This window comes from Macaca nemestrina, chromosome 3 (assembly GCF_043159975.1).
Source record: "Macaca nemestrina isolate mMacNem1 chromosome 3, mMacNem.hap1, whole genome shotgun sequence".
NCBI classification, from domain to species: domain Eukaryota; kingdom Metazoa; phylum Chordata; class Mammalia; order Primates; family Cercopithecidae; genus Macaca; species Macaca nemestrina.
In genome coordinates this window covers 28,598,528-28,742,706 of record NC_092127.1, presented here as the reverse complement: position 1 = coordinate 28,742,706, position 144,179 = coordinate 28,598,528, and the positions used below count along the sequence as shown (strand labels likewise).

Here is a 144,179-nt window from a genome sequence, read left to right as displayed (position 1 = left end):
TGACCTAAATGTTTTTTATTACTTGTAAGGAGAGAAAAAATAGGTGGCAGTGCAGATTCAATTATCTTTGAGAAGATTCAGAATCAAATGTGTTAAATTTAATTAAAAGGTTAAATAATACATGAATTAAACAAATTCAAAGGTACCTAGAGATGGTTTAGGTCAATTAAATTTTACCTTGGAGAAATATTTGCCAACAGAGGAACTAAGGGATATACAAGTAGTTGCCTCAAATGTGAAAATAAATAGATGAATTATACAGTCATCCCTCAGTATATATGGGGTATTGGTTGCAGGACCCCCACATATACCAAACCTGTGCATACTCAATTCCTAGAGTAAGCCCTGATAAACCTGCATATAAGAAAAGTCTGCCCTCCATGTCTGAGGGTTTCACATCCCACAAATACTGTCATCACATAAGGTAAATAATATCAAATTTAGGTATCGCAACCAGCAAAAAGGTCCCTAAGTGTAGTTGTATGCCCTCAGGGGTGAAAAAGATGATCCACTGGAGAAGTGAAAACATTTATTAGAAATTCTATGCTTTTATGTAGAAATTTAAAAGAAAATAAGTCCAGCATCCTATGTTACAGATATTAGCAATACAAGATACTTAACAGATACACACATCTGTACTTATCTATACCTATATGTACTGATGTCCATATCTATTTATCTAGCAACTAGCTTTCTATAAATATAACTTTAGTTTCTTACTAAATAGTGGTTGTCAATATTGTCTTTATTTATTTTCTCATAAATTTCAGAGTTTTCTTAAAAACTGCAATTTATCTGTGACTGTCACATAGTTATACAGATTATGTTATTACATTGTTTGGAGAAAATTAAGAATGAAACACATGAAGCAAATGAAGACCCCTGCTATAATTTATATACATTATTTCTGTTAGATCATGCCAGGGGAAAAAATTATGATTATGTATTTGAAATAGAGCAATTAAAATTTAATATTAGAAGATAGATTATTTTAAACATTTTCATTCTTTGTAACAATTATGGACCTCTCTTTTAGTATGACATGAAAATCCCATTACTTATTATTGTTATTTTGTGTATGCTTTTAAAGATACACGAAATTTTGCCATAATAACACAAGCATATTAGTTACAAGTGTTTCATATATGTTACTAATGCTGAAAACATTACAAAAATAATATAAAATGATATAAAAGTAGGGGGATCATTTTGTTTAAAATTATTATTGTTATTGACAAATATATAAGGTTTATTGAGACATACAAAGGCAATAGATAAGAAGGTTAATGTAAGTTTAGTCTCATTCTTCACTGTTGAAAGAACTTTGAACCAGTGAGTAATATAATTTCACATATTGTAGATTTAATTAGCCAACTGTATGTTTATGTATTGCAGAGACTTTATGGCACTGAAAAGAATGTTTAAATAACTTAATTCAAATTGAATGCCTGTTGTCCTAAATGTATAGCCTGTCATTTATAATGCACGCCAAGCTGAAGGATGGACAATTCAAAAGTATCATGTGTCTATAATAAGAGATTCAACATGAATCCTCTGAAGTACAGACTGGTGAGGCTCACATATTAGGCAAAGAACTTTAATCTATACGTGAGAATAGACCCATGCAGTCAAAAGGAAGCATTCATTAAAAGACAAGGAAATGGGGTTATTGAAATAAAATCACTTCTAGTATTTTTAGCAAGCTCATAGATTTGTTAGCAAGAATTAGAGCATAGTGTGGCAATTCTTATCCAATATCCACTGCCTTTTCTTCTAATCCTTTCTAGGGCGTTCATGTGTCTAGCTAGATAATGATTTACCCAGGTTCCTTGGAGCGAAGCATGGCTATTCTGTTTTAACCAATGAGATATAAGCGGAATGATGCTGCATAATTTTGGGAAGGCATTTGTATGGTAAGTTAGGGCTGGGACAACACTGATTGTTCTAAATCAAAGGCAGGGAGAATAAAAGAAGAATATTTTACCAATAACCATGCTGTATAAAAGGTTATATTTGGGTCTATTGATGTTCATATGTTGGTTTTTTCTGTCTTTTCCTAGAAGTAGAATGTATAGAGGTAGCAGACATCGGTACGTTCACAAATCAACACAAATGAGAAAGAAAGCCAACATGCTAAGATTGGTGGAGCAGAAAGACAGAAACTGGTTTATTAAAAGAATTTGTGATAGCAACCGATTCCAGCCTCTGTATAACTATAGTTTATAAAATAAACTATCTGTTTAGCCCACTAAAAGTTTTGTTTCCATTACTTGCAACTGATTATATTCTCGTATATAATTAAAGATTGGTTTGGGAAACATTAATGTATTCAAAGAATATTTAATCTGGTTCCAGCCTTACAATTTCTATATATTCTTATAAAACATGTGCACTGTTTTTTGTTTTCTCTTGTCACTTAATGCCTTATTTATCACTTAAGATTTAGAATAAATGTCATATTCAGTATAAATCTTTTTTTATGTTATGTTCAAAGGCACAAAACATATTTTTATTTTTGGTTGTTCATTGATCACATGTTTGTTTCATGTTTATGATATTACGTTCTAGTTTAGTCTTCTAGAAATTTCTAAAAGAGAATATATTGTATTTACATAAAATTTTGTTACATGCTCATACTATTAAGAAAACATTAAATGAATAAAGGAATGATGCTCTATAATTGTTATAACAAGGAGAGCTTTGGGTTAAATTTTCCTTAACTGTGAATGTGTTTAATTGAAAGTAAGAGTTAGAAAAGCATCTAGAAAAAGTGTGAGATCAAAAGGACAAAGAAAAAAAAATCAACTACTCAAAGGTTCTTACATGATCTATAAATTTTTGTTTAGCAAACAATTCTAAAGCAATAGTCTCACAGGTACTCTTCTCAGAGCATTGCAAATATTAATTTATTCAATTATTATAATAACCTTGTGATATACATACTAATATCACCAATTTTCCAGAAGTCAGGATGAAGGAATGAGAAGGGAGAGAGATAATTTTTGATGTGGCCACTTTATCAACATGAGTCCATCTACCAGAAATGCTGACTCAATATACTGTTTCTAAGAGTTTAGTTGACTAAAACAAGGGCTCCATGATGGAATTCTCTAGGGAAGCTAGGGTATCAAAAATTACCTCTTTTAATGTAGACAAAAGAATACAATGATTTAGAGATACAGGAATGTTGGATGGGATTCTAATATGATCCTCTCATCCACTGTTAAACATACCCCCAAAGATGACCTGGCTCATGCTGTTGAGAAAGTTTATGAGGGAAACACTAGCATCCTTGAAAAGCATTGCACTTTCTATCTCCTAACAGCTGGAATCATGTAGGAGAGACTCCATTGATATTCCCTCTTGGATTTTAATGGAAACAATGCATTATCAGATTTGAAGAAGCCAAATAGAAGCCTATAATCTACAGAGATAAATTAGACCTCAGGTTTAAATAACATTTATGTCTGTGATTCAATAATACTGAAGTCCCTATAACTAATATATTCAGGTAGCTCACTAAGGGAACACTTTATTTATGAAGTAACTAGAGGTTTTTCAAGCAGATATATATAGTTTGAACACTATGAAGATCAGCAGCCCCTCTTTCAATTTGCAACTATGAATAAGTTTACAGATCCAGCGCCTCTTAAATGGAAGGGAATTTATGTTATCTACAGAAAAAAAATTCCAATCATACCACAGTAATGCACTTATTGTAAGTCTTATTCCTAACTGTCCCCTAAAGGATGAAGAGAATGTTACCAGGGTAACAGGACTCTAAGGAGAAGGAAGGGAACCAATCTTAGAACTTTTCATACACTGCTCTGATATAATAATTTTTCCTCAGAATATATGGTGCCATTGAGGTCTATTGGTTAGTTTAGAGCTCCTGGGAATCAGGCAATAAGTGCAATTTATCCAAAGAATGCTTTTTTCCTCAATTTTATTGAGGTATGCTTGATGAATACAAATCATATATATTTAACATGCACAACTTGCTGTTTTGATTTGTGTATATATTATGAAATTATTACTGCAACCGAGCTAACATATCTATCACCATAACTATTTTTGCGTGATTGTGTGGTCAGAATGCTTGAGTTCTACCTCTGTGCAAACTTTAAGGATGGAGTTATTACTAACTATAGTCATCACACTGCACATTAGTTCTCTGGAACTAATTCACCTTATAACTGAAAGTTTGTACACCTTGACCAACATTTCCACATTTCCTCTACCTCCCAAGCCATGCTAACCATGATTCAACTCTGTTTCTACCAGTTGAACATTTTTAGATTCCATATGCAAGTATACAAGTGAAATTAGATCATATTTGTCTTTCGGTGTCTGGCTTATTTTACTTAGCATAATGTCCTTTAGGTTCATACATGTTGTTGCAAAAGGCAACTTCCTTTTTAAGCTGACTCATATCCTATTGTATATTATACCACATTTTCTTTATGCATTCATCCACTGATGGGCATTTACATTGTTTTCATATCTTGGGTATCATGAGCAATGCTGCAGTGAACATGGGAGTGCAGATACCTTTTCAAGATAGTAATTTTATTTTTGTTACACATACACCCAGAAGTAGGATTGCTGGATCATATGGTAGTTCTACTTACTTTTTTTAAAGAAGCTTCATGCTGTTTTTCATAATGTCTGTACTAATATACATTCCCATCGATAGTGTGCAAAGGGTCTCTTTTCTCTACATTCTTGCCAACACTTGTTATTTTTTTGACTTTTTGGAAATAGCCACCCTAACATGTATAAGGTAATGGCTTATTGTGGTTTTGATTTGCATTTTGCTGATAGTTAATGATGTTGAGCACCTTTTAATATACCTGTTGGCCACCTGTATGTTTTCCTCACAAATGTCTATTCAGGTCCTTTGCCATTTTTATCCATTGGATTTATTTTTTCTTTGTTAAAGTATATGAGTTCCTTATATATTTTGGATATTATTCTCTTATTAGATATTTGGTTTGAAAACGTTTTTGCATATTTTATAGGCTGCTTTTTAATTTTGTTGATTGTTTTCACTGCTGTGCAGAAACGTCTTTGTTGTCCCACTTTATTTTTGCTTTTGTTGCCTATGCTTTTGGTGTCATATCCAAAACTGAGGTCTCCAAGTCTAATGTCAAGGATCTTTTCCTCCATGTTTTCTTTGAGCATTTTTACAGTTTTAGGTCTTACGTTTAGGTCTATAATCAATTACGTGTTAATGTCTGTTTATGGTATAAGGGTTCAATTTCATTCTTTGGTGCTTGAAACTTGGTTTTCCTAACTCCATTTATTGAAGAGACTGCCTTCTTTCATTATATATTCTTGGCACCATATTAGTTGAACTTACATGTGTGAGTTTATTTATGGGTTCTCTATTTAGTTGCACTGGTCTATGCTCCTGTATTTATGCCAGTACCATAATGTCTTAATTACTAGATCTTTATAATATAATTGGAAACCAGGAAGTGTGATGCCTCTAGTTTTTTTCTTCTTGCTTAACATTGTTTTAACTATCCGGAATCTTTTGTGGTGTCATATAAATTATAGGATTTTTTTATATTGTCAAAAATGTCATTGGAATTGTGATGGGTATTGAATTGAATCTGCAAATTGCTTTGGGTAGTATGGACATTTTACGATATTAATTTTTTACCAACCATGAAAATGGGATGGATTTCTATTTGTTTGTGTCTTCTTCAATGTCTTTCATTGGTGTTTTACAGTTTTCACTATAAAATACTTAAATTTATTCAGAAGTATTTTATTTTTTTTAATCTTACTGTAAATCAAAAATTTTAAAGTTGTTTTACAGATAATTAATTGTTAGTGTGGAGAAACGTAACTGATTCTGTGTGTTGATACTATATTCTTCAAATTTACCAAATTTGTTTATGAGTTCTAACAGTTTTTTGAGGGGTAAAGTCTAGGATATAATATTGTTATCTGTCAACAGAGACAGTTCTATTTCTTACTTTTTAGTTTTGAAGCCTTTAATTTATTCTCTTGTTTAAGCACTCTGGTTAGGACTTCCAGCCTATGGTGAATAGAGTGAGTATCCTTGACTTTTTCCTGACCATATAGGAATGACGTTGATATTTTTACCATTGAGATGTTAGCTGTGAGCTTGTCTTATATAGATAGCCTTTATTATGTTGAGGTAATTTCCTTGTATTACTAGTGTGTTGAGAATTTTATCATGAAAGGTTTTTGAATTTTGTCAAGTGATTTTTCTGCATCTATTGATATGATCATGTTGATATTTATCTTTATTCCGTTAATGTGACATATCACATTTATTGATTTCCATGAGTTGAAACATACTGTCGTTCCAGGGATACATTTCACCCTGTAATGATGTATAATCCTTTCAATGTACTATTGAATTCAGTTTGCTAGTATTTTCTATAGAATTGTATCCAACCACATATGAGATTAACAATATTGTTATTTTTTTGTCCAACTGAGGCATTTAATTCTGAGTTAGGCCACTGTGTATTAAAGTTTTTTAAACCAAAAAATGAATAGACTCTGAAGTACTTGCCAGAATGTTTAAAGCTAGTACACACAGACAATTATCATGTTAATAAAATTGAGAAATTGTTATATGATTCAGGCTTCAATATCAGAGTTAGCACATACTAACATTGTAACCTTTATTAAATACTGATGAGCCCTAAGTTCTAATTGTATAGTCAGAAAAATATCATAGTTGAAACATTTTAAAGCAGCAAATAGGACAATGTATATAAAAAATCAACAGAGTAGCTGGCTTATCATAACTATCTAGTGATCATTTCTTGTCTTATGTGTCCCAACTCCAGGCATTGAATTGGAAGATAACAGTTGTAATTCAACTAAATTGCATGGTAAATATTTTCAATGTGCTAGATTACACAATATGATTACACACCTTCCATATCATGCTTAAAGATGGATCTTAGGATAATATATCACACTTTTTGAAACACTTTTTAAACCGAGGATTATTTTGCTAAGAAGGTCACAGATTCTTCTTATCCTAATGCTTTTGTCAGTATTTGTATTGAAAATTATAATTAGTTTGATAACTTGATAACTGCCGTGATGCAAAATTATTCCAAACTAATGCTAATACAGAGGTAATGTTCAAAAAGTAATCACCTTAAATACCTCTTGCCCATAATACTACTGTGTACTCATAAAGAAGTAATTATATATATATGGATGGTTATTTGGGAAAAAAACCTCAGGGCCAAATGCCATCTGTTACATTCAAGCAACATAATGTTTGCAAAAATTTCCAGCTTTGGGGAGGTACAATTTTGATTTAATCAATAGTCACCTGTAGAGTAAAATGTAAGAATACTGTAAAGAAAATAGAAGAATACTGTGCTTAGTTAAAAATTTGCACAATAAATCGATAAGATAGAAGCATTTATATGAATGTGGAAATATTTTCCCCATAACTTAAGCCAAGACCATAATATGCAATTGGACTTCACCCTGCAGATGTACTTCTGCCTCGTGAAGATATGTTTTATGTGAAGCAGTATTTGTAATAATTGCAATTACCTAACATTCTCTACATTACATAAATGATCATATAGTTAATTGTCTAATAGAACTCTTCTCTACCTGGGAGGCATTTTCAAAAATGTTCTTTTGAATAGTGTAGAGTTTCTAAAGAGTGGAAAATAAATCATAAAATGATGATATAATGAATTAAAGTCTTAGAAGAATGCATAAATAAACCAGTGATGCTATTACATTGTTTCAAATACCATTTCATCATTTGTTCATTCACAAAACATATATTTTGGCATTTATTTGCAGGGTAGATAGTCTATAATGTCAGAAATGTAAAAATACATGAACACTTTTTGTTTTAAAATGGCAGGAAAAATCCCCACTAAAACATTTTTTCATGGTAGAATAATACACTATGCTACACTTTAAGGAGTTTCAAAATATAAAGGAAATAAAATGTTGTAGCACAAGAACTGAGCATATTGAAACTAGGCTGAAATTTAAGATACTACTTTACATTAGTTCCTATGAGTGTGGCACAATACTCTGGTTATTTTCTCCACTTGCATGATTCTTGAAGTTGTAAGCAGTTTCTAAATATTACTAATTACTAATGTTACAATTTCAGTAATTATATTTTATTTATTAGGTTCTCTTACTAGTTAACATGAAAATGTTTTCCTTTTTATTGGCATTTTGGCAGCTTACTTTAGTAGGACTACTCATCATGACAAAAGCATAAATGTCAGCTCTGCAGCTCGCTGCTACTGTTTGCTTCAACAAGAAAGTCAGGAGAAGTGACAAGGCAGAAAGTGATTCTGAGTGATGACATTCTTGTTGGTAATAGGTTGGCTCCCATGTATGCTGCTTTGGCTTTGATCTCTGAAACCTTTCATTTCTTAAAAAAAATTTGAGATGTCTACTAGCCTGTAGAAATTTCAATCTTTCTACCAAATATTGTCAGAATTATCTTTAAATGATTTAAAGGTCGAGCTCACTCTATTTGTTGGATCATTTTGCAATAAAAGATCAGAGATTAACTACCATCTACAGAATTGAGAACCACTGTCATGATTTATTGCTAAATAAATTCTGGGGTGTGTAAACAGTAAGTATTCATGAGTAGTATGTTATTTTGAACTAAAATGTCATGAAGAAAGGAGGTAAACATTTCCTGAATATGCCACAGATTTTTTTATCCATTGTAGTCTTACATTTCTTGTTCATGTTGAGAACACTCAGCACTACCTATTTGCAAAGAAACCTCTCTTCATTGGTTTTCATCATGAACTTTAAAAGAAGGTAAAGACTGTCACTTAGAGCATATAGGTATCTCTTTGTTCTCTCAACATATTCTTTATTTAATTTAAGTAAATAAATAATTTTAAAGAAAAAAATAACAATATGAACTAACTCTTTCAAATTCTAATATCAAAGCCAATCTCTGTAATCTATAATGCTGAAAATATTCTCATGTATCCTGAAAATAAAAAATCACTTAAGAATAAAAAACATGCTGGTAGCTAGGTTTTATTATATGTGACAGGTTTTGACAAACCCATATATTCATTATGTTTATGAGAAATCCAGAATATGTATAATTTAGAAAGATAAAACTAAAAATATTTACAATGTATCAAAAGGATCTTTACATCAACACCCTACCAACAGCAGAAATGAGATTTAAAATCTAAAATCATGTAGGAGTGCACTGAGATACCTCTAATAGTGAACAAGACAGAGTTTGTGTCACCAAGAAACTTACTGTCAATAATCAACAGATAACAAACAGATACTACTCTGATAATCAAATAACCTCACACACTAAGGTGTGACACACAAAAATGAGGTGAGGTTCAGGAATTGTGACTATGTTATACAAATTAATCTTTGTTTAGCCTTTTATGCTACTTCTTAACTTTAGGCAAATATCATTTACAATGATGTCATCTTGTCTCCAAGAAGAGTAAATCCAAACTCTCCTTAGTCATTTATCATATCCAAACCAATATGTCGTTCAAACTCCACTTTACCTCAATCAAATCTAAATTGTACAGCTTAGCATACTACATCAAGGGAGAGAAAGAGCAAAAATAAAATGCTAGTTAATGTACAAGTAACAAAAGTATACCTAGCTGCTACAGTTCTCACATCTGTGCTGACTCTGAGGCTGTGGTTAGCATTTATTAGGTTTTCTTCTGTCACCTTGCACACAGCCGGCATCTAATCAGGTTTCTTTACCTGGTGAGGTGATCCAAACTTTCATTTTGAAGAATCTGACTCCTCAGTGATCCTGGATTTATTAAACTTGGTGAGGGAAGTAGCAAGAGACATCTCACAGAAATTTACATTTTCCTAATATATTTTTTTTCCTGTTCTAAATATGTAGCAGAAAAGGAATGCTGTAAATCAATGTGATGACTCAGTTTATCAAATTTCACTCATTCAAGATGTCGGTTCACCTGTCACAATCACGGGGTACAAGTTCGGTCATAACCCCTCTATGAAGTCTCAGTAGGAAGACAGATATTGCTATTCAAAAAGAGAACATAGTCAAGTGCTGCATAACAATGTTTTACACAGCAACAGACTTTATATAGGATAGTGGACCCATAAGATTATAAGTCTGCAATTTTAGTGCTCCTTTTATGTTTTTAGATATGTTTAGATATACACGTACTTACTGTGTTACAATTGCCTACAGGATTCACTACAGTAACATGCTGTGTAGGTTTGTAGCCTAGAAACAGTAAGCTGTACCATATAGCCTACGTGTGTGGTAGGCTATACCATCTAGATAATGTAAGTATACTTTAGAAGGTTTGCATGAGGAAATTGCCTGATGACATATTTATTAGAACATATCTCTGTCATTAAGCAACACATACCTGTACTTGTCACTAGAGGAGGGCATTACATTGTTGCAAAACCTTCTTCACAGTCTGCACTCTTGATTATTGTAGTGGGCTTAACCAGAGGAATCCATCCAACATCCCTTATTTAAGAATGGCACTATGAACACCATTTTATCTACTGGTTAATGAGGCCCAGTTTGCAGGAAACTTTCACTGTCGTCTGAACCTGCTACAGAGGCTAATTTTCCTCTGAGCTCTACTCAAAAATTTGCAGCTTCATGAGTTAATTGATAACAGGTTAGAACAGGTAACCCAATTTGGTTTATTTTGCCTCTAAAACCTGAAAAGACCCAAAATTAATTTTGCTTCTTTATTTTAGTGTGTGTTAGTGCAGTGTCTCTCACTATAGAGGGAATTTCCCCCCCTGTTTACAACTGTTGGACCTCTAGAAACTTTAGTTTTGTGTTAGGACCTAGAATTCTCAGTAGGTTCATCTCTTGCCATTAGCATGCAAGTATTTCAATAGGGTATCTCACTAGTAGCTACTTCTGCTCACCAGATCCCATCATTTGGCGTTGTCAGTAATGGAACAGCATGATATTCAATAGAACATTTAGATGCTCTATTCCATTACAACTATTTTACTACAGAGACTGTGAGAGCTGACGCAGTCCTGAGGAGAGAAAGGGTATGTTTACCTTTGTTCCTATCTGATGAAAGTAAACTGCATCTCTTCCTCCCCATTCATTATTTTGGAGAAATATATAACTGCCAGCACTTACTTGGGATTAAGTTAATCTAATTAAAGAACAACATGTAAAACAGCAGCTGGATTTAGTCATCACCTGCTTGAGTTTGAAAGAGCAAAATCCATGTGGCATTTGCACCAGCCAAAAACGTCAGTTAAATGGAGATGCTTGTATTACTCATATCTTATATATATTGCCACTAATTGATTCAATTCCTCTGGGAATGAATGAAGTATTGATTATAATTTACTATTTTTTTAAGGAATCGTTAAAGGAAAGTTCTGAGGGTCTTTTACTTAACTTTTCCTTTTCTACCATAATATATCACAGCTGTCCAGGAGCCAAATGCAGGGATTCTGCAAGTGCCTGGCATCAAAACATTAGATCTGTGCAGTTAGACCTGCGCAAATACTGCAGTCTCATCTTCCCATCCTGAGAATCTCTATTCTACAGGTCAAAACTTTATTTAGCATTTAGACTCTACCAACATTTACTCAGACTAATAAAACAAACACAATATTCTGGATACTCAGGGCTTAGAATCTATGTAGAGTTATTTATTCCCGATAATTCTTGGTCACTGGAGCAGTCACAATGGTGTAAGGAAATTTACCGCATATACACATGGAGATGTGGAGGTTCTTCCTTATATGGATGTGGGTCAGGTTATTGGTTTAATGTAGGAAAGAGTTTAGTGGCCATGACTTCCTAGGAGAGCAATTCATATCAAGCATCTCTGCACCAGTCCAACTCTTCAGTAAATAAAATATTATTTTAAGATAATATTTTATTAGACTACCACCTAGTTCACATTTAAAGGTGCTATGGATAATTAGCAACTACAGATCACTCAGTGTCGATGTTTAACATTTCACCCATGCCACCAAGTGATAGTAATGTCACCTGTGTTGCCTCTGCTCTTTAACACAGTTACCTGACCTCTGCCACTCCAGTATGCCATCATTCCTGTTGAAAAAAAAAGCCCCCATTTCAATGGTGATGCTTCCTATCACTATTCCCAATTTAAAGAGCTACCCAAAAATGCTGGTGCCCATATCACTAATTTTTTTTTAATGTTTAAATTTGTGGCTGTAATGTAATGGCTCAGTTGATTAAATAATATAAATAATAATATATATTTATCGAGATCATGAGATATTTTGATATAGGTATGCAAAGTGTGGTAATCACAACATGGAAAATGGGTTATCTATCCCCTCAAGCATTTATCCTCTGTGTTACAAACAAGCAAATGATACGCTATTGGTTATTGTTAAATGTACAATTAAATTATTATTGACTATGGTTGCTCTGTTGTGCTATTATTTTTGTACCCATTAAGCATCTCCATCTCCCCCCACCACCCCTGACTTCCAGTACTCTTCCCAGTCTCTGATAACCATCTGTCTACTTGCTACCTATGTGGGATCAATTATTTTGATTTTTAGATCCCACAAGTAAGTGAGAACATGCTATGTTTGTCTTTCTATACTAGGCTTATTTCACTTAATATAATTACCCATATAGTTGCACATGACAGGATTTTATTTTTCTCTTATGTCTGAATAGTATTCCATCGTGTATAGGTACAACATTTTTTAATGCATCCATATGTTGATGGACACTAAGATTACTTCCAGAGCTTGGCTATTATGAACAGTGCTGCTACAAACGTAGGAGTACAGATAACTGTTCACAATATTGATTTCCTTTCTTTTGTGTCTGTGTCTGTTTTTATGCCAGTGTCAAGCCTTTTTTTTTTTTTTTTTTTTTTTTTTGGTGACTCCAGCTCTGCAGTTTTGAAGTCAAGTAATGTGATTTCTCCAGTTTTGTTAATTTTGTTCAAACTCACTTTGGTTATTCTGGGTCTTGTATAGTTCCATATAAATTTTAGGATAGTTTTTTTTTGTTTTTTGTTTTTTGTTTTAAATTCTTGTGAGGAATGTCATTGGCAAAGTTTAACAGGAATTGCATTGAAGCTGTAGAATGCTTTAGGTACCAAGGATATCTTAACAATACTGATTCTTCCAACCCATGAATGTGGATTATCTAATTTTTATGTCCTCTTTGATTTTTTTCAAAAGCATTTCATAGTTTTCACTGTAAAGATCTTTCAATCCTTGATTAAGTCTATGTCTAGGTATTTAATTTTATGCGTGGTTATTGTAAGCACAATTCTATTTTTATTTCTTTTTCAGATTGTTCACTGACGGCATATAGAAATGCTACTGATTTTTGTGAGTAGATTTTGTATTCTGTAACTTTACTGAATTTGTTTATCAGTTCCAATAGTTTTTTGGAGTCTTTAGGCTTTTCCAAATATAAGATCATATCATCTGCAAGCAAGAATAATTTGACTTCCTCCTTTCCAATTTGGATGCCCTTTCTTACTCTCGTCTGATTGCTCTAGCTCAGACTTCCAGGACTATGTAAATAACAGTGGTGACAGTGGGCGTGCTTGTCATGTTCCAGATCTTACCTGGCAAGGTTTTCAGTTTTTCCCCATTCAGTATGATAATAGCTGTGGGTCTGTTATACATGGCTTATATTATGTTGAGGTATGTTCCTTCCACACCCAGTTTTTTGAGGGTTTTTGTCATGAAGGGATGTTGAATTTTATCTAATGCTTTTTCAGCATCCATCAAAATGATCATGATTTTTGTCCTTCATTCTGTTGATATGATGTGTAACATTGATTGATTTGTATATGTTGAACCATCCTTGCACCCCTGTGATAAATCTCACTTAGTCATCATGAATGATCTTTTTAATGTATTGTTGAATTCAGTTTCTAGTATTTTGTTGAGGATTTTTTTTTTTTTTGAGATGGAGTCTCTCTCTGTAGCCCAGGCTGGAGCGCAGTGGCGCGACCCATTCTCCTGAGTAGCTGGGACTACAGGCGCCCGCCACCACGCCTGGCTAATTTTTTTGTATTTTTTAGTAGAGACTGGGTTTCACCGTGTTAGCCAGGATGGTCTCAATCTCCCAACCTCTTGATCCACCCGCCTCGGCCTCCCAAAGTGTTGGGATTACAGGCATTAGCCACCACACCTGGACTTTGTTGAGGATTTTTACATCAATAGTCATCAGATAAATTGGCTTGTAGTTTTCTTTTTTTGATGTGTCTTTGCCTGGTTTTTGTATCAGGGTAATACTGGCCCTGTAGAATGAGTTTGAAAGGATTCCCTCTTCCTCGATTTTTTGGAACAGTTTGAGTAGGGTTGTTATTAGTTCTTTAAATGTTTAGTATAATTCAGCAGTGAAATCATTGGGTTCTGGGCTTTTCTTTACTGGGAGAATTTTTATTATAGCTTCAAGCTCACTACTTCTGGTTTTGGATTTCTTCTTAATTTGATCTTGGTGGACTGTGTCTGTGAATTTGTCCATTTCTTCTAGATTTTCCAAGTTATTGGCATATAGTTTCTCATAATAGTCACAACTGATCCTTTGAATTTCTGTGATATCAGTTGTAATGCCTCCTTTTCATCCCTGATTTTATTTATTTTGGGTCTTCTCTCTTTTCTTTTCTTCATTAGTCTGGCAAAAGGTTTGGAAATTTTGTTTATCTTTTCAAAAGAAAAGACAACTTTAAAAAAATTGATCTTTTGTATTTTTTTCTTCATTTCAAATTCATTTATTCCTACTCTGATATTTATTTTTTATTTTCTTCTACTAATTTTGAATTTGTATTGTTCTTGCTTTTCTAATTCTTTAAGATGTATTGTTAGATTATTTATAAGTTCTTCATTTTTGACATAGGCACTGACAGCTATAGGTTTCCTTCTTAGTGTTGCTTTTGCTGTGTCCTATAGGTTTTGGTATGTTGTTTATCCATTATAATTTTTTTGGAAAATATTTTTCAATTCCCTTCTTGAATTCTTCTTTGACTCACTGGTCATTCTGGAGCATATTGTTGAATTTCCATGTGTCTGTAGTTTTCCAAATTCCCCTTGTTATTAATTTCTGGTTTTATTTCTTTGTGGTCAGAGAAGATGCTTCATATTACTTCAATTTTTGAATCTTTTAAGACTTGTTTTGTTATCTAATATATCCTTGAAAATGATCGATGTGCTGAGGAAACGAATGTGTATTCTGTAGCCATTGCATAAAATGTTCTGAAAATACCTATTTTGTTCACTTCATCTATATTGCATATTAAGTCTTATGTTTCTTTCTGGATTTTCTGTGTGGCAATTTTTTTCAATGCTGAAAGTGGGGTGTTGAAGTCTGTAGCTATTATTGCACTGAGGTCTATCTCTTTCTTTAGCTCTAATATTTACTTTATATATCTGTGTCTCCAGTGTTGAGCACATATATATTTAAAATCATTATATACTTTATATATCTAGGTCTCCAGTGTTGAGTACATATATATTTAAAACCATTATATACTCTTGCTGAACTGACCTCTTTGCCATTATAAATGAATAAATGATCGTCTTTGTCTCTCTTACAATTTTTGTCTTGAAACCAATTTAGTCCAATATGAAATCTATGCCTATTCTTTTTGGTTTCCATTGGCATAAAATATCTTTTTTTCTTTTATTTCTTTTTGCTTGCCACTTTTATCTTCATGATTTATTTTTTTATTTTATATATTTCAAGATAATATTTCTTTTTAAAAATTTTTTATTTTATTTTATTTTAAGTTCTGGGATACATGTGCAGGACATGCAGGTTTGTTACATAGGTAAACGTGTGCCATGGTGGTTGCCTGCACCTATCAGCCCATCACCTAGGTATTAAGCCCCCCATGCATTAGCTACTTATCATGATGTTCTCCCTCCCCCTTCTGCCCCCAACAGGCCCCACTGTGTGTTGTTACCCTTCCTGTGTCCATGTGTTCTTATTGTTCAGATCCCACTTATAAGTGAGAAAATGCAGTGTGTGGTTTTCTGTTCCTGTGTTACTTTGCTGAAAATAATGACTTCCAGCTCCATCCACGTCCCTGCAAACTATCTTTTTTCATTGTTCTATTTTCAGTCCATTTGTATCTTAATAAGTGAAGTGTATTTCTCGTAGGCAACAGATAATTAAAGCTAGTTTTTTCATCCATTCAGACACTCTATGTGTTTTTATTAGAGAGTTTAGTCCATGTACATCCAATGCTGTTATTGATAAGTAGGGACTTACTACCGCTGTTTTGTTATTTGTTTCTTGGTTGTGTTGTGATCTTCTCTTCCTCTTTTCCTTCCTTCCTGTCTTCCTTTTAGTGAAGATGATTTTCTCTGGTAGTATAATTTAATTTCTTGCTTTTTAATTTTCTGTTTCTATTGTATGTTTTTCAATTTGATATTACCATGAGGCTTGCAAATGCTATCTATCTTATAACCCATTAGTGTAAACTGAGGATAACTTAACACTTATTGCATAAACAAACATGCAGAAAGAAAACTAATAAAAAATCTACACTTTAACTTCATCCTGCTGATTTTTCACTTTTGTTCTTTCTCTTTGTGTCTTATTGTATTATGTCCCAGAAAGTTGTTTTAGTTATTGCATTTGATTGATTCATCACCTAGTCTTTCTACTTAAGAATAGTTTATAAACCGCAATTACAATGTTATTATATTCTGTATTTTTCCAGTATGCTTATGATTACCAATGAGTTATGTACATCCAGATGATTTTTTTTTCTTTTTATGCTTAGTAACATTCCGTTTTTTCAGATTGAAGAACTCCCTTTAGCATTTCGTGTAGGACAGGTCTGGTGTTGATGAAATTCCTCAGCTTTTGTTTGTCTGGCAAGATCTTTATTTATCCGTCATTTATGAAGAATTTTGTTTTTGTTTTTGTTTTTTTAGACCAAGTCTCACTCTGTCACACAGGTTGGAGTGCAGTGGCGTGATCTTGACTCACTGCAACCTCTGCCCCCCAGTTTCAAGCGATTCTTCTGCCTCAGCCTCCTGAGTAGCTGGGATAACAGGTGTATGCCACCACGCCTGGCTAATTTTTGTATTTTTAGTAGAGATGGGGTTTCACCATGTTGGTCAGGCTGGTCTCGAACTACTGACCTCATGATCCACCTGCCTCAGCCTCCCAAAGTGCTGGGATTTCAGGCATGAGCCATTGTGCCTAGCATGCTTGAAGAATATTTTTGCTGATATACTATACTAGGGTAAAGTATTTTTTTTTTCCCCTGAGCACTTTATATATGTCATGTCACTCTCTCTTGACCTGTAGGGTTTTCACCGAAAAGTCTGCTCTCAGATTTACTGGCACTCCATTGTATGTTATTTGTTTTTTTCTCTTGCTGCTTTTGTCCTTTCTTCATCCTTGACTTTTGGGAGTTTGATTATCAAATGCCTTGAGGTAATCTTATTTGGGTTAATTCTGGTTGGCGTTCTATTCTGGTTGGTGTTCTATAATCTTCTTGTATTTGAATGTTGATATCCTACTCTAGGTTTGGGAATTTCTCTGTTATTAACATTTTCTTCCCCTATTTCTACAAAAAAAAAAAAAAAAAAAAAATAGGAGTTACTGGTCTCCCCTTTAAGGCCAGTAACTATTGTATTCGTTCTTTTGAAGCTATGTTTTAGATCTTGTAGTCATGCTTCATAGTTTTTCACCGCTTTTTTTTTTTTTTTTACATTTTATCTCTTCTGGCTGCATATTTTCAGGTAGCTTGTCTTCAAGCTCACTAATTCTTCCTTCTGCTTGATCAATTCTGCTATTAAGGGACTCTGATGCATTCTTCAGCATGTCAGTTACATTTTTAGCTCCAGAATTTCTGCTTGAGTCTTTTTAATTATTTCTGTCTCTTTGTTAAATGTATCTGACAGAATTCTGAATTTCTTCTCTGTGTTTTCTTGAATTTCTTTGAGTTTCCTCAAAACAGCTATTTTGAATTCTCTGTCTGAAAGGTCATATATCTCTGTTTCTCCAGAATTGTTCCCTGGTGCCAGTTTATTTAGTGAGGTCATGTTTTTCCTGATGATCTTGACACTTTAGATGTTCATCAGTGTCTAGGTCTTGAAGAGTAAGGTATGTATCATAGTCTTCACAGTCTGGACATTTTTTTTCTTTTACCCTTGATAAGGCTTTCCAGGTATTCAAAGGGACTTTGGTCCCCCAATCTCAAAAATGCTATGATTTTTGCAGACTTGCCAAGATACCACCTTGGTGGTCTTGAACAAGATCCAGAGGAATTATCTCAATTATCACACAGAGACTCGTGTTCTTTTTCCTTTCTCCAAAGCAAATGGAATCTCTCTCTCTGTGCTGAGCCACTTGGAACTAGGGGTGTGGTGATGCCAGTACCCCCATGGCCACCACCACTGGAACTGTGCTGGGTTTTGCCCAAGACCCTTTGTAGTCACTACCAGGTTACCACTTATGTTCACTCAAGGCCCTAGGGCTCTATGACTAGCAGGTGGTGAAGCCAGTCAGGTTTGTGTTCTTCCCTTAAGGGCAGCAAGTTTTCTCACCCACTGAGAGGGTCTAGAGGTACTATTAGGGAACCAGGAATTAGAGTCAAAAACCTTAGAATTTACCTGGTGTTCTAAGTGGCTAAACTGGTACTTGGCTCACAATACAAAGTCCTTCCCACTCTTCCCTCCCCTTTCCACAGGAAGAGACACCTCTCCCTGTAACCACCACCACCACCATCAGCCAATGGAGGGTTGTGCCAGGCCACTTCCAGTGTTCACTCAAAGCCTAAGGGCCCTTTCACAAGCTTGTTTTAAATGCTGCTAGACCTGGGATTCACCCTTCAGGGCATTAGGCTTTCCTCGGGCCCAGGGAAGATCTAGAAATGCTGTCAAAGAGCTGAATCCTGGACTCAGGGACCCCAAGAGCCTCCTTGGTGCTCTATTGCAGTGTGGCCAAGTTGATACCTAAGGTGCAAGACAAGGTCCCCTTTACTTTTCTCTCTGTTTTTCTCAAACACAAGAAGTCCCTCCCTGTAGCCACCATTGCTGGGAATGTGCTGGATCACATGTGAAGCCAGCATGCCTCAGAGCCCGAGGCCCACAGCATACTACCTAGGTATTACTTCTGTTTATTTAGAGCCCAAGGGTTCTTTAGTTGGCAGGTGATGAATCCTACCAGCACCGGGTCCTTCCTTTCAAGGCAGCAGGATCTCTTGTGGCCCAGGGTAGATTTAGAAATATCTATGAATTAGGGCCTAGAATAGTGGACTCTTGACTCTGCCTTGTAGGATAGGCACCAGCCCTATCCTACTGTGGTTGAGCTGTTATTAAAGATGCAAGACAAAGTCATTTTTACTCTTTGCTCTTCTTCCCTTAAGCGGAAGGAAGGAGTCACTTTCATTGCTGTGAGATGCACTGTCAGGGTTTGGGGGACAAGAGGTGCAAGCACTCCATTAACCACCATGGCTGGTGTCTGCCTAGATCATGTACCACCCTAGTTCACTGGCTGTTAGCCTAGGCCAGCACTAATTGCTTTCTAGGAATTTCAGTCCTTGTATCCTGGACTGCCTTTCAAGTTTACTTAGGATCCCAGAGTACTTTGGCCTGTAAGACTTGCTGAGAAACTCAAGTTACAACTGCTAGGATGGGCAATTTCCCTCTGGCTAGGTCTGGTCTAATGCTCTTTCTATGTGTGGGTGCTGGCTGAGTCCAGCATGGCTTTGCTCTGCGCTGCAACAAGGCAGCACTGAGTTCAATGTAAATTCCCCCTGTCTCTGTGCTCTGCTTCCCTAAGTGCACAGATTCTCTCTCCATGTAGCACAGCCACTGACAGGGGAAAAAAGAACACATGGCATCAGCAATTCAAGACTATCTCTCCTTCACTCTTCAATGACTCCTTCAGTGATAGGAGGTTAAAACTGAGTACTGTAATTGCTTACCTGATTTTTGGTTCTTGTGATGCTGCTTTTCAGTGTGTATATAGTTGTTAGAATTTAGTGTTTCTGTGGGCATTGGGGGTAGGGGGAACAAACTGTGTGGCTTCTTTTCTGTCATTCTGCTTTTTCCCCTTCTAATATATTTTGCAATATCCTTCTAGGAAGGAGTATCCTCTGGCCCTTTCTGTGAACACCTACAGGTGAAAGGAAATTAGTTTTACACAATAAATTGAATACACTGTTTGCATCTCCACATTTTTTTCTCTATATTAGACTGAGTTCTAGCCTCTTACATCATTTAATGTAAATTTCACTCTTAAATCCAGACTTCATCTATTGAACCAGGCAAAGTCTTAAGATTACTTCTATCTGCCTGGGCTAGTACATTACATTGCTAAATATAATTAACTGCCTTTGTATAGATAATTTTATTCAAATTCAGCCTTATCCTCTAGCCTATCTCTCCTAAAGTATATTTCCTCACAAACTCACACAGTTTTTGCTATTAAGACTTACAAGATCTTGCAATTCATTTAGCATATAGGCAATTTCTTCCTGTACAAGATTGTATATAATTCTCCTCTAGGAATCAGACTTACTTTATAGGCTAGGAGGCCATAAGGATGAGTGATTTGTGTTTCAAAGATCATCTATTCGTCTTATTTACACTAATGTCTGCAAACCAAGCCTATGTTAACCCCACTTACCCCATAATGCCAAAGCCTTAGCTTAATAAATTTGTCAGTTTTATGTATTAAACTTGAATTTTAATTCAGCAATTACCACAATCAAATTGGAGCACGAGTCTCAAGTATATATGCCTTGAATATATAGAAAGTAGGATATTGTTGTAAAATCTGCATAAAGTACTCTGTATTTCCATTACTTTTATAAGCAGAGAATTTAAAGCCCTCAGGTTATTTAATTTCTTAAAATTCTGTAATGTAAGCCCATTCCACAACGTTTGTAGTCACAATTTCTGCTGCATCAGTTTTATGCAGCAGTTATCAGTTGTATGTAGCAGTTTTACCTGATTTTCCTAAACCTTTCCTTCATCTACGGTGTCACCTGTGCAACGATGTGTAATAATCATACTCACATACAGATTATTTCTGTCATATCACCCACAAAGAAGTCATTACTTGCTCAGAATTGAGTAACCTAGTCCCAGAACTCTATGTTATGGTTTGTTTCTGGGACTACTCATGGTAAAAAGAGGTGTATTAGTAAGGTAAATTCTGATGAACAAAAGCCACTGTAAGTATTTAATACAGGTTGAACAGGTAATGTAAAGTGCAATCTCACTGCACTCAGGACATGGGTCATTTAGTGGTAAGTAAAACAACAGCAAGTCTTTCTGATGGGAGTTAAAGAATATAGAGGAAGACAGGGGTTCTCAAGCCCCAGCTGTGGACCTGTACCAGTCAATGGCCTGTTAGGAGCCAACCCACAGAACAGCAGGTGAGCAGCTGGCAAGCGAGCATTACCACCTGAGCTCCACCTCCTGTCAGATCAGTGGAGGCAATAGATTCTCCTAGGAGCTTGAACCCTATTGTGAACTGCACATGCAATGGATGTAGGTTGTGCACTCCTTGTGAGAATATAGCTAATACCTGATTATCTTAGCTGAAATGGTTCCACCCTGAAACCATGCACCCCCTTCCATTCTCAACCTCAATCCATGGAAAAATTGTCTTCCATGAAGCCAGTCCCTGGTGCCACAAAGATTGGGGACCTCTAATAGTCAACCACTATTCAATTCCAGATAGGAGCCAGCTTACATGGGGGCTTGTGTAATAGATAATCCTGACACAGAGTAAGTTAGGAGAATGAAAATGGAATAGAGCTTTAGGCCAAAAGGTACATAATTAAAATGTATGTTTTAAAGAGAACCATCAGAAAATATTCTATTATGGACAAAAAACAGTAAAATAATATGGAGGTTTTTTTTTTAAGTATATCAGAGTCTATGTGAATAGCTAAAGAAAATATTAATTTTATAAATATTTAGATTGTACAATTTTATTACATTCTACAAAATACATGTAAAGTTAAGACTTTATTTAAATTTCATTTTTAACCTTGGAGTTATCCTACTTAAGAAACTCGTGCATTTGCTAACTTCCTACAAGTTCTATTATTTTAACTATAATCAATGTCTGACCTTAAACATTGTTTTTTTTTTCTTAAAAGAAATATCATATTTCTACTATAAGCAAAATGGAGTAACGGGGAATAAATTCATCTTTCTTCATTTAGCAAACAAATAGCCAATGATTATGAATAAACTCCACAAAAAGGGAGGATCTGCAATGATCCCTGTTAGATGGTACATAAACAATGTATGCAATTTCCATGATTGTATCAACATCATGCTGAAGTTGCCAGTTCTCTCACATCATTCTTATTCAACATTATTACAACTTCTATTCAATGTAAAAAGCCAAGAAAAATAAATAAAATGCATGTAGATTGTAAAGAAGGGCCTAAAGCTATCCTTATTTTCAAATGACATGATTGATTTTGTAAGACTCCAAAGAAACTACAAAACAGCTCTTAGAAAAATAAGTCAGTTTAGCAATGTTTTGTTGCTAAACTGACATTTAAAATGTCAATTAAAAATGTCAATTATATTTTATATTTTAGCAATCAAACCATGAAATATGAAATTAATAAATTAATTTATATTACTATGCACACATATACACATGCACACTCCCCACAAACAAAGTACTTATGTTTCAATCAAAAACATATATGTAAGATCTCTATGCTGAAAAACAGAAATCACTGATGAACAAATCAAAAAATAAATTATATATTTACATATTTATATAATTTATATATATGATGCTCTTAGATTGCAAAACAATATTGTTTAGGTGTCAGTCTTCCCCAAATAGATTTAAAACACTAATATTCAAATCTCAGCAAGTATATTTGTAGATGTCAACAAGCTCATTCTAAAGACTAGGCAGAAAGGCAAAGGGACTCCAATGGTCAAATCCGTTCAGAAAAAGAATTAAGCTTGTTGAACTCACACTACCCAATATCAAGACTTACTAGGCAACTACTTTAATGAACAAAATAATAGTGTTAACCAAGACTAGACACAGATTAATGAATCAGAATAGACACTCTATAAATACACCAATGTAAATATAACCAACTAATTCTTGACAAAAGTGTAAAGGCATTTCAATGGATCAGTGATCATCTTTTCAGCAAATGGTTCTGAGAGAACTGAATTTCTATATGCAAACAATAAATCCCTTAGTATACCCCACACGTTACGCAAAAATCAGCTCCAGTGGATCATAAACCCAATGCAAAAAGCAATACCATAGGAGTTCTAGAAGAAAATATTGAGTATGATGATGAGATTTCACATATAACCATAAGCACAATCAACCAAATAATAATGTACTAATTGGATTTTGATAAAATAAAAATCCTTAGCTCTTTGAAACACACTGTTAAAATCATGGAAAGTCATATCACAGATAGAGAAATTATATATGAATTGCATACATATATGCTAAAGGATGTTTATCTGGAATACATACAGATTAAAAACCAGTTATAATTCAATAATAAAGAAACAGCAAGACCAATAAATATTGGATTAAAGGGAATTTGAAAAGGTACTTAACCAAAAAGGATATGTGAAAAGGGAGTAATCAAATAAAATTTTGTTCAACATTAGTAGTCATTAGTTAAAAAAAGAAAAGAAATAGTGCCATGGAACACACTGTGTATCTATCAAAATGTGAAATAAGAACAATAATTTCTTGCTAAAGGGAATGCAAAATGGCATTGCCACTTCGGAAGATAATTTTTAGCTTCTTACAATATTAACTAGAACCATAAGACCCAGAAATACGATTCCTAGGTATTTATGCAACTGAATTAAATACTTATTTTCACACTAAACTGTACAAGAATGTTTACAGTACATTTATTCATAATTACTCAAACTGAAAATAACCAAGTTTGCCTTGAACTGGTGAATAGGCAAACAAACTACGGTGTATCCACATAGTAGAATATCACTCACCAGTAAAAAGGAAGGAGCTACTGATTTAGGCAACAAAAATGGATGCGTATCAGATGAATTTTGCAGGATCTGATGCTTGCTCCTAACAACAGGAATATGGCTAAGGTTATGGTAGGTTAAGGTTTCTGAGCTGATGTTACATAATTATGGCTTTCATTATATTAGATAATTCCCTACCAAGCAAGTTGCCAGACTGGGGAGGATTATGTGGAACTGAACTGAGGATGACTTCCCACCATCAAAAAGTCCAACAATCCAAAACACTAAGTCAAAATCCATGTATGTGGTGTGGGAGCAGGTCCTTCCCCCAGTCAGACTCTCAGATAAAGTGTTGGTCCTGGCCAACGCCTTGATTAAGCCCCATGAGAGAGAACCTGAAGCAGCAGAGTCTCCAATCAATGTCCAAATTCCTGAATCATACATATATACATGTTGCTAAGCTACTAAAATTGTAGTAATTTGTTATGCTGCTAGAGATAAGTAGTATAGATTGTAATTATATAAATGTTTCCTTTCAGGCACCTAAGATGATGTTTTAAATGACACTTAAACACCATCAAGATGCCAACAGCACTGAACAGCTTCACTGTCCCTTTAACATTTCCGGTCACTAATTTTCTCAGTCCAAGGATGTATGCTGCTAAGCTAAGACACCTTCACCAAATGTTCAAATAAAAAGGAAAAACTATGATTTTTATGACTTTGTACTTAGTGTATTGTTTTGTAACTTATTAATAAGATTATCATGAACAAGTTACCATTCAGAACCACCAAGTCCACTTCAGAATTGCTGAGAGAGATTTCATTCTATAGCTTCAAGTAGAACTCATCAGAATAGTTACTACTTCCAGCATTCTGGTATCTAAGAATAAATAAATGAAATGTGGATCATGTGCAACATAACATCTTTAACCATCATGAAATATAAATTGCATGCTCAGAGAATAAACAATGTGGTTTAAGAAATTATTAAAATAAAGCAATTGTGCCTGCCAAGAAACCAACAGTGACAGCAGACATGGCCACACAGGACTTCATTCCTTCAGTTCACTATAGTTTCTAGGATTCCAAAAGTATTTAATGCACGAGCAAGAGAAACTGGTTGCTTTGTGATTTGTTTTTCTTCTCTGGTTCATGTGCATAGTTGCATCAGTGACTGTTGTTGCATCAGCCTAGACAATCTAAAAATACTTTAAGGCTTGGGCATTTTTGACGTAAGTTTGAAATGTATTTCATAGTTTTTAATTACAAAAGCAAGTCACTGATTTTGAAAACCACATAGTACAAAAAAATGTAAATTATAAAATGGACTCCCTATTCTCACTAGAATATTCCAACTCTATATGTCTGTCTGTCTATCTGTCTACATACATATAATGCAAATTCCTCCACACACACAGCTATGTTCCCTAATGTCTGGGAAAAAGACTCTGTATTGTCATATATAGGTCTGCCTCATAATTATGGATATAATTTAAAATAATTTACTGTATTTTTATAAAAACAGCCATCTCTACTAAATTTTTCACATTTTCTAGCCATTTTTTTTTCAATATTCTAGATTTTTAAATAAACTCCTGGGACTGACTTATAAAACATTTTGTTAAATGTTTTATTATAACATTGATATATAATGTTTACAAGACAGTAGCTGCAGATGTTTGGCTTATAGGATAGAAAGGAGTAAGATGAGAAGATCAAAGTCTTCTAAAAGACTTTTTGTCTCTTGCCAATTATCAAGAAATTGTCCAACAACAGTATGGACAAATGACTTGCTCACACAGGTCATTCAGCTTCTGTCATTTAGGTCATTCCAATCTTTGCGCAATGGCCCTTTGAAAATGGCAGCTATTGAAGCAGAGACAGAGTAAAGCATGAACCCGACTCTGTAATACATCTCCTTCTAAACCTATTTAAGATATATTTTAAAAATCTTTGGTGAATTCCAACTCAATGAGCAGCCAAGACTAATGCTGTGTCTTCAATGTGATACAATTCATCTGCTTGACAAGTTAATTGTTTTTAGGTTTCTTATATCCTAGAGAAAACACATTCCATCCCTACTATTAATGTATGTAATGCTTATTCAAGGTAAGACTTTGACTTTCCTGACTCTAGTGCCTCAGCAAACACCAATATCTAAAAGTATATGAAGTATCTGGTATATAGTTGTGGGATCATACATAACATTGCCTTAGACCAAGGGGCCCATTTAATAGTTGAAAACAAAAATTGCTGGAGGCGAGGGGCCTTGGCTCATGCTTGTAATCCCAGCTTTTTTGGAGGCTCAGGTAAGGGGATCACTTGAGGTTACGAGTACAAGACCAGCCTGGGCCTCGTAGCGAGATCTTATCTGTACCAAAAATAATTTTAAAATATAGCTCGGCATGGTCGCCAGCACCCGTAGTCCTAGCTACTGAGGAGGCTGAGGAGAGATGATTGTTTGATCCCAGGAGTTCAAGGGTACTACAGTGAGCTAAGATCATGCCAGTGTACTCTAGCCTTGGCAAAATGACAAAACAAAACCAAAAAAACCCGGTCACAGTGGCTTATATCTGTAATCCAGCACTCTGGAAGGCCAAGGCAGGTAGATAACTTGAGTCTAGGGGTTTGAGACCAGTTCCAGCAACATGGCAAAACCCATCTCTACAAAAAAAAAAAAAAAAAAAAAAAAAAATTACCCAAGCATGGTTGCAACACCTGTTGTACCAGCTACTCAGGAGGCTGAGGTGGAGGATCACCTTAACCTAGGGGTTGAGGCTGCAGTGAGCCTGTGATTGCACCACTGCCCTCCAGCCTGGGTGACAGAGCAAGGCCCTGTCTCAAAAAACGAAAGAAACAAAAAACAAAAAACAAAACAAAACAAAACAAAAAAACAAGAGAAAAAGAAAAAGAAAAAAGAATTGAAGAATTGCTAGAATTGACATATAAACACGGAATTGCTTGATACTACCATCTACTTCTGGATGCTACTGATTTATTAGAATGTTGGAATGGCTTTTGAAGATGCTGTTAAGATGCCAATTTGTGAAAGATATTCTGTAGACTCGAGTGCTCTTATTCAAGATGTGACATATGTTTTGAACCAAAAGACTTTAAGCATAACTGTGTTCCTCGTTGCTGAATATATGGATCTGGAAAGCAATGGGTACCAGTAGAATTGGCCCAGTTACCATCATTTCCAGGAAGCCACTTGGGAAGTATTGCTTCCTACATTTACAACTTTCACCTCTATCAGACTAGAGACACCAGTTACTACGGAAGAATACTTCTAGCAAATGACCTGGCCAAATTTCTAATAAACCCAAAGCTGTAACAGCTTGACAACTCATGATAATAAAGCAGTTGTAAAAAAAATTTCCTACTACCAGGTTTAAAGGATTCTGTTTATCATAAGGAGAAGAGGAGTACTACTAAATAATTAAGAAACAGAAGACCTTGTTGAAGCTTGAAGGGACTTACTGAAGTGATTCTTGGTGCTCATATGCTCCATGATATCTGTGAATGAATATTTGCAGCAAATAGTTTCTGATAAGGGCACAGTAATCAGGGGCTCTCCTTTCCGGTTTGAATATCTGGATCACACCACTGGACAAGCTAACTATACCAGCAGAAGTGCTGACTTGGGGGGCAAGGAAATATGAAATGTGTTGTGCAGGGGAAAAATATACAGTATCAGGATCCTCAGATTAATTTTATTAACACTTGTCCCCTAATCTCCCTCTTCTACGTAATTTTAAAGTTTATTATTATTATCGTAGAAAGTACAAATAGTCACCATCTTGAAGAGTGATTCATGAACTTGAGTGGAATTAATATGAAACAGTTGTCAGATGAGTATATCTGAGTGTTAAAAGTTGTGCACTGTTGTTGACACTAGAATTCTCTGCTCATATCATCTAAACACTCACCTATACAAAGTTAAGATTGTTTTTATGATTACTTATCTCTCTCTGCCTGAAGATTTTTTCTGGTCATTATATTGCACTTGGTCTAGGTGCATAACAAGCCAAAGTTGTCACATATTTAAAGTCCCTGAAGTCAGCCCTTAACCAATGATGAGTAGAAGGTTGTTAGATATAACCTATCTACCTTACTCCTCAGTTGACATAATTCTGAGGCACAATTTTACTCTTTCCCAGAGTCTTCTAGACTGGCCTAGATTTTGGAAAAGTTTAGTTGCTAAATAGTACATATGTTAATACCTTTTTAAAAATTTTATTTATTTATTTATTTTGAGACAGAGTCTCACTCTGTCACCTAGGCTGGAGTGCAGTGACACTACCATGGCTCACTGACACTTTGACCTCTCAGGTTCAAGCAATCCTCTCACCTCAACATCCTGAGTAGCTTGGACTACAGGCATGCACCACCATTCCCAGCTAATTTTTGTAGATAATAAATATATTTACTATCTATGAAATATATTTTTTCATAGAGAAATAAATATACATAAAAATATATTTATTTTTTATAAATATAAATATAAAAATATATTTATATTTCATAGAGAAATAAATATACATAAAAATATATTTCATAGAAAATAAATATATTTATGTATAGAGTAAATCTATACGTAGGTTTCACTGTTTGCCTAGCAAAACCTTGTGTCTATAAAAATACAAAATTATTTTTTGAACTCCTGGGCTCAAGTGATTTACCTGCCGTGGTCTCCCAAAGTGCTGGGATTACAGGCATGAGCCACAGCACCCAGCCATTATCTTACTTCCATATTCCCTGCTGGTGTTTATTGAAAGCCTTTCCAAAACAAATTCCTTGCATATGTGTTCTTTTTTCAGGCCATTTTCCTGGGTAAACTTCAATTATGACACATGTGGTTATGTGTAATACTGGGCAAGCAGTAGGAACAATGAATATTTTTACTATGAAAGTTCCTTCAACTATGAGAAATGTGCTAGAATAATTTATTTGATAGTTCTTCCTCTCAATTTTATCTATTGTCTTCCTGTAACTCATTTTATTCTTACACTGAGTCTCTTTGCTGATCTATTTTTTAAATCTATTTTATATCTTTCTCTTGTTTTTTCTATATTCTGGGATAGTTCCACAAACTTACCTTTTGAACATTTATATTGTGTTTTTGTCTCTAAAATTATATTTTTAATACATAAGAGGTTATATTTTGCTTTCATAATATTCCTTTCATATACATTTATGTCCCTTTTTGATAGATCCATTATTTCCTATTAATACTCAGAGGATATTAATAACAGGGTTTAAAGTTGCCATCTCACTGTAAAAATCCATGTTTTTTCCAGTTTTTGAATTTGTTTCAGTCTTTCCTATCAAGGGTTTAATTCAGATGTCTAATGATTCCTTGTGTTCTGTTAATATTTGAGAATGAGGTTCCAAGTATTGATTAGATCTCCTGAGTATAGATGATTCTTGTTTACTAGCAGCTTCTGTTAGAATAAGATATATGGACTCTTTCACTGGGAAATCTCAAAGCCAATTTTTAATTCAGATCTTTTTTTTATCCTCCTTGGAGCAGTAAGAAAGATCTCCAGAAAAATACATTTTCATCTTCTTTACATTCTCTAGTATTACATTGCCTGGAAGTCTTACATTTTATTATGAACACTCTTGCTAAACATCTTGTTTTCAGCAAACCTTTCATATCCCTCAATTCTACCACTTTAATAACACTTTCTTATACCTTTCTAAAGAATAGCCCTATATAATTGTACCAGGGTGGGATGAAATGTTTACTGGCTATTTAGGGTTAGGTAGAGGATCTGATGTTCTATCTTCTTCTTAAACAGATTTTCATCCAATTTTTCAATTTTAATTCCCACCTTCACCCTCAATTTGAAGTTCTCTGGATTTCTTTGAGGTTCTGGAGTTCAAATCAATTTGCTTCCAGAGTTTCCCACTGCTATTTTAATACACAGTTTTTTCAGAACTTAAAAAATCCATTCAATTTTTTACTGTGTTTTCCAGTTTCTATTGTTTTGCAATATCCTGTCCTCTTTGAACTTACAGATTTGTACCATATTTGAAAGATAGTTTTAGTTATCTTAGTGGCGTTAGGAGGACAGACACATCAATGTTTTCCATTTATCCTCATTTACTAGAACAAATATCCAGTATTTCCTTTACTTAAGAGTCAAATAATACAAAAAGTTAAAATTTATCCCTACATGTATGCCTTTGCAGTTTTAAAAACTGATTTGTTCAGTGACTACATATTCTATTGTATCAATTTGATAGGTTTTCTGGTTAATATGCAACAACTTAGTTTATCTTTTCAATAACAATAAAAATTGCTCTTGACTAAACTGTTTCTGTTATGATAAATATTCACTGCTTAAAGAAAGATATAGAAAAACGAGTGCTTGAAAAATTCCATCTTTGAGTTACTATGTTTACTTTCAGTTATACTATCCAGCTCTTGATCTTGGCTATTTTTCTTGCGCTTGTAAAAGCCTACAACTCGTCTCTTATTCAGTTTAAATCAGGAAACAGTTATTCAGTTTAAATCTGATGTTATTAGATAAGTTAGAATGGTAAAGTTTGTTTAAAAGTGATGAGCAAAAGATACTGACTGAATAAATAAACTCACTGAAGATACTATTAAATCTTCTAAGATTAAAGAGTATATCAAATTGTAGTGATAAGAAACTTCTAAGAAAACTTTAAAAAATTATTTGACCCAACTTTAAAAGGAAAACAACAAATATTACACTTTGTGATTTAAAAAACTAAGGTTCTTTCTTATAACTTTATTTTGAAATTTGGAGTGGGGGACTTAGATTCAGTCATGGATGTGTATTGAGTTAACATACAACCATTTTTAAATTGTTGATCTCATTCAAATGTATTTATGTAGAGAGAACAAGGAGAGAGGGGAAAGGTTATTGATATACTATTGATACAATGTATCAATATCAGTACAATGAATGTGAACTAAATAGTAAAACACTCCGGATGTTTCTATCCACTGAGTCTATATGACAATAAATGGACATCATAGTCTTTAAATTTAATTCACTTTTTAAACAGTTCAAACATGTCAACTTTCATATGTCTTAATATTTTCATATATATAAATAAGAATCTGAAATATTGAGGCAGATTACTTAAGAAGTCTTTTCCATTTCATAATGTGAGCTGTAATCTTACCATTCATATTATGACCAATATTACCACAAATATTAACATATTCAATTCTTTATAGATGTAAATAGAGCAAGTAAATGAATAAATGAATAGAAAGGTATAAAAATATGATGAATAATATAATCAAATACAAGACATAACCTTTAATTATACTTAAAAGATTATGGTTAGTACTACATTCAGTTAATTTTATTCAGCATAATGTATTGAGAAATGAAATATTAACTTCCTTTTAAATTAATGTACTCAATGCAAACTGCTACCATAGCTAACATCCATGTAATACAACTTCTGTTAAATAATTAATAATTAAGTGCATTTCATAACTTTAATAGTTTCAATATTATCCAAGTTGTTTCCCTTGGCATGTATTTCTTTAAAGAGCCATATGTCTTGAATATGTGTTTGTATTAGTCTGTTCTCACACTGCTGTGAAGAAATACCTGAGACTGGGTAATTTATAAAGAAAAGAGGTTTAATTGACTCACAGTTCTACATGACTAGGGAGACCTCAGGAAACTTAGAATAATGGTGGAAAGCACCTCTTCACAGGGTAGCAAGAGAGAGAATGACTGCCAGCAGGGGAAATGCCAGGTGCTTATAAAACCATCAGATTTCGTGAGAATTCACTCACTACAACAAGAAGAGCATGGAGAAAACTGCCCCCATGATTCAATTCCCTCTCACTTGGTCCTTCCCAGAACATGTGGGGATTATGGGATTCAAGATGATGTTTGAAGACAATTAAAAATGATCTTTGCATTGGGATACTAAAGCAAACCATATCAGTGTTCAAAGTAAAGGAATAATTTTAATAATTACTTTAGTATAAGTAAGTTTAATTAATAACAACATATAAAATTAAAAGTCCTTTCTCTTCACCATTACTTAGTTACACGTTGAATATATAATATTGAATTTTAAAATAAATCAATATGTTTTCCACAGGGAAAAAAGACAATAATTTTTAGAAAGGTATGTTAATCACTTTCTCTTAATATTTTCTGGTCAAAGTAACGAGATTAACTATTTATTGGCATTATCTCTTTTATATTTTAATGTATTAGCTTTAGAGTTCAAAGAAATAGCTAAGATTTCCATCCAGAAATAATTACATTTGAAACCTAATTTATAAAAATACATTATCTAGGTTAGTATTCATAGTATAGACTTTTTAAATTTTGTTTTCCAACACTCATAAATATTTCCTGATCTGTCTGAGAAAGGAAGAATTTCTGATTAAAACAAAGTTTCCTGTAACTTTTTTGATAATTAGACCTAATTGACAATTTTGCAAAGGAGAACCTATATGGTTGTCATGTTATTGTTCTCCTCTAAATAAAAGTATACAGTAACAATTCTACCAATTTTTTTATATAGACAACATCCATTGTGCATAAACTCTGGTAGTAAATTGATTTCATCACTGAATTTCATTTTTAAAATCCTTTTCTCAGATCTCTTACCTTGAATCAATACACCAGCCTTTGCTGTCAAAACATCAGGATGTCAATCGAATAAAGTTATATTTTATCAAGTATGAGAAAATAATTTCAAATTTATATCATCAAATAGAAGTCAGAGAACAGTATGAGATTGAAAGTTATATTGTCACTTTTATAAAATAAAATCTGCTATTGATTCCTTATTACAATATTTGATTCACAACTTGTATTAAATAGATTTTCATACCGGTTTTATTCATCACTGCATATGAATGCAGGACAGTTCTGAAATAATGAAAGTACATTTCACTATTCACTAAAAGGACATTTAGTCACTTTGATTTGTGATGTGAGACTGTATGTGTTTGCTTATATATGAACAAAATGTTAGCAGTTAGCTTGTCTTAGGTTCACCTATTAGAATCAATAATCAGAATTGCTTTCCTGATGCCGAAACTGCAATGCTAACAAAATTATATAGACAAAAATCAATAGGTAGACAACTGTTGTTTTTCCTAATTTTTGACTCTGTGAATTATCTTGAAAAGCCAGATATCTTTTTTTTTAATAGTTTCAACTTTTTTTTTCGATTCAGGGGTACATTTCAGGTTCGTTACATGGCTATATTGTGTGACACTGAGACTTGGGATAGGAATGATCTTGTCACACAGATAGTGACATAGTACTCAACTGGAAGTTTTTCAGCCATTCCATCCCTCCCCGTCCTGCCACCACCACTGTAGTAGTCCCGTGTCTATTGTTCCCAACTTTATGTCCATGTGCACCCAATGTTTAACTCCCACTTGTAAAATGAGAACACGAGATTTTTGAGTTTCTGTTCCTGCATCAATTTGCTTAGGGTAATGGCCTCTAGCTAGATACATTTTGCTGCAAAGGATACGATTTTGTTCTTTTTTTATGACTGCATGGTTATTCATGGTGTATATATACCACATTTTCTTTATTCAATCCACCATTGATGGGAAACTAGGTTGACTCCATGTCTTTATTATTGTGAATAGTGCTATGATGAACATACAGGTGCATGTGTCCATTTGGTAGAACAATTTATTTTCCTTTGGTAGTTCTAAGTTCTTTGAGAAATCCCTAAACTGCTTTCCACAGTGGCTGAACTAATTTACATTCCCACCAACAGTGTATAAGTATCGTCTTTTCTCTGCAGCCTCTTCAGCATCTGTTATTTTTTGACTTTTTAGAAATGGCCATTCTGACTGGCATGAGATAGTATTTCATTGTGGGTTTGATTTGCATTTCTCTGATTATTACTGATATTGAAGACTTTTTCATATATTTGTTGGTTGCTTGTATGTCTTCTTTTGAGAAGTTTCCATTCATGTCCTTTGCTCACTTTTTAATGGTGTTGTTTGTGTTTTGCTTGTTGAATAGTTTCTTATAAATTCTGGATATTAGACCTTTGTCATATGCATAGCTTATGAAAATTTTTCTCCCATTCTGCTGGTTGTCTGTTTACTCTGTTGATAGTTTATGTTGCTGTACAGAGTTCTTCAGTTTAACTAAGTCCCACTTTTCATTTTTGTTTTTTTTGCAATTGTCTTTGAGGACTTAACTATAATTCTTTGCCAAAGTCAATGTCCAGAATGGTATTACTTAGGTCTTCAAAATATCCTTGACATATCAATTCAATTTAACTGAACAGTATAAAATAGTCACATCCAATAAATACTTATTTTTCCTTTTTAAAAAATTTTATATAATTTCATATGCCCACAGAAAAGTTGTAAAATAGTACAAAATAATGATAAACATGCAATATTATTTTCAAAACTGTTAAAGAATAAACTACACATCAAATAATCATTTACAAGTAAATATTTTGGTTTCTATTTGCTATAAATGAAGTACACAGTGATGTGTCCATAAACATATGTATTTATATGCCCATATGCCAATGACATTAATGCAGAAAAAATATTTTATCTAATTTACTGCCTTTTTGAGATTCTGTAAATTGTTTTGATAATATTATTGATAGTTCAATAAAATTCAATATTATTTACTGTGTTGTCACATCTCTTTTTCCTTTTTTTAATATGGAAGAATTTCTGTGTCACTCTTTTGTGTATATGACCTTGATATTTTTGGCAGGATGTTTACCTTGTAGAATGTTCATCTTGTGATGTACCCTTTGATTCTTGATGTGAGTAATTCAGGTTTTACTGTTTTTGTTTATCAATGTCCAGTTTTGCCAGATGTTTGTTGATTTAATAGTCTTTCCACAAAAATTGGTCTTACTTATTGTGTTATGCATTGGATTTTCATTTCAGTGATTTCTGCTATTTCCTTTCTGCTTTTTCTACTTTATTTAGGATTAGTTTGTTCTTTCTCTTTCACATAATTACAGATTTAATTTTATCTTATTTACATTAATTGATCATTGGCTTTATTGTATTTATTAGTCAGTCATCTAGCATCAGAACAAATAATATTTTTGTTTATAGGCTTCTTCTACGGCCCATCATATATATATATTTTTAATGTGGTATTCAATAAATATAAATTAGTTCAAGTTTATTGACTGGGCTTTTCAAATCATCTAATTTCTTTGAGAATCAGTTCAAAAAATTGTTCTATTAGAACAATTACAATAATATTTTAAAACAATCGCATTCTAGTACAACAGTGTTACTGAGAGAGGTTTGTTAACATCTGTGGTAGGAGATAAAATGTCCTGACACATGATAGAATAACACATAATATTTTTCATTTTAGTTTTGCTGTATGTATTTATGATATAGGTTTAGTTTTGCTCTATGTGTTTATGTTATAGGTTTATTGGTATGTACATCTAAAATGTAGACTTTGTATATCTACTCGATGAAGTTAATGTTTTCAATCCACTGACACTTTATCTTACATTGTACTTTTCAGGATTTACTATAGCCTTATCACTCTATTTGTTTTTATTTATTTAATACATCTTTTATATACTTTAACTTTCAACATTTTTCTTTGCACTTAAAATTTGTATTTTATACATTTCATATAACTATTATTTATGTTATGTCTGGTTGCTGAACTCTATTTAGAGCATTTAGTCTAATGTAAAGTTTTAGTTTATATATACCATATTACTTTTTTATTTTATTTGGTGTATCATTTTTATGCTCCATTTCTCTTCTTTCTTGCTGCATTTTGAGTTGTCAGCATTTTTAAAGTTATAATTTACTGATTACTACATAAAATTTTGAAATACAAGTGTTTACTATAAATGAGTAATTTTACATATTCCCATACAGCGTAAACAAGATGGAAAATTTTAATTCTATTAACTTATCCTGCAATAAGCCATTTCGTCATGGATTATAACATTTTGCACTTAAAATTTCTTAAAAATAATATTCTTGTCCTATTTAGTTGATATTGATTTATATTTCCTTCAAATTTAGTCATTCTTGTGGTCTTGATTTTAATTTTTTTCTATCTATATCTCTGAGATTCTAGCTAGGATCTAATTTCTTTGAGAATCAGTTCAAATAATTATTTTATTATAACAGTTACAACAATGTTTTAATACAACCATATTCTAGTACAACGGTGTTACTGAGAGAGGTTTGCTAACATCTGTGGTAGGAGATAAAATGTCCTGACACATGATAAAATAACACACAATATTTCTCATTTTAGTTTTGCTCTATGTATTTATGATATAGATTTAGTTTTGTTCTATGTATTTATATGGATCATTTTTCTTTAGGAAAAACAATTATTTAAAATATTTTCCTTGGTTAAGTAGTGCTGACAAATTGGAAATTTTGATACTCTGAAAAATATTCAGTATGCCTTCATTTTTATTTGTAATTAATTCATGTATTTCCTTTTAAGATAGGTTTTCACTCTTCATAGAATTCCAATTAGTTAATAATTGTTTAGAACTTTGATCATATTATTCCATTTTATCTTCCATTGTTTCTGTTTAGATGCCAGCCATAATTTTAGGTCTTCTGACAAATTTATCTATCCTTTATATACATCTTGCTTGGGATTTTTAATAATCCTTTAATCGTGGTTTAATTTCTTTTACTAGTTTTGGAAACATTATACATATTACATCTATATATTGCTCCTTCATATTATTTTCTCTGTGAAATTTAAACTGTATATGTATTAAATAAATGTAGAATATTTATTTCACTACTGTTCTTTTTATTTCTAATTTTTTTGCCTTTGTTCCAAAAATTTTCTTTTGCCTAATAGTTCAGTTCACTATTTCTCTTTCATTTGTGACTAATATACTACCATTCACATTTAGCTGATTTCTAATTTTATATAATGTGGTTTTATTTTTCAGTTTTAGAATTTTTATTGGTGTTATTTTTATATTTCACAGTTCTACATCAAAAGTATACTTTTTGTCCTTTATTTTACAATTTAATCATGTGTATTTTAAATATGGTGCTTTGTATCTTCTAATTTTTGGATATTTTTTAGTGTTTTTGACATGTTTTCAATGGGTTATAAATAACATTTCTATTTCTAGCCATATTGCATCAAATGCTTGGCATTATAAATACAGCTTGTGTAAATAGTTTATAATAATAATATTTTTCTCCAAAACAATTTTTTGAAAGTTTTAGTTTAAAAGCAAATAGATTCATGTGGGGGTAGGGATAATTTAATATGTTCAGCCCTCATTTGAAGGTTGGTCTTTTTCTGTTCAGTGATTATTTTTAGGGCTTACACCTTCTAGATTCAAACAAACAGAAAAACAAACCAAAAAGCAAATTGCTTAAGCAATGGAGGGATGAAAGAAGGTTCTTGAGATTCAGAGCTTATCAAGTATATTTTCTCAGTATCAACTCTGCAGAAAACCTCCTTTCAAATTTTTCACATTTCATTCCCTAATTTTGCAACTAGTAATTGTTCATTGGAAAACATGTGAATGTTTGCTGCTTTTTTCTTAACTTCCAATATCTCATTAACTCTCTAGCTCTCTGATGTTTTCAATCCAATTTTCAACATATTTTGTATAACTTTTATATGTGTTCATATTGGGAAGACTAGCAGTAGTAAATAGCACATTGGGATAAACAATCTAGCAATAGCATAATGCTGGAAAGTAAAACTTTCATCAAGTGTTTGTAATACGCAGTTTTTATCTATCTTTTATAATCACAATTTATAATATATAGGTATTATAAGGTCATAGATAACACATCTATGTGTTATAGAACAAAACACACCCTAAAGTAGAAACTTTATAAGTACCTTTACTTCTTTCAGTGCAATTTCTAGATAAAATATAAAACTTTGATCAATTTTATTTTGACAAATAATTTTGAATAACAGCACTATGTGCTAGAAATAGGTTTACAAATGATTTAAATATGCAATATACCTATTTTTCTTTTTCTCACTATGAACTCTACATGCTCCTTTTTCTCACAACACTTCTAAAGATAATCATTATTCAAAATATGTATTGATTAATTACAATTTTAAGTATAAAATATTCTATTTGAAATTACCAGCCTAACATAATACAGTTGAAAATTGATACCATATTGTTAAAGGCCAAAGTACATTTAGTTTACAATAATTTCATTGACATGCATAACCCACAATCTAAAAAAAAGATAATAGGCTATTATAATTCTTCTTTAATGAAGCTGCTAAAGCAAAGGCAGTTTTATGTTCGAACCCTTCAAACATGCATCACTTACAAGCATATGCCTTTTCCCAGATGTGCAATTCATGCTGAAGAGCGGTTCTTGGAATGCTTTTGCAATAAGGTCCTTCAACTTCACAAAGAATCATTCAAATAAATACTCTGGGATTATTTTATCATTTTATTTTTATTTTTATTATACTTTAAGTTCTAGGGTACATGTGCACAAGGTGCAGGTTTGTTACATATGTATACATGTGCCATGTCGGTGTGCTGTACCCATTAATTCATCATTTACATTAGGTGTATCTCCCAATGCTATCCCTCCCTACTCCCCCCACCCCACAACAACAGGCCCCAGTGCGTGATGTTCCCCACATCTGGGATTATTTTTGTGCGTGCATGTGTGTGTGTGCGTGTGCTTCTTCCCAAAATGGTATCTCTTCATTCTAATTATTTGCTTTTACATGAACAGTTTTAAAAAGAGATACATGGCTGCAGATAACTAAAAATGTGGATGTGTAAATGTCAGATGCTCCATTTAAGTTACAATTTTGTTTTATGATTAATTTTATGTTGATATCATTATTTTTATCAATTACATAAAAATATGTTATGCTTTTGATATGAAAATATAGTTTTATTTTCAGTGACATGAAATCTGGAAGTCAACAAAGAATCATCATTATTTTAATAATATAAATTTTTAGTTCATTTTACTATTTTCTTTCATTCTTGTTTTCATTATCAAAAATAGGAGATATATAAATGAACCTTAAACATAGATTAGCTTAAAAATCAGTGTATTAATATGTATTTGAATTATTTTCTCATTTTCAAATCCCCACACATTTTTGTACCTTTTGTCATTTCCAGTGCATATGTTTCTATTTATAAAACACTTAAGTGGACAAAATAATGCTGCTTGTTTATCTGAAAACTGTCTTTCTACATAAAATAAAGGACAAGGTAAATTTAACCAAAAGCTGTAAAAGCGTCAATATTTTTTAACTTGTAAAATTTTGCTTTTATCTCCTTCCCAATAACAATAATCTCTATCAATAATAATCTAAAAGTTGTTTTCAAAGTGGGTAAATTATTATAGAGAAAACCAGGGTATGCACAGTTAAACTAAACAACATAAAATGAAACTATATAATAAAAATGTATACCAATAGCAACTGTACTGAGTCATCAATAAGGACAAGACGTATTCTTCCATGACAGATGCAACTGGTATCATTTAATCAGTATTCATGGGTAAATATGAGACAAATATTATTGTGATCAAACATTTTCTAAATAAAGTTTAATATTTCATATTATTAAAAAGTTCTTCATTCTGATTTATTATTAAATTTTGTGTACTCAATACAAAACTCAATATCTGGAATATAGTAGAGACAGCTGCATACTTCAGATATTTTATTCCACTGTATTTTATTCCATCATATTTAATTATATTTATTTTCAGAGATAAAGGGATCAGAAGTATTATTAAATGTAAGTATAGATGCCCATTTTTTCTATATCAATAGAGAGACTTCTAGGTAAGCATAGAAACATGAACACATTTTTTTCTTTGATGAAACCTCAATAAAATAACTGTAAGGGGATTTTTTTGATCATGCATTAACCTACAAAGAATAAAGGTTGTGGATGAGCAAATTTAAGCATAAGAGATACATAATGAAAAGAGCTACAAACATAAAATGTATGTGGATATGTGTTAACTGCCATTTTAGACCTGAGAAATCAAAATACAAATGACTAATAGGAAAAAGAAGTAAAGAGTCTAGAAATAAAGTGTATCACACAATGGAAATCTGAATGTTTCAGTAATTGGGTCACTATATTCATTTAAAAGTGCGGTTAAAAGTATATCTGAAAACAGGGGCATTGTTTAAATCCTACAAAGAAAATTACTAGGTGCCTTTTCTCTACCTGCTAGAACTTTGGAGTCTTGCTCTTTGCAGGTGTTCAAAGAGCAATACAGTAGATTAAGGGCATGGAACTTGGTGAAGACAGAGATGTTTTATAGGAAATACAGGGAATCATGTGAAAGTCTGGGTGATCGATTTCTCCAATTTCTTTCCCTTGGCTACAGTAAACACACAATCAGATTACTCCTGGTTTGCTCATACTCCACCCTCACCTCCATTCCTACTACTACCAGTAACTAGACAAAGATACCTCTCTGTTGCAACCAAGGAGAACAATAAACCAATGACTGGAATTCATCAAGTGAAATGACTGAGTGCCTATCTAGCAACTTAAACTTAAGTCCTCCAGTCCATAAGCCCCAGCAATGCTCACAGATTCCCTGAAAATTTTTAATAGCTTTCTATTAAATATTTTTTAAATTGCCAAATGTAACCAGATATGTGCAGAAATCCTCTAATATGAAAAATAAACCCAAGCATGCATCAGGTAGTGAAGAACCAATAAAACACAATACAAACGAACATAAACTTAAAGGAACCAGAAATACAAAGTAGTGCATGTAGCAGAAAGAAAAATGACAACAAATCTGATCATTGATATCCTAAATAAAGGTAAGTAAAAGAAGATATTATTTTCTGAAAATCAGAGCACTATACTATAAAAACAGTACATTTAGAGAGCATAGAATGGTCTTAAGATATGTATTTCAGAAAGCGTCACAGGATCCTTAGGATGTCACTTGACCAGCCAGAAACATCTGTGGCCAGCAGTGCCTCTGCTTGGGTTTTGCTTTTGCCTGCTGGGCTCATTTTGCCCACTCGGCCTGGCAGGCTGCACTCTACTAGTGCTACTGGCCTGGATCCCATGACTTCCAAGGGCGATCCAGGTGCAGAGTGGTGAGGGGTGTGTGAGTGAGCGAGCATGGGGTCTGGCCACTGCACACAGCCAGGCATGCTAACTGCAGCGGGGTGGGCAGCTCTAAATGCCAGCACAGGCACCGGCTCCATGCAAGGCTGCAGCTCAGTCAGAAGGCTTCTGATGTGGGCACCAGCATATGGATAAGGGGAATGCAGTGCTGCCTGAAAGCTTGGAGACGCTGAAAACTGCAGAGCCCCAAAGAGAGTGTTACATTGTGTCACAGCCCTGGCTAAGGGAGCACCTAGGTCTGGGCTCCCAAAGGCATAGCAGCTCTTCTTTCCTTTTCATCACCTGCAACATGTGAAGCAGGGGGCATGTTTCAGCCCTGTTTGTGTTATGACTCTTTCAGTCTTGCCATTTGGCGGGTTCCCAGTTCATGTCCCACAACCAGGAAGAACTAGGTACATGGACAACTGGAGGGTGAGCAAGGAAGAAAGGAGCTTTATTGAATGAAAGAGCAGATTTCAGGAGGCCAGAAGTGAGTAGCTCCTTTCCACAGGTAAGTGGTTCTGACGAGTGTCCAGTTCTCAGGGAAAAAGTGATGCAGATTGCGTAGCTTCTTTCTGCGGGGAGGTTGTCCTGTTGAGTGGAGACCCGAAGTGGGTTCTCTTTCCCTTAGGTAGTAGTCCCAAGGTCTAAGTCTGACTGAGTCTGGAGTTTTATGGGCTCAGAAGAGAATAAGCCATGCTGATTGGTCCATGGATGGCAATGGAAGGGCCCAGAAAAAGCACTATCTGATTGGCCCAAAAGTCATCAACGAAGTTTACACTCCAGGCTGTGGACTTTGCCTGAAACTGGCAGCCTGAATCCCAGGCTTCAGGCCATTCCTGGCTTGAAGGTGGAGTTTCACTGGGGATCTGACCATTTCCACCCAGGAACCTATCTGCCTTCCATCATCAACATGCTGACTATGGCACCCAGGCTGTCTGTGCTGAGGGGCGCCTGTAGGCCCCCACCGAGCTGCCCTCAGTGCCCCCTGGCCTCCCTCCCATCCCCGTTGGTGCCCAAAGTCTGCAGGGGGCCGAGGTGTCAGAGGACTGGCATGTAAGTGCCACCCCAAGGGTGTGCACACCCAGCTGGGTCACAATAGCCGCTTTGCTCTGCACAGGAGTGGGTGCTGGCCAGGGAGCCGGAACAATCACTTCTGAGCCTGCAGGGGCAGGTTGAGGCTTCCCGAGCCCCCAAGAGCTCAAGATTACCTAGGTCCAGAGCCATCGCTGGGAGGCTGCAACTGTGGCCTGGGAGCACAGAGCTCCTGCCCTGCTAACTATGTAGGGCTGGGGATCCCACCTGTTCCCAGCTCCTACGGGCTCCACGGAGCTCTTAGCCTCAGCCATGCCTCCCCCGCGGCAGCTGGCATCACCGCAGCCGCTGCTCCAGATAGGCCATTGCCGCCAGCAAAAGTAAAACATAGAATAATGTGGTTAGAAAATAAAACTGAAAAGGATTTTAAAAATTTAAAAATATATACTATTTAAAAATACAGAATCCTAAAGTAGAGGAAGTGGAAGGAGAAAATGATCAAGGAGCTAACACAAGAATATTTCCCAGAAATATTCCCATGAAGATCCCTATTCTATGAAGAAATCTTCATACCTATGAAGATAGAAGTATCTTAAAAAATTGATAAAAAGAAGGTTCATGCCAATACAATATTATTGCATTTTTTGAACACAGAAAAATGAAAGATGTGAAGAGAAAGAGTGTCTATAGAAGGATCAGGAATGGCATAGGACCTACATATCTAGAAGTTCTTCATGCTTCACAGAGAAAATACTTTTTGGTTTTACTATTTTATTATTATTATTATTATACTTTAAGTTCTAGGGTACATGTGCATAACGTGCAGGTTTGTTACATATGTATACTTGTGCCATGTTGGTGTGCTGCACCCATCAACTCGTCAACACCCATCAATTCGTCATTTACATCAGGTATAACTCCCAATGCAATCCCTCCCCCCTACCCCCTCCCCATGATAGGCCCTGGTGTGTGATGTTCCCCTTCCAGAGTCCAAGTGATCTCATTGTTCAGTTCCCACCTATGAGTGAGAACATGCGGTGTTTGGTTTTCTGTTCTTGCGATAGTTTGCTGAGAATGATGGTTTCCAGCTGCATCCATGTCCCTACAAAGGACACAAACTCATCCTTCTTTATGGCTGCATAGTATTCCATGGTGTATATGTGCCACATTTTCTTAATCCAGTCTGTCACTGATGGACATTTGGGTTGATTCCAAGTTTTTGCTATTGTGAATAGTGCCGCAGTAAACATACGTGTGCATGTGTCTTTATAGCAGCATGATTTATAATCCTTTGGGTATATCCCCAGTAATGGGATGGCTGGGTCATATGGTACTTCTAGTTCTAGATCCTTGAGGAATCGCCATACTGTTTTCCATAATAGTTGAACTAGTTTACAATCCCACCAACAGTGTAAAAGTGTTCCTATTTCTCCACATCCTCTCCAGCACCTGTTGTTTCCTGACTTTTTAATGATTGCCATTCTAACTGGTGTGAGATGGTATCTCATTGTGGTTTTGATTTGCATTTCAATGACGGCTAGTGATGATGAGCATTTTTTCATGTGTCTGTTGGCTGTATGAATGTCTTCTTTTGAGAAATGTCTGTTCATATCCTTTGCCCACTTTTTGATGGGGTTGTTTGTTTTTTTCTTGTAAATTTGTTTGAGTTCTTTGTAGGTTCTGGATATTAGCCCTTTGTCAGACCAGTAGATTGCAAAAATTTTCTCCCATTCTGTAGGTTGCCTGTTCACTCTGATGGTAGTTTCTTTTGCTGTGCAGAAGCTCTTTAGTTTAATGAGATCCCATTTGTCAATTTTGGCTTTTGTTGCCTTTGCTTTTGGTGTTTTAGACATGAAATCCTTGTCCATGCCTATGTACTGAATGGTATTACCTAAGTTTTCTTCTAGGGTTTTTATGGCATTAGGTCTAACATTTAATTCTCTAATCCATCTTGAATTAATTTTCATATAAGGAATGAGGAAAGGATCCAGTTTCAGCTTTCTACTTATGGCTAGCCAATTATCCCAGCACCATTTATTAAATAGGGAATCCTTTCCACATTTCTTGTTTTTCTGAGGTTTGTCAAAGATCAGATGGCTGTAGATGTGTGGTATTATTTCTGAGGACTCTGTTCTGTTCCATTGGTCTATATCTCTGTTTTGGTACCAGTACCATGCTGTTTTGGTTACTGTAGCCTTGTAGTATAGTTTGAAGTCAGGTAGCGTGATGCCTCCAGGTTTGTTCTTTTGACTTAGGATTGTCTTGGCAATGCGGGCTCTTTTTTGGTTCCATATGAACTATAAAGCAGTTTTTTCCAAATCTGTGAAGAAACTCATTGATAGCTTGATGGGGATGGCATTGAATCTATAAATTACCTTGGGCAGTATGGCCATTTTCATGATATTGATTCTTCCTATCCATGAGCATGGTATGTTCTTCCATTTGTTTGTGTCCTCTTTGATTTCACTGAGCAGTGGTTTGTAGTTCTCCTTGAAGAGGTCCTTTACATCCCTTGTAAGCTGGATTCCTAGGTATTTTATTCTCTTTGAAGCAATTGTGAATGGAAGTTCATTCATGATTTGGCTCTCTGTTTGTCTGTTAATGGTGTATAAGAATGCTTGTGATTTTTGCACATTGATTTTGTATCCTGAGACTTTGCTGAAATTTCTTATCAGTTTAAGGAGATTTTGGGCTGAGACAATGGGGTTTTCTAAATATAGAATCATGTCATCTGCACACAGGGACAATTTGACTTCTTCTTTTCCTAACTGAATACCCTTGATTTCTTTCTCTTGCCTGATTGCCCTAGCCAGAACTTCCAACACTATGTTGAATAAGAGTGGTGAGAGAGGGCATCCCTGTCTTGTGCCAGTTTTCAAAGGGAATTTTACCAGTTTTTGCTCATTCAGTATGATATTGGTTGTGGGTTTGTCATAAATAGCTCTTATGATTTTGAGATACGTTCCATCAATACTGAATTTATTGAGAGTTTTTAGCATGAAAGGCTGTTGAATTTTGTCAAAGGCCTTTTCTGCATCTATTGAGATAATCATGTGGTTTTTGTCTTTGGTTCTGTTTATATGCTGGATTACATTTATTGATTTGCATATGTTGAACCAGCCTTGCATCCCAGGGATGAAGCCCACTTGATCATGGTGGATAAGCTTTTTGATGTGCTGCTGGATCCGGTTTGCCAGTATTTTATTGAGGATTTTTGCATCGATGTTCATCAGGGATATTGGTCTAAAATTCTCTTTTTTTTGTTGAGTCTCTGCCAGGCTTTGGTATCAGGATGATGTTGGCCTCCTAAAATGAGTTAGGGAGGATTCCCTCTTTTTCTATTGATTGGAATAGTTTCAGAAGGAATGGTACCAGCTCCTCCTTGTACCTCTGGTAGAATTCAGCTGTGAATCCATCTGGTCCTGGACTTTTTTTGGTTGGTAGGCTATTAATTATTGCCTCAATTTCAGAGCCTGCTATTGGTCTATTCAGGAATTCAGCTTCTTCCTGGTTTAGTCTTGTGAGAGTGTAAGTGTCCAGGAAATTATCCATTTCTTTTAGATTTTCCAGTTTATTTGCGTAGAGGTGTTTATAGTGTTCTCTGATGGTAGTTTGTATTTCTGTGGGGTTGGTGGTGATATCCCCTTTATCATTTTTTATTGCATCTATTTGATTCTTTTCTCTTTTCTTCTTTATTAGTCTTTCTAGCAGTCTGTCAATTTTGTTGATGTTTTCAAAAAACCAACTCCAGGATTCATTGATTTTTTGGAGGGTTTTTTGTGTCTCTATCTCCTTCAGTTCTGCTCTGATCTTAGTTATTTCTTGCCTTCTGCTAGCTTTTGAATGTGTTTGCTCTTCCTTCTCTAGTTCTTTTAATTGTGATGTTAGAGTGTCAATTTTAGATCTTTCCAGCTTTCTCTTGTGGGCATTTAGTGTTATAAATTTCCCTCTACACACTGCTTTAAATGTGTCCCAGAGATTCTGGTATGTTGTATCTTTATTCTTATTGGTTTCAAAGAACATCTTTATTTCTGCCTTCATTTCGTTGTGTACCCAGTAGTCATTCAGGAGCAGGTTATTCAGTTTCCATGTAGTTGAGCGGTTTTGATTAAGTTTCTTAGTCCTGAGTTCTAGTTTGATTGCACTGTGGTCTAAGAGACAGTTTGTTATAATTTCTGTTCTTGTACATTTGCTGAGGAGTGCTTTACTTCCAATTATGTGGTCAATTTTGGAATAAGTGTGATGTGGTGCTGAGTTTCTGTTGATTTGGGGTGGCGAGTTCTGTAGATGTCTATTAGGTCTGCTTGCTGCAGAGATGAGTTCAAATCCTGGATATCCTTGTTAACTTTCTGTCTTGTTGATCTGTCTAATGTTGATAGTGGGGTGTTGAAGTCTCCCATTATTATTGTATGGGAGTCTAAGTCTCTTTGTAAGTCTCTAAGGACTTGCTTTATGAATCTGGGTGCTCCTGTATTGGGTGCATATATATTTAGGATAGTTAGCTCTTCCTGTTGAATTGATCCCTTTACCATTATGTAATGACCTTCTTTGTCTCTTTTGATCTTTGATGGTTTAAAGTCTGTTTTATCAGAGACTAGTATTGCAACCCCTGCTTTTTTTTGTTTTCCATTTGCTTGGTAGATCTTCCTCCATCCCTTTATTTTGAGTCTATGTATGTCTCTGCGTGTGAGATGGGTCTCCTGAATACAGCAGACTGATGGGTCTTGACTCTTGATCCAGTTCGCCAGTCTGTGTCTTTTAATTGGAGCATTTAGTCCATTTTCATTTGAGGTTAATATTGTTATGTGTGAACTTGATCCTGCCATTATGATATTAACTGGTTATTTTGCTCGTTAGTTGATGCAGTTTCTTCCTAGCCTTGATGGTCTTTACATTTTGGCATGTTTTTGCAATGGCTGGTACCACTTGTTCCTTTCCATGTTTAGTGCTTCCTTCAGGGTTTCTTGTAAGGCAGGCCTGGTGGTGACAAAATCTCTAAGCATTTGCTTATCTGTAAAGGATTTTATTTCTCCTTCACTTATGAAACTTAGTTTGGCTGGACATGAAATTCTGGGTTGAAAATTCTTTTCTTTAAGAATGTTGAATATTGGCCCCCACTCTCTTCTGGCTTGTTGAGTTTCTGCCGAGAGATCTGCTGTTAGTCTGATGGGCTTCCCTTTGTGGGTAACCCGACCTTTCTCTCTGGCTGCCCTTAAGATTTTTCCTTCATTTCAACTTTGGTGAATCTGGCAATTATGTGTCTTGGAGTTGCTCTTCTCGAGAAGTATCCTTTTCGTGGTCTCTGTATTTCCTGAATTTGAATGTTGGCCTGCCTTACTAGGTTGGGGAAGTTCTCCTGGATGATATCCTGAAGAGTGTTTTCCAACTTGGTTCCATTTTCCCCCTCACTTTCAGGCACCCCAAGCAGACGTAGATTTGGTCTTTTTACATAATCTCATACTTCTTGCAGGCTTTGTTCATTTCTTTTCCTTCTTTTTTCTTTAGATTTCTCTTCTCGCTTCATTTCATTCATTTGATCCTCAATCGCTGATACTGTTTCTTCCAGTTGATCAAGTCGGTTACTGAAGCTTGTGCATTTGTCATGTATTTCTCATGTCATGGTTCTCATCTCTGTCAGTTCGTTTATGGCCTTCTCTGCATTAATTATTCTAGTTATCAATTCTTCCACTCTTTTTTCAAGACTTTTAGTTTCTTTGTGCTGGGTACGTAATTCCTCCTTTAGCTCTGAGAAGTTTGATGGACTGGAGGCTTATTCTCTATTCTTGTCAAAGTCATTATCCATCCAGGTTTGATCCGTTGCTGGTGATGAGCTGCATTCTTTTGCGGGGGAGATGTGCTCCTATTTTTTGAATTTCCAGCTTTTCTGCCCTGCTTTTTCCCCATCTTTGTGGTTTTATCTGCCTTTGGTCTTTGATGACGGTGACGTATTGATGGGGTTTTGGTGTGGGTGTCCTTCCTGTTTGTTAGTTTTCCTTCTAACAGTCAGGACCCTCAGCTGTAGGTCTGTTGGAGATTGCTTGAGGTCCACTCCAGACCCTGTTTGCCTGGGTATCAGCAGCAGAGGCTGCAGAAGATAGAATATTGCTGAACAGCGAGTGTACCTGTCTGATTCTTGCTTTGGAAGCTTCCTCTTAGGGGTGTACTCCACCGTGTGAGGTGTGGGGTGCCGGTCTGCCCCTAGTGGGGGATGTCTCCCAGTTAGGCTACTCAGGGGTCAGGGACCCACTTGAGCAGGCAGTCTGTCTGTTCTCAGATCTCAACTCCGTGTTGGGAGATCCACCGCTCTCTTCAAAGCTGTCAGACAGAGTCGTTTGTGTCTGCAGAGGTTTCAGCTGCTTTGTTGTTGTTGTTGTTTAGCTGTGCCCTGTCCCCAGAGGTGGAGTCTAGAGACAGGCAGGACTCCTTGAGCTGCTGTGAGCTCCACCCAGTTCGAGCTTCCCAGCTGATTTGTTTACCTACTTAAGCCTCAGCAATGGCGGGCGCCCCTCCCCCAGCCTCGTTGCTGCCTTGCCAGTAGATTGCAGACTGCTGTGCTAGCAATGAGGGAGGCTCCATGGGTGTGGGACCCTCCTGGCCAGGTGTGGGATATAATCTCCTGGTGTGCCCGTTTGCTAAGATCCTTGGCAAAGTGCAGTATTGGGGTGGGAGTTACCCGATTTTCCAGGTGTTGTGTGTCTCAGTTCCCCTGGCTAGGAAAAGGGATTCCCTTCCCCCTTGCGCTTCCCAGGTGAGGCGATGCCTCACCCTGCTTCAGCTCTTGCTGGACGGGCTGCAGCAGCTGACCAGCACCGATTGTCCCGCACTCCCTAGTGAGATGAACCCAGTATCTCAGTCGAAAATGCAGAAATCACCTGTCTTCTGTGTCACTTGCGCTGGGAGTTGGAGACTGGAGCTGTTCTATTCGGCCATCTTCGAGAAAATACTTTTTAATCTAGATAGCTGTATCCAACAAACCATCATTTGAGGGTCAAAGTAAAACAAAAACATCTTCAGAAGGGCCCTTTTAAAATATTTACTTTTCTAGTTACAGAAAATAACTATAACAAGAAAAATAATAAGGTAAAAAAAGATGAAGAAGTACATGGGAGAAAGAAAGGAGAGGTTGACCTTCGAAGATGGAGAGGAGAATTTCCAGGGTCAAGAGAAAGGTTATATCTTTTTAAAGCTGGAAAGTATGTTTTGAGTGAAAGTAGGTTCCAGATGAGGGTGAGAGGATTGAGCGGGTCAAGGAGATATAGTCATTTTAAAAGTAAAACACACATTTTTCAATACTTGTTAATTACTAAAAGTATAATTACAATTTTATTCTACAATTTAAGTTTGAATCTATGTTAATTATGGAAAATGTAAGAGAATATTAGGAACTCCTGGAGTGAACATGATTGAAAGGAAATATACTGCATACTTTTTGTTTGGAGAAAAATGCACTCTTCATAAACACTGAATTCTGATTTAATCTAAAATTATATGATAGCAATGGGGACATGATGGAAAGAGAGGAACGTTGACATACATTTATGTCGAGGTATAACAGATGGACACCTGCTGTAAGAGAGCTAGATCTTTAAAATATTTGATCGAAAATAAATTGATAATATCTAGAACTTTAAAAAAGTGTTATTAATATAAAAAGTCACTAAAATACGTAGAAAAAAGCAGAATAAGCTACTGAATGGGTTTAAAATGTTTACTTCTCTAAAAAGGGAACAGGAGAGATGAGATGTGGAAAGCGAATATTAGCTTTTGTTTTGAGCCCTGCGAAATGAATTGACTTTTATATGTATGTAGTGCTGTCATAAAATTTAAATTAAATGCACATAAAGTATATTATTATTATACTTAAGAGTCTCATGTTGTTTCATACTATAAATGCAAACACTTATTTAGGAAAAAAAACACAAAAATTACATGCCAAAGTAAAAAAAAATACGTATATATTTGTGACATTCATGTGGATGATGTATTTTATTTGGGTTAAGCTTCTTGCATTCGCATTTGTGCGTGTGTATATGTAAATGTGTCCATGTGGGAATGCTGCCAGATCTCTTAATGTTTTATTTTCTTTGAAGTCAAGGAGAACTCTAATCTTTTCCTCTGCTTCTTTTTCACATACACGTCTTTTGTCTTACATTCTTCATCAACTTTTTTTTTTTTTTTACCTTATCTTTCTCTTCTAATAGCTGTCATAGTTTTATGCTTGTTCTTTTAACACACACTGGGGCCAAGCAGCTTACCACCAATAATTTTAGTACTACATAAAAATAGGATTGAACTGGAGTAACCAAAGGCTTCAAATGCTTTACACCCTCTTAAAAAAACTTACTATATTATTTTTTTCCAGAGGCACTTTTCAGTTCAAGTTTTCAATGCAAAGGAGAGTTTGATTAAAAATGAAGCATTTTAAGATACAATTTCTTGGTGGTGTAATTTGGTAATCATTGTTTTTCATTTCTTCACTTTGACAGTCTTGTTTTCATCAAAGACCGATTTATAGGAAATAAGAGCCACGTGTTAATCTGCTTTCTATCTTTCATGTGTCCATTTTGTGCCCTTCTAACTTTAGACTTGGAAGAGCGAGTAAACAGTCTTCATTTCTTCTATGGCTACCCACAGACCTGGGACCTAACCACAGAAAACAGAGAATCAGTGTGGGCTGTTGAGTGACACTTTATTTTACATAACTTTTTATTTATTTCCAAACTCTGAAAAAGTTTACTTCAAATTGTGGCAATCATCTTTATTTTGGTTTACATTATGTTGAATATGAGAGATAACCTCCATACTTTGGGAGCTGAAGTTGTAATTTTCTTTACTTTATTGTTGCAATTGCAGAACCTAACATGTTCCTTGCATACACTAGCATTCAATAAATATGTGTTAAATGAATTAATGAAGGCATATTCTTTAAATTACCAAGAAAAATTAATAAAAGAACAGTTGCCACATAAAATACTATTTAAACTATATCAAATACTGTGGGGTTTTTTTTGTTATGACACATACATTATTTAAAGCATCTTAACAATAATATTTCCACTGAAAATACCAGAAACACAATTCGAAGATAAAGATGTAGAATAATGTTGTTTCTTTTTCTTCCACTTAGTTTTGCTTGACCGTACTGTTATGTTTAGTAAGGAAAGAAGGCCAGTGAATAGCCTGAGTGTTTCCAGCCAGAAAAGAGATAGCTTTAGGCAATAAGAGGAAAGACACATGCTTGAGTCATGTGTCCAACTCAGTGTATGCCATCATGTTCAGGTAAAATGGTACTATTATTACACGCTTGTATCAAGGGACTATTTCTGAGACCAATATACTATTAATCTTTTGTATATTTCATTACTCTTTACATACAGATAATATTTAACATTTGATATTTTGTGTGGTTCACTGAAAAAGGGATTAATCTCTTCAAGCTTAATGATTGAATGATAGGTTGACTTTATGCATGTGAAAGCATTTTTAGAACTCTCGAGCTGGAAACTATTATGTTTCTTTGTCAATCATCCCTTGTAGGGTCCCTTTATAGACTGGGAGGTAGAAAGTTGAGTCAGACTCATTAGAGGCCCCAGAATACTGTAGTTTGCTGCTTATCTTGTATAATAGTTGAAAGCTGCGGCAGGAGAGGAATTTCTATAGGCTTCAATGCTGTCACTAACAGTGGGGAGCAATGATAGCCTTGGAGAGAGACATTGTTAAAAAAGATGTATACATATGTAACAAACCTGCACATTGTGCACACGTACCCTAGAACTTAAAGTATAATAAAAAAAGAAAGAAAGAAAGAAATTTTTGCCAAAAAAATGATGTCAAAAAAAAAAAAACCTAACCAAACTTCACAGCATTAACAAGGAACTGTCTTTTTTGTTTACTCTGAGTTAAAGAAAAAAAAGGATATCCTACATTCAACGAGTATGTTATTTACTTTTATCTAAACACATTTACATTAACCAGCCTATATTATCTGGAGACAAATATTTCAAATAGGTGATTTTTAAAAAGCTAGATCACAATATTGTAGATATCAGAGATAATACAATATAGCCACCCAATACAAAGAACAAAATATTTATTATCATAATACTTTAATTGCTTTCTGTCATAAAGTTAGTATCACTAAGTTCTTAAGAAGCAATCAGTAGGAAAAAGTGTTTTTTTTTTTTTTGATAGATTGAATTTCACAAAACAAAAATCTGAAGAGAACTTCTGAAAAAAAAAAAAAAACTCTTCAATATAATACAAAAATTAGCCAAGAAAACAAGAAAATATTTACTTCCAAACTAAGCAGGAGACTAAAATATCTTCTTTCAAAAGATATATGTAACAGAATGTTTAATAAGCATTCTTCAATTAACATTTGATCTTTTTGTTTGTTACTTAGTCATTAAAATTAAACATTTAAGTATTATTAAAAGCAGGAAACTTCTTTACTATCACTTCCAGAAATCATATGGAAATTTTGGCATATTTTGAATGACTATATACAGATGAGACTTTTTTTGCCTCAATTTTAAGGCAAACAGATGAAAGCCTATGAGGGTGTAACTACTACTGGTTGAGAACGTTTTTCTAAGTGTTAGCATAGACACATTTTACTAGAGTTACACTAGCATCTGCTCTAACTCTTTAAAAACACCCTAGGGCGTTTGAAGCAACAGATCATAGCAAAGGAGGATGACTGTTTGTGACACAAAATTTCTTCCTAAGAATCAGCAATGCTGGTTTTTGAAACTTGGTTCACTCCACCGCCTCAATTTAAAACATGAAAGATGTGTCTTGTTAAAAGGTTTAGACATTAATGGTTAAAAATAGAAAGGATTTCACAAAGAAGACTTACTCATAAATTATAAAATTAGAAGATTGTTGATTACACTCATTTCTCTTAACTTTATTGAGGCATATATTGCATGATATTAAAATTCAAACATTTTAAGCACACACTTTTATATACTCACTGATGTAACCACTACTCTAATGAGTTACAGAACCTGTGTATCAATCCTCTAAGTGAGCTTCCCGGTTCCCTTTTGTAGTCAGTCTCTCCTACTGGCACCAGGAAACCACGGATGTGGTTTTTAACAAGAGTGGTATTACCAATTCTAAAGCTCCGCGTATATGAAATACTACAATGTGTACTCTTTTACTTTTTTCCACCATTTTTTGAGATCTATTTATGTCAGTCTATCTTTTGATTACTTCATTTCCTTTAATTCGTTGATCTTATTTTCCATTAGTAATATGAGTACATTCAAACTTAATGCTTTTAAGTCTTTGTTGTCTTGTTTTTGTTTGTTTCTTTGTTTTTGAGATGGAGTCTTGTTCTGTTGCCCAGGTTGGAGTACAGTGGCACAGTCTCTACTCACTGCAACCTCCCCCTCAGCCTACTGAGAAGCTGGGGGATTACAGGTGCCCACCATCACGCTCAGCTAATTTTCTATATTTTTGTTAGAGATGAGGTTTCGCCATGTTGGCCAGGCTGGTCTTGAACTCCTGAATTCAAATTATCCACCCCCAACTCGGCCTCTCAAAGTGCTGGGATTACGTGTGTGAGCCAACGCACCTGGCCCGTTTTAAGTCTTTGTTTTCAATATCCAAGATCAGGGTAATTGCGTTTAGTTCTGTATTATCAATTTTTTAAATTCTTGAGAGTGTTTTTTGTTGTTGTTTGTGTTTTCCTGCATTTCATAGTTTTTGTTTTGGACAATAACGTTGTTGATGATACACTGAAAACATTTGAATTGTTATATTATTTAAAGACCATTATTTTTCAACATCTGTTAAAAGCTGCCTGAGCACAGGCATATGTATCTGTAAAAAATCTAAGGTGGTCTTCCAAGTCCCTTGAACACAGTAGGATTTAACCTTCAGTTTTCTCCATCCTGAGGATTTTGCAGGTGACTTAATCTTAAAATAGGTTTAGAGTAATCCAAGACCTAAAGCATGGTTGTTATTGCTAAGTTATAGCCTTTCTCTTGCGGCAGTTGAATGCTAGGGGTGATAATAAGGTCTGTACATTATGACAGTTTTGGAAATCCTGCATTTCCACAGCAATGATTGATGTCTAGTGTTTCTGTTCTGTTTTCAATCTCATGGCAACTTCTCTCTGGTAAGTCTCATGTGATGTTGGTCTGAGCATGTATTGCCCAGCTCTTGACCAAGAAATCCCAGAGAACCCCTACTCAAGCTTCTAGGGTTCCCCTCTGGGAAACACCCTTTTCTCTAGTGCTTTACTCTGCTCAGATCAGCTGCTTCATCTGCTCTGAACTCTAATCTTGGCCTCAGCTCAGCAAGATCATCACCATCTACTTAAATCAGAGCTTGCCGTGCAGTCAGGAGAGATGGGATGTTTTGGGGGCTTGTATCATTTGTTTCCTGCCTTTCTGAAATTGCAGTCTTGCATTACTGAATGCTGAAACACATTTGTTGTACACATTTTGTCTCACATATGTTGCTCAGATTTGCATTATTTTAAATAATTAAGAATAATCTGATGTTATTCTTTCAATATCAGAGCAGAAGTTCATTCAAATATTTTAATTATATTATTTCCCACAACTTACACGAAATTAGGATATGATTCACTTAGAAAGATGCTCAGATTTGCTCGTGTCTTTTCCTTCAAGTGGAGTTTTGAATTTTGATGTGTTTGGGGTTTTTAATCATCATCTTCAATAATTTCATTCTTCAAGTATACAGAATGTGTTGGGATCAGAGGAAGATTGTTTATTTAAAAAACAAATCATGACACCCACACATCAATTCTTACCACACTGGCAATTACATGAAAGTCCCAAATGTCCCACACAAAATATTCTATGATACAAAGAATAGAGAAAAATAAATTGTATATGATTACATACATTAGAGATGCAGCTGTCACCTTTTCCCCCACTTTAAGGTGATTGAAAACCCTTTCTATTGGGATACAAGATGGAAAGAATTCTGAGTTCACTTACTCAAATGTTGAAATGTAGATAGATGTCTCCAAGAACCAGATACAACTTGGTGGCTCAGGGTTATCCAACATATTGTGTCTCCATGGTCCTGGTTTTCATTTTTCACTTTAACATGCACACACACACACACACACACACACATCTGAGTTAATTCCTCTGAAGTTCTCCATAGATAGATAGGTATAAATAAACTTTCTAAGACTTGTTCTTAACCCGGAATCCCAAGTTCTTAACAAAATTAATACAGAAAGTCCCTGTTCTGCAGAAACACACAAATACTTTCATACCCTCATAATATCCCACAAAAAAAAAAAATTAAGAGGAAGTATGGAACCATTTCAATAGAGAAGATTTTCTAAGAATTTTACACTAAAAGGCTGGGCGCGGTGGCTCAAGCCTGTAATCCCAGCACTTTGGGAGGCTGAGACGGGAGGATCACGAGGTTAAGAGATCAAGACCATCCTGGCTAACACGGTGAAACCCCGTCTCTACTAAAAAATACAAAAAAAGAAAAAACTAGCCAGGCGAGGTGGCGGGTGCCTGTAGTCCCAGCTACTCGGGAGGCTGAGGCAGGAGAATGGTGTGAACCCGGGAGGCGGAGCTTGCAGTGAGCTGAGATCCGGCCACTGCACTCCAGCCTGGGTGACAGAGCGAGATTCCGTCTCAAAAAAAAAAAAAAAAAAAAAAGAATTTTACACTAAGAGACACTGTTTGTTTAAAACAAACAAACAAAAGACAGTTATAAGACTTTTAATATTTTACTTGGAAGCAAATTATTATTAATAGATCTCTAACATATACACTACTATATAGCTCAATCTGCACTATGAAGACACTTCTTGGGTAATGAGACTATTTTAAACTTGATTGCAAACATGCAAATTCATGCAAATGTACAGTTAAAATGGGATAATTTTTATTTTATGTAAATTACAGCTCAGTCAAGAAGTATGAACTTTACGATAAAAACCTTTGTTGCATTTTAAGATTTTGTTTTGCCAAGTAATCCCTCTGTTGTGTTATCATGTAACAATATCTATAATGGCAATCTTTTGAAATCAGAGTGTAATATAAATGCTCTTTAGAATATCTATTTGTTAATTATTAAGTAATTTCAAAGTAGTAACAATAGTTATAAGAGTAGCACCACCAAAAATTTGAATAGGGACTTCAAATTAATATTAAATTATTGACGGAACTATCAAGTAACCAAAAAAAAAATAAAAATAGTGCCTAAGAATTTGTAGTTAATACTTGCTTTCTGACAATTCTAAAATTATTTTAGGATAAGGAGTAATTATTCTCTACTAAAGATTAATCACATCCTCTAAAGATTAGCCAGATCATATTTTAGTTATAAATATACATTGTAAACATTCTATTCATAATGGCATAAATGAAATAGCAGAGGGCTAAGTGCAGTGGCTCATGCCTGTAATCACAACACTTTGGGAGGCTGAGGTGGGCGAATCATGAGGTCTGGAGTTCGAAACTAGCCTTATCAATATGGTGAAACCCTGTCTCTACTGAAAATACAAAAATCAGCCAAGTATGGTGGTGCATGCCTGTAGTCCCACCTACTCACGAGGCTGAGGTAGAAGAATCTGTTGAACCCCAGAGACAGAGGTTGCAGTGAGCCCAGATCGCACCACTTCACTTCACTTCAGCCTGGGTGACAGAGCAAGACTCCGTCTCAAAAAAAAAAAAAAAAAAAAAAAAAAAAAAGAAGCAGAGGTATGTATTATGTATTTTTTTTTCTGCCAAAAAAAAAAAAGAAAAATATGAGGAGTGTGATCCACCTTTCGTTAAGGAGCTAAATAAGAATTAATGTTTGTATTTAAAGACAAGTATTTTTTGACCATTTGCTTTGATTTTATCAAAGGTCTGAAACCACAATCTCTCTAGATATGTGTCATTTATATTGATATATAAACTCTGCATTATATATCAGCTATGGTAAAACTTTGATTCTCTCGAGGTCCTGGATCTTCTTTTTATTAATCAAACTTGATTGACTAACACATCATCATTATGTGAAGACTGAGTTATACCATTCACGTAAAGATCCATTATTAAAGACTTATTTTTGTGTGTTGTACAACATAAAGAGGCAATTTTATGTCTTTTTAAACCTGGATTTAAAAAAATCTAACATCAGCTATTAAAAACTACAGATTTTCCCAATAAATATTTTTCTACCTCTATCATACGTGTATCCATATACATGTGAGGGTCTTTCTTAAGATTTTTTGTCTACTTGACTATCACCAATATTACTGTTTTAATTTCTACAATTTGAATTAATCGTATGCCTGATATAACTAGACCATAAGGAAGCACATCTGGATCTGATGAAGATGATTTTGTGTCATCACTATGGAATATATTTTCAAATGGATGAAGTGATTAGACAGTTTTTTGTAGTTACAATTTTTGGTGAGAAAGTTCGTGTGAAAGTTGCACATGGGTAATGTACATGGATAAAGTGGTAGAATATTCTAGAAACTTAATTTTCCCACACTATTTCCCTCCTCCCGCTCTCTCTCTCTCAATCCATCTCTTTCTCTTCATCTGTAGTATTGAAACTCCTGATCTTCATCAGGATACACAACAACCTAGAAACAATTATATATTTCCCAATCACCCATAATGTTAGTTGTGAGCATGTTTATATTCCGTAGCTTACAGATCCTAAAGACAGTATTGTGTATAATTTTCAGAGCATGGTTTGTTGTTGTTGTTGTTTTATTTTTATTTATTTTTTTGAGATGGAGTCTCACTCTGTCTCCAGGCTGGAGAGCAGTGGCTCAATCTTGGTTCACTCAGCCTCCACCTCCCGGGTTCAAGCAATTCTCCTGCCTCAGCCTCCCTAGTAGATGGGACTACAGGCACGTGTCACCACACCCAGTTAATTTTTGTATTTTTAGTAGAGATGGGGTTTCACCATGTTGGCCAGGATGGACTCAATCTCTCGACCTCGTGATCTGCCCCCCTCCTCCTCCTCCTAAAGTGCTGGGATTACAGGCCTGAGCCACTGTGCCCGGCCATTTTATTTTATTTTTTTTTTAAGTGATGTGATTTCTTTCCTCACCTGGTCTCCTTTCTTTTTAGCTAAAATACAGACGCTATGCCTGCAGCTTCTGACATCATTTTAGTCGGAGACATTACTTTGGGAATGAGTGTCATGAAAGACAAAGCAAATAATAAACTTTGTCTCTAACAAGAAACATCATTTTAGTTCTAGACCAACTATGTGAAGTTTTCTTGTAATTGAAAGGAAAAGCAGCATCCTTCTCTTTTTAAGCAACTGTGACTTGAGGTATTATGTTACTACTTTCTGAGCTTAATCCCAACTAATGCAGATGACCAATAAGAACTCAGATTATGAAAAAAAAAATGTACTCTTTGCATTCAGAGAGAATATACTGACTGTGGAGCACGATAAGAAGTAATGGTGGCAACGGTGTTTCACTCAATATAATCGAAAGTTGTTATTTCAGAAAGTTTTAAAAAATAACTTTAAAAGAGAAGTACAAAATATTTTACACAAAAGAATTATAGTTCAATGCGTACAAATATAAGCAACAAAAATAAAACTGTATGCATTTCTGAACAAATACTTCCAGTAAAAGGAAAAAAAGGAATTTCAAGTGTGTGTCAAAGGCTATAATGATTTCATTTTAACATATATCTTGTATTATATGTTATATTTTGTAAGAATTACTTTATATTATACTATAGAGGAAAACCAATACAACCATAAAATCAATACATTTTAATATAAATATAATATCACAGCTGCATGATAATGGGTTAACAATGTGTTAGAAAGCTGAGAACTTCTTTAGTTTCCAAGGCAACTAATTTTTCCATTTTGTATTCAAAATTTAAGGGCATTTTGAAAATTAAAGATACTGTAACACTACTTTCATTTAAGGATCAAAAACAAGAAATTTGATTTTAAATTGTAGCATTTTGCAAAAAGTGTCATGAAAACTTTTATTTTTTCAACTCGTGTTTTATATAGACCCTTTAAAGTACATATACACAGAACTAAAAAACAAAACACTCTCACGTAAGCAGGCGAGCAAGACAAAAATATCAAAAACAAAACTACAAACAACATTTTCTAAGTGCTATCATTTTTTCAAATCATAATTTCTACTAAAGTATCCACGAAAACAAAAATACTTTGGTAACTCAATTCCTAATGTAGTTTCATGTTCACCTAGGAGGTTGTACATTTTCCATAACATCTAATATAATGTTGGCTATTTAGGAAACTTGAGCCTATCATCAGCCTTCAAGTTCTCTGGCTTTCCTTTTTAGATCTATCATAAATTTGTTCTAGATTTCCCAGTTTAACACCAACTAATTAAATAAGTCCCCTTTTTGCATGAATTATGGGCTGTTCTTTTTATGAAATAAAGATGCTGCAGAATTAAGGTTCTCTTAAAAAGTTAGGAGTGAATAATCAGTGCTCCCAGCATTGTCACCTTAAGTAATCTATAGAAAGGCACACTAGCCATAGCACCCTCAAGGAGTAAGGAACATTCATCCACATGCTATCAGAGAGTGAAAATTAGTAAAATAATCTAGATAGCTTTGCAGATCACAGAGTTATACTGAAAATATTTTAAGTAAGTCAAAATTCTAAGTAAGGTCTTATGCAGAATTTTTTTTATTAGTCTTTAAGTAAAATGGGCCTAGAGTTTTCAAGGGTCCAGGAAATGTAAAAGATCTTTAAAAATATTAAAACAAATTTTATTTCTGTAATAACAGTAGAAGCCTGGAAATTAGAAAGTAATTCATATTTACTGAAATAAGTATAAAATAACACTATATCAAATTAACTATCGTATTAATAAAATCTTGCATTTATAAAATATACTCAATTAGAAATAGTTTGGTTTTATTTTCTCACTTCGTAAAACTCTTCCAGATTTGATTTGTTTAGTTATAAATTATAGCCAATTATGAATTTAATAAGTTCATTGTTACAGAATTATTTCAAAAGCAAGATGATTAACAGAATTCCTTTACATTTTTATAGAAATAGGTATACCCATTATAGATGCATTTCTATTCTTGTATTTGACATGCTTCAGTCTATAAATTAAACAGGACTAAATTCTGCAAAATCTTAAATAGTCCCAGTATTTCAAATACCAGCACATTTATCCAAGCTCTAAAATATTGTGTTAAATGTATAAACAAGTGGACTCAATAGACAACAAAGCTCATGTGCTTTTATTATCCTTTTAATATATTACTATTCTGGGCAAAAAACACAAAAGACAAATTATATATATTTACTTAGTTCACAATAGTGTAGCAAAGAAGAAATATACGAATAGTTGTCATATAATATACCTGGAGAGAAATATAAAATTTTAGCACAGCTAACATGCTGTTAATTGTGGTACTTACTTGATTCTGCGTGACTATACACTTAACAGTATCTAAACTAAGGGCTAGATGATGCTTGCGTATGCAGTGGGGTGCATTGCAAAAGAGGAATACCTAATTAAAAATACACTGACTTTATATAGGTCTACTGATGACCTCTCTGTCTAAGAAAGAAAGAGAGAGCTTGTGTTTACTCTGGAATATAAAAGCATCATCTCCGGGATGGGGAATGAGACTTTACTGTCCTAGAATATTTCTGAGGAAAGAGGCTTTATCTATACTATAAAAAGAATACCTTCTCTGACACAAAGGGAGACAATACATAAATCTTCTAAGAATATGCATTTGTTATGCATAGCAAAATTCTGAGATTCAAAAATATATTCAACATGTTTACTCACCTCAGCATAGACTTGTAAAAGAATATATTTCTGTAAATATGCAAACATCATTGCAAAAATCATCATCAGTGCTTTTGCTTAGAAAGTCCAGACTGCAGAAACACGATATGGTAATGAAAATCGTGTATCCCAATGGACACATAATCTTGTTTGTGGTATTTAAGGTTTTATCCAGTACAGCTATTTTTATATAAAAATGTTTGCAGAGACTTATCAAAATAATAGTCTCAAAATATAAGTAAAAGTAATAATATAAAATAATGATAACAACATGAATTTTTAAGAACACTAAATTCATATTTTTGAACAACTAGAAACATGTTATTGCAGTCTAAATTGAAATATTTATTGATAGTTTAGTCCAGATTTGCAATGCACGTTGGAAACAATTCTAACTCATAGCTCTCAGTCCTTCTGATATGATTTGCTCTGTGTCCCCACACAAATCTCATCTTGTAGCTTTCATAATTCCCACGCGTTATGGGAGATACCTTTTGGGAGATAACTGAATCATTGGGATGGATCTTTCCTGCACTGTTCTCATGATGGTGAATGGGTCCCACAAGATCTGATGGTTTCAAAAAGAGGAGTTCCCCTACACAGGCACCCTCTCTCTTTGCCTGCCGCCATCCATGTAAGATGTGATTTGCTTCTCCTTGCCTTCTGCCATGGTTGTGAGGCCTCTCCAGCCATGTGGGACTGTAAGTCCATTAAACCTCTTTTTCTTCCCAGTCTCAGGCATGTCTTTATCAGCAGCATGAAAACTAACTAATACACCCTCATATCTGACAAAGATACCAGAATAATTCCCGTGTAAACTGCTCAATCATTTCCTTCTCTTCTCATGCCTACCTTCTTTGCAGTAGTCTAAGGAAGTTATTGTTAGTGTTTTTTTTTTTTTAAAAAAAGAATTCCATATATATCACAAGCCATACAAAAAGATTCTCTCTCTCTCTCTCTCCATATAAATATATATATATATATATATATCTCACAAAGTATCTAACAACTGTATATTAAAGCTTTATAATAAGTCTTCTTTGTGTCAGTGAGGTTTGGCAAACAACATCATATAATTTATTATGTTTATTGCATTCAGCAATTATATAAACTAGTGATGATTTATAGCATCTGCATATATATACTGAATGCTATCAACAACTGTATTCAAAAATTATTAAGCATCATACATCACAAAAACTAATTCTTTATATTTAGTTGAGATTCTTCTTTGACATGCCATAGATTCTAAAATATTTGACGTGACCTCAATTTTTAAGCTGCAAATTGGCAACTATTTTTTTTAATTCAGAAATATTTTGAGAAAATATGTACTCAAACTGTCAAATAAGCAATGTCTCTTGCACCACATAGCTAATTGAAACTAAACAAAATTACATGAAATTTTAATATTTTAAATTAATTATAGCTATTGTTGAAAAGATGGTATATTTAGTAGATAATTAGCTTAATTGATTTTTTACTTCTGAAAATATTCTTTACGTTTATAGAATTGTCTAACAAAACTTTCATAAAGCTAATAAATAATGTATTCTATTAATTATCCATCCAAAAATAGTTTTTCGTTTGTGTAAGGACCAGGTCATTTGATAGCTGGCCAAAGTCACACACTTTGATCTTGTTAAATGTCATTTAACTTTGTTGTTGAATATGTAAATTTGATTGGAAGTGACTAATTTATTTAATTTTCTTTTTATTTTTGAAGGGAATTTCTTTCCAAATTAAGAATGTATCTTCCAAGTATTTCTCTATATTATCACTTTTATTATGTATAAATTTATTTTAGGCAAACAAATACCTTTTGCTTTTTCATTTTATTCACCCCAGCAAATTTCACATGTCCCTTATTATGAAATTAACAATATACAGCTATTGAAGTTTTTAGAAAATTACTTCTCATGATATAGTCACAGTTTTTCTATTTTTAATCTATTGTGAATTACAAGAGTTGTCTCATTTTAAAATCAATATGTATGTGAGAATAACATTAGCAATACGGCAGAATAGGAAGTCTGAGCCCTTGCTCTACCACAGAAATACTGATTTAATCATAATATGAGGACTGAATATGTCTATGAGAAGTCTAGATATCAGTTAAGAGGTTGAAGTACACCAGATGAGCACAAAATCACTACATTAAAAAGAAAACAAAAGAACAATTTTACATTACCTACGTCAGCCAGGCCCCAAAGCCAACACAGCTCAATTCTGCAAGAGATCACCCTGACCTGTAATTTATTTCTTGGGAGAAAACAAAGAGTAAATCATCATCCATTCAACTTCCCTGTTAATTTGGTGTGCTATCCAATGGGCTTCTGTTCACCTTACATGAAGTGCTGATGAAACTGTAAAAATTTTGGATACCTGTGGCAGCTAAGAAGAAATAAAAAGGAAGTGGCAGATTTCTGTGGCCTAGCATAATTTTGCAAGATTGGGAGAAAAGATGGAACCTCAGTCTTCTCCCAAAGAAAGGAAATAGTAGAAGTTGAATGTGTGTCCCAAGTCCCCACTTTTCAGTGTGCTGCCTATAGGGCCAGATTATGTCTCGCCTGTAATGCTGACAGAACTGGCACAATTATGGGAGGGAGCTAAGAACAAAATAAAAGTGTATTATGATTGATAGTCATTCAGAATTTCTAGCCAAAATTATTGGTGAAAATACTTCCCTGGTTAAGCCAGTCCATGAAGACTGGGAAAGTGGTCTTTTCTTCAAATATACAATCACCAAAGCAAAGGTACATGGAACACATATAATTAGGGAAACACGATACAATCAAGGAACCAAAATAAATTTCTGGTAACTGACTCCAAACAAATGGAGATCTATAACTTACCTGACAAATAATTCCAAATTCAAAATTCTTTAAAAAGCTCAGTGAGTTGCATTAAAATAGAGGTAGATAAATCAGTGAAATCAGGAAAATAATGCACACACACACAAATGAGAATACCAACAAAAAGCAATCATACATTTAAAAAAAACTGAAATACTGGAGCTGAAGAATGCCTCACTTGAATTTTTTCATGGAAGACTTCATTAAGTAGAAGAAAGAATCAGTGAGTTGGAAGACAAATCATTTAAATTATCCAAGCAGAAAAGCAATCATTTTTTAAAACAACATAAGAAATAAAACAGAACCTACAAGTCTTATAGGGCACCATCCAAAGAACCAAAAATAGCATTATGGGAGGTCCAGAAGAAGAGATAAAGAAGTAGAAAGATTATTTCAAAAAATAATAGCCCCCAACTTCTCATATCTTGGGAAGAAAATGGACATCCAGATTCATGAAGCCAAGACACTCCCCAAAAATGAAAACTCAAAAGGAAGTCTGCACTGAGACATATTATAATTAAATTATCAAAAGGCAACGACAAGGAGAGAATTCTGAAAGCAGCAAGAGAACAATGACTTGTTAAATATAAGGGAGGTTATCTAAAACTATCAGGTTTTTTCAGCAGAAACCTTATAGATCAGAAGGGAGTGAAATAATATATTTAAAGTGTTAAGAGGAAAAACAAAAACCTGCCCACCAAGGATACTATAATTAGCATAACTGACTTTAAAAATATAGATGGATTAAAGACTTTTCAAGACAAAGAAAAGCTGAGAGTTCATCACCCTGGATTTACTTTACAATAAAAGCTAAAGGGAGTGTTGCAAGTTGAAACAAAACAGTGCCAAACAGCAACAAAAAACATAGGAAATTATAAAATACATTGGTCGAGATAAATATGTGTACAAAGAATACTGTAATATGTAATAGTAGTGATTAAATTACTTTTAATTCTGATATTAAAGCTAAAAAACAAGAGTATTAATAAATATAAGTATAAAAATAAGTTCAGGGAAAAGACATAGAAAGGTATAAATTCTGTCATCAATATCAAATGTATGGGATTGGGAAAAAGTAAACCTGCAGCTTTTGTATGAGATTAATGTATCAAGTAAAATAGACTATAGAAAATGATATTTTATGTGATCCCCATGGCAACCACACAGAAAATATTTACAGAATACACACACACACACACAAAGATAAAGAAATCAAAGCACATCGATACAAAAGAAAATCAATTAAATACAAAGGCAGATAGACAGGAAAGGGATACAAGAATTACAATGAGAAAAAAATAACAAAATGGCAGTAGAATATCTTTCTCTATCAATAATTATCTTAAATGTAAATGGATTCAACTCTCATTTAAAAGACTTAGAGTGGCTGAATATAAATAAAGTAAAAAAAAAAAAATACTAAGACCCAACTATATGTTATCTATGAGAGAATTGTTTTAGATTTAAGGACACACAAAGGCTGAAAAAGAAGAGATGAAAGAAATGGTCCATGAAGATGGTAACCAAAAAACAGCCAGAGATGGTGATATTTATATGAGAGAAAATAGACTTAAAGTAAAAAGACAGAAAGAAAAACTATCATGAGACAGGCATTTTATAATGATATGAGTCAATCAACCAGGAATATATAAAAATTATATTTGTTACCAACACTAGAGAACTTAAATACGTAAAGCAAACACTGACAGAACCAAAAGGAAAATAGATAGCAATAACATAATAATAAGAAACTTTAATAATGCACTTTTAATAATAGCTAGAATATCCAGGCAGAAAGCCAATAAAGAAAAGTGGACATGAACAACATTATAGGAACAAATTGACCTAACAGGCATATACAGAACATTCTCCTCAATAGCAGCAAAATATATATTCTGCACAAGCACACACTGATCATTCTCCAGTATAAATTACATTACATCACAAAACAAGTCTTAAGAAATTTAAGATGACTGATATCATACCAACTATCTTTAACCCCAATTGAATAAAATTAAGACATCAATAGAAGAAGAAATATTGTAAATTCACAAATATGTTAAAATAAAGCAACGTACTCTTGAGTGATCAATGGGTAAAAGAAGAAATCAAAAGGGAAATTAGATAATAACTTAAATTAAAATAAAAACAAAATGTACCAAAATTATGAAATATAGCAAAAGTAGTTCTAAGGGAGAAGTTTATCATGATAAATACCTACATTAAAGAAGGACATCAAATAAACAACCTAATCTTACCTTAAAGAACTAGAAAATAAGACAAACTATGCCACAAATGCGGAGAAGAAAAGAAACAATAAAGGTTAAGGCTAAATAAATAGAGAACAGAAAAATAATTTTTATAAAATAATTGAGTTGGATATTCGGAAAAATAAAATTGGCAGTTAGACTATGAAAAAAATGAAAGAATTCATATAAATAAAATCAGATATCAGAAAAAGACAGCATTACAACTGATGCACGAAATAAAAACAATCATTATAGGGTAAAATGAACAACTATACACAAGAAAAAATGCTGCACTTGTATAAAAAATTTACCATGAATGGAGCTTGCAGGACTGAAATTTTCTCTGGGTAAGTCAGGGAGTTAGTGGTGAGTGAATGTGAAGGTCTAGGAACTTCACACTACTGTAGACTTTATAAACACAGTAGACTTTATAAACACTAGATACACTAAGGCTACACTAAGTTTAATTTTTTTTTTTTTTTTTTTTTTTTGAGACAGAGTCTTGCTCTGTCGCCCAGGCTGGAGTGCAGTGGTGCTATCTCGGCTCACTGCACGCTCCGCCTCCCAGGTTCACGCCATTCTCCTGCCTCAGCCTCCCGAGTAGTTGGGACTACAGGCACCTGCCACCACACCCGGCTAATTTTTTGTATATTTAGTAGAGACGGGATTTCACGTGTTAGCCAGGATGGTCTCGATCTCCTGACCTCGTGCTCCACCCGCCTCCTCCCAAAGTGCCGGGATTATGGGCGTACGCCACCGCGCCCAGCCTATAATGTATATTTTTAATTATTTAGTAACAAATTGAACTTAGCTTGCTGTAATTTTTTCTTTTCTTTTTACTTTTTAAATTTTTATTTATTTATTTATTTATTTTTTGAGACGGAATTTCGCTCTTGTTGCTCAGGCTGGGGTGCAATGGCACGATCTCGGCTAACTGCAGCCTCTGCCTCCCAGGTACAAGCGATTCTCCTGTCTCAGCCTCCCAAGTAGCTTGGATTACAGGCATGTGCCAACAACTCCGGCTAATTTTTTTGTATTTAGTAGAGACGGGGTTTCACCATGTTAGGCTGGTCAGGAACTCCTGACCTCAGGCAATCCACTGCCTCGGCCTCTCAAAGTGCTGGGATTACAGGCGTGTTCCACCACGCCAGGCCAGCTTGCTGTAATTTTTAATAAACTTTCTAATTAACTTTTTGTATTTTATAATAACACCTAATTTAAAACACAACCACTTTATACATCAACAAAAGGTTTTTCTTTATGTTTCTATTCTATAAGCTTTTTATATTTTAAAACTATTTGTTTATTTTACTTTTAAAACTTTTTTCTTAAAAACTAAAACACAAACACACATATTAGCAGATGCCAATACAGGGTGAGAATCATCAAGATGTTACTAAGTAAAATTAAGTTTCAGCTTTAATATTATGGGACCACTATTGTATATGTAGACCATCATTGACCAAAATGTTGTTATGTGGTGCATGATTGCACTTATGTGTATACTACCAGAAAAATGTAAGTGCCAGTCTGAGTGTAATAAAACCATACTATCATATACAATGAAATAGTTTAAATAAAATATAGTGTGAACAAGACAGTAAGTTTGTGTTTATTAAATATTTTATAATGTTTCTGTCTTTAAAGTAGAAATTAATGCATGTCAAATAAAATTAACAATTTAGATCCTTATTAATATTTGCCACACTTCAAGGCATCATACCTACATGTAGGCAGTGGAAAGTGTATTGAATAAGACAATGTTAGTGGGTTCTCTAGCATTTCTTAGTCCTGAAGTAGGTTTAATGATACCTCTTTACATTTTAAGTCCTAAGTGCCGATATAATGTTGCAATTTTCAATTGAAGATACCTTATCAAATTCCATTTCAAAATAACTGCTGTCTAAATATCTAAAGGCCACATCTAGGGTATTCTAGGGTAAGTAACTCTGGTACCTTTTTAATTATTTATATGGCAGGTTTGGAATTGATTGATGCTAGCATTTTTTTTTCTTAGTCAGAAATAATGGCACACAGGGCATGTAAATTTTGATGGAGTAAATGCAATTATGATGAAGGGCAAGAAAGGTCCAGAACAAGGTATTTTTTGAGAGGAATAGGCAGAATCAGAGTGTTATAGCTAATGCATCATGCAGCTGGAGAGCAATGAGTTTCTGTAGAGGTTAAATGAGCAAGAATCAGAGGGAAATTTTAAAGGACAGAACAATCCCAAATAAAATTGAAAAACAGAGTGTAGAAATGTTTGTGACCCACAAAAAAAACTCAGGTGTTCACAGAAGAGAAGCACCTTATTTGTGGTTATATAATAAACTTTAGTTCATGCTCAGTTCCCTAGCAAGATAACTTAATCTAGCAATTTCAATGTATTTCCTTACTCCAATTCTGAGATTTAAAATGTTATTTCAGGGTTTAAATTGACTTGTTTGGCATTAATCTTTAGTTCATTCAGTATTGCTCTCTCCTCCTTATCCTTCTAACCCTAAGTCTTGGGGTTAAATAATTTCTTAGAATTTTATATTTAGATTATCATTACCTTCCCTGGTCTGCACTGATATCTTTAGTACACTGGCCTCTATATTTATTTTACCTAAAGAATCTGCTAATCCCACTTTGCCCTTCAGTTGCCAGACGTCTTCCTCATCTGAACCATGGAATCCATTGGGAAGTGTGGCCAAGTTCTGACCGATATTTTGGTATGGACAGCTTAAATGTGGAGCCTGGAAATATTTGAATTACATCTAATCTCCGGCTCTCTCTGAAGCTACAGGAAGCTACCAACAGAGGGGCCAATCTCACATTTTCTTTTGATTACATGAACTTTTTCTGCTTTAATTTGGAGTTAGTCTATTTTGGCATGGTGTGCTTTGTGAGACTTACTTTTCTCTGATTTTCATAATGTATGAGGGAAATAAATATCTATATTGTGCTTAGATCTCTAATCCTATCACCTACAACCACCTTCAAGAGGACTCAGATACCAAAAATATTTTCTGTTTTACAAGCTCTCTGATGTACTCATATTTTTGGAGGTTCTCCTTGAGCTGTGTAATTCTTACATCATTCACCAATCCAAAGGTTTGCTGGCCCCAAGGACTTCTGGTGCAAAAATATGCATGCAAAAGATTTAGGGTCGTGTGACTGACTGAAACTTCTAGAACAGCAATTATAATTTCGAGAATCTTCCCTGTTACAGTGAGTAGATATATAAATTTCTTCGTTATTAACATGTAGAGAGATAGAATAGTAGTGATGAAAACATTGCTCTCCATCTTGTACTTCAAAACTAGCTCTGTTTCATTCTTTCCCCCATGTCTCCCTTCCCAGAAAACAAATTTCATACATACCTTAGCTTTCCTCGAGAATAAGATCTATAGAGGATTGTTGACACGCAAATGCTAGCATATTCAAGTTAACTTAAGATTTTATCCCACTATTGAGAATTTCAGTGTGGGAAATCTGGGAAACTAGACATGGTTCGTGAACCACAGGGTTGATAAAATAAATTTCATATCTCATTCCACAGTTATGTGAGTTCAGCAACGTGAGGCACAAGAAGCTCATGGGTTCAGTAATTTTACAGATGAGGTGTCCTTTCTCCTTTGATGCCAAAAAGTGCATAATAGAGGGAATACAATATAATAAGTTCAAATTTATGTTCAAAGGAAAATTACCTAAATTTAACTATTAGATGTGACAGAGTAGGAGTCAACAAGGAAAATACTCTTAGATTGTTTTGAAATAGAAATGCACTTTTGGTTATGTGGATAAATAACTAGCAAAGAGTTAAAAATTAGTAGTCAAATTATATGAAAAATAACATCAGGAAATACCTGATGAGACTGCAGCAATTCAGTGACATCTTCAGGCTCCACTTCTAATTCTAGTTTTCTTGCTATTTTCACCACATCTACAGTTACTTCCTTCACCGAAGTCTTGAACCCCTTAAAGTCATCCAGGAAGATGAGAAACAACTTTCTCTGAACTCTTATTAATCTTATTATGTTGACCTCCTCCCATAAATCCTGAATGATCTTAGTGGCATCAAAAATGGTGAATTCTTCCAGAAGGTTTTTAATTTACTTTGCACATATCCTATAGAGGAATCACTATCAGTGGCAACTAGGCCCTTACAAATGTACTCCTTAAATAATAAGACTTGGATTTCGAAACTGCTCCTTGATACATGGGCTACAGAATTTACATTCTGTTAGCAGGCATAAGAACAACATTAATCTCTGTGTACATCCCCATCAGAGCTCTTTGGTGAGAAAGGTGCATTGTCAATGAGCACTTATATTTTGAAGGGGATCTTTCTCTTGTGAGCAGTAGTTCTCAACAGTGGGCTTAAAATATTCAGCAAATCATGCTGCAAAAAGATGTTATCCAGGCTTTGTTGATTCATTTATGGAGCAAGGGAAAAGTAAATTTAGTGTAATTCTTAGAGGTCCTAGGAGTTTCAGAATGACAAATTAGCACTGGCTCCAATTTAAAGTTACCAGCCACATTAGCCCCCAGTAAGAGAGTCAACCTGTTCTATGAAGCTTTGAAGCTAGTCATTGACTTCTGTCCAGCTATGAAAAGTCCTAGACGGCATGTTTTTCCAATGGAAGGCTGTTTTGTCTACATTAAAAATCTGCTGATTAGTGTAGCCACCCTTACCAATTGCCTTAGCTAGATCTTCAGGAAAATTTGTTACAACTTCTCCATCAGCACTTGCTGCTTCACCTTGCACTTTTATGTTATGAAACAAATTATTTCTTAAACTTCATGAACCAATTTCTGCTACCTTCAGACTCTGCTTCTGTAGCTTTCGCACTTATTTCAGCCTTCAGAGAATTGAACAGAGCTAGGGTCTTGCTCTGAATTAGGCTTTAGCTTAAAGGAATGCTATGACCAGTTTAATCTTCTATTTAGACAACAAAAACTTTGTTCATCAACAATGCTATTTTACTTTCTTATCATGAACATTTTCATTAGAGTTGCACATTCAATCATTTTTAAGAACTTTTCCTTTTCATTTACAACTTGGCTAACTGGTTAATGCAAGAAGCCTAACGTTGAGCCTATTTTGGCTTTTGGCACGCCTTCCTTAATAAGTTAAATTATTTTTAGCTTCTGATTTAAAGTGAGAGACATGAGACTCTTCTTTCACTTGAACACTTAGAAGTCACTCTAGGGTTATTAATTGGCTTAATTTCAGTATTATCGTGTCTCAGAAAATAGAAAGGCCCGGGAAGAAGGAGAGAGAGAAGGGAATTTCTAGTCAATGATGTAGTCAGAATACATAGCACTGAAAAATAAAGTTTGCAGTCTTACATGGGCACAGTTTGTGGCGCCCCAAAACAATTACAAGAGTAACAACAAAGATCACTGATCACAGCTCACCACAACAGATATACTAACAATGAAAAAGTTTGAAATATAATCAGAATTACCAAAATGTGACACAGGGATACAAAGCAAACACATGCTGTTGGAAAAAAAAAAAAAGGCACCGATAGAATTGCTTGATATAGGGTTGTCACAAACCTTCGGTTTGTTAAGAAGAAATAATGCTGTATCTGTGAAACACAGTAAAGCAGAGCACAATAAAAGCTAGGTATGTTTGTAAAGTGTTGTAATGTAGACAATTTGAAAGATGGAAGACATTGTTTCCCTTTTTAAGTGGTATTACTAGCATCCTCCATCAAGCAGGATTGAATTTCTGAGTAAGACCACCCTGGAAAAAGTTATAAAATATTAGGTTGAGATAGGCAGCTTCTATAAAGTTTCTAATGCACTGTCAGTCAGTTTTTGATCATTCTGTAGCGTTGGCAAATCTTCTTTAACTAAACGGACTGAAGGTGATTATAGAAAAGGTTAGTGAATTTGTCATTATTATGATAATAATTATTATTCTATTAGTAGTGGCAGTAGTCATAGGAATAGATTTGTGGCACCTGTTGTGCTACTCTGTTGGAGAAGGAAAATACGAGTACAGAGTACGTACAAATAACATTGTATAATTTTATAATGGAAAGATATATATGGAAATCCAAGGGTTCAAAAGTAATAAGAACGTCAAAAAAAAGGAATACAGAGGTATCTTGATGGTGGAGTATTTGAAAGGTTCTTTCTATGATTGATTTATATTATAGAAAGCAACATTTTTACAGTCTTTATGAAACAAAAATGCATTTCAAAATGCTAGGTCATTTTTCCTGAGAAACATTATAATAATATGCATATATATTTGGATATAAAGAAGTATAAGGACAAGAAAACATAAGGTTATAAAATAAAAATCCATAAGAATAGGTATTTAGCCTATCATATGTACCCTGTATCCATAGTTCATATGGCAGCATTTGTCAAACAGCAAGTCTAAATATTTTATGAATAAATGAGTGAATAGAAGCTTTCATTTGCACACTCCATTGTAGGTAGTCTATAATTAATTGTATCTAATGTAGTTATGTAACTGAAGAGCTTAAAATCCCACACTTGATTATAAAATAAAAATAATCATTAAGACAATATTACATATTTAATTGAAGTTACTAGTATATGGACAACTTATTTAAATGCAGAATCAAACACATCTTTTTGAAATAAGGTCATTCATGTATTTTAATTCTACTAAAAGAGATTTATTTTCTATATTTGATGTTATTTAATAGTGCAGAGAATCAATGTTAGTAGTAGTTAATATTACTCGATTGACATTTTTCATACTCACAGAAACATTACTCTGAGTTCCAACTTTTGTGACCGTGGATAAATATAATAAATAACCACACACACATTCCTACTAAAATAGACTATGATTTTATTGATTATATTATTTTCTTACATTGTTGTCTGGATATATAGTAAAATAAAGTATTTTTACCATGCTATGAAAAATGTAAACAGTGTATAGTGTGGCTTGACCAGATTGAGCTTCAAGAGGGAATCAAGCAGAGGGCAACTTCTTTAACAATATTGTTTTGCATGCTCCCTTCATGGCAGAACATCTCTTTATTTCATCTCGCTGGTTTTCAGTGGGGAATGAGAAAGCTCAAAGTGATATTTTGAGAGTTGTTAGCATTATCCAAGGAGGGTGAGAAGGGAGAAGCAACATGCGAAGGAAGAAGACATTGATAAAATGAGTTTCCAGAGTTTCCATGGCTTACATTATAAAATAAAACCTACTTTGTTTAGTGGTCAAACTTTCCTCAATCTTGTACCACTATCATTTTTATAGATGTATTTCCATAGGTAGCACTTAGACTTCAGTTTTACTTTTACCCTGTTACTGGTTTTACTAATATTACAATGCACTAAAAAGAATATTCTCCTATGCCTTTCAGCTTCAAATGAAATACTATTCAACATTAAGGCTGTGACCTCTCTGACCATTTTCTCCATAAATAAAACTTCTTATATGCCCCTGTGTTGTCTTTTTTATATGCTATTGGAGATATTTACTCTAATTTGATAGATTGTACACTTTCATGTTTTCATTTTACATATACGATTACTATTTAATGATAATGTGGGAAAATCTTGCTAGGAAAACCAGCTGAAGAGACAAGACACAGGAGATTGTATAAATAATTCTGGAGCATGTAAGGCAATGAAAGAACAAGGCTGATAGAACAATAGGAAAATAAAGGGAGAGACTCAACTCTCTTTGCTGAAATCAAAGTTATAAAAGTAAGTCTTTATTTAATATTGAATATTGTACTTTTATATAATATGATTATTTTTACTAGTAAATGGTGGAAGTTATATGTGTAATAAAAGAGACATGTCATTTGCATTATTGGTAATTGTTAGTATTATAATGACATCTGTTAATTGTTGGTATTTAAGAACATATGTTATTCATAAATTATTGATGTGGCCTTCTTGACAGATACATACATGAAAATGCAGAATTTATGTAAATCCGTAAAAGTTATATCCCTGGCTGACTGTTAATATTTTCACTGTTGTGGATTGTGATTTGTACGTATTTTGCAAAGTACATCATTGCTTTACAAGTAATTTATATGGAAATTTAATATAACTATAGTTTTTGACTTAATATTTGGCAAAAATCATATTTTATTTTTGTCGTTATTGTTGTCATTATTGCTATTAAGGGAAATTTGATGTATTATTAATACTCCATGACAATATTAATTTTGATATCTTAAATGTTAAGTTCAATATTTATTCTCTTTGATACCCTGTTCTTTTTTAGCTTATCCAAAATCATGAGAAGTGATTCCTAAAAAAATAAATAAATAAACACCTTTTATTCAAATAATTTTGTTTCTCAGTATTACATACAAAATATATGCTTTTCATTTATGTATATCTGTAAATATGTGGAGGCTCTTAAATAGCATTTGCCATAGCACATAGGCAGAAATATTGTGAGCCAGAAATATAAATTATTATTTGTGTACAAGCAAGGGAAATTATGATTCTGGCTATCTTACCAAAGTGGATATTATTATATATCGATTAAAAGCTCTGAAATTGAATGATAAGGCTGAAAAATCAGATTTGGAAATTACATGAAATTGAGGCAGCTCAGGAGGGTAGGAAGAAACAACCACATAACAGGAGCTGTGTGTGTAATCTATTGTACTAGCAAAAATGATCCCCATCATCCTCTCAAGATCATCGTCAAGTATCTGGTTGAATGTGCCTTTGCCTTGACTATACCAGGAGTGTGAGAAGAAGCACCATAGAATTTCTCCAAGACACCTTTTGTTTTCCATGGAGCGAGGGTAGATAGTTGGATTCATATTTCTCTAAATCTATATACTATGTTGGATTCCTCAAAATGAATTTAGGTTGCTGATAAAAAGGTGGAATGGGGCTTTTGATTCCAAATAGCAATGTGGAACCAAGCTGGCTTCACTCACCACCACAGAAAACCCAAACCAATAATACAGTGCCAAGATTATCACCAGCAGTATCCCTGAACTCAAATATGAAGTGGAGGTAGTTCTTGGGGCCATAGAAAAGGAAAAAAAGAATAAGCAGAAGGTAGAAGAATTGGACTACCATGTCCAAAACACTCCTCCTCCAAAACTGCTCAGCATCAAACTCAGGAAAACTTCCTTCCCAACTCATGGTTACTACAATGAAAAGAGTGAGATTGAGGTGGACAACCAGCCTCTCCATCATGGTCAATTCTCTGGCAGGAGACAGATCAATTGGAAACAATAATAGCTACAGTAACCTACTTAGAGTAGGCATTATAAAAATATGTAAATTGAGACAACATAAAATCAGAATGTATGGGACATGATGTTGAAATGCACAGGTTTTTTTTTTTCATTGTTTCTTTTTATTCATTTTTTTTCTTTGTTTCTATTCCTTGTGATCTAAGTTGTGACCTCTTTAAAATAACTCATTACATCTATAAGATGTTTTTTCCTAAGCCTCATGAAAATCACATTGCAAAAACCTGTACATGTATTTTATTAAAACAGTAAGAAATTAAACATTCTACCAGGGAAAATCACTTAACTACAAAAGAAGAGAGTAAGAATGAAAGAAAGAAAGAGGAGTTATATGACAACCCAAAAATAAACAACATGGTACTCCTTATTTATCAATAAGAAACTTGAATGTTAATAGACTCAGTTTTCCAATTAACAGACATAGAGTGGCTGAATGTATAAAGCAACAAGACCCAACTACATGCTGGCTACAGGAAACCCCTTTTATCTATAAAGACACACATATGAGAAAGTAAAAAAAATAATAATAATAATAAAAGGAAAAAAATATTCCCAGCAAATGGAAAACAAAAAACAAAAAAAGAGCGAGCAAGACTAGCTATACTTACATCAGATAAAATTAAAATGTGTCAAAGACTGAAAAAAATACAAAGAAAGTCACTATATCATGACAAAAGGAACAATTCAGCAAGGATATATAAAAATTATATGTATTTATGCACTGAATATCATAGCAACCAAGTATATAAAGCAAACATTTATATATATTTTTATATATGTATAAATTTATATAAAATATATATTTATATATAAATATATGTATAAATTTATATATATAAATAAAAGCTTTTTATATGCCCCCGTGTTGTCTTTTTTATATGTTACTGGAGATATTTACTCTAATTTGATAGACTGTACACTTACTTTCATGTTTTCATCTTACATATACTATTACTATCTAATGATAATGTAGGAAAATCTTGCTAGGAAAACCAGCTGAAGAGACAAGGCACAGGAGATACATATATATAGATACACACACACACACACACACACATATACATATATCACCAAATAAGTGAAGGATATATACAAGGAAAACTATAAAACAGTGAGGAAAGAAACTGAAGATGACACAAAAAAATGGAAAAACACTTCATGCTCACGATTGAAGGAATTAATATCGTCAAAATAACAGTACTGAAGCGGCTACGTTGTCTGAGGTAAGTACCTGGGGTTCATCTTCACGTGCCAGGAAAACTTAGGACACAGACACACACGAGGAGTTTAGGAGCAGAGGTTTAATATGCAAAAAGAAAGAAAGAAAGAGAAATGCAAACAGCTCTCTCTGTAGTGAGAGGGAACTGCTGAGCGGAAAAGACTGGCCGCAGCAGATGTGCTGGATTTTACAGTCAGGCTTGAGGAGGTGTTTCTGATTTACATAGGGTTCACAGATTGGTTCAATCAGGTATGACGTTTACGTAGCTTGCAGGGAAGGCTGACCACCCCAGCTTAATCTTATTATCCAAATGAGCTTTCCAGTTGACCAGTGTCATCTTGTCTGCTCCTTACTGTACAGGTGGCTGACAAAGAGATGGGAAGATGGAGCTGCCATCTTGAACATGATTGGCACAACTGCAGGCATCTATGTCGGCAACTCGACTTTACAGGCTGCTCTTTGTTAGAAAGGAAAATTTTGGGGGGCTGCTTTTAATTAAAAGGAAAACCTTACTGAGGACTTCTGGACCCTCACTATCTGCCTAAGTAACTTCTTAATTCCTGAATCAATACTACCCAAAGCAATTATCAATCCAATGCAATCCTTATCAAAGTACCAATGACATTATTTACAGTAATAGAAAAAATATTCCTAAAATTTATATGAACCCGTAAAAGGTACTGAATATCCAAAGCAATCCTGAGCAAAAAGAACAAAGCTGAAGGCATTACACTACCAGACTTCAAAATAAAATACAAAACCATAGTAATAAAATCAGTATGGTATTGGCATAACAATGGACACATAGACCAATAAAGCAGAATAGAAAATCTAGATGTTAACTCACCTATTTACAGCCAATTCATTTCAGCAAAAACACCAAGAACCTACAATGGAAAAAGGATAGTTTCATCAATAAATGGTGCCGGGAAAACCACATAACCATATCTAGAAGAATGAAACTAAACCTTTATCTCTCACCATATATAAACATCAAATGAAAATGGAGTAAAGACATAAATCTAAAACCTGAATCTATGAGAGGATCAGAAGAAAACTTTGTGGAAATGCTTCTGATCATAGGTCTGGGCAAAAGTGTTTTGTGTAAGACCCCTAAAACACAGACAACCAAGGCAAAAACAGACTAACGGAATTATATCGAGTTCTATAAGCTTCTGTACAACAAAGGAAACAATTAACAAAGTGAAGAGGCACCCCACAGAATAGGAGAAAATATTTGTAAAGAAGGGATTAATAACCAGAATATATGAATCTTAAACAACTCAATAGCAAAAAGTACAAATAATCTGATTAAAAATTGGCAAACGATCTGAATAGACATTTCTCAAAAGAAGACATACAAATGGCCAACAGGTATGTGGAAAAATGCTGAACACCACTAATCACCAGGTAAATGCAGATCAAAACCACAATTGCATATCATCTCACCTTAGTTAAGATGGCTTTTATCAAAACAACAGGGAATAAGGAATGCTGGCAAGAATGTGGAGAAAGAGGAACATTCATACACTGTTGATGGGAACGTAAATTAGTAGAGCCACTATGGAATACAATATAGAGGTTTCTCAGAAAGCTAAAAATAGAGCCACCATATGATCCAGAAATTATACTACTGAGTGTATATATTCAAAAGAAAAAAAATCAATATATCAAAGTGATATCTGCACTCCCACGTTTATTGCAGCTCAATCTGCAATAGCCAAAACCTGAAATCAACCTAACTGTTCATCAACAGGTAATGTAATAAAGACTATGTGTCCTATATATACAAATATATACACAAAATAGCATATTATTCACCATAAAAAAGAATGAAATTCTGTCATTTGCACCAACATTGATAAAACTGGAGGTCATTATGTTAAGTGAAGTAAGCCAAGCACAGAAAGACAGATATTGAATGTTTTCACTTATTTTCCAGAGCTAAATAATGAATCTCAGGAAGACAGAGAATAGATTGGTGGTTATCAGAGGCCAGGAAGGGTGGGGGGAGGAAAAGTGAAGAGAGGTTGATTAATGGGCACAAATATATAGCTTGATAGAAGAAACAGGACCTGGTATTTCATAGAAAAATAGGATGACTATAGTTTACAATAATTTATTATGTACTGCAAAATAGCTAAAAGAGCATAATTTAAATGTTTCCAGTATAAAGAAATGAGAAATATTTAAGGTGGTATATATCTCGTTTGCCCTGATTTGATTTGTACAAATTATATGAACTTATTAAATTATCACATATAGACCCCAAAATGTGTACATATATTATGTATCAATAAAAAAAATCTCAAAAATTAAAAAAGGATGAATGAGACATGAGATCATTAAAAAAAAAGATTATAGTAGATGAGATTTTACATATATTATCTATTTCACCTTTACATGCTATTATCCTAGTCGGTATATTTAGTGTTCTCGACCTAAGCATATTATTTAAAATTTAAGATTAATGTTCACTTAGAAATTCATTGAGGAAAGAAAAGAAAAGAAATTGCTAGTAGTTAGTTGCCTATCCAGAAGTTTCTTATTTTCTAGATCTTAATGTAAATGTTGTTGGTTCAAACAGTTGAAAGTTTCATGCATCATTCCTCCTTCAAGTTACTATTTTTCATGTCATCCTCTTTCCTTTTGCAATACAATGCATATTTTATAGATATATCATTTATTTATGAATAGCTTTCTGTTTTTATTCCCATGAAATTCATATTTTGAAAAGTATTTTCAATCAACTTTTCTGAACAGCAAATGATTCAAGTTTTATCATATTAAATTAATATCAATCCAGACAAAAGTTAAAAAAAAAAAAAAAAACCGTATTTAAACTGTGCAGATTTGTGGTAGGCAAATATAATGTATATACTAAGGCTTTATTGTTGTTAATATTAAAAATAATTAATATACCTTCCTTAAAAATATTCAGCGGTTAATAAAAAACAAAGTAACCCACAGTTTATGTATGAACTGGCTGAGCATTTTCTTAGGACTGCATTAGGAAATGTTGTGATCCCATTTGTGTCTGTTAGTATTTGTCTCTCCTCACTCCACACTCCCACTTTCTGCCCTACTCTGTAAGTGTAGAATATGCTTAAAAGAAATATTCTGGCAGACTTATTATGTTTATATTACATAGAAACCTATTCTACATTTATACACCTTAGTCAATCATCCACCTTCCCGTTTTAATGTCTGTGCGCTTCTATAGCCCCACTTTGGAATAAATCTCCAAGCTTATCGACACAGTTATCTAATTTTTAACCTAAAAATTCTATTCTGCTTATTAAGTTCATTAACATTTGATATTCTTAGACCTCACAGCCATCTGCAACATTTACACTAATTAGTACAACAGTAGGCTTTGCGGCCCAAGGACGCTTCTTTCACACCCAACTCTACTGGTGACCTCACTTGCCTATTCATCAGATTCCCTAGGAGCTTCTTAAGAGTACATATTTTTATGATTCCAACCACATAACATTCTGGAAATGGAGAAATTGTGGAGAAAGTGAAACCATCAGTGGTTTCAGGGGTTCAGGGAAAGAAGAGAGTGGAGTAGAGGAGAATTTTAGGACACTGAAAGTATTCTGTGAGATCTCGTAATGGTGGTATCATTGGACACATTTGACTAATTTGTCAAAACCCATGGAAGTGTATAGTATAAGGAGTGAACCCTATTGCAAATGATGGACTTCGATTATTAAATTGTATCAATGTTGGCTCATCAATTGTAACAAATAGAACACACTTCATCTTAGCCATGGGATGTTAGTAACAGGTTAATAGAAGAATAGAGTGGAGAGGGAGAGGATACATGGAAACTCTGTCCTTTCAACTCAATTTCTCTGTAAAGCTAAAACTGCTCTAGAAAAATAAAATCCATCAATGGTTTTTAAATACATGATCTAGGGCCATGACTAGAATCTGCATATTAATAAGCTCCGTGAAATAATTCTGATTTCTGGGCCCAGGCAGACAAACATTTTATAAGGTGTTCTGACTCATATTTTGCTGTAAAATTCAAAGTTATAATATCTAGATATTTCATATTGTAAAGAAGCAGCAATTTTCAATTTGATGATAAAATAAGTTGAATAGTCAAAATATTTTCCTTATCATCTTCGTTCACCTCACTTTTATTCCATATGACAGTCAAGAAAGATTTCTCCAGACAACTGCACATACTCGAATTCCCAGAATGAGAGCCAGATCTTCCAGTTCACATTCTTCTTTTTTTATCATTTAAAACATGCCTTTTGACTCCTAAAAATGCCTGTTTTCAGTGAAGAAAACTTTTCTTAACAATATAATGCCATAATTATAGTTGTGTCTAGGCCCTCATCCTAAAAAATGTTATAAAATTATCAATAACTATTTCTGGATGCTGGTTATTCTGTCACAATCTTAGAAAACATACATTAAAAATGATAAATATTTAAGAATAGTAATATTTGTAAAGAAATCTAAACAGGTGTGTATCAGTCATTATATAATGACACTATAAAAATTTTGAGACTAGAGAATTTTAATAAATAAAAATAATATAGTCAAATATGTAAACAGGACACATTTTTCCCCTTGATCAGTCCCAAACTTTGATCTATTATTATCATAGACACATTTCTCTCCTATAATTGACGTCATATCTTAAACAATTTTTCACATGATCAAATGCATTCTTTTATAAATATTTGTTTTCCATATGACTGACTTAGCCACTGGCTATCAAAACTAAAATAGTGATCAGTTGTAATAATCTATAAGCAGAAAGTATTTTGTGTTCTTGAATCACTTTTCCTATTTGAAAACTAAATGGCCAATGAGTTTTTTAAAAATAAGTTCTGGCGCTGTACATACATAATAAATGAGGCTACTACTTTTCAAAACTGTGGCTCTCAAGAAATCATGTGTAATGTCATGGCACTGTTATATATTCTTGATTATTCAAAAAGAGGAAAAAGTTTGGATGTTTTAAACCAGGTTTTGGCTACCCTAGAACATTTACATTCTGATGTCTTTACAAGTGTTAGTTTCAAATGCAGATGTTGGTGTCAATCATTAGAGAATGTCTATAGGATGTCTGGTAAGGCTGTCAATAATCATATATGCCTATGCTCGTGAACAGAAGAACAGGCAGAACCGTTTCTCATATTGCAGATGAAAAGGGAGCCATAAGTCAAGAAATAGCTTTTCAAATGAACAGCAAGCCCCTATTATTTGATTTTAAAGTTATCATCTTGGAGACAGTTATTCTTAAATAGTTAAGATTTTCTGAAATATTAGAGTTATCAAATTATGGCATTATCTTTATTATGTGTCATTTATGCCATGGTTATTTCATGTAGAATTACTTCTTGAAAATTCTTTTTTTTTACTATTATCAAGTCATCCCAGAAAAATAAGCCCTTCTTTATTTCTAATCAGAATCACTTTATGCTGTAATGATTTATTTATTCATATGGGTTTAGGTATTGAGAGGAAAAGACAGGTAGACATAGATTACACTGTGGGAAAATGTATATTGGAAGAAATATTGTGGGTTAAGTAATTAAAACTTGACCTCTGCTTTTCTGGTCTTTCAAAAACAAGCCTTCAGTGAGTTGTTTTTTTGTTTTTTTGTTTTAAATCCAAAATGTCTAATGTACTAAAGGCATTTATGAGAGAAGAATACACCTCTGCTTCCTTCTTTGTTCTTTCTTTCAATCAGGCTTATAAGTGACTTCAGAGGAGCCCTAGCCTGGAGCCAACTGTTGTTTATATGCTGTGGGAAGGAGAGTGTAGCTGTATTCACACCAAACCCACTACATGTATCCCAAAAGCAAAATCATTACCAGAATTTTACAGTTTTATTTTAAGAGGTACAAAGAACTGCCAACAAGCTTCTAATTGGCTGAATAAGTGCATGTGATTTTCCCCTTCAAAGTCACATAGCCCACGCATTCTCTGACATCACTATAATACTTAGCACAAATGTAGAAAGACGGTACTTATTGTTTCCCTTCAACATATATATATATATATTCTTTACCATCTTATTCTAATATAATGATTAGACTAATATAGTCTATCACTTTATATGAATAGTAAATATTGCTATTCATTCTCCATTTTGTGTGAAATACGGTGATGAAATGCTGAATACAAATACTGTGCATATTCACAAGGAGATAAATCCCAGTAGTAATGATTAACCCCTCCTACCTCACCCACTGCGTTACCCACTGCTCTGATTGTCTACTGTGTAACCGTTCCTATATATGGAAAGGACACAAATCCATTTCTATTAAATAATGGGAAAAATCAAGGCAAATAAAAACAAAGATCTTTGCGTTTATAAAGATTATTCGCTGTCTGGTCACATATGGGGTTTATTGATTTAGTCCAAGCCTGGACTGCTATATTTGCTGTGAATATCTGCTGGCAAAATTTTCTCACCTTATTATTTTGTGATATTATGCATTCTCAGCTGCACATTTATATTCAGCATCTGAGGTACCCTACATGCTTCCATATACACCCTTTTGTACCTACACTGAATTACTTGTTTAATAAAACCATCGCAGAAATAAGAAGAGCAGACAAAATAAAGAAGAGCTCTTCATAAAAATGACTTGCAAATTCAATACATAGTTATACCTGCTGGCAATGTGACTCTATTCACATATGCACCTGTGTTTATTAATAGGTGGTGGGTCCGCAGTTAAAGAAGGCTTAATTACAAAAGGAATATGAAAATATTAGGAAACCCACCACAAAAGCCCTCTAGAGTCAAAATCAATATGTTTGTTTATGGTGTGAGATTACTTTAATAGAATGAACAGATCTGGGTGAAACACTGAAGTAATTAACTTGGATAAGGTTCTGGTCTGTAGAATAAGGTATAAAATATGTACAAGACAATGTAATATAATAAGAAATGCATCTGTCATTCTATTATTAGCACTGATGCTAGAAAATATAGCTGAAAACTTTTAAGCGAGTTAGTTACTAGTGAGTTTCTGAAATAAAAGTCATAAAACAAACATCATTTTATTAGTCTGTTCTCGTGGTGCTGTGAAGGGATGTCTGAGAAAAGAGGTTTAATTGACTCACAGTTCTGCATGGCTGGGGAGGCCTCAGGAAACTTAAAATCATGGCAGAAGGCAACTTTTCAGAGGGCAGCAGGAGAGAGAATGAGCAAAAGGGGAAAAACCCCTTATAAAACCATCAGATCTTGTGAGAACTCACTATCACAAGAACAGCATGAGAGTAACTTCCTCCATGATTAAATTACCTCCCACATGGTAATACCCACATGAGGATTATGGGAACTACAATTCAAGATGAGATTTCAGTGGGGACACAGCTAAACCATATCATTCCACACCAGCAAAACTATCATTGGGCCCCTCCCAAATCTCATGTTCTCACATTTCAAAACACAATCATGCCCTTCAAACAGTCCTCCAAAGTCTTAACTCATTCCAGCATTAACTCAAATGTCCAAGTCCAAAGTCTGATCTGAGACAAGGCAAGTCCCTTCCACCTATGAGCCTGTAAAATTAAAAAGTTGGTTACTTCCTAGAAAAAAATGTGGGCACAGGCATTGGGTAAATATACCTCTTCCAAATGGAAGAAATTATCCAAAACAAAGGAGCTACAGGCCCCATCAAGTCCAAAATCCAATAGGGCAGTTATTAAACTTTAATGTTCCAAAATGATTTCCTTTCACTACATTGTCTCGCATACAGGTCATGCTGATGCAAGAGGTATGTTCCCATGGTCTTGGGAAGCTCCACCCATGTGGCTTTGCAGGGTACAGCCTCCCTTCCAGCTTCTTTCACAGGCTGTTGTTGAGTATCTGTGGCTTTTCTAGGTGCACAGTAAGCTGTTAGTGGATCTACCAATTTGGGGTCTGAAGGACAGTAGCCCTCTTCTCATGGCTCCACTCTGCAGTGCCCCAGTGGGGACTCTGTGTGGGGGCTACAACCCCACATTTCCCTTCTACACTTCTGTAGCAGAGGTTCTCCATGAGGGCTCTGACCATGCAGCAAACTTCTGCCTGGACATCTAGGGCTTTCCATACATCCTTTTAAGTCTAAACAGAGGTTCCCAAATCTCAATTCTTGACTTCTGTATACTCACAGGCCCAACAGCATGTGTAAGCCACCAAGGTTTGCGCCTTGCACCCTCTGAAGCAGTGGCATGAGCTGTACGTTGGCCCCCATTAACCACAGCTAGAGCTGAAGCAGCTGGAACTCAGGGTACCATGTCCAGAGGCTGCATAGAGCATGGGGGTCCTGGGCTCCACCCAGAAAACCACTTTCGTCCTATTCCTCTGGACCTGTTATGGGAAGGGTTGCCATGAAGGTCTCTGACAAGCCCTAGAGACATTTTCCTCATTATCTTGGTGAGTAATATTTGGCTTCTTGTTACTTATGCAAATTTCTGCAGCAGGCTTGCATTTCTCCCCCAAAAATGGGTTTTTCTTTTCTATCATGTCATCAAATCTGCAAATTTTTCAAACTTTTATGTTCTGCTTCCTCTTGAATGCTCTGCTGCTTAGAAATTTCTTTCATCAGATACCCTAAATCATCTCTCTCAAGTTCAAAGTTCCACAGATCTCTAAGGCAGGGGCAAAATGCTGCCAGTCTCTGAATAGCAAGAATGACCTTACTCCAGTTCCCAACAAGTTCTTCATCTCTATCTGAGACCACTTCCTTCTGAACTTCACTGCTCATATCACTATTAGCATTTTGGTCAAAGCCATTCAACAAGTCTCTAGGAAATTCCAAACTTCCCCACATTTTCCTGCCTTATTCTGAGCTCTCCAAACTGTTCCAACGTCTGCCTGTTTCCCAGTTGTAAAGTCGCTCCACGTTTTTGGCTATCTTTATAGCACCACCCCACTCTCTGTGATACTAATATCTGTATTAGTCAGGGTTCCCTAGAGGGACAGGACAAACAGTGAAACCATCTTTTCAAAATTATGACTCAGACAGTGAAAAACATCTAGCTTAACCGACTCCATCTTGCTTCTAACCTCCAAGCTGTCCTTGTTCATTCCTAGGCATAGGCTGAACTAACTTTGAGAGAAACCTGAATTTATATTTTGTAGTTTAAACAAAGCCGATAAGAGTCCTTTAACAAGGCAGACCTCCTTCTTGCCTGGGGCCTAGATTAACTTTGTAGGACTAACAAAATTAGCCACAAGGTTAGTAATTATGGTTTAGGAGTCATGCAACTGGAGGCTACAAGATTCTGACCCTCCTTAAATTACTCCTAAATTAGTGCTTGAGATATTTTACAGACCCTGCACTTGATAGATGAGCTGACACCACCCAGACTGATAAACTAGCTCATCTGATCTTGTGGCCCCCACCAGGGAACTGACTCAGTGCAAGAAGACAGCTTTGACTCCCTATGATTTCACCCTAACCAATCAGCACTCCTGGTTCACTGGTTTTCCCCCAATCCACCAAGTTGTCCTTAAAAAGTCTGCTCCCCATATGCTCAGGGAGACTGATTTGAGTAATAATAAATCTCTGGCCTCCTGCACAGCTGGCTCTGTGTAAATTACTTTTTCTCTATTGCAATTCCCCTGTCTTGAGAAGTCTGCTCTGTTTAGGTAGTGGGCAAGGTGAGCCCCTTGGGCAGTTAGGATAGATGTGTGTATGAAGGAAGTTTATTAAGGATTATTGACCCACACAATCACAAGGTGAAGTCCCACAGTAGGCTGTCTGCAAGCTGAGGAGCAAGGACCCCAATCCAAGTCCCCAAAACTGAAAAGTAGGGAAGCCGAAAAGTTCACCCTTTGGGCTGTGGCTGAAGGCCAGAGAGACCCTGGTAAATCACTAGTGTAAGTCCCAGATTCCAAAAGCTGAAGAAGATGGAGTCTGATGTTCGAGGGCAGAAAGTATGCAGCATGGCAGAAAGATGAAGGATGGAAGACTCAGCAAGTCTGCTCATTCCAATTTCTTATGCCTGCTTTATTCTAGCCTCGCTGGTAGCTGATTAGATGGTGCTCACCGAGGAGGGTGGGTCTGCCTCTCCCTGTCCACTGACTCAAATGTTAATCTCCTTTGGCAATACCATCATAGACACACCTAGTGACAATAATTTGCACCTTTCAATCCAATCAAGTTGACACTCAGTATTAACCATCACAATCATGAAACTCTGGCTACACCTCAGGTATGTAACACCTAACAATATTAGTGATACTTAACACATTTTCATGGGACATGGGAGAAAAGTAGAATGTCATTACATCAAGTGTAAGTCCAGATGAGCTGTTCAGGAAGACTCTATGGAAATGGCTTACAAAGATTATGGGTGGGTAGAGATGTTACAGGAAGAAAATAGCAATTATGTTATGTAAAGCAATTCTGTGCTATAATTTAAAGTTGCTTGCAATTTGGTATTTATCAGAGAAGTTTTTAATTGGGAAATATAAAAACACATCTCAGAGAATGATTTTAAAATCTTCCGTACTCCAAAATGAAAAATGGAAGATAGATTTCTTCATTAGTGCCAATTTATTTGAGATTATATTATTATTTGAAAAGATATTACTCATAAAATGTCTAAACATTAACCCCTGTTCTACACAGTAGATTACTCCATTTCTCCTTTATTTCAAAGTTAGGGAACTAAAGGATATATCACAGAAACAAGGAGCTTTCTCATGGACATACAAGAATGGAGTAAGTTTAAAATAACTTCATGGAAAATTGAAAGATCAGCTGACAAAATAAGCTAAGAGATGTAAAGAATGACTGACAGCAACATTGATGCTCAGTTGAGAATGAAAAGCACAATTTTTATATAATGATACAAATGTACATGTTTATGTGATATTATTTCCCAGTCATCAGCAATCCTTATTCATGTTATAATATCCAAACTCATACATGTTAAATAATCCTCCAAAATGTTTTTATAATTTGTCAAAGAAACAAGATGGATCATGGAAGCAGTTGAATTTACAATTTTGCTACTCAGAAAAAAAGAAATATCAGATATATACTATCCACCTCCTCCTTTGCAGAGTTTTGTTTTGTTTTTGTTTTTTTTTCAAAAACTTGCTTTTAATAGGTTAAACATATAATGGCGTCTGTGTAAGTAGTTGTAGGCTCAAGTTTAAAAGTAAAGAATTTACTTTAAATTTTATATGACATATCACACTTCTGAAACTTGCAACAGTGTACAACCAAGTTTGGGAAAAGAAGGAAGGCACCAGGTGATTCCCAAGTGGTGAATGGAAAAGCAATGCTTCCAAAAATTATCCTCAGCCATGTAAGGCCATATAACGCTATGGTTAAGAATACGCAGACTCTAGCCAGACTGCCTCTTGAGTAACTGCAATATCATCTTTACTTGGTCAGGTCACTTAGACATGTTTCATGCTGCAATATTCTCATCTGTGAAATAGCAATTATGGCAATATCCACTCAATATGTTTTATGAACATTAAATGAGTTAGCCTTATCAGTCATTTAACAAATGTTACATAAGTGCTGTCCAAAATGTTTATTAAATCTTTTGTCTCCTAACAGGCCACAAAATAAACACCACCACCTAGCAATAATAACACTCCTTTTTTTTTTTTTTTTTTTTTTTTTTGAGACGGAGTCTTGCTCTGTCGCCCAGGCTGGAGTGCCGTGGCCGGATCTCAGCTCACTGCAAGCTCCGCCTCCTGGGTTTACGCCATTTTCCTGCCTCAGCCTCCCGAGTAGCTGAGTAACACTGCTTTTATTGCTATTGAAAAGAACTGTGATTTTGTTGCCAATATATGCCTATATATATATACCTATACATAAACACCATAATATAGCCGCCAGTTCAGAAGTTGCATTTCTGTAGGTATTTGGGTCGTTTCTCATTCTTGGCAGAGTGGTTGCCATCATGATCTTCAACAGTTATTTTCCCTGTTTGCTCATCTTAGTTTGCTCATCTATAAAATGGAAATAGGCTCTATCTCATTGGGTTTTTCTAAAGATTAATTAATGTAAAGCACTTATAAATATGTAACACTGTAAGTTACTGCAATTGTTATCAAAACAGTGAATTTTTTAAAAAAATTATTTATTATTATTATACTTTAAGGTCTAGGGTATGTGCATAACGTGCAGGTTTGTTACATATGTATACTTGTGCCATGTTGGTGTGCTGCACCCATCAACTCGTCAGCACCCATCAACTCGTCATTTACATCAGGTATAACTCCCAATGCAATCCCTCCCCCCTCCCCCCTCCCCATGATAGGCCCCAGTGTGTGATGTTCCCCTTCCCGAGTCCAAGTGATCTCATTGTTCAGTTCCCACCTATGAGTGAGAACATGCGGTGTTTGGTTTTCTGTTCTTGTGATAGTTTGCTAAGAATGATGGTTTCCAGCTGCATCCATGTCCCTACAAAGGACACAAACTCATCCTTTTTGATGGCTGCATAGTATTCCATGGTGTATATGTGCCACATTTTCTTAATCCAGTCTGTCACTGATGGACATTTGGGTTGATTCCAAGTCTTTGCTATTGTGAATAGTGCCGCAATAAACATACGTGTGCATGTGTCTTTATAGCAGCATGATTTATAATCCTTTGGGTATATCCCCAGTAATGGGATGGCTGGGTCATATGGTACATCTAGTTCTAGATCCTTGAGGAATCGCCATACTGTTTTCCATAATGGTTGAACTAGTTTACAATCCCACCAACAGTGTAAAAGTGTTCCTATTTCTCCACATCCTCTCCAGCACCTGTTGTTTCCTGACTTTTAAATGATTGCCATTCTAACTGGTGTGAGATGGTATCTCATTGTGGTTTTGATTTGCATTTCTCTGATGGCCAGTGATGATGAGCATTTTTTCATGTGTCTGTTGGCTGTATGAATGTCTTCTTTTGAGAAATGTCAAAACAGTGAATTTAAAGGCACAAATGAATCAGAGGGTATACTAGTCTATTTGTGTTGCTTTCTGCAAAGGAATACCTGAGACTGGGAAATTTATAAAGAAAAGAGATTAATTTCACTTATGTTTCTGCAGGCTGTACAAGTATAGCACCAGCATCTACTTGGTTTTACTTATGGCAGAAGGTGAAAGGGGAGCAGGCATGTCACACGGCGAGAAAGGGAGCAAAGAGGGGAGGTGCCAGACTGTTTAAACAATTAGCTTTTGTATGAACTCCTTATCCTGGGGAAGACACCAAGCTTTTCATCAGGGATCTACCTCCATGACCCAAACACCTCCCGCTAGGTCCCACCTTCAATACTGGGGGCCACATTTCAACATGAGATTTGTTGAGGACAAATATCCAAACAGTATCAGAGGGAAAGGGTTATTTTCTGATGTTTCTACTTTCTGTTATTTACTACCAATGTCAATAAAAGAACGATTGTGTGAACTTGCCTATTACCCTGCAGAGCATTTGGAAATGGTGTTTATAAGACAAATTTGTGTCATTTACCTCAGTAATATCTAGATTTACATAGATTTAATGGCAGGTGATAAGAATTAGTCACTTTTGGTGTGCATGTTCCTTGTTCATATTCAGCATCTTCCTACTTTTGAGTGAAATTTGGTAAATGTATCATGGCAGCAACTGGTGGCCACACAGCCTTGTTTAGAGCTGAGGTACTGCACACAACACAATCCTTTCCAAAGAGTTCCGATGAGAAATTTGCAATAGGACTTTCTGCAGATCTTTGTTAGAAAGAAACAACTTTTAAGAAGAGTTCTCTCCCTTTTTCTTTTTGCCCTGGGAAGTAATTGGCCATTATCATGGGAGATCATGTTGATTAGGGTAGCAGAAATCAGCATTAGGTCTTGGAGACAAAGCCAAGAGGACCTCAGAGAAACTGACACACAAAATTACCATCGTGATTCTGTTGAATTATCTAATCCTGAACCATTTGCTTCATATTGTTTGTCTGTAATTAAAATTATTTTTTTAGAAATCTTATTTTGCCAGTTACTTTTATTCATGTATTCTGTTACTTGTTTTGAAAATATTGCCACTGGAAAATGCACTGCTCATGTAATCTGGTTTAGTCTGAGTTTTTAGTTTTGATGTCAAGATCCTCTCACAGGGAAAAAAAAAAAAAAAAAAAAAAAAAAAAAAACAGAAAAAGATAAAGATGCTTCTTTTGCATAGGCAATTAGAAGAAATGGGAGGTACACGAGGACACAATTAACTGTGTTTATTTCATTAGGAAGAAGAAAGAAGCAGGAGGAAGAGCGGGTAGAGGTAGGTAAAATGGAAGGGGAGGGGAGAGACTGATACCACACAGGTAAGTGTCTAACGAGATGGTAAGTACTTAATTTAACTTTAGTGACTCTTGAGTGCATTCACTTTACCAGAAATCAGCATTCTGGTTCAGTGAATATTAGTCACCTGCTGTGAAATAAAGGAAATAATTTAGTTCTTCATCTTTGAATGATTTCAAGGTATAATTTCATGTAAAGACATAAAGACCCAAAGTCATTTTTAAAGTAAGGCAATTCATAAATTTGTTTTGAAGGTTAGTTATAAACATAGAGTAAAACCTCATTAATTTAAGTAATTGAAGGAGAAGCTTTTTGTTGTGTTAGTCTGGAAATTAGGTTTGCAAAATGTAGCCTGTTATAATTCCCCCTGGACCTACTCTAATAAATAAATATGAATAATGCAATTATCACATTGTTTGTATGTAAATGAATGCTGCAAAACGTGTAAAAGTGCTTCAACAAGTCCAATATTCTGTGGTTTTTGTTTTGTTTTGCTTCCCCTGGCACTGCTGAGACATATCTTTTAAAATTTGAACAAGTTACATAAAATCTCTCGGGCTTAGTTTACTGATCGTTAAAATCGAGGCTAGGCGCGGTGGCTCACACCCGTAATCCCAGCACTTTGGAAGGCCAAAGTGGGCAGATCACAAGAGGCCAGGAGTTCGAGACCAGACTGGCCAACATGGTGAAACCTCGCCTCTTCTAAAAATACAAAAATTAGCCAGGCATGGTGGCCTGCACCTGTAATCCCAGCTACTCGGCAAATTGAGGCAGGAGAATCCCTTGAACCCAGGAGGCAGAATTTCCAGTGAGCCGAGATCCTGCCACTGCACTCCGACATGTCAGACTCCAGCAAGATTCTACCTCTGTCTCTAAAATAAAATAAAATAGTAAAAATAAAATGGAATGACATCTAATGGTTTCTAAACTCCATTGCACATCTACCCAATTTGGTCTGTGATTTATTATATTATTGAAAACTTTAAATTATGTGGAAATAAATATCTGGCTTCCTATTTCCTACTATACTTCTCTCTCTCTTTCCCTCTCCAAGGAAAACAAATAACAAATATCTGGGTTATCTAGCTGTCTAGCATGATGTCCTCTGCTCATGGCATACATACAGCAGCTGAACTGTCTGCTTACCTGAGCCTCCTAGTCAAGAAAGGTAGATTTAGATGTATGTTATTCTTGTATTTTGTATGTGAGTGTAAATACACACTTTAAAAAATATTACCATTCCTAGATTGTGTTTAGGTATCACTTTTCACCCAGTGCTTAAAATAATGGCTAGCAATAGATGTTCAACACGTTTCTTGAATGAATGAATGAATGAATGAATGAATGAATGAATGAATATGAGATGAAATGAGAATAGTGCCAGTATAAATTACACACAGTAAGACAATGAGACTGAGAGATGGAGATTTCAATTTCCCATCTACACATTTTCAAAAGAGAAAATGAGAAGAAGAGATAAAATTTTAAGTGATATTACCCAGGTTATACTCAAAAGAAACTACCAAATTAGGATTAAAACACTGGTCCCCCAATTTCAGCACTATTTCATATGTTTAATTTTATTGTAAAATGTCAGACATATAGAAAAGCACATAATGCATTTTCAGTAAAAGGAATAATTATGAAAGAAATTCCTTTGGAATTACCAAGTCAGTCTAAGAAATGGAATATTGTCAGCAACCCAGAAGCCACTCAAATGACCTTTCTCATTGACAACCCTCTAATTGTCTACAAGAATCAATCATTATTCTAATGTTTTTGACAATCACTTTCATGTCTTTATTATAGTTTTGCCAAATTTCAATGTATTCCTAAAGAGCATAGATTTTTTCTAGAATTTAATGATATATGAATAGATATCAAACACAGTATATATTATTTTGTGTCTGACTTCTTTCACTTAATATTATATTAGCTAGTTGTATACAAGTTGCTTGCAGCTCTCATTGTACTTTTTACTTGCTATACATTATTCTATATATTAGTGCACCACAAATAATTTATTATTTCAAGTCTTGATAGACACATGGAAATTTTTTGGATTGGGGAAATGATAGACAATGCTGCTATATTTTTCACATGCCTTTTGGTGCACATATGCATGCATTTTTAGGGCATATACTTAGAAATGGAATTGCTGGCACATGGGTTATTTCTATAACCAACCTTATTAGATGACCAGAGAGCATCCAGCTGGTTTCTAAAGTGGCTATACCAACTTAAACTCCTAACAGCAGTGTTTCCATTGCTCCACATTATCACCAAAAATAGTTTTATAAGACATTTTAATGTTTTTCCTTTTTTTTTTTTTTTGAGACAGAGTTTCACTCTGTGCCCAGGTTGCAGTGTGGGACACAATCTCGGCTCACTGCAACCTTCACCTCCCGGGTTCAAGTGGTTCTCCTGCCTCAGCCTCCCAAGTAGCTGTGTTTACAGGCACCTGCCACCATGCCTGGCTAATTTTTGTATATTTTATTTTATTTTGTTTTTTGAGACAGAGGCTCACTCTGTCACCCAGACTGGATTGCAGTGGCTCACTGCAACCTCCGTCTCCCAAACTGGAGTGATTCTCCTGCCTCAGCCTCCCAAGTAGCTGGGATTACGGGTATGTGCCACCATGCCCAGCTAATTTTTTTTGTACTTTTAGTAAAAACGAGGTTTCACCATGTTGGCCAAGCTGGTCTTGAACTCCTGACTTCAAATGATCTGCCCATCTAGGCCTCCCAAAATGCTGGGGTTACAGGTATGAGCCACTGTGCTGGCCCATTTTAATGTTTTTCTGATGTGTGTATTTATCCTTTATTTTTTTCTTCCTTTCTCACGTCCTACCTTGTGAAATATTTCACTATTTCTTTTGGAATTCATAGTCCATTAGCTGCAAAATGATCCTCACTCTTCTTTCCAACTATTTCATTCACCTGGCTTTTTCCAGAGAGAAAAGATACCTGCATATTCCTGTTGTGGTTGTTTTTTATGTCATAGCATTTTTGACTCTGAGCCTGAACACAGGCATTCTCTTTGCTCATAATTAATCCTTTCAGATCATTTTACTTCTGCCTATCCTTAAAAACTCCATTTTTCATTCTCCTGTCATCAGATTATATAACTCAACTATCATCTATCATTCCATCTATGAATAACTGATCATTCACTGGAATTTCTGGATGAGTCAAACTGATCAAAGTACCATGTCTAATTCTAATATTAGTTATTATCTATTTCAGTTTATGTGTAGATAATATTCACAACAACTAGAATTAAGTACCCTAAATTCCTCCATTCAACACCAGAGTCATCCCTGAGGTGCTGTCATTACTAATAACTGTAATGCTTTTATGGAATCACCATTTCATGCATAATACTTCCTAATACCACCTCCTTCTTTCTTAGTTCCAGTGTCCCCTAATTCAACTAGAACTTCCAAACTATTGTTCATTCCACATTTCCATGGTCCTGCACTACTGGAGGTGCTCTCCATCCTTCTCATCCTACTTCAATTCCATATGCAATCATTATTACTACTCGCTCGTAACTATGGTTGAATTCCAGGGACTTAGCTTACGCTTTCATTTTTTGACAGAATAACATCATGGTTTCATTCAATCTCTTATTTCTCTTATCTTGCAAGTATGCACTGCTGATTGCGACTAAAGAAAATGCACATAAATATTTAATTATATGACCAAAAAACAAAAGTGTGTTCTTGGGCTGCTACACAACCAAGCTATACTATTTGCTCTCCTGTTGTTCTAGATGTTATCTTACACTGCCTTTTCTTTCCTAAAATTTCCAACATTTTCTACCTCCTTTACCCTCATATAATGCCTATTGTTCTTACTTCCCTTGGTAAGTTGAGGCAATCGCAAGAGAATGTTGACTGACTGTCACCACTACACCTATTCATAACCATTGTCCATATTAGTATAAAGTAACTTTCTGCCCTTCATGAGAAATGAAATCTTCATTTACCTATGTAATGCCAATTACTCAGTCTACGTCCTAAATTTCGTCTTCCTTACACAGATATTGCTGTAACATTTCTCTACTTGCTTTTTTATATTACTAAAATTTCCCTCTCTGATGACGTATATATCAGTCATCATAGAAACGTATTTAAACACGCTTTCCTATCTTAAATAAAACTTTTTGACCCACAACTCTAATAAACTTCCTCCTCTTTGTAGCCAAACTCCATGTGAAATAATTGTCTATGCTCACTGTCTTCAAATAGTCTCTCACATTATGTCTTAAATTGAGCATTTACTCTGGCCATTTTACCAAAGTTGCTTTTCCCAAGGTCACCAAAGTACTTTATAGGTTATGCTAAATTGCAATAACTATGTGTGACATTTGACAGTCAATATTCTCACCTCCTTGACACATTCTCTTTACTTGGCTTCTAACTTAGCACAACTGTTAATTTTCCTTCTACCTTATTGATTATTCCATATCAGTCCTCTTTTCCTATTACCTCTCTTCTGTCCGACATTTACTATGGTAGTACCTTTGGGATATCAGTTCTTGGTTCTCTTCTCTGTCTAAATTTACCCTTGTATTAATCTTATCATACGTAATGATATTATAAAGAATACACAGGATCATATTATTAACTAGGTTCATATGAAACAGAAACACTACCCAGTATCAGGGTAATTAATAAATATTGAGGCACAAATGAAGTAGGAAGACCTCTAGGACTATCAACACAGTTCCAATGGTTCTTTTATTCCACACTTGACCCGCTCTGAACTAATTAAAAAATTAACACAAGTGGTCTCTAAGTGATGTGTGAGGTTGAGATTATTCACAAAGAAGGAGTTATTGTGGTCAAAAAATTAAATCATTTATATTCAGATTATTAAATAATTTATACAGCATATTCCATGGGCCTCCCACATAAATTCATAGATGACAGGTTTACTGTAATCAATTCTAAATCAGGTATATCCCTTTAAAATCAATCACAGGTAGAGCCTTCAGCTAGCAAAATCATTTGTTTATTTTTCAGGAAAATTATCATTATTATATTTATAATGACATTTACCAAGTAATTTGCCTCCTTTATTTTCCTTAGTAAGAGGAAACTGAATGAAGGGAAGATTAGCTGTTTAGCTGCATACTTTCCAGCATGGTCTCATATTTTAATACTCATGACTTCAAATTTATATATCCAGCCAAATCTCTCTCATGAATTGCATAATATTTTACCAAAGGCCATTCTCAATATCTCTATTAAGATGTTAAATCATCATCTCACGCTTAACATGTCAAGTACTGAATTCTTAATACTCCACCCGCTAAAATCTCGCCCATAATGATTGATAGCTATTCGAACCTTCAAGTTCAAAAATCATTAATTTAGGACACTTGGTTCTAATTCAGCCCACCACAACCACATACTTTTGTAATGGAAGTTTATTGCAACACGATTACACTCTTTAGCTTATGTATTGTCTGTGTCTGTTTTGAGGAAACAGCTGCACATTCTAATAGTTTCAATGAAGATCATAGGCCTAGAAAGTTTAAAATGTTTACTTTCTGGCCCTTTAAACAAAAAGTTGGCTGATCACTGATATAAAATAATCTATAATTGTTCTATCTTTAATAATTTTTTTCTACTTTCATAATTGAGTTCATAAACCCTCTTTTAACTTCTTTGAAATAGTATTTTAAACGATAATATTTTCCTATTTCTATTAGATTTTCACTGAATCCACATAGTGTTTCTAAATTGTTTTCTTAATTTTTAAGAATATAAGTATCTTCAACTTAGTTACAATGTATACAGCAAAAACATTTGTTATGCTATTAGTCCTTTGAAATTTTTGAAACTTGCTTTACGGCAAATCTATGTTTGTTTTCTCTCTGTGCTGCAGTGTAGATAGTTGTATGTGCTCTATCTTCAAGTTCACCAGTTTTCCATTCAGCCCTGCCTAAACTTCCATGAAACACATCCATTCAGTTTTTAATTCTGGTTATTGTGTTTTGGTGTGCATTGGCTTATTTTTTAAATATTTTATTCCTCTTAAAATGGTTTTATTGTTTTCAAGTCTAGTGAAAGTATGAAAACGTGCCCTTCATTTCTTACTGAATAGTAATCATAATTTGCATTTGTAGGCTGCGGTCAATATTTCCAAATAGTCCATGGGAAAATATTTCAATTTGTGGATTCTGCTCATTCTTAATTACAGTGTCTTGTTTCCTTTTATGTCTGGTCATTTGTACTCCATATTAGACCTTGTATAAATAATACTTTTAATCATCCTTGCTTATTTCACTTTTGTGTGATTATATCTTCTTTCAAAGATGATATCCTTTACTTATATCCAATGCAATCTTTGATCATATTAATGTAAGTTTGGGATTTGTTTTTTTAGCTGAAGCCTTAAAAGACCATATAAAGTCAGGCTTTAATGCATGGCAGCCTGCTTTAATCCAGTTAAACCTTAACTGATGACAAAGATCTTTGGGTCCTCGGTTAACATACTGAATGGTTCATCAGAATCACAAAAGGTTTCACATCCATTTTTTTGTCAAGGTCCATAGACTAAAAACAGATTCATTTGTAGTTCTTTCTTCCTTGATTATAAATGCTTTCAGAATCCTTGCTTATTAGTATGACTTTTTTTTTGTTTGTTGCTTGCTTGATTTATTCCTCAAATCATGGCCTAAAAATTCTTCATTGTATGGTTAGATCTTTGGTATTTTCAGAAGATTAAAATACGTTTTTGAATGAGCTTGGTTGTTCTCAAGGAGAACACTGACCCATATTATACCTTGTTTTATCCACCATTACAGGAAGCAAAGATTCTGAGTACTCTTCTGAGTACATGGCTATTTCAAGGAAATTAAATTCATAGATACAAGGGGTTCAAATCCAGGCTGCATTAGTAACTGTGCAATCACGGGCTATTTTATTGTCCTCTCTTAATCTTGTTTCCTACCAATTTAATATTGGGATAATAACAGAGATTTGCAGAGTTTATATGAGAAATAAATGTATATAGAGTAACTAACATACGCATATGTCACATAAAAGAGCAACCAAATAGATGGCTCATTATTCTGGCCGGTATTGTTACTATTACTGTAAATTTAAAATTATAATTCAAACTGAGTAAATCATTTATCATTGTCATGTGCTACATAAATACTTGTAGAGAAAACCCACCTATGTTCAAAAAACAAAGAAAACATGAAAGTAAGAGAGAGAGAGCACAGCACATTGAGTATATAACTATTATGTAGAAATCTTAATATCCTCCCATTACACTTAGACGTTGTTTGGTAATTTTCTAGTTGGTTTCTGATATTATAAATCTAAAAATGGTGATACAGAGTAGATTAAAAAGTTAGAAGAAAAGACTTATGAGAAAAAGTTTTAAAATGGAAAAATTCTTAACCTGTTAATAGGAAACACTTCGCCTACATATGAAGAGACATGATGCAGAGATTCTCTCTTCAAGTCCTTGGAAAGCAAAATAAGAAAAGAGCTAAAATTAAGTGAGAGAGATTTGTTTGAAAGTGAACATATGTTTTTGGAATGTAAGTGGTGTTTTAAAAAATGACAGAGCAATTCGAAGAAAGGTGTGCCTGGTCTTTCCCTGTAGGTTCTGAAAGTATGATGAATAGTCACATATTAAAATTTGTTAGAATCCTTTTTAAAAGGTAGAATAAACATTAGATGATCTCACCAGGGTTACTTCGATCCTTTAATTCTATTTTTTTAGGACTGAAAATTATAACTGTATTCTTAGAATAAAATAGCCAGTTACAAATACATCCTAGTAATTTCAAAACAAATAAGCAAACAAACAAAAAAATATTACTATATAAAGTAATTTAAATTGTATTGTGTATCTTGTAGTGGATACAATTTGAGCTTTGGGATCTTAAAGAATTTGCTCTGTTTTCGGATAATGCAAAGCAACAATTATTTGGAAAAAATACTTAATTAACCTGTGAAAGATTAACTTTCTCATTGATAAAATGGGGATAATAATTCACACAATTGATCTCAGAATTTAATAAATAAAATAATACATACAAGCCAAACTTTCACCACGGCTAATAAGCATAGTTTCTTAAAAATTACTTCATGCAAAAACAAATACAACAAATAAAAGCCGGCAATAAATTAAGAATGGACAATCTCATGATAAAATTGAATAAGGACTCCATGCTTTACTAGGAGAAGTAATCAAATGGTTAAGTGAAATAATTAAAAAGTGAATTTATCTTTTTTGTTATCAGTGTATGTGACCTTGATTTTTTCTAATATTTAAAATTAGATGCATTTGTATCAACTGCCACAAATCTTTCTCCTCCTGCTGCTCCTACTTCTCCTTCCTCTCTTATCCTCTCCTTTTCTCTCTCCTCCTCCCTTTCTCTCTCTCTCATTCTACTTGATTTTATTTTCCTTTATCACTAGATGGTTTTGTGGCCTAAGGCACAGAATTAATCTGTCTATTTCAGTTTCCTAATGTACAGTCATGTGTTGTTTAAGGGCAGGGATAAGCTCTGAGAAATAGGTCTTAAAGCAAATTTGTCATAGTACAAACATCATAGGGCGTACTCATACAAACCTAGATGGTGTAGCCTATTACACATCTAAGCTATAAGGCATAGCCTATTGCTCTGAAGTTACAACCCTGTATAGCATGTTACTGTATTAAATGCTATATGCAATTATAACACAATGTTAAATATTTATGTATCTAAATAAATCAAAACACAAAAAAGGTATAGTAAAAGCATGATATAAAAGATAAAAAACAGCACACCTGTGTAGGGCACTTACCATGAACGGAGCTTACAGGATTGAAAGTTGCTCTGGGTGAGTCAGTAAGTGGTGAATATGAAGAGCTAGGGCATTACAATACTGTAGACATAATACATTATATGCTCTTATGCTATACTAAACTTGTACAAGTACTTTAAATTATGTAATAACAAACTGATCTTAGCTTACTGTAACATTTACTTTATACTTTTTTTTTTTTTTTTTTTTTTGAGACAAAGTCTCCTCTATCACCTATGCTGGAGTGCAATGGCACGATCTCACATCACGGCAACCTCCACCTCCTGGGTTCAAGCGACTCTCCTGTCTCAGCCTTCCAAGTACCTGGTATTACAGGCAAGTGCCACCACGTCCGGCTAATTTTTTGTATTCTTAGTAGATATGGGATTTCACCATCTTGGCCAGGCTGGTCTCGAACTCCTGACCTTAACTGAGCCACCCACCTTGGCCTCCCAAAGTGCTGGGATTACAGGAGTGAGCCACTGCACCTGGCCAAACTTTTTAATCTTCTTAACTTTCTGACTTTTTTGTAGTAACACTTAAGTAAAACACACGTTATTCAGTTATACAAAAATATTTTCTTATTTGTATCTTTTCTATAAGCTTTTTCTATCTGTATTTGTATTTTTTTTTAATTTTTAACCTTTATGTTAACAACTAAGATACAAACACCCATATTAGCATAGGCCTACACAGGGTCAACTTCATCAATGTCACTGTCTTCCACCTCCACGTCTTCTCCCATTGGAAAGCCTTCAAGGACAATAAGAGGCATGGAGCTGTCATCTTTTGTGATAACAATGTCTTCTTTTGGAATACCTCCTGAGGGACCCACCTGAGACTATTTTTAGCTATTTTTTAATAAGTGGAAAGTGTACACTCTAAAAAATGATTAAACATAAAATGAAGACATAAACTAGTAATATTGTCACATATTATCATGATCAAGTATTTTGTACTGTACATAAGTTTATGTGCTGTACATTTATTGGAAGTACAGTAAGCTTGTTTATTTCACCACAGACACGTGAGTAATGCCTTGCACTATGATACTATGACACCAGTGACATCACTAGGTGGTAGGAAATTTTTGAATCCATTATAATCTTATGGGACCACTGTTGTATATGCCACCCTTCTTTGACAGAAATGTCACTATGTGGTGCATGGTCGTAATTGTAAATATTAAAGTATTTAATATATTTAAAGCATTTAAGACAGTTTCTCATATCTGGCAAAAAATAAGTAATTGTTAGTTATCATCTTTGCATCTTATCAAAAGGTATGGCTTGACTCGATTTCAGCTTAATGATGTAAATTACAGTAACTTATAAGGTTGTTATGAGGCAGACACAAATTAACATTTAGAATACTCCTTGGCACATAGCAAGCATTAAATGTGTTTATTTTAAAAATTAATATACCACGCAGTAATCATACAGTAGACTGTTAATTTTCAAGAAACTTAGCCATCTAACAAAATATGTATATATTTGCGTATATGTGTACACAAGGCAAGCTCTAGATGTACTGAAGATATTAACATTTAATAGAATTTGAAAATTATTCTAATAAAGAATTGGAATATCATATGATACAAGGGATGTGTAAATAAATAAACATAATTCAGGAAATTCATTTTTAGAAGTTTAAACACTAATGTGATTTATTCTTATAAGGTTAAAACTAATAACCACATGCTAAGTCACCAGATTCATTATAATTAATTTAAAATTAAAAGTATAATTATTTGTTCCAATTTTATATTTATATATATTATATCTATTGTGGCAAGGCATTGGTATGAATGACAGTTGAACATTTCTGGAGGAAGAGTTAGCTGTGTTGGTTTATATCCAGAGTGTTAATAGCAATGCCTGTGCTAGAAGTTCCCAGAATGTGTGCTGAGGTGCTCAGGTTGCAACAGTGAATTCACCCAGTTCCCATGGAATAATGCATTGCATTTTATATTTTCAAGAAAAACACAGCAACACTCAACAGAGTTACTAAATATCCTACATCACATGATACTTCACAGTTCAATACTAATGAACATTGAATTCCTTTCAATGGCATCATGTCTTTGCAAATCTGTGTTTTCAGAAATTGCTATAATAAAAATCACATACTGAGGAAAGCTACCACGAAACAGATTTTTGGAATACTGGCGTCCAATCTAATTCCAAAATTCAAGAAGCTATAAAGTGTGCAAAAGGTAAATATATCCATCGTATACGACATTGTGGTTTTTTAATGATGTAATAAAATATTTTCTTACAATTTATAGGTATTGTTTTAAAATAGTTGTACTGTTTAGGTTAACTACTTAATAAATGAAATTGATTAGTATTTCTTTTACGGAGAGGAACCATTTAAAAAATCAGGCCAGAATAAGGGCTCTGCTAGCTGCAAAATTTGGGAACCTCTGGTCTACAGCAAAAGTGCTGTTCCCAGATATCTCAATTCTGAATGTCAGAATAGTTCTCTATTCTTTTCATATCCAGAGAAAACATTTTATTAACCATTTTTGATATTTTTCCACCCAAGCCACAGTGTACATATTAAAATTCTCTCATTAAATGTTCTTTCAGCTTTGGGATTTCACTCTGAGCAGTGTTTTAGTTAATGTCTCTAATAGAAAACAAACAAGTAACATCATCGACAACAACAAGGAAAAAGTTTCTGGTCTTTATTCTCCTAATGTCAATATTTTTTCTTCACCGTTTGTTACTCCTTGAGGTTCCTGAAGTAAACTAGAAGGATGCCTTGGCACAACACTCTGCCAATACATAAGGGGATTCTATCATTGCAAGTAACAAAAAAGGTTCATAAGAGGTGGGCCCTGCAGCATCTCAAATCTGTGTCAGAGTTACACATTTTCGAGAAATACAATTTTATTGGTAAAAGTAAATCCTTTAGCTTGAACTAATTTTAGTCTATTTACTTCACATAGGCCTCTATGTTATGACATGGGTAGCAGAAAATACCACGCTTGTTCACAGTGGACAGATTGCAACTTTCACTCTAATTTGGGAGTTTCCTTCAAATCTCTCTGTGTCCAATTAACACCTGTGTTATTTCCCATTGTTACGTTCTGAAGGGTTGAATGTTACAAAAGACCTAGGTGGCATGATCACTAGTCTATGGTCAAACACGTACCAGAATTATAGAGATCAAATATAGCAAATGGAAGAAGGGGAAATAATTCTAAAACAATGAGAGAAGTATTTAACCCACTTTTCTACATAAGGCAGCAATATGTTTAACTGCACAATGTCAAATATTGAAAATATTTGTTACCCTTGGGGAAGGAATGATATCAAATATTTGATATTTTATTAGGGATTTTGGAAAACTCCCTAGATTTTGATTGCAGACATCAAAATGACAATAGAGGCTCAAAATCAGTCTGGGAGTCCAAGAGGGGCGAATAATGCTTATGCGACAATTTACTCTCCATCCTTTTCCTCTCCACGAAGCCCATTTCTATTAAAGGTAAATGTGTCTCCCCTTTATGTAAGTAGCAAAGACCTCAAAGCAGTTTTGATTCGTGCAGCTTCTAGAAGCTATTCCAAAAGTTTTCTGGACTACAGAGAATCTTTGCTTCATGTGAGTGTAACTGATAGAGTTTCTTTTTATTTTTTAACAGCAACAAAGAAACTTACTACCCCAGATTATTAATTCAAGTTTTAAAAATAGAAAAAAGTTGGAAATTTCGACTTATATTTCTCTTTTACCCCAGAATTTGACATGATACATATTCCTAATCAATATTTCAAGTATCTTAATATCCATTTTACTCTATTCTTAAGTTCAAGCTGTCTGATTTCCACTCTCTGTTTAGCAAACTCTGTGTAAAAGGTAATTTTCTTAAGCATCTACATTTCTAGAGATAGTCCTAAGGATATGGAGGTTAAGTGTTAAAAATGCATGTGAAATGCATAGAAAAATATTTGACATACAGCAGGCACCTAATGGAACCTATAGATGCAAGCATTCTTCCCCATTAGAAGTAGCAGTTGGTTCCCCTTGGGGACTTGTGACAGTTTCATTAAGGTGTAAAGCCTTGGAAATTCTGGTGAGGGGGAGGGAATAAATCTCCTTCTGAGATTGAGGAAAATTTTCCAGAAGTTCATTTCAGATGATCTTGCTTATGTCTCATTGGCTAGAGGTGGTTTACATTTATGGTGCTCCTAAATTATTGTCACAAAATGAGAATGGATTTACAATGGTTAGCTTAGAGTAGTGAGTCTCCTCTTGAAACTCATCTTCATCAGGAGATGGACAAATGAAATCAGGGTTCTGTTTAGAAAGAGAGAAAGAGAGTGAGTGACTGTGAGGTTGTCAATGTGAATTTTCAACTGCATAATATGCTTAATTTGTACTTATCTCGTATACCTAGAAAGCTATAACTAAACAGAGGTCGTGCACTCTATCAGGCACAGCCTTCACTTCTCTGTGAACAATGCACCCCAGTTTTAAGCAGGAAACTTTCTAAAGAGGGTTTGGACATTATTCTCTGTCTTGACTTCATTGTCTCTGAATTTCTCTATCCATAGGGTTCCCTAGACAATTTTTACCATTGTACCATTGAGATTCATGCTTTGCATTTTTTTAACCTACGACTTTTCCTTCAAGAAAAATATTTTATCCCTTTGTGTTCGTATCTGCCTTAAGTGATTTGAAATAGAAAGTGTTCTTAACTTCCTCAGTGCCTGTGCCCCAGAGTACAACTGCTTTGCCAAGCTCTGTTCCTAAGACCTTGTTTTACTTCATCTTTAAAATTTACCATAAGTGAGCGATTTGTGCTACTTCAACAATATCAGAGGCATTCATTTCTATCCTTTATTTTTATTCAGCGGTGACATATTTCACTTATGTTCCACTTCCCATTTATTTTTCAACTATATCTGTAAGAGAGCCTTTTAAAGTTATTAAAATGTTAACTGTTTCCTAAGAGCATTCCTTTGCTATGGACCAAAATCTGTGTCCTTTTATTTTTCTCTCCTGCCCTTAGGCACAGACATTTGTTTTACTAACATTTTTCTCCATATTTTTCATTGAGCATCCCTCATAGTGAAACCTAGGAATTCTACAAATTCTCACGTTGATAGAAACATTCATTTTTCAAACAAATATTTTCTATCCTCTCCTTCTAAGTTGTATAATTCTACCCAAGAGGTATCATTTATCCGCTTAATATCTCTCCCCTCCATGGAATCCATTTATTGTTGTTCTACCTTCCTTTCCCAATGAAAGATTTGTCTTCCCTGAGACATACTTCATGCTTCTAAGTAATAGATGTCCCTCAGGATACATATATAACCTATTGGTCTCCCACCTAAATGTTTGGATTTGTGTTTCTTCTAATACCGTATCAAGTATTCTATATTGAAAATAAATACTAGTCTTTTTCCAGGAAATCTGACATAATTTTCAGGAACCTATCAGTGTTGTTCTCCTAATCATAAAAGACAGGGACAAGGCAGTTGTCAGGGAAAATATTAACACCCTTATAAGATAAACATACATGAAAGAGTTTCTTTAGCAAATAAATGTCTCAAAGAATAATTTCACTTTTCTTTCTGAGATTGTCCCCTTTTCTTCTTTTGAAATGCTTTGTAATGGTTCTCTTGAGAATATACTATCAAATCTCTGAACCTCCAATTTTCCCCAGTTCCATATTGATGAGCAATTAGTTATGAATGTGTTTTGTCATTATATACATATTTATCCTATTGTCTAAGATTTCAACTCTTATACTAAGGAAAACTTTCAATTCCTACTGTGAATATTAGTTTCTGGACCTACTATTCAATTTATTTTTAACATTAGGTTAAAGCAATGTTAAAATATTGGAAGCATTCAGAAAGTTGTTTGAAATCTTGCTTCTACTCATCCCTCTTCCTCCATTTATTCCCAAGTGCCCTGCAATGGGCACTTTTATATTCTTGCAAGAAATTATTTAAAAATAAATTATCGTATTGCCAAAGAAATGCTCACTGTTTCTATCTGATTCTTACATGGAGATGGCTCTGTAATTTGCATTTAATTAAAAGAGAATTTATCTCCTGATTGTTGAATATTTTTGACACTATTAGTACTATTGTCCTCCTGCATTTTAAACCTCAGTTTTCAGGTTCATTAATACAGGAATTTAGTTCTCTTTCTCTCTGGACTTAATATCCATGCCTACCAAGTTTTATCTTTTCTTCCCTGTGTGATGTTGCTAATGTGAGTTTGTTTTCTTGGTGATATACTGCATATTGCATGTCCAATCAGTGGCTACTTGTGAGGCTCTGCCCACATTTTCACTGTGTTGCCTATTTCTTCTTCTGTGTGTGCTATTAAACATATGCAGCTTTTTAACATTGAGGGGCTTTAATTTATCAATAAGCAACTACTATTTTATACAAGAGATTCATGCATTGAACCTCACTTCAGTTGCTTAAAACATATGTGGATCTTTTAATATCAATTACTATATTGGAATCAGAACCCTCCCTGTTTGTTTTGCTTCTAGATCTGGAGACAATTAATTCCATCGTTTCAGTTCCTATGTACTACTCTCTACTTTTGATCCATAGGCATAGTTCTCTAACGTTAACCTACATAGCTCTTTGGTCACTTTCAAATTACATATTAATATAAGCTTATTTTGGAAAACCCACACAAATATACACCCTTTGCCTTAATGAAAAGAGGTAACTAGGAATTAAGTAATTAGGTATCAACCATGTGTCATGTTTTTAACAATACCACTCCTATTCAATTTCATATCCATGCAAGTTTACAGTATAGTATCCTTCGACCTTCCGCAAGTACAACACAACATTTAATTATATACAGAATTATTTCTCTTTATCTTTTTGGCAATTGCAGATATTTTCAAATGCGATTTGCAATCTCTATACTTAAGGTTTTTTTAAAAAGAGGGTATTTCAAGTGAAGATTGACAAGAGTAAAACGTTTCTTTCTAATTTACAGACGTTAAAGAACAAAATGAATTTATAAGCTTTTTCAATAAACTCTTGGGAGCTAGATACCTGAAAAGTCTCGTTGTTACTAATGAAAAAAGTATAAAATATTCTGCACATATCATTTATTCATTGTGTCACACTTAAATCTTACTTTGGTCAACATACATACACAACATCTGAATCACGATTTCAAGAAAATTAATAAATATTTTGCCTATAACATCTTATCAATTGTGAGTTCACTGTAGTAGCTATCTTCTAAATCCCGTGAAGTATAGGACCAGAGAGAGTTATTTCTATTTAATAAATTATCTTATTATTCAAATGATCCTATTTTTTTTGTTGTTGTTTTGTTTTTTGAGACGGAGTCTCGCTCTGTCGCCCAGGCTGGAGTGCAGTGGCGCGATCTCGGCTCACTGCAAGCTCCGCCTCCCGGGTTCCCGCCATTCTCCTGCCTCAGCCTCCCGAGTAGCTGGGACTATAGGCGCCGCCACCACGTCCAGCTAATTTTTTGTATTTTCGGTAGAGACGGGGTTTCAACATGTTAGCCAGGATGGTCTCGATCTCCTGACCTCGTGATCCGCCTGCCTCGGACTCCCAAAGTGCTGGGATTACAGGCGTGAGCCACCACGCTCGGCCTCAAATTATTCTTAAGTCATTATTTGTAAGATTCCCAAATTAGGCATTCTGACATTGACTCAACTTGAATATAGCAAAGATAAAATATTTACATCTTTACATTGATTCCTGTAATCGATGTTGTCATTATGATGGGCATTATATATTTTTCCCTGTCTCTTTTCACAAACTTCAAATATTATGAAAGCTTTAGCTCATTCTTATGATTTAACTCTTCAAGCTAAATATACACAAAGGATATGAAAAGTAAAGATACATCCTCTGAAAAGTTTATAAGCATAAACCGTATTAATTGAACTTTCTGTTTTTATATTTATTTCCCATTGTGCATTATAATTTTACCCTAAAAATGTTATGTTCTTTTTGGTTATGCAATATGAAAAATGGTATTTTAAACAGGCTCTTATATAATATGGAATGAGAGGATTAAACATGCCTAAAATTAATTTTACAGTTATAGTAACCAATAAATATTCAATATATTTTCAACTAAATTTTATTCAGGTAAAAAAAGGAGAAAGTTTGAATATGATTGTATAATTATGATAAATAAAATGCAATAGATTTTGTGCTCTATTAGTTTTCAATTTCAATTTTCTTATCACATCCATATTGAATTCACTTACAGAAAGGTTTAATTCTTTCCAATCAATATTATTTTTATTTTAATATTTACTATTGCAATTTATTTTGTTCCGAAACAGCGCTTTCTCTTTTCCTCCACCATCCCAATATAGTATTGAACAGAAGTAGTGTGAAAGGGCATCTTTGTCTTGTTCAATATTTCATCATTAAGTATATTATTAGCTGAGGTTTTATGTGACAGCTCTATATCGACTTGAGGTAGTGCTCATCTTTCTCAAATTTTCTGACATTGTTGGCTATGAAAGTGTGTTGAATTTGGTCAAACACATTTTTCTTCATTGTTGAGGTTATCATATGACTCGTGTTATATGTTGTTTTACTGTGGTATATTAAATGGATGTAACCAATCTTCTATTTCTGGGATACAAATTAATTTGTCTTTGTCAGAAATATGTTGCCAAATTCTTTGCATTAATAATTTCGTAGGACTTTTACATCTACATTTACAGGGGATGGTTCTCTGGAAATTTTTTCTTGCCGTTTCTGTCAGGTGTTGGTATTAGTTTTGTGCTGGGTTCATGAAATTATTTGGAAAATGTTCCAGTATCCTAATAGTGATTGTGTGAGATTAAAAGTGTTACTTCCTTAAACATTTGGCAGAATTCAACAGTGAAATATCTTGGTCTTGGGTTATTTTGTTGTGTGTGGAGATATTTTGTAATACAAATTTAATTTATTAAATATACATGTGACTACTTAGAATTTCTATTTATATTTGTGTCAGTATGAGTAAGTTGTGCTTTACTAATAAATTTATCCATTTCATCTAGTTGTTGAAGTAATTAGCATACAGTTATTCAAAAATTGGCATAAATGTATTCCTTCAATGTCTGTAGAATATTTGGTGATATTCCATCTGTAATCCTTGATATTAGTGTTTTCTGTTCTCTCTCTTCTTCTCTATTAGTCATATTTAAGGGTCATGATGTTAACCAACCTTTTTAAAGTATTGGTTTTGTTTATTCTCTTCGTCTCTCTACTATCCATGATTTCTGTTTTTATATTCAATTTTTTAGTTACTTCTACTTACTTTGGTTTAATTTCCCTTTTTGTTTCTACCTTTACGAAATAAAAATCTCTGGTTTTCAAGTTTTTCTCTGATAAAAGAACATAAGGCTATCGATGCCCCCTTAAAGGATAATTTAGATGCGACTCATGAATTTTATGTTCTTCATGTATTCTATTTGTTTCAGTATAGCTTATAAGCCATTTGTGACGTCTGCTTACCCAAAAGTTAATTAGAAATATGTAACTTAGGTATGGTCCAGTTATGGTTCAATATATTATTTATATTCATAAATAGCAATGTGCACTGAAAAGAATGTGTATTTTTTAAGGTGTTGGATGTAATGGTTTATAAAAGTCGGTAGGTAAAGTTGGTTGTTAGTACTAAGATCTGTAGAATTACTCTTTTTGACTACTTGTTCTAACAATTGTTGAGACAGAAATGTTACAATCTCCAACTATTCTTGTGATTTTTCTATTTCACATATAATATTTTTATGTCATGATTACATGACTTTTATCTTTATGGATTATAAGAGAGAAAAAGAGAGAGAAAAATTAATCCCACTAAAGAAAATTTTAAATCTAGAAGTCTAATGTAAAAAAAACAAAGTAATTTCTGACATAAGTTTTGAGATGTTGCAAAAATAAGAAGTGGTAAACATATGAGCAAAATACACAAATATTTACTTAAGAAATAATATGAGGGATTAAAATTTGTAGAATGCTAATTTCTAGAGAAAATAATAAAAATAGAACTGATATATTAGTTTAAAAGGTGTTTCATATTTAGATGAAAATATAATAACATATTTATGTTATGAATTTAAATCCAAATTCACAAACATTCTTAAACATACGTTTAAAATAGGGTATAATCATATCATATACCCACCAGAAGAACTACAATTAGAAGACTGACTTGATGATATTTTGGAGCAAGAAGACCTCTCATGCATTGGTAGTGGTAATGTAAAATGGCAAAATCTCACTGGAAAAAGCTCTAGACACTTCTTATGAAAAACACACTTACCCTATCATACACAATTGCACTTGCAGGTATTTACTCACCAGAAACAAAAAAGATTTTTTCACGCAAAACTTATATAGAGTGTTCATGACATCTTTATTCACAATCCACAAAACTGGGAACTACTTAGGTGTCTATGAACAGGACTTGATCAACAAATTGTGGTATACTCTTACAGTGAAATACTACTCATTTCAATGAATTCAAAAGGAAGTAACTACTAGAATGACAACAATATAGGTAAATCTGAAAGATGTTATGGTGAGTGAAAGAAATCTCACCCAAATGAATACATTATGTATAATTCAATTTATTAATACATTAAATTTTGGAACAGGTAAACCTAATTGGCAGTGGAAAAAATAATGATAATGGTTGTCTCTGGAATGAAATGGGTTAAAGATTAAAGACTGATGTGAACATTTGTTCATATTCTACACAATGATGAAGAGCTGGATTAAAGTATATGCACCTGACAAAAATAAGATAATGTAAAAGAAAGATTTGTGTGTTTCACATAATGTAAACTTTGTTTAATACCTATAAATAAATATTGAACTCTATTTTTAAATATATATGTTGAATTTAAGGTGGAATTGAACTACTATCAGCAATTTTCTTTGAAATACAATGCAAACTGTATTCATTGATAGAAGATTAGGTAGATGAATAGATATGTGAAAAAACAAGTATAATAAAATGCAAAGGTTGATTCTAGATGCTAAATATGAGAGTGACCACAGTAAAATCTTTTAAAGTTTGCTATAGGTTTAGTTTTTAAAACAAAATATTAAAGAAAAATAGAGTGAAAATATGACCAACTGAGAATCATTTAAAACAATTGAATTTTAAAGCTTAGCACCAAATGAATAAAAGAGTAATAAAATTGCACAAGAGTTACAACCACTTTATTAGTTAATGCTCTTCTCCCCTTAATAACTTAAAATATTTATTTTCCTTCGGTAAGAACATTCATACTGAAACTACATTAGGCAATTCTTTGTAAACGGTTTTGCCCTTGGTACATATGTGGCCAACAGAAAAACTAATTTTGTTTTTCTGTTTCAGAAGAAGGGATGGTTTATTATAAGCACCTTTTCAAAGACACCTACTGACCAAGAATAATATCGATAGTGAGAAGGAAAAGAAAAAGGTAACAGTCTGGAATAATCAATAAATACACATGAAGCAGACAGAGAGACACATGATAGAAACACCCATTTATGACTATTATTTAGTTATAAAGAAGTTACATTCTTTATTTTCTCTTATGTAATTTGGAACCCACTTTGCCCAATATCTGAATTTTATAAAGTGATAATATTGATTCCCATTAATTCTAAAAAAAAGGAAAGCACATTCTCCAAGCAAATTTCAAACCATGAAATAGCCAGAAAAGGCTCCATCTCTTCCCTCATTGCAAAATATAATAAGGTCTTTGCCACATATAGGCAATAAAAAATTATAAAATTGATAATTTATTAACTAATTGTTCTAGACATGTATCCAAAGTCATTTTGGTGACAGTAAATAATTTCTACCCCTGCTATTAATATGCTCATTAGAATACAAATAAATGGACATTTATTAAGTAATTAATATGTGATCAATACAGCAACACATTTTCCATTCCCTTCTTCCATAAAGTGAAAGACAAATGTAGAAATAAAAATAATTAGAAAATAATTAATTAAAAATAAATGGAGCTTGCCATACATGTAGAGACATTGCAAACTAAAAATTACCAATTCAAGTGTGAAGAAATAGTGACATCCTCATAGAAAAAATGGAAACTTAGCTAGGCATTACTAATAGCATTTGGCAGAAAAAGATATAAAAGAGAATGTCGTATAAAATTTAAAATATTCTTCCAAAAAGAAAGAGAGAAGGCAGAGAAAAATATGTTTCCTAGAAAGAGAAAGACACATTGAATTTATTTCACAAGCTTCTGAAGTTGACCATATATTAGATTAGTGACTAAAAAAAATTAAATTTATCCTTTTATTAACTCTCTCTAAACATCCTACCCACATACTTGTACACACAAACCCTCTTATTACATTTCTGAAAAGCAATTTTAAAGCATCCCAATATTGTATCTTGATGGCTTTTTAAAACTTTAAAAATATAAGAGTGTTTCAAAGCATGTTGCATCATATATACTAAGTGATATTTGATGCATTTAAATTATAAATATTTTATTATGCAATTTAGTTATTTTTTTCAAAAAATAAGTGATGGTGTTGGAAAATGATAAATCATTACAGTTGCTTACCTTCTTACATATTGCTAAACACTAAAATGTGCATGTAATTTCAAAATTAAATTATGCTTGATAAGACTAAAAATCTGAATACTGAAGACTTTTAAAACATAATATTTTGATATATTCTTAAGTATGCCTACAGAAAAGTGGTATTAGTACTTTCAATATGAAGGTACTTTGTTGATGTTTAGAAAAATTGTACATATATATACTAGCTATATATTTGCAATAGAATGATTCTGGATATGTAAAAAGCTGAGAACTTTCATTATATTGTTAGATAATTTTATCATGGAAGTAAAAGTTCAATTCTGCTGATATAAGTGGCAATACTCTTTTCAATGTTTAAGATTAAAACACTTTTGTGTGACTTAAAACTTTTTATTAATAAATTTCCTTTATTTAATGTATTTTTATCTGGGTCTCCAAATATTTGGTTGACGTTTATAACTAGAAAATAATTATTTGTAATTTGCCTTCAATGTAGCAAGTACTGAATGGGAATTAAAATTATGTAAATATTTAATTAATCTATTTATTTCTACCTTTGCTTATTAAACGGGCTCTGAGATATCTTACAAAAATGTTTAAACAAATCAAAACAAAAGTATGCCCATAAAATAACAAAATGTATAAAGCATATTTCTTACAACATTTAGTATAATGTACGGTATGTGATTCAGTGAAGAGTCCAAGTTAATGACTGTCTTATTATCTCTTTCTGTATCTCTTTATGTGCATTTTAAATCTTGATACCTTTTTAGTTTAGTCCAGCACTTCAAAAGCACTCTACTCATCACAGAATATCTTAAAAACATGTCATCATTTAGCGCAAAATGTAGTGGCTATCACTCAGAAATAATGAAAAAGTCCAGTAGATCTTTTGGGATCTTACTCTCATGGTTTACATTTCCAATGAAAGTAGGTCCCAAATTCTCCTAAGAATACCTGTAAAGACACCAGGAAGGAAAAGTCAAAACATCACTAAGCTTTGTCATGTATGCCTAAAAGATGATATGATAATTCCTGATTTTTGTAATTTTTTTATTTGTTTCTCATTTGGTAATTAAACCGGTATCACTTATTTTTGGATTTTGTTATGAAAGCCCCACATTCTTGTCACTAATTTCAGTTTTAGTTAGCCTAAATGCCAAGCTTCTAGAGCCAAGAAAATTCCTAAATACTCAAACACTAAAAATATGCTAGTTTAAATTAAAATAATAACAGCAAAGAAGAACATTAATAGAAGAAAGGTATTATATTGTTTATATATTTATTCTATTAAAATCATTGCTTATTTATTTGGCTTTATTGCAGAGCATATAGTCAAAGGAAAAATAATAGACACAGATGATAGATTGACAATGTGAAATATCTACGAGTCCTAGGATGTTAGACTTCAGAAAATAGATGTCTGAAATTATCCAAAATAATAATAGTAATAATAATAATGGTAGAAAAGAGTACCAGTCTTTAGACTAAAAATTCTCAGGAAGCCAAAATATTCAGTGAAAGAGAAGCATAATTAATATCTTCTTGATATTCACAATAATGAGGATAAAGAAAATATCAAACAAATCTTCCAAAAGTAATAATGATAATGATAATAACAATGGCAATGTTAGTAAATGACTTGCTAAGCCCTTTTTCTATGCAGGAAAGCATTCAGTTAGCTATTCATCTGCATTTTATAATGAACTAGATAGGCTTGATTCAAGTAAAAACAGAAGATCACATGTTGCATCAAGTTGAAATACATCAATGCATATTTCCCAAAAACAAAATTGACATTTTGGTTTCCAGTTAATTCCTACATTCACTTATGCAAAGTTTCAGAACTAGGAAAGCAGAGGGATAATTAATTGGGAATTTTAAATCCTATAACATAGATTTATATTTTGTGTTGTGATTTAAGGTAATGGTTATATGTATGGACTACTGAGTCAGCCTCCTTGGATATGAATTCTGGCCCTGCCACAGTTTGGCTCTGTCTGTTCAACTCATTACTCTGCTTGACGTTGGTTTGCTCATGTGAAACATAGAAATCATGAGTACTTAGCATACAGGTTTTCTGTGAGTATTAAATAAGATAATGTAAAGAAAACTCTTAAAACAGTCTCTGGGGTCTGGAGGGTTCTGTATACATTAATCATTACTTTTAATTACATTAACTAGAAATTGAAACTCAATTGCTTGGAAGTCTTCTATAATTGTCTCTATATCACTATAATGATAAAGTTTAGGTTCATCAGTTGAAGGAAGAGTGAAGCCTGTCACACATAGTAGATTCAATGTTGGTGGCATCTAGTAGATTCAAAAATAGAAATCTAAGGGAGAGTAACTAAAGTATAAGTTTTGTAGTGTTCCTCTTTTTACATTTCATCAAAGAGGGACACAATCCTTCTTTCCTGAAGATAAGTGACTTAATGGAAGGAGTAGATGGGAGTGTGGCAGACAGTGATATTTCTTATAAATATACTGACTTGGGAGATTGAGAAGAAGGCAATTGTCTGCCTTCTTCTAGTCATCAGAACCTGTTTTCTACCGCCAGAAAAATGTTTCCTAATCTTCCAAATCATTATTCCGTATTAGTTTTCCTGGGTTTATTCTTCCTTATTTCATTTTACCTTATGTTAGGGAGTGGTTTTGTCAGCTAAAATTTAAAGAATTGGCTAACAAAATCATTTCTGGATATATTTCTTTTAATCACCCTCAAATACCTTCATCAGTAAGTAGATGAATTGAGGCCAAGATATTTTGAGAGAGAAATTTTAAACAGATCCTTCATTATAACAAAGCAAACATCAATGGCATCTCATGGTATCACTGGAGGAGCATTTATAATCATGCATTTTTCACAACCATTCTCATGTATTATGATGTTACTTGTAATGTTTACAATTATGAATTTTTGTATTAAGTTGGACTTTTTTGTTTGCTGGTGACAGATGGCCAATTTGAAGCCTAATGATGGGAGGTATTGACTCATGAAACTATTGACTCATACTTTGAAAGAGAAGCTCAGGGCCAGCATGATGCATTTTGATGGCCCTGTATCCTAATTTGTCTCTTAATGTCCATTTTATTCCCATTAGGACATGTTAAATTTATATTTCAAGGGACCTCAACGCAGATTTACTGAATCCCTACACTTAAGAGAGCAAACCACCATGGCACATGTATACTTATGTAACAAACCTGCACATTCTGCCCATGTATCCCAGAACTAAAAGTAAAATTCCAAAAAAAAAAAAAAAAAGAGAGAGAGAGAGATTCAGTATAAAAGAGAAAAGCATGTTGACTGCCTCTAATCTTACAAGAAATTGTTCAATGAATTTCCAAGTAGCCCACTTCAGGTGATATGGCCACGCATTTGATCATTATCTGAGCTACAGGTAAGACAGGTCTGCAGAAAGGAAAAGGTAATTCTTGATAAACACATCAGTATATTTCCACTATACCTTCTGCAATGTTACTGATTACATCTAATCTCTATTACCCACCTCTGTCATGCATGCTCTTTCCATTTATAATAAGCATACTAATATTTCATTAACGTCTGTTTTTATTATTAATATGTACATGTACAAAGGGCAGGCAGGCATCACGTCTGTTTTGCCCCTTGATGTAGTCCCATTACCTGACATATTGACAGGTTTATCACTTGCCCTCACATATTAATAATGAAATAACTGTCTTTTTTCATTCAGTTCATACTAAAAGTTCAGATCCCAGTTTGTATTATGTATTATTGAATGCATTTTATATCTGGAAATTATAACTTGTTCTAACAGTGCTTTGCTGAACTACTTCTCTGCTGCTTCTGTTCTATTCAAAACAAGGAAAAATAGTACTTTAAGCCTCATTTTTTTTTTTTTTTTTTACCTTGCAAGTTAAAGGGAATCTCTTGCCACATGTGGAAGCAGCTTACAAAGTATTGATGGAATCTAGCCTCGGTAGTGGCTATCATGTTTAAACTAATTTTCATTATCAAGAAACTTGAGTAAAAAGTTAATATATTCCCAAAGCTCATTTGGATTCTCTTGAATACTCTAGATTTTGTGACTGGCAAAATCACCTAGGAAAGAAAAATATGTACTATAAATTTCTCCATTTAACAGTAGTCATCAGTCATCAGATTCTAAGTACAGTACAGTTTTCCACAATTCAGATTGTTGCCAGGCCAGCCTTACTTCTATTAAGAATGTTGGCTGTGGGGGGAGCAGGGAATGGGAATGGGAAAGGCAAAGTTAACCACAGTGGAGAGGTAGAGATTTTCTTTTAGTCTTTTTTTGGTTATTTTGGGAAAAAAAAAAGAAAGAAAGAAAACAAACAAAAAAGTTGATATCACATGAAAACTTCCTAAAGCCTAGCAAATTAGTTTGTTTTTACAAATGTAACAGTTTATGGCACAGGGGAAGGAATTCTCTCCATATTGGTGAAGCAAATTCAGTACAGCTTGGTGCTGGTCAATATTCTCTTAGTAGATATTGTCAGATGTCACCAGCATTGAACTGGCACCAGCTGCAATATCAGCATAGCAGGATGTGCAGGAAGCTCTGAACATCTTTAGCTCACTGAAATATTAACTGGGGGATTTGCTGGACTTTAGAGGCCCGGAAAAGTAAATTTTATCAAAGAGAAGCAGAGTCAAAGCAGAGGACAAGGTAAAAGGTGATGTTTCTGTGTTAGCTGTGATCATAGGATCACAACCCCTGTGGACCTAAAGGAATAAATAGGATAGAAGTTTTGAAAGAGTCCTCTGGATAGAGACACATAACTTCTCTCAGTTACAGAAATTGTGACACTACATTTACATTCAGGCTACTCTTTCCTAAAATAACAGGGTTCCTTATACAATATGTGTCAATTATGTCACAGAGTTGTTGTGAAGAGATGTATAAAGTTAGACATTGCATTGATTCAAAGGGTAAAACATTTTGCCAAAAGAGAAGACTTATTTACACCTCTCTATTTAGATGTCATGTAGGAAATATAGAATAGAAGCTAGTTTCATTTATCTATTCTAAAGGCAGACAGTGGGATACATTTCAAAAAGTATATGTCCATTTGGGGAGTCTATTACAATTTACCATGAAGCAGAAAGACTTGAGGAGAAATTAGAAAATTCCAGACTTTATGAGTCTCTGTAAATGTAAAAGTGTTTTAAATAACCAAGCTGTCCTATGTTTGATGTATTTTCCTTTGGGGCTTGAGTAATAAACATAGATATATGGAGGGAAGAATTTTATATCAAGTTTTAATGAAAGGTTAATCACTTCAGCATCAATAAGTCATTTACTAGGAAATACATTCTAATTCATAACTCTAAGGTTTGATATGTGTTTCCATGTATTAAGATGTAAGGAAAAAAAATGAAAATAATCAAACTTTAAATGTAGCTATTAACTTGCTTGGTGTTTCACGATGCTAATAGATTCCTGTCAAAATAGAAGCTGACTTCAGATGACCTTGGTTGAAGTTGACTAGTACTGAAATTTAATTAACTGCTGCATTACGGCAGTACAGAATACACTTTATGGCAGGTTAGTAATAACCAGAAGAGACAAAGCCCAAGGGTGTAAGTTTTTAAGCATGCTACAGAGATAGCAGAAGAGTAAAATTATATGCAAGCAACTTGAAACTTCTTGTAATAAATTGCTTCCAGTATTATAGTGATATAGATGAAGTTGATACTTTAAGGAAAATCTCAGAGCAGCAAGTTGCTGGGGAGTTTCTTTACACATATGTAAGAATGCAAGACCACTAACAGTGGATTAGAAGAGTGGCCAAAATGATCCATGCTTCCTTATGCCCAAACTCTTTGCAGAGTGATTTGCAACTCTTTTCTTTAAAAGGTGGAGACTCTTTCCTTACTCCTGGAATCTGAGCTGATCGGGTGATTTGCTTTGACCAGAGCGAATGACACGGAAGTAATGCTATGTAACTCCTCACTTCAGACTTCAGAGGCCTTGCACGTCTCTGCTCCCTTTCTTGGACTCCTGTAACTTCCATATGAATAAGAAAAGACTAGCTTCCTGGAGATGAGAAACCAAATAGTACGGAGTCAATCAGCTGGTTTATGTCATCCAAGGCCCAAGGCTTGCCAAAGAGCTCATACAAGCTCCACAAAGACAACCCTCATCATATCTTTGAGCTAACCACCAAATGGAACAGAGTCAATCAGCTGGTTTATGTCATCCAAGGCACAAGACTTGCAAAAGAGCCCAGACAAGCTCCACAAAGACAACCCTCATCATATTTTTGAGCTAATCCGTCAGATGACTGCAGTAGGTACATAGCTAAGGACGTTCTAGAGCTGACATGCCCACACTGAATCAATGGTTCCTGAGCTAAACAAATGTTTGTTTTAAACCATTGAGTGTTGCAGTAATGTTACATAGCAACAGATAACTGATGTCGCGGATTATATTGTGTTTGAAAACAAGAGTTTATCAGTTAAAAGAAAATTGGGTTTTCTTTCCTTACTACTACCTGAAAAACACACTCTAGCCCTATAAGCATTTTAACACATTTCTAGATTAATTTCACATTAATTTTTGGCACAGGTGATATTTATAGGTGGTAGTAACAGGAATAAATAGAGTCAGAAAACCAAATTTCTAGATGAAAATGTAGTGTATAACAGAAAGGAAAATTAGTCAAGTCATTTAATTTATTTTCCACTCATGTTACCTCAGATAGAAACATAACATCACCTTTTGTTTCTCACTTTTCCTCTAGATTAAAATGGAACTGAAACTTATAGATTGTAGCAGTCATGAGCTTTTAGGACCTTTCCTTCCTCTGTCCCCTTGGCTTTTGTGTGTCAGAGCCCTATTATCTCAAGAGTGAAATATGGCAAAAATGCACTTTAATGATTTTCTCAAACCAACCTTCTCTCTTTTTAAGCCATGTATCACCCAGTAATGATTTTCAGCCTGAACCAGATTTAAAAGTTTCATTCTTCAGTTATGATCCTTCAAAGGTTGCTTTATTGCATTGTATCAATATTCCTTCATGATCCCATGCCATTTTAGTTTCTCTGTCTTCCACTTCTCATTCATTGCTCATAAAACCTTAGATGAAGTACTCTTTCCAAATGTGTCATGAAACTTTTAAACTTTAATTTTAGGAACAAAAAATTATATACATGTCTATGTTTCCTCTTTTCCTAGAATGACAAAGAACTAAAATTCAATTGTGTATATTTGAAAAACTACATTTCAAATGCGTATATTTGAAAAACTAAATTTCAAATATGTATATTTGGAAAACCGTAATTTTAATAAATGAAAAAATCAGTAAGCAAATCAGTAAACTTTCAAAATAAAAGGCTTAAAATTGCCTTTTATTTTATTAAAAGGCAATTTTAAAATTGCTTCAGTTGGTCAAAAATAGGATTTTCAGTTGCAAAATGTGATGCTTGTTTTGGGAAAGAGAACGAGGGCCTCAGACATACCTGAAAGAGTGTGAAGAGGTTGGTTACTACAGAGTATATTGCAAGTATATTAAAGTAATGAGCTTAGTCTTAGAGGCTCTAACAAAACAATTACCTGAAAAGAGCAGTTAGTGAATAGGCAAAAAAAAAAAAAAAAAAAAAAAAAAGAAAAAGAAAGAAAGAAAGAAAGAAAGAAAGAAAGAAAGAAAGAAAGAAAGAAAGAAAGAAAGAAAGAAAGAAAAAAGGATTACGTGTGAGAAAACATTTTAATTTCTAAATTTTCAAGGCATGATAAATCTAAGTACTGATATCCAGCTTGAGGATGTAACAAACTGCACAGCTCATGCACCTAGAAGGTCACGATAAGCAAACAGAATGTAGAGGACGGGTCAGCCAATAAAGAAAGTTTTGTCATTGGGAAATTGAAACTTAAGTCGGGAAGGGGACAGGGGTACAACCTTATAAGGGAGATAATAAAACTTAGGTGATGTCCGGGGGGATTGTAAACCCATAGTACTCAACCAATGAGGAACTGGGTGAGGGACTTATGAGCTAGGAGATAAATTACCTGCTGTAACTGCCCCAGGTGTGCCTGCCTACCAGACACCCAATCTAGCAAGACCGCCATTAAAAGTCTCATTTCCACTGTTCTTTGTATCTCCAAGTCTACTCTTTCGGTTTGGATAGGTGAATGTATGTTTTTCACATAAGAACAGTTGAAGCAGTCCATAGGATTGTGGCTAATATCAGACTGTGTAGTCAGAGTGTCTGGATTTTAATCCAGCTTCACACATTTACAAGATATACAACCTTAGCAAATGTCTAACATGTCTCTGTGTTCTCATCTGTAAATAAGTAATAGCTTTACCTCTTAGGGTTGTTATAAAGATTACATGAGAATATTTTATTTTGTAAAATAATTATTTTCTAACTTCTGGACATTGGCCTAAGCAAAGGGTTTATGATTAAGTTCTCAAAAGCAAATGTAACAAAAACAAAAATAGATAAATGGGACTCATTTTAGCTAAAAATCTTCTACATGGTAAAAAGAAATAATAGGCAACCTACAAAATGGAAAATGATATTTGCAAGCTATGCCTGTGACAACGGACTATCAAGAATCTATAAGGAACTCGGCCGGGTGCGGTGGCTCACATCTGTAATCCCAGCACTTTGGGGGGCCAAGGCAGGTAGATCACAAGGTCAGGAGATTGAGATCATCCTGGCTAACATGCTGAAACCCCATCTCTACTAAAAACACACAAAAAATAGCTAGGCATGGTGGTGGGCACGTGTAGTCCCAGCTACTCAGAAGGTTGAGGCAGGAGAATGGCTTGAATCTGGGAGGCAGAGCTTGCAGAGATCGCATCACTGCACTCCAGCCTGGGTGACAGAGTGAGACTCTGTCTCAAAAAAAAAAAAAAAAGTCTATAAGGAACTCAAACAACTAAACAAGGAAAGAAATTAAAAAGTGGCCAAAGGATGTGAACAGACATTTTCAAAGGAAGACACACAAATAGCCAACAAACATATGAAAAATTTCTCAACATCACTAATCATCAGAGAAACGTAAATTAAAACCACAAAGACATACTATCTTACACCAGTCAGAAGGGCAATTATAAAAAGTCAGAAAAGAACACATGCTGGTGAGGATGCAAAGAAGGAAACACGTAGACATTGTTGGCTGGAATGTAAATTAATGCAACTTCTTTGGTAAACAGTATGGATATTTCTCAAAGAATTAAAAATACATCTACCCTTCACTCCTGTAATCCCACTACCGAAAGGAAAATAAATCATTATATCAAAAAGATACCTATACTTGTATGTTCATTACAACACTATTCACAATAGCAAAGATATAGAAACACCCTAAGTGTTCATCAATGAATGACTGGATAAGTAAAACGTGGTACATATAAATCATGGAATACTACTCAGTCATAAAAAATAATGAAATTCATATCTTTTGCAGCAATGTGGATGGAGTTGGAGGACATTATTCTAAGTGAAATAACTAAGGAACAGCAAATCAAATGCCACATGTTCTCACTTATTAGTGTGAGCTAAACAATGGCTACACATTGACATTCAGAGTTGAATAATAGACATCAGAGACTCAGAAACATAGGAGGGTGGGAGGAATATGAGGAGGGATGAGAAATTGTCTATTGGGTACAATGTACAGCATTCATGTGATGGTTACAGCAGAAGCGCAGACTTCATCACTGTGTAATATATCCATGTAACAAAACTGCACTTCTGCCCCCTAAATCTACACAAATAAATAACACACTAAAAATGCAAAAGGATATATTAACATGGATAAACATGTTATTTAAAAATGAAGTACAATATTTTAAAATATTTTATATTCTAAAATTTTTGCCTTGCTCACTTTTTCTGCCATATTCACCTCCCTGCCTTAGGGTATTTGGATCCTCTTTCAACAGATCTCCTGATGTGTTCCTTCATTCCATTTATATCTTTTCAAATGACAAATCCTCAGAGCGTTCTGGCATCATCTCTCCATTTAAAATGGAAGCCTTTCCTACTCTCACACTCTTGTTACTCTGCTTTTTATATCTCTTCATATTGATAATATATGACATCATATTCTGTATTTAGTTGTTTTCACTCTGTTTTTACTAGAATATAATTGAGCAAATGACAGTAGATGTTTTGCCTTCGTATTCTTGTTATTCACTGATTCAAATCCTTCTACCTAGAAAAATGTGGCTTATAAGTTCTCACTAAATATTTGTTCAGTACATGTTGAACAAATATTTTAAAAGATATTTCTATTATTTCTCACAAGATTTTAAAAAGACCAATGACAAGATTTTTTGGATGTGCAATCTATACATGAATAAGAGGAGTCTAACACCTACAAAGAAAATATTTTATTTAATATACATTTTCAATAAAGGACAGAAACTTAGCCTGATTATCACACTTCTAATTTTTTCATGTAATTAAGTTATCAAAACACATAGATATTTTAGACTATAATTTATACCAGCTAATTCCTTAAATGATTTAAATCATTTTACTTAATAGAGTGTTCTGGAAATAAAAATACATTTTATTTTAATCAAGTAATACTTTTGGGTTGTGTAAACAAAAGTAATAGCACCCCTATTCTTTATTTGATCACTATCTTTGATAGATAACTAATTGGTGCCTTCGCTTCAAATTTGAGCAGAGTTTCTAATTTGGAACTCAAAGCAAAAGTTAATTTCTAAAGTTTTCAAACCAAATTCCTCACTTTTTAAAGAAAATGTTTTGTTTTGTTTTTTTGTGATTTAGGCCTGAAGGGAGAAAAGCAGCCAATGAGGAAGGTGCAAGAAGGTCACCCTAAGCCTCCTTTCCTATCTGTCCTATGGAACAAAAGTCGTATGTTTATTGCAGCACTATTCACAATAGCAAAGACTTGGAATCAACCCAAATGTCCATCAGTGACAGATTGGATTAAGAAAATGTGGCACATATACACCATGGAATACTATGCAGCCATCAAAAAGGATGAGTTTGTGTCCTTTGTAGGGACATGGATGCAGCTGGAAACCATCATTCTTAGCAAACTATCACAAGAACAGAAAACCAAACACCGCATGTTCTCACTCATAGGTGGGAACTGAACAATGAGATCACTTGGACTCAGGAAGGGGAACATCACACACAGGGGCCTATCATGGGGAGGGGGGAGGGGGGAGGGATTGCATTGGGAGTTATACCTGATGTAAGTGACTAGTTGATGGGTGCAGCACACCAATATGGCACAAGTATACATATGTAACAAACCTGCACGTTAGGCACATGTACCCTACAACTTAAAGTATAATAATAATAAATAAATTAAAAAAAAAAAAGAATAATAAAAAAAAAAAAGTCTTAATCTTTCTTTCTTTTCTTTTTTTTCTTTTTTTGAGACCCGGTCTCACCCTTTCTCCCAGGCTGGAGTACAGAGGCGCGATCTCAGCTCACTGCTACCTTCACCTCCCAGACTCGAGTGATTCTTCTGCCTCAGCCTCCCAAGTAGCTGGGATTACAGGCGTGCACCACCACGCCCGGCTAATTTTTGCATTTTCAGTAGAGATTTGGTTTCGTCATACTGCCCAGGCTGGTCTCAAACTCCACCTCATATGATGTGCCCGCCTCGCCCTTCCAAAGTGCTGGGATTGCAGCGTGAGTCACCACACCCGGCCAAAAATCTTCATCTTGTTAGGGGAAGGAAAACAAACACTGCAGTCTTTAGGACACTGAAGAAAATCTATTGCAGTTGGGACAAGGGAACAAAATTAGAAAACAGACTACTTTTGGTAGAAATGCAGGAACAAAATCTGTATCTAGAAATACAGGACGAACGGGAAGGGCAGGAACACTGAGGGGATCACTCTCCCTGAGGCCAGGGACAGAGTGCCTGCCTCAGACTGTGGCTTAATCTGAAAAACAGAAAGGATTTTCCATGCTCTCCACAGCTGGAAAACATAAAAAAGCCATTGGGTAGGAAGCACTGAGTAACAAGCAAGAGTGGAATATTGCTGGGAGAGATAAGAATAGGATAAGGATGTCAAAAGGGACATTCTCTGAGTCACCACAAAAATGGAAAACCCAGAGTGAAAGTGTCACAGCTAAAAATGTAAGAAAAAATCCACTAGGGAGTAGAAGGTAGGTATAAAAGAGAGATAACTTCAAGGAGACTGATAAAAAGCGGTAATAGTTGTAATAAAAGCTGAGGCTGGGGCGCAGTGGCTCATGCCTGTAATCCCAGCACTTTGGGAGGCCAAGGTGGGTGGATCACGAGGTCAGGAGATGGAGACTATCCTGGCTAACACGGTAAAAAACCCCGTCTCCACTAAAACTACAAAAATTAGCTGGGCGTGGTACCAGGTGCCTGTAGTCCCAGCTACTCAAGAGGCTGAGGCAGGAGAATGACGTGAACCCGGAAGGCGGAGGTTGCAGCGAGCCCAGATCACGCCATTGCACTCCAGCCTGGGTGACAGAGCAAGACTTCATCTCAAAAACAAAAACAAAAACAAAAATCTGAATATGCATATATACAGAGGTGGTAGATAAAAGCAGAAAAATGAGCAAAACATGTTATTTTACATGACAAAAGGCAAAAATATGTTTTGGGAATGGGACTATCTTATATATTCAGAGAGTAAGTTTTTATGCCCTGATTCTTCCATCAGAACAGCTTTTGTTACTTTGGCTTCATGTGTGTATGCAGCAGGTTAAAAATGCTCCCTTGTACTTTCCAGGACTGATGTTTGAGCTACAGTAATGAAGAGGAAACATCAATATTGAGCATTTAATGTCGCCCTAAGTTAAAGCAATTCTCATTGACTTCAGCGTGATTTCAATTCAGGGCAAGATTTGGCCAATTAAGTTCATCTCCTTGTTTGGCAAGTCCACAAACTCCTGACTGTCACTTGGTACACAGTGGCTTCACACTCTCACACGTTCAGGCCTCCCTGCTTTCTCAGATTTGGGCACCGGAGAGAAGTCATTAAAACAAAAACTTTGTAGTGGGTAGGAAAGTATATTATTCAAGAAAAGACTTAAAGGTGTTACATGGGTGTTTTAGAAATACCTAGTTGGTATATTAAATTCAATATCATCGAATGTCAATGATGTACTTTTCACTTACAGCATTTTGCTATTGTATAACCTTAGCTTTCCTAAGAACAACAGCGTATGTGATTAAACACCCATAGGAAAACTATTCAACTTTCGGAATTGTAATGTTTTATTCTTTGGTGCTTACTTAAATATTTTATGTGAATATAGCTAGATATAGTTTAATTTTTATTCAGCACTATAAATATATATAACTGATTATGTAAATTATATTACACAAATTTGAAATATAATAATGTTTAAATATAAAATAACTTTATTAATTTAAGAAAATAAAGGCTTTTTCTGTGACTATCAATATTTCAAAAATAAAATTCAAATTTACTTGTTATCCAAAATTCCTCATGATTGCAATCTCTTTTTCAGTATGCCTGATAATGTAAACACGTAAAGCATAACTAAAAAGTTTCTAAGAATGTATCCCACTGAAGTTTATAGGGATTTTTCTATTAATAATGAAGTACATGCAACATAAAGAAAAACATTCCGCTGTCTCATTATTCTTTCATCTGGAAACAGGAAATTGTTAAAAGTAGAAAAGATTCCAATAGAATCCATGATTCACATTATATGTGAGAATGGTTGTCCATATATTAATCCAAGCACCTAATTAATAAATTATATATTAGACAGAGGAATTCTCATAGACCCCATATAAATTTCAAGTTATGGCTAGGGAGGCTACATATACCAGCATCTAAACCATAGGTAGCACTTTTCAGACTGAGGGGTTGTGGGACAAAGAGTGACAGTTGGGACCCTGGAACAAAAGGCATACACCAGACCTGCCTCCAGCAAACTGGGACTCATGGTCACCCTGGTTATGTGTTTGCTGTGCTCTATCAGATGAGTCACTGAAATCTCAGTTTGCTTTGCCTCAGTCACAGACTTATGATCCTTCACTCAGTAATTTGGAATCAGAGATAATGAATATAACTCTAGAGGCAAGAAGGAGGATGGTAGTAAGTTTTGAATAAAAGTTATAAAGAACTGACAAAGAATAGGAATAAGAGACTCTGAATAATGCTCTCTTTATAGACTTTACTGCCCTGGCACCTGAGATGAAAAATCTGAGTGCAGGAATGAGGCACTAGCAATTTACCTTACAGTACTATAGATTTTGAAGATTGATGGCATTTTGTTCTTCTTGTACAGCACATTGGATACGTGAAGAGGGTATATGGTCTGCCTTTGTGCACTAAATTTATATCTGATTTATAAGCTGCATGGAGCTCTCCATCACAATAACAAAAAAAGGTTTTAGTGCTGCTTAGAATGGCATTCTGACTTTTGTCTAACAATGAAATGTGATTTAAAGTGTATCACCTTCTTGATGGTGAAATCAAACCCCTCCCCATTGCCTATTTTACAACTTATTTCAAATAAGTCCCTCAATTTGGTTCGTGGCAGGTATGATTTCTTCAATTTTGACAGATTTATTTTGATTCTGACAAAAGCATCACCAAATAATGGCTCTGTTCTAAAAGGGAAGGCACTTACTTTTGCCTTTGATGACATAACAGCTTACCAAGGGGATCATGTAGCAACTTCTAAAATGTCCACTGTTGCATACAGAAGGTAGTTCCCACCTAAGCTTCAGTTAACACTTTAATAACCTTGTGAATCTAAAAATATATATGAATGACAGTCTGACCAATATGAGGTGAAAAGGAGAAAGCTGACCTATAATTAAATAGGAACACCTCAGAGTTTTCATGAATTTGCCATGAAGCAATGTTCTATCTAGAGGCCGGAATAAGTGCTTCTTGGGACCCTTGTTCTAAATTAATGAATGATTTAAAAAAAAAAAAAAAGAAAGAAAGAAACACAGCCTTAAAGGAAACTTTAAAAGTTTTAAAGGAATTTTATTCTCTTAGATTAAAAAAATCATATTTTGAAATATATTTATGGGAGAGTCTAAATACATTTTTAGCAAAGCTATATGCAGGTCAGGAAGCTGAACAGAGCTAGGGTAGTTGAGTATAGCTTTAACACATGATTACATTATCCACACAGATTATCTAGCACAAAGAGAAAATTTATATTGCAATGAAGTCAGAAGAGTGTATTATATTCATTTGAAGTTCCAGCACACACACACATAAAATAGTGGTAGAAATCAAACTATTGATTATCTCTGTAAGGCCCCATTGCTTAGAAAGCAGTACAAAGGAATCTTTGACAATTCTGGAAATATTGTATATTCTGAACTGTATTATATTGACATGGATGTACACATTTATAAAAAGTAATATCTATATGAAAGATAAGTAAATTCAAAGCCCTTTACTGCATAAATATTATACTTCAATAAAAACTTAACTAAAAATTATAGAATACAGCAAAACCAATGAAATTGGTTGAGAAGAAGCAAGGCCCAAAGAAATTTTAGGGCCTTAACTGCATATATTAGAAAGGAAGAAAGGCTAAAGTCATTGACCTAAGCATAATTCTCAATAAGATAAGAAAAAGAACACTAATGAATGAAAAGTAAGAAGGAGAAGTAGCTTATAGTCAGGTAATCTAACTAAAATATATAAAAGCAATATAAAAAGAACACTAAAGAAACTTTGTTAAAAATAATAAAATTTAATGAAAAATGCAGTATATGGATCAGGAATCAAAAAAAGAAAAGACGTAATACGTAATGACAAAGGAGGCATCACAATACATCCTAAATGCCATAAAGGCAAAATATAAAGAAAATTGGATGAATAAATTTTAAAATAGAAATAAAAGTGATTATTCCTAGCAAATACAGCTACTAAAAACAGTCCAAAAACATAAAAGATAAAGTCTTATAAGTTTTAAATAAAATAAATCATTTTATTTTCTTTTTATTATCATTTCTAGCATTATTATTTTAGATATGGGATCTCTCTCTGTGGCCAGGCTGAAGTCTCAAATTCCTGGTGTAAAGTGATCCACCTGCCTCAGTCTCCCAAAGTTTTGGGATTACAGGTGTGAGTCACTGTGCCTGGCCTCAGTAAAATAAATCTTAATTAAAAACCTTTTCACAAGATTCTAGACTCAATTTGTTCACAGGTCAATTCAACAGACATTTAAGGAAAAACTAATGCAAATCTTACAACAATTCCTCCAGACAATATAAAGAAGTATTTCTCCCAATGTCCCTATGTGTTTTCTCAGTCCATCATGCACTTGCTATCAAATCTGACAAGGATATTACAAGAAAGGAAAATTAGAGGTCAATTGTTCATGAACATAGATGAAATGTCCCTAAATAGAATATAAAGAAATTGGTCCCTTTTAAATAGAGAAAATATATTTACACAGCAATATAAGTAAATTGGATTTATTCATGCTCTGTTAAGTTTTTTATTAATGCTAAAATGTAATTAGAGAATTTATCACATTAAAAAACAAAAATCAGAAATACTTCAAGATATACAGAAAATCATCTAACAGACTCAATTTCTTCATCTGATATAGAATTTCTATTAAGAAAATACTACAGCAAACATACTTGATAGTGCATTTTTAAACGTTCTGTCAGATATCATGAATGAGACAAAGATACTCACTAGCATCACAGATACCAAATATTAAGTATATGAAACATTCCATATTTTTAAAAATTATAATTTTAACAGAAACAAAAGGACCATGATAGCAGGTACCATAACTATGTGAATAGAAAATTCAAAATATGTATCCACAAATTAAAACAAGCAGAAATTTAGTTTGTTACATTTCTGCATAAATGATATTTTTATATACAAACATTTATTAAATGTTATTTTAAAAGATACATAGAAATAAATGTAATGAAAACTCTTTAAGTTATCTATCTATTGAAAATTAAGAAACATTGCAGGAAATTTTTTATATACTTAAATAAATAGAAAAACACACCATGATTTGATTGTCTATTGGGAACTCAATCTTGTAAAGATAAGAATACTTCCATAATTACCTTATAGATGCAATGCAATCAGTCAAAATCCTAATGGTTTTTATTAATGTATTTTTTGGTCCTATTTGACGAGCTATTTACAAACAAAAAATGAAAAGACAGAGGGCCAAATGTAGCTAAATTTCTTTTGCAGAGAAAAATATTGTTTACTAGGCCCTAGGATAAAGTTAGATTTATTAAACTGTGCCTTTTCATGATAAGGCAGGATGAAGAAACCAAAAGAACAGAATATAAACTCCAGAAACTATCTTTCCCACATATGGAGAATAAATTTGTGATAAAAATAGCATTGGATAGCACCAGGAAGGTCACTGTGTTTTGAAATAAGTGTTACCATATTAACTGCATATAAATATTTTAAAAATGAAACTTGACTTCCATCTCCCTATATATATATATGATTAATAATAACGTAAACAAAGTTTAGAAATATTTTACCAATAAGAAGTATAAATAAAATTGTACAACATAGTAACAATTTAGGAATATTTCCCCCAAAATTAACCCTAATGTGTTCTATATTTATTGGTGTCATAAATCAAGTACTTTAAACACCAGTAAAATTAGCATACAAAATGCACTGGAAAATATCATGAAAATACTCAGCAAGTGTGATTTAGAATATTATTTACAAATTAAAGTTTGAATAAAATACTATGCAAATCATTTCTTATTTAAGCAAGAAAGTTTAAAAAATAAAATTTATTTATAGTAATAGTTAAATGATAATAAATAGCTTCTCACAAATTTCATCAATGATAAGAAGGAAAACTTAGAAAAAATAGTGTGAAAGAAATTGAGCTGGCTGGGCACAGTGGCTCACGCCTGTAATCCCAGCATTTTGGGAGGCTGAGGCAGATGGATCACTTGAGGTCAGGAATTCAAGACCAGCCTGGTCAACATCGTGAAACCCCGTCTCCACTAAAAATACAAAAACGTAGCTGGGCGTGGTATGCGCCTGTAATCTCAGCTACTCGGAAGGCTGAGGCTGGAGAATTGCTTAAACTTTGGAGGCAGAAGTTGCAGTGAACCAAGATCTCACCTCACTGCACTCCAGCCTGGCGACAGAGTGAGACTCCATCTCAAAAAAAAAAAAAAAAAGAAAAAAGAAAGAAAAGAAAAGAAAAAAAGAAATTGAGCTTATAAGATCGAGTATTCTTTACTGTGAATTATTTTGTGGCTTTTTTTTTTGGCGGGGGGCGCGGGGAGGTTTGTTTGATTGTTTTTGTATTTTTCAGATGGAGTCTTTCTCTGTCTCCAGGCTGGATTGCAGTGGTGAGATCTTGGTTCACTGCAACTTCCACCTCCCAAGTTCAAGCGATTCTCCTGCCCCCGCCTCCTGAGCAGCTGGGACTACAGGCGCATGCCGCCACGTCCAGCTAATAAATATATATAGTATTTCAGTAAATTTTTTAGTAATTTTTTTTTTTTTTTTTTTTTTTTTTTTTGTATTTTAGATGGGATTTCACCATGTTGGCCAGGATGGTCTCTATCTCCTGACCTCATGATCCGCCCATCTTGGCCTCCCAAAGTGCTGGGATTACAGGCGTGAGCCACTGGACCCGGCCCATATTGTGGTTTTATTTTGTGAAAAAAATGTGTGATAGAAAATCTCCAAATATGCGAATTTATTTTTTATTCCCTAAATTTGGAAACACCAAACTAAACATGACACTACTGGTTATCTTCCAAAATATGTAATTTTACCTTTGTAACATTGATTGGTTTTACTCTGGAGATAAGTGGCATGGGGTCACACAGACCTTTAGGCTATCTGTTCTTCATGTTTAAATGTATCATTTATTGTTCCATGCTGGGATACTTATACATAGTGTACTTATTTTCTTCTGTGATAGCTCTGTCAATTTCAATATTAATATAAGTTGAGAATTGGATATTTGCCTGCTTAACATAACATGTTTAATATGAGAATGAATATATAATGTGAAGATTAATTTTTAAACTGGCAAAATGAAATGAAGCTACCTCTATAAAAGAATAACACTTGAGAAGTTTTAATTTTTGACCTGTCCATTCATATAGCTGCTCTTTTTCTTTTTTAAAATTTATTATTTGTTGATTGAATTCACATATTTGTTTGTTGTACTTCTAACTCAAAAAGAAGAGTCTTCTTAGAGTGATTGCTTTTCCTAATGGTTCACATACAGCCGCAATTTAAAGGCAAATATTCTGTCTGATAAAATTAATTATTTGTTTTTCATCTCCAAATATGTATGCTGCCTACCTACATAATAGCTATCAGAGGTTTGTTATGAGTTCTACATTCTCCAATGAGATTTATGGTAAAAAAGCTCTTCACACTTTACAATGTAAAATGTCATGTGCGTTAATGGTTATGATGATATTAGAATAATCCTATTTTTAACAAGCACTCATAGGGATATATTAAGAAGACATAAACACCTAGACCACATCAGTTGCATTATGTGTAAAAACTCATTATCCAAATGTTAATACAATTGTCATTCATTATGACAGGAGAACAAGATATCTTCATGAGCAAAAGTAAATGTGTTTGCTACAGTCTTGGTTTTACTTTTGATATAGGCAGCTGTTTCCAACAAGACAGCTGTGGTAGGATAATAGAAACTATGCAGACAATAGCTGGCTTGCCATATGATAAGTAATCCTCTTGGAGTGATTAGATGAAGAGCTTCTTATCCAGTGAAGTATGTGCTGCTTTTCAGAGTGATGCAGAACTTTGCAGAAAACTTGTAAACACTCATCAAGATGGCATAAATGGCTAAATGCTAGTGGAAGCCTTTCTCAATGATAAAAATACAAAGTATTGAAAGGCATTTGGTTGCACAGCTTACTGTTAACCATTATGGGATCCAGAATTGTACAGATTTGAGCTTGAAATCATCCTCTGAACTTTGTTAGCTGTCTCTTTGATATTTTATACATTGAGAAATATAATTGTTCTTATGTGATTGTTCTGATGGTTAGAAAAAAAGGGTGAATGAATGAAAACTAGCTTTACAAGAGAAGGAGTGACGAGGGTATAAAACAGTTCAAAAGCAAGGAAAAGAAAAAAGTAACATACTTAGATTTATTTATGCATTTGTTTTTGTTCAATGATTATAAAATAAGTTTAAAGAAGTAAAACATGTAGAAAGAAATGTATTCATTCATTTGAAAGAAGAATCAATGAAATTTATGTGATATGCCTGATGATAATGAATCGTATTAGTAATTTTAATTCACCTTCAAAATAACTTGATCGTTTGGTTCTACTCAGCCAGCAATACTTCATGCTGCTGAATGTTTTCCATGTACACTGTTTATCTTCCTTCTTTCTCACACCAAACCTGTCTTTTGTGTTTAACCTAAATCAGCAATGTTACAAATTCTCAGTTACCCGTACTAGAAATTCAGAAGCACTTTGAAGTACTTCTATGCCAACACATAGACTCAATTTCTACAAACTTCTGAAATTTCCACCCACATAGTTCTTGAGCCACTTTTTTCACCTCTATATTCACTGTTCTTACCAAGGCTATTGTGTGCTCCCTGCAATAGCTGCTTAGTTCATAATGCACCACTTTTCTCTTTCCTCACAGCTGCATTATGTTGTTACAGATAAACTCTCCAGACAGCTATAGAGTCCAGTGTCTACACTTATGCTTTAAATCCCTTACCCTCTCTTTTTGCAAGGCACAATTCTAGCAGTTTACAGGTCTTTCTCTGAAGAATTCTGTGTTCTGTCTCTAAAAAATAATTCCGGTTAGCTATAAATATATTAGAATTTCTTAATCTTAAATATATGTACACACCTATATCTATAAACATACCTACATGTAAGCATATAGATACAGTTCTATTGAACTAAATATGTACATGTATATACACATACACACACATATATACATAGAAGTATATCTATCTACCTGTCATCTATCTATCATTCTTGTATCAAACAACATAGGCCAGGTTATGCTGTGGCAAAAAAACCAAAATCTTTACCAGTGCTTAAAATGACAAATGCCTTTTTGCATATGATATCTGGTGACATATGAGTAGTTTATGCTCATTTAATTCATTTGGGGTGATAAACAATTTGCATGTTCCTGGTTGCTGTGCAGAGCAACAGAGGTCTCTGAAGGATCTCAAACCAGTAATTAAATATTCTGGCCAAGAAGTAATTCTCATATCTTAAAGCACATGTCGTATCTTCAGCACCACCCAGTGTTAATAAAGAAGATCATCCTTGTACCCAGAAAGCGTAGTGGAAAATACTCGATGAACTGCATTAATTCCAATGACAATCCACTTTTCTTATGACCAAAGGTAAAATATACCCACTTCACCCCCAGTGGAAAAAAAAAAAACTCCACAAAGTCCAGTTCAGTAACTACATCACTGCATCAGATTTAAAGTTCAGGAAATCTTGGGTAGGTGTGATTATCACTTCCTTAGGCTCAGATGGTACCACTTTGATTTAGACCCTTATGGAATAAAGGCATGAGTTTGCTCCGTCTTCTTACAGTCAATCTCATATTCATTTGGTAATGATGGAACAGGAAAAATATATTGACAATAAATACGTCCACTTGGATAAGTGAAGAAGGAGAGCAATACTGATCTATAGAAATTTTGAAATTCTGAATGTCTCTTGGCAGAAAAGTTAGTGAGGAAGGAGGCAGGAAACTCCTTTCTAAGGCCCTCTTTTCGGGACTAGAAACCTTGTTCTACAAAGACCCTGACTCTGCCCTCCTGAAGTTTCTTTCTTTTTCCTTATTACTTTTGCTGTATCTGAAGGGACTTTACAAAATACCTACTGTATTAGTCCATTCTAACACTGCTATAAAGAAATACCCGAGACTGTTTAATATATAAAGGAAAGAGGTTTAATAGACTTACAGTTCTGCATGGCTGAGGAGGCCTCAGGAAACTTATAATCAGGGCAGAAGGGGAAGAGGCACATCTTACATGGCAGTAGGTGAGAGAGTGCTAGCAAGAGCAGGAAAACTGCCTTGTAAAAGCATCTGATCTTGTGAGAACTTACTCTTTATCATGAGAACACCATGGGTGAAACTACTGCCTTAATCCAATCATTTCTCACCAGATCTCCTCCTAAACACCTGGGGATTACAATTCAAGATGAGATTTCGGTGGGGAGACAAAGCCTTACCATATCACCTACTTTGTGGGTTGTGTGAAACTTTTTAAAGCTCACATGATGCAGAGACATCTGCAGACACAAGCTTTGTTTTAGGTCCTGAATTGTCATGTTTTCTTTCAGATACTTTAGAAAAGATAGTCCCTTCAAAAATATAATAAGCTTTTTGTCTACTCAGTTTTGGTAGCCTCCAAGTGATAAAAGCCTAACTACCACTGGTAAAATAGTAAGCAGAAGAGCCAGATTCAAACCTCAACTGTGGGGCTCAGGATCCACGATCCTAATCACGATGCTATGCTGACTCTCGTTCACTTTTTTTTTTAGCTTTCCTAACTATAATCATTTTGAAGCGCAATTCCATTTATCTTTCTGAGTCATTTTATTAATATCTGTAAAATATCTTTCTGGAATAGTTATTCAAATTATCTTTAATCCTTACATCTAGTTATAAACAACTGATATCTTAACAATATTGAGGTATTCCAACTCATGACAACGAAATATTTCACTTTTTGCTTGGTTTTTCTTATTAGACTGTTGTTATACAGTTTCTCCCTACTTGATCTAACCATTAGTGATAGGAAAATGTGGAATTCTCCAACTGTAATACTGGATTTATCTTTTTCTGCTATCAGTTTTGCTTCATGTATTTTGAAGCTGTTGTGATATATAAATATTTAAGATCATGGTGTATCCAGAATTGGTTCGTTCTGGTGGGTTCTTGGTCTCGCTGACTTCAGGAGTTAAGCTGCAGACCTTCGCAGTGAGTGTTACAGCTCTTAAAGGTAGCGCGTCCAGAGTTGTTCCTTCCCTCCAGGGGGTTCGTGGTTCTCACTGTCTTTAGGAGTGAAGCTGCAGACCTTTGCAGTAAGTGTTACAGCTCATAATGGTAGTGCGGACCCGAAGAGTGAGCAGCAGCAAGATTTATTGCAAAGAGTGAAATAACAAAGCTTCCACAGTGTGGAAGGGGACCCCAGTGGGTTGCTGCTGCTGGCTCAGGTGGCCAGCTTTTATTCCTTATTTGGCCCTGCCCACATCCTGCTGACTGGTCCATTTTACAGAGCACTGACTGGTCCATTTTACAGAGTGCTGATTGATCCATTTTTATACAGTGCTGATTGGTGCATTTACAAACTTTTAGCTAGACACAGAGCACTGATTGGTGCGTTTACAATCCTTTAGCTAGACAGAAAAGTACTCCAAGTCCCCACCCAACCCAGAAGCTCAGCTGGCTTCACCTCTCAATCCCCACCCCCAAACAGGACACCCCGACTGCTGTTGGGAATTGGGCGATGACCATTCTAGCTACTTCCTGCTGGATAGGGCAAAGAAGGGGCCCTGAAGCCATAGTGTCCTCCAGAGGGGAACCCTTTAGGCAAGTGAAAGGGCCAGTGGATCAGTTCAGGGGTCCTCAGTAGAAGTTGTTAGTTGAGCTCATTTGGGGTTCCATTTGTAAGACCATCTGTAGTTTGATGGCCTTTATCCTAGAGGAAACAAATTTGACAAGGAGATTAAAAATGCAGGGCACCAAGGTGAGTAATAGCAAGATGGCTGTCATGGGACCTAGAAAGAGGAGAAGCCATGATGCCTAACTCCGGAGGTTGGTATAAGAGTTTGAAAGGTGTTGTCTGATTTCAGAAGCCTTTTCCTGTAAATGCCGGGCAGCATCTCATACTATCCTTTACTGGTTAGTGTAAAAACAACACTCTTTCCCTAAGAAGGTGCAGAGTCCTCCTTTCTCAGCAGTGAGGAGGTCTAGGCCTCAGCAGTTTTGGAGAGTCACTGCTGCCAAAGAGTCTATTTAGGATTGTAGAGTAAGGATAGATTTCATTATTTCTTGTAAACTGTCTGAGAAATCTTTTGAGAGTGTGTGATAGTTAGGATAATGAAGTAGATAATCTTGCTATTCTGGTTCCTGTAGCAGTAGCCATTCCTAACTCTATAAGTAGGGGTATTAGTTGTATGGCTCTGTGCTGATGGACTTGAGTTTTGAGGGGTACTGATAGGGTCTGATTTCCTGGGGCAATGTTAATGTTGGGACTTAGAAAGACTAAGATGCTAGTGCCTGTCCAGTTAGTAGGGAGGCAGATATAGGTCGACGTTCCACATAAGAAGAATATACCTTGGCTGGATAGACAGAACTGGTTGTTTATGATAAAATGGTGTGTGTTTATTGTTTTCCTTTTCCCATACTCCTAGAATGCTTCCCAAGATAGCTCCGGTGAGTGGCTGGAAAGGGATATTGGGAACAAACTGAGTGGCTCTCTGTGTTCTATATTATTTTTGTCCTGGCAGGAGCTATAGTATATAGCCTTACTGCAAAGAGTATGGTTAGTATGCTGCTTAATAATATGATGAAATAGTAAAAGGATTCCATTAAAGGGGCACAGAGAGGTGTTAAAGATTATATAGGTTTTCACTTATCTTTTTTAAGGAGGAAGGTGTTTTTCTTCAGGATCAGTGGTAGCAGCTTTTTTAGTCTGTGATGTTTCCTTCTGAAATAGAAGATGCAAGTCCTCCAATGGTTCACGCGTGTATCAAGGCTGGTCTGGCTGATCTTGGGACTCCTGAGCTGACGGTCCCACAGGTTCCTCAGGGGATGTCCAAAATTTAACTCGGGTGTGGTGAATCCAAGATTGCACTCCTGCCACCTTAAGTGCAGAGGTAGAGAGGATTAAGGAGTATGGTCCTTCCCACAAAGAATCCATAGATGGGGAGGTAGAGGGGAAAGATTTGACCAACACCAGATATCCTGGTTGAAACAACTCTGTTCCCTTTTTTCTGTGACAGCCTTCAGGTAGGTTTTTAAGGTTTTCTTGATATTTTGCCAAAGAAGTTATACCTTTGACCAAGTTGACTGTTTCTTGATCAAGTAGGAGGTCATTTGTGGGAAAAAGTCATCCATACAGTATTTCATATGGACTAAGTCCCATTTTGTGAGAATTTCGGATTGTCAACAAGGCCATGGACAAAAGAGTAGGCCATGGGAGATGGGTTTCTTGTGTTGGTTTCCTTAAGTGCCTCTTGAGTGTTTCATTTGCCTTCTCAACCTTCCCTGAGGATTGTGACCTCCAGGCACAGTGAAGGTGATATTGTATCCCTAGTGCCCTGGAAATTCCCTAAGTTATCATGGGTTTAAAAGCCAGACCATCGTTGTTCTGTAAGCTTTGAGGAAGCCCAAATCTAGAAATTATTTCATGAATTAAGACTTTATTCACTTCCTGAACCTTCTCTGTCTTGCAGTGGAAAGCTTCTATCCAATTTGTAAAGGTATCAACACAGACCAACAAGTATTGAAATCCCTTTGACTTAGGCACATGGATGAAGTCTAACTGCCAGTCCTCTCCAGGATAGTGACCTATTCCTTGTTCCCCCAAAGGGGCTTTATGATGGACCAAGGGGATTATTCCTTTGGCACACCTCACAGGTTTGACTACCTGTTAGATGATCCGGAGGAGATTTGTCCCTGTAAATAGGGATTTGGCCATTTAATTAGTGTTTTCAATACCCATATGAAAAGTTTGGTGGATGGTTTTAAGCATTTTCCACTGGCTGGTTTTGGGTATAAGTACCTTTCCTTCTTCTGTCATTAACCACCCTGAGGGGAGAAAACTATGACACCGCGAAAGTCCCCATTCTGCTTCATTCGGGGAATACTGGGGCTTAATATCTTGGAGGGGGTTGTTCCATACCAAGGGTCCTTCCATAGGTATTTCTAATGGGAGGTTCTGCCTGGCAGCAATTTTGGTCTCAGCATCTGCCCAGTGTTTTCCTTCTGTCTTTTCTTCTTCACCTTTCCGATGGCTTTGGCAGTGTAAGACTTTCACCTCCTTGGGTTTTTGCACTGCATTCAATAATTCCGTAATTTCCTTGTGGTATTTAATGGGGGTTCCCCCAGAGGCTAGGAACTCCCTTTCTTTCCATATTGCAGCATGAGCATGTAGTGTTAGACAAGCATACTTGCTATCTGTATACACATTTATTCTTCTTCCCTTTCCCAGTTCTAAGGCTTGGGTAAGTGCCACTAGTTCTGCTAACTGGGTGCTGGTCCATGGGGGAAGAAGCTTACTTTCAAGTACTGTTACATCACTAACTATGGCAAAACCTGCCCTTCATATCCCATTCTCCACAAATGAACTTTCATCAGTATACAGGCTAAGGTCAGGATTAGCTAAGGAGTCTTCTAAGAGATCATCTCGGGTGGCATAAGTCTGGGCTATAATTTGTTGGCAGTCATGCTTGATTGGTTCCCCATCCTCTGGGAGAAAAGTGGCATGGTTGAGGGCCACACATGTACATATTCGAAGCACTGGTCCCTCAAGGGGTAGTGCCTGGTATCTAAGTAGGTGTTTGTCTGATAGCCATAAACTTCCTTTGGCACCTATTATGCCATTGACATCATGAGTAACAGTGAGATTCTTTCCTTGTATTATTTGGATAGCCTCTGACACTAAGATGGCCACTGCCGCAACTACCCTTAAACAGTGAGGCCAGCCTTTTGCTACAACATCAATTTCCTTACTTAGGTATGCCACTGGTTGTGGGGTTGTCCCACGAGTCAGAGTAAGGACTCCAAGAGCTATCCCAGATCTCTCTGTGACGTATAAAGAGAAGTTTTGTCCTGTGGGAAGGCTTAAAGCTGAAGCTTGTACTAGGGACTGCTTTAAGGTTTTGAAGGCTGTTTCTGCCCTTGGTTCCCATTCTACTAGATGAGTATTTGCCCTCTGGGTCTCCTTGATTAGAGTAGAGGGGCCTAGTTATCTCACTGTATCTATAGTCGGCAAAAGCTGGTGATTCCAAGGAACCCCCACAACTGTTTTAATGTCTTAGGGTGAGGATAAGACAGTACAGGCTGCATTCATTCCTTGCTGAGGACCCTGGTCCCTCTGGCTAAGATTAGGACTAGATATTTGACCCGCTATAGGCAAAGCTGGGCCTTCAACCTAGACGCCTTTTACCCTTGTACTAGAAAGTTCAAGAGATCTAGAGTAGCTTGCTGGCATGAGGCTTCTGAACTGGTAGCCAAAAGTAAATCATCCACATACTGAAAGACCAGAGTGCCTGAACTTGAGAAGTGGCCTAGATCTTGGCCAGTGCCTGACCTAACAGATGAGGACTATCCCTAAACCCTTGAGGCAAGACTGTCCATATATGTTGGGACGTGTGGTCTGTGGGATCCTCAAAAACAAAGAGAAATTGTAAGTCAGCGTGCAGGGGAATACAGAAGAAGACATCCTTGAGGTCCAGAACAGTGAACAATTCTGCTTCCTCTGGTATTTGAGAGAACAGGGTATACGGGTTGGGTACAACTGGATATAGAGGAATTACTACCTCATTGATGAGTCTAAGATCTTGCACTACTCTCCACTGACCATTTGGTTTTTGTACTCCTAGAATTGGGGTGTTGCAGGGACTGCTGCATTTCCTTACTAAGCCTTGAGCTTTTAAATGTTTAACAATATCCTGTAATCCTTTATGAGCTTCAGGCCTTAAGCAATATTGCCTTTGATAAGGAAAAGTGGTGGGATCTTTTAGCCTGATTTGGACTGGGTGGGCATTTTTTGCCCTTCCAAATTGTCCTTCCAGTGCCCAGACTTCAGGGTTGATTCCCTCCTGAAGTAGAGGACAATAAATGGGTAACTTATTCCCCATATTCATGTAGATAATAGCTCCAGCTTTGACTAATATATCCCTCCCTAATAAGGGTGTGGGGGTTTCAGGCATAACAAGAAAGGCATGTGAAAAGAGTAAAGTCTCCCAATTACAACTGAGGGGGTGGGAGAAATACCTTGTTACAGGCTGTCCCAGGATTCCTTGGATAGTAAGAGACCTTGAGGACAGCCGTCCAGGACAGGAGATTAACACTGAGAAAGCCACGCCAGTGTCCAGGAGGAAGTCAATTTCCTGGCCCTCAATGATTAAACGTACCCAGGGCTCAGTGAGGGTGATGACATTAGCTGGCACTTGCCCCAGGCACCTTCAGTCCTGTTGTTGGGTCATCTGGTTGGGGGCTTCTGGCACAGAGAACCTTTGTCCTCTGAGGCAGTGCACCTTCCAGCGATTGCCTAGGCATAGCAGACACGGACAAGGGGGCAGCTTGTTTCTCATTGGACAATTTTTTTTTAAATGTCCTTGTAAACCACACTGATGACAAGCCCTGCGTGGTGACTGGCCTGCTCCATTTTCTATCCTCTCTGAACCACCAACGTTTGTTTGTCTGAGGGCCATGACTAAGGCTGCGGCCTTTCTCTGATCTTGCTTTTCCTTTTGGGCCTGTTCCTCTTGGTTCCTATGATATAACACTGAGGTTGCCAGGTTTAATAATGCCTCCAGATTTTGTTCAGGGCTCAGGGCTCACTTTTGGAGCTTTCTCCTGATAACTGTGGCTGATTGGGTAATAAACTTATCTTTTAGGATCAGTTGACCCTCTAGTGAGTCAGGTGACAAAGGAGTATATTTTCTTAAGGCCTCTCCTTGCTGCTTGAGGAAAGCAGAAGGATTTTCTTCCTTTCCCTGAGTTATGGGGCCATCATTGAATAATTCACAGGCTTTTTCCTAATTCTCTTTAGTCCTTCTAGAACACAGGTCAACAGATGTTTGTGACTCCAGTTCCCATGATCTGAGTCAAGGTCCCAGTGGGGATCCATACTGGGGATGGCTTGCTGACCAGTAGGGAATTTGTCCCTTTCTTCAGTTGTCATTCTATCATTTACTTGACTAAGATAAGAGGTATCTCCAAACTCTCGGGCTGCAGCTAAAGCCACATTCTTTTCATTAAAGGCCAGGGTTTGATCTAACAATAGCATGTCATCTCTCCAAGTGAGATCGAAGGTTTGTCCTAGACCCTGTAGGACATCTATGTACCTATCAGAATTGTCTGAAAGCTTCCCCAGATATGCCTTGATCTGCTTTAAATCAGAGAGGGAGAAGGGGGCATGTTCCCAAGTTGGACCAAATTCCCCTCACCCTACAGCTTGAAGGGGACATAACTGAAAGCCCAAGGGTTTTTGTGGTCCTTTGGAGATTTATTTGCTTACTTCTTTCTGGGCAGAGGAGATTAGAGGAAGCTTATCATTAACAGGAAGGGGAGCTATAGTGAGGCTAGGATATGGAGGTAAGCTGAAAGGTCCTCCTGTGGGATGTAAATTGCAAGCTTTGCATAGTTGCGTATTCTCCTTCAATGAAAATAAAGCTTGGACATAAGGTATTTCACTCCGTTTGGCTTCCCTCTTGCAGAAAAAGTCAAGCTGCAGGATGGTATTGTAATTTATACTTCCTTCTGATGGCCATTTTTCCCCATCAGAGAGAATATTGGGGACAGGCCGCAGTGCAGGAAAAAAACATAAGCCACCTCTTTTTCAGGGTTTGCAGGTCAAACTGGTCCCAGTAGCTTAGGATGGATTTCAAGGGTGAGTCTGTTGATGCCTGAGTGTTTCCCATCTGAAAGACAAAACCGCCTGCAGTTTTGCTTTGTTTATTTCTCCCCATGCCCAAGAACCCACAATGGTCCCTGGACCCTGCTGATCAGAATAGTTGCGCTCACCAATGCAGCAGTAGAAACATCTCTTGCCCAAGAAACCACAATGGTCCCTGGACCCTGCTGATCTGAATAGTTGTGCTTACTGAAGCAGCAGCAGAAACACTAGACCACAAGGAGGACTGAGGAAAGTTGGATTTAGTGGCCCTTACTGATGCATTCTCAAAAACCTGCACCCTTGCCTGTCCTCCTAGACCACAAAGAGAATCAAGAAAAGTCGGATTTAGTGGCCCTTACTGATGCATTCTCAAATACCTGTTAGATTCCTAAGCATTCTCCTGTTAGTATTGAGACCTTACCTGTGTCCTATGAAGATATTATGCCCCAAAAATGAAGTGGAGGGCCATAGCCTGAGGGACAGAAGGGATCTCCAGATCTCCAGAGTTGGAAGAGTGATGCCTTTTGTCCTCACTTATATGAATAGGAAGGATACAATTTCTGAGGCTCCCCATATCCTAGCTTTAGGAATAGCTTTTGTTCGGCATGTTTGTCTGAGGAGGGATCCTAAAATTCCAGGTAGTCCCCCCTATGATGGGGCTTCGGGGAAAAATTATGTCTTTCTGATTGGTGAGCCCAAGTGCCTAAAGAAGGTAACAGAGTCTTGAAGTTTATACTAGAAATCATTCTTACAGGAGAAACTAGAAAAGCACCAGAGACAGGGAATGGTTTTTTGAAGTGTGACTAGCCTTGGAGAATAGAGGCAGGAGGAAGTTTGTCTGGCAGGCATTAGGACCCAGGAAGCCAGGGTCAGGATAAATAGGATAGACGGTGAGTCTCACTTGGGTAACACAACTTTGAGAGTTCCATTCATGGCCGCAGAGTCAACCAACTTGCTGTCAAGACCTCAGAGCTGAATGGCTTTCCTGTCAACCCTTGGCTCAGCCCCAAAGTACAGGAAAAGCAGAAGCTTGTTCCAGGCAAACCAACGCTCCCAACTCCTAAGAGTTGGGGTTTGCTAGAGAGCCCTTTCCCAGAAAGCCTAACACCGGTGTGTTTAGTCTGGCGGCCACACTAGTCACTTTTAACTGGCAGACTTGTGCCCGGTATTTAGCCCCCAAATTCTAAGGAAAAATAGGACAGAAGAACAAGTGAAAGGGGTCCGATGGTACTCACTGCTTGGTGAAAGGCAATAGTCCCTTCATGGTCACCAAAATGTGTCCAGAATTGGTTGCTTCTGGTGGGTCTTTGGTCTCACTGACTTCAAGAATGAAACCATCGACCCTCGCAGTGCGGGTTACAGTTCTCGCAGTGGTGTCTCTGGAGTTTGTTTCTTCAGATATTCAGATGTGTCTGGAGTTTCTTCCTTCTGGTGGGTTCGTGGTCTCATTGACGTCAGGAGTGAAGCTGCAGACCTTCACAGTGAATGTTACACCTCTTAAAGGTGGCACGTCCAGAGTTGTTTATTCCTCCTGGTGGGTTCCTGGGCTCGCTGACTTCAGGAATGAAGCTGCAGATCTTTGTGGTGAGTGTTACAGCTGTTAAGTTGGCACATTCCTCCCAGTGGGTTTGTGGTCTCACTGACTTCAGGAGTGAAGCTGCAGACTGTCACAGTGAGTGTTATAGCTCATAAAGGTAGTGCAGACCCAAACAATGAGCAGCAGCTAGATTTATTGCGAAGAGTGAAAGAACAAAGCTTCCACAGCATGGAAGGGGATCCGAGTCGGTTGCCGCTGCTGGCTTGGGTGGCCAGTTTTTCTTCCCTTGTTTGGCCCCGCCCACATCCTGCTGATTGGTCCATTTTACAGAGCACTGATTGGCCCATTTTTCAGAGTGATGATTGGTCCGTTTTTACAGAGTGATGATTGGTGAGTTTACAAACCTTTAGCTAGATGCAGAGCGCTGATTGGTGTGTTTACAATCCTTTAGCTAGACAGAAAAGTTCCCCAAGTTCACACCTGACCCAGAAGCCCACCTGGCTTCACCTCTCAATGATGTCTTTTTGAAGAATTGACCTTTTTGTCATTATGCATTGGTGCTTTTATTGCTGATCACCTTCCATCTTACAAAGTCTAACTTGTCTGAAATCAATATAACTACTTCAGCTTTGTTTTGCATAGTATTGGCATGGTATACATTTCTCCACCACTTTACTTTGGACTTACATCTTTATATCTAAAGTAAGCATCATGTAGAAAAAGCATAATTGAATCTTTTTTTAATCAACTCTAACTATCTCTGCCTTTTAGTTGGTGTATGTAGACCATTCATTTTTAAATGATCCTTGTTATAGTTAGAATAACATTGCTCATGTTTTTGTTTTCCATACAGTGCATTTGTTTTGTTTCCTTCACTCTTTCCTTCCCTGGTTTTAATTGAATATTTTCTATGATTTTATTTTAAATGCTTTTTTTTCATACCTGTTTCACACCCTTCGGAATTTTTTT

At 34.9% G+C, this 144,179-nt stretch overlaps 1 long non-coding RNA gene across 1 annotated transcript; it reads right to left on the bottom strand.

Annotated features, from left to right (window-relative positions):
* Positions 1-77,300: 77,300 nt before the first annotated feature.
* On the bottom strand, positions 77,301-143,484 carry LOC105488648 (uncharacterized). Its single transcript, XR_011620862.1, has 3 exons — positions 142,909-143,484; positions 132,778-136,909; positions 77,301-77,332 (listed from the first exon to the last, which is right to left on the bottom strand). It is a non-coding gene; the product is annotated as an uncharacterized lncRNA (long non-coding RNA).
* Between the last annotated feature and the right edge of the window lie 695 nt (positions 143,485-144,179).